Source organism: Macaca thibetana, chromosome 2 (genome assembly GCF_024542745.1).
Source record: "Macaca thibetana thibetana isolate TM-01 chromosome 2, ASM2454274v1, whole genome shotgun sequence".
Lineage (NCBI taxonomy): Eukaryota > Metazoa > Chordata > Mammalia > Primates > Cercopithecidae > Macaca > Macaca thibetana.
Window position 1 is genome coordinate 19844347 of NC_065579.1, and position 144179 is coordinate 19988525.

At 36.5% G+C, this 144179-nt stretch overlaps 2 protein-coding genes and 1 long non-coding RNA gene across 9 annotated transcripts; 1 reads left to right on the forward strand and 2 right to left on the reverse strand.

The window, feature by feature from the left end:
- The first annotated feature begins 4673 nt into the window (after positions 1-4673).
- Positions 4674-28080, forward strand: AZI2 (5-azacytidine induced 2). 2 transcript variants are annotated; one of them, XM_050779500.1, is made up of 9 exons: positions 4685-4772; positions 9112-9196; positions 10058-10278; positions 12016-12138; positions 12601-12700; positions 13756-13904; positions 18231-18289; positions 23716-23834; positions 25956-28080. In XM_050779500.1, exons 3-9 carry the CDS (start codon positions 10063-10065, stop codon positions 26372-26374), a joined length of 1185 nt encoding a protein of 394 aa, XP_050635457.1. In that variant the 5' UTR covers positions 4685-4772; positions 9112-9196; positions 10058-10062; the 3' UTR covers positions 26375-28080. The 2 variants fall into 2 exon arrangements, with proteins under 2 accessions (XP_050635456.1, XP_050635457.1); XM_050779499.1 differs by lacking the exon at positions 9112-9196 and having other exon boundaries at positions 4674-4772.
- A 2555-nt stretch (positions 28081-30635) lies between these two features.
- CMC1 (C-X9-C motif containing 1) lies at positions 30636-117605 on the reverse strand. Of its 6 annotated transcripts, none has more exons than XM_050779526.1 (5): positions 117481-117605; positions 97055-97089; positions 88110-88199; positions 33911-34001; positions 30636-30893 (listed from the first exon to the last, which is right to left on the reverse strand). In XM_050779526.1, the coding sequence occupies exons 1-5, from the start codon at positions 117504-117506 to the stop codon at positions 30773-30775; spliced, it is 363 nt and encodes a 120-aa protein (XP_050635483.1). In that variant the 5' UTR covers positions 117507-117605; the 3' UTR covers positions 30636-30772. The 6 variants fall into 6 exon arrangements, with proteins under 6 accessions (XP_050635483.1, XP_050635485.1, XP_050635487.1 ...); XM_050779528.1 differs by lacking the exon at positions 117481-117605 and adding an exon at positions 109029-109248; XM_050779530.1 differs by lacking the exon at positions 117481-117605 and adding an exon at positions 109137-109243.
- LOC126948109 (uncharacterized) lies at positions 48129-62943 on the reverse strand. Its single transcript, XR_007723340.1, has 6 exons — positions 58869-62943; positions 58036-58099; positions 56294-56405; positions 53635-53683; positions 52501-52632; positions 48129-48683 (listed from the first exon to the last, which is right to left on the reverse strand). It is a non-coding gene; the product is annotated as an uncharacterized LOC126948109 (long non-coding RNA).
- Positions 117606-144179: the final 26574 nt, after the last annotated feature.

Consider the following 144179-nt stretch of genomic DNA (forward strand, 5'->3'; position numbering starts at 1 on the left):
GTATTTTAGTAGAAACAGAGTTTCGCCATGTTGGCCAGGCTGGTCTTGAACTCCTGACCTTAGGTGATTGGCCCATCTCAGTCTCCCAAAGTGCTGGGATTACAGGCATGAGCCACTGTGCCTGGCCAATAAAATATAAAAAGCTTTTATTGGAAATGCATGTCATAAAAAAAATGGACAGGACCTTCTGCCCCCTCCCTCATGAGGCCATGTACCCAAAAATAAATATTACTTATTGCTAGAAAGAAACGGAATTCAGGTTAATTCTATTTTTATATGTTGTATTCTTCCATTCCAAACATTTGGGAGTGTAACGATTTCTGGCTATAGCAATAATCATTTGTGTGAACTCCTAAGTTATAGACCAAAAATCACATAGGGGTATGCTTCAAAAATTATTTTTAATGATCAGCTGATAACTCAATTTGGTCCTTCTGTAATTATCTTTTAAAGCAACTGAAACTCACCAATTTTGCAAGAGAGTTAACTACTCAGTCATTAGAGTCATTCACTTTTTAAACACCACTATCAAGATTTAGGTCAGATAAGGTATGCCCATATTTGTCAGAGAGAGGGACAACTGCTAAAGAGGAAAGCAGAAAGATATCTAGTTCAGCACACTCTGAGGAAGATCAATTTTAGGAATGAAACATGCAAGTTGACAACCTGAGAATTAACACTCTTAAAACTATCCTTAACTATATAACCCCCGGAAAGCCTTTATGTACCTCTCAAGGTTAAGGGTAAAGGATATATGTTGCTCAGTTCAGAGACTGCCAGTTTAAGATGCACACAGGTTGGCATACACGCAGTTTAAGAAAAGTCATAGGCCGGGCGCGGTGGCTCAAGCCTGTAATCCCAGCACTTTGGGAGGCCGAGACGGGCGGATCACGAGGTCAGGAGTTCGAGACCATCCTGGCTAACACGGTGAAACCCCGTCTCTACTAAAAAATACAAAAAACTAGCCGGGCGAGGTGGTGGGCGCCTGTAGTCCCGGCTACTCGGGAGGCTGAGGCAGGAGAATGGCGTAAAAACCCGGGAGGCGGAGCTTGCAGTGAGCTGAGATCCGGCCACTGCACTCCACCCTGGGCGACATAGCGAGACTCCGTCTCAAAAAAAAAAAAAAAAAAAAAAGAAAAGAAAAGTCATGAAGAAAAGGCATTCATAATTCATTCTCTCTCTCTCTCTGTGTGTGTGTGTGTGTGTGTGTGTGTGTGCATACATCTGAGAGACAGGGAAACGAGGGGTAAGGAGACAAAGGAGAGGGGAGAGGGAGAAAGTACGGGGAAAACAGGGAAGACAACTGTGTATGCCCAAATACCAGCTTTTATTTTTGGTAGTATTCTTGAAATCGCTTTTATCCTTGCCATTAAACTATTCTCATACCCTAAAGATACAACCTGGACATGTGATATGTAAGGAAAAGAGAGGAAGAAGTTTCTGAAACAACACTGATGAAATGACACTGAAGCTGATATGAATATGAAAAGACAGACACTGCCATTTCAATTTAGTGGTATTGACATATTAAGTTTTCTTCCTCTGACAATGAAGAGCCACATCTATCCAGGGTGTACCAAAGCAGTCCTCAGAATACACAACAAAGAAACAGAAAACATGACCCCTGAGGTAGTATGACATTAATCAAATTAAATACACAATTTAAATCACTAATCAGAAATTCACTTAAAAATTTTTCTTAAATATTGCACTTACTGTTTCTTTTTACTGTATTCTTCACAGCTCAGATACAGACACAGTCTTCATTTAAGAAAAAAAAAAGTTTTTTCCTTATTTTTACATGTTGCCTAAGATTTGAAGCTCTAAAAATGCACCTTATTACCTAAAAATAAGAAAAAAGGCTAAGCCACAGTCAGAAGTTGTGCTAGCACCCATATTATTTATTAAGATATTGCTTTGAAATCCAATCTAATCCAGTGAAAAAGGGAACCCAGTGTCAGCCAGTATCATGTGCTTCAGGAGCCCTGTCCCTGATGGAGAACATCTGGATCTTGGAGTTGGTGGGGGGGGTGGAAAAAAGTGGAGAAGGAGCTTATCCTTCTTTCTTTTTTTTTTTTTTTTTTAATGAGCGACAACATGTAGACAGGACAATTTTTAAAGTGCCTGGTGTCAAGAGTGTTCAGTCCAAAACAGCCATTCTGAAAAAAATACATATCTTTTTAAAGCAGTGACTTGTTTTGAAATATTCAGATTTGAGTTTGTATCTACAAAAAAATGTAATGGTTTAAAAGAAAAGAAACTGTCCCAAACTTGGCCTTGGAGACAGCTGTTTAGATGATGTAATTCACAACTCCCTCTTGGGAAAATAGGAAAATTTCTGAAAAAAATCCCTAACCAAAGTTCCAATACATTTCAATGGAATCAAGATGCTCTGAAAACCAACCACTCACTGAACTAGTTGGCTATCAGTCAAGATTATCATTTAGGACCCTTAAATTCTTTTCTTTCTTGGAGCTTAACAATTATCTAACCATTCTCTTTTCCTATAAAATGTCCTTATCAAGACTGTATCTTTTAATTATTAGAGGCCTTTCCCTGATAATAAACCTTTAATACACGATTATATCTGAACTGTGTAACAAGTTTTCTCTAATAATTTATTTTATTTGTTAAAGTTAATTGGAGCAGATACAGGGTAGAAAGTGACCATTTGCAGCTAAATCCAATGACTATATGGATTATATTTGGTCATAATCTAGCACGGGTTCCACAACCCAAAAAGAAAAATCAAGATGTTTTGATTTTTGACTGAAATAATAAAGTTTATATATCCTGGTTAAGCAAATACATTTGTTAACAAACCCATTATATGTTTGTTAATAAACCCACTGTGTAGTGTGCACTAGGAAACAAAAATTGACTCCCTCAACAGATAAACCTCAAAATACGGATTTATGACAACATTTTCTCTTTACTTACCCAGAAAGAAAAGATAAAAATGATTTCCCCTGCCTTTTCAACAATTCTTAAATTATCTTATATTGTGAACGAAGATTCAAAAATATTTCTACACCTTCAAATTAAAAACCAGATTACCACTATACGTCTGATGACTTGTGATGCCTCAACCAATTTTGCTAGCATTCTTCAAAACTCTACCTGTAAAAACACACCACCTAATTGTTGTTTTAAATTGAAAATTCTCAAAATGCATCACGGAAGTAATCAAAAAAAATTAAGGACTGATACTTGCTCAAAATATTAAAAACACTGCTCTCTTCCATTCTCCAGCCCAGTAAATTGAAGCAAATCGTTTCCTTTCTCAACGATAACATTAATACACATTTCTAAGTATTTTTGAAAATATCATAAAACTTCAACTTGTGGTCTTTGTTCCTAACAACTATAAATTTTCACTTAAATCTAAACCAAAAAAGAGAGGCTCAACAACAATTTAAAAAAAAACGAATTTTCATGTAAACCCTTGACTGAAATCCATCCTATTGGGCTGACAGTTGGGCTGATAGTTAAGCCGGCAGATGACAAAATATTACTTTAAGGGGGTGGTGAGGAATGTCCGTATTGCTAATTGGCGGTTAGTGAAGTTAAATTTCCTATAATTATTGGTCTTTGTTTATTTGTTTATTTAACCAATAATACCTTAGAGCGACAGGGGTTCCATCTGGCTGCGACCTTCCATGATTGTAATTAATTCAACTACTCGTGATTCCACAGCTAGGGACTGTCTACCATCTAGAAATAAGCAAGGTGGTGGCAACTCCAGGGAAGCCGGGCACAACTCCAATACTTTGGCATCTTCTCCCTCTCATTTCATAAACTGAGCAATGTGCTGGAAGCCGCGGTGTCGTTTGTGAATAACTACAGACCCCTACGCAATTCGTCGAGTTTGTGCCTCAAGTGATCGCCTGAGGGCTTGCAACGAGCTTAGAAAACAGAGGCTACAGAGGGGTAAACTGCTTCTAACAGACTACCCAGTTTCCAGCCACGTCAGCTCCTAAACCTGTAAGGGCGCTACTCAGCCGAGCCAGCACGCACCACACGGCCCGGGGACCCCCAAAAGGCCGCTGTGTGAAAAAGACGCACTAGAGGGCACCCCTGAAAGGGGCCCCTGGCCCAACTGGTAAGGCGGCTGCTAACGCTCTTACCTAACTCCACTCGGCCTCCAACGCTCTTACCTAACTCCACTCCGCCTCCGCCTCCGCCTCCGCCTCCTGGCGTCGCGCGGCCACGCCCCGTTCCGCTGCGGAGGCTCACGGGACATGTAGTACACTGCGCGCCACTCCTGCACTTCCCCACCCCCCCACGACCGAACCTGGCTTCCCTACGCCCTCCCAGCTCTCTCGGGCCTGACTTCCGGTTTCCTCGCGCGGCCCTGGCGCCGAGCCCGTGGACGGCGGCGGCCCCTTTTCCGGCTGAGAGCTGAGCCACACTTCGAGTCCTTTCCCGCAGTGCTTCCTCTCCCACCGGCCCGTGCTGGTCCCGACGGCGGGCCTGGGTCTCGCGCGCGTATTGCTGGGTAACGGGCCTTCTCCGCGTCGGCCCAGCCCCTCCAGCCTCGGCTTGTCCCTCCTTCCAGAACATCCAGGGCTCCTGCCGAGTCAGAAGAAATGGGACTCCCTCCGCGGCGCACCCGGTGCAACTCCCTTCGCTGTGGAAGCGGCGGTGTCTTCGAAGAAACCGGAAGCCCGTGGTGACCCCTGGCGACCCGGTTTGTTTTCGGTCCGTTTCCAAACACTAAGGAATCGAAACTCGGCGGCCTTGGGGGCGGCCCTACGTAGCCTGGCTTCTGGGTGAGTGACTCGCCAGGGCCGGGTGGAGGTTAGGGATGCGGGCAATGCTGCGGCCAACCTCCGTTGCTGTTGCTGGTCCGAAGAGACACGTCATTTTTCTCTTACTCCCTCCCGCGCCCCCTCCTTTGACTAGGGAGCGGCCCACTCCTGGGCATCCCTTTCCCCAGTCACCCCCACACCCAGCTGTCCACACCCCTTCCCCTGTCACCCTCACCCCCAGCTGTCCAGGCCCTTCTTGGTCATTCACTTCTCTAATTCCTCCTTTTCTTACTGGGGCGCCTTGAGGGTTTTTTTCATTCGTTGGGACTGCCAAATGCTGCTTTCCGATACAAATCATCGGAAAGAAAAGGGGGACGTTGGCTAGGACGGCACTCCCTGGGGCATCTGAGTAGTGAATATCGACGTCCTGCACTTGATCGAGGGCTAACAGGTATTCGTCGTTTCTCCAATGTCTAACCTGTGTACGGTATTCATTCCAGCCTTCGGCTGTTTGTTGAGTAATTACTACTACGTGCGAGGTAAGCTAACACCCTCTACACACAAGAAACCCCAATACTCGAAAGCGAGATAAAATCCCCAGGGGAACTCTTAATACCAATCAAACCTCAGTTGCTCCAAGACGTAATGGAAATTTGCTAAGGTAATCAAAGACAAACGTACCAGGATTGAAATTAACCCTTGCTCCTTAAGTATAGAAGGCATTTTGGTTTTTAGATTGGAATTTCAAATTGGATTGAGCAAGATCTCAAGGCACAATTTCATTTCTCTAAAAACGCCATATCTAATTGCCCAATCTTGTGATCATTCCATCATCTGTAAATAGAGAACAGTGCATCATTTACAGGATATTTACAAAATTTTAATGTGATACTGTTTGTAAGCGAGACGTCTTACGCAAATAGAAGGTTTTAATATTAAAGAGACAGCATAACACAATGGGAAATGACACTGGATTAGGTCAGACCACCAGTATCTGAATGCTGATTTTTCCACTTACTTGACAATGGGGAAAGGCTAAACTTCCTCATTTTCCTTATCTCTGAAATAGGGGTAATACATACTCTAAGTCACCAAAGCATAGTTTCTAAGAGTTATGGTGGCTCTGGAGTCAGCTGCCTGATTTTCATTTCTGGCTCCTCTACTTTCTAATGTTTTCATGTTTCAATTTCTCCACCTGTAATCTGAGGAGATTATTTACAACCTCGGAGGTATTACATAGATTTACTGAATGCTTATGAAGAACAAATGAGATAGTTTCTCCAGAAGATGAAGCATACTGCTTGGTGTACCATAAACACTTGGCTACTGTTAATTACCAATGCAGAACCCTGTCATGTTTATTAAGTAAAATGATGAAGTTTTTTATAATCCGTGAAGTAACAGGACCAATCTAACTTTTTTCTTTTTTATGGCACTTATATTCAGAGTGCAAGTATAGTTGTCCTGTACTGTTAGAAAATAATTATCAGTAACACCAGTAACATTGAATTGCATTAGAGGTATTACTGTATGAAAGGAATGAAAAGAAGTAGACTGCTCTTCATACCTATGCTAACTGTGGAAGAGTCTTATGATTCAGTGCAATACAAACTGATTTCTGGACTAACACGGTTTGTTGGATAACTCAGTCATAAAAATGGAACTGAAGTTTTTCTTCATGTTGTATATAATGCTGAGTACATTTTTGGACATTTATTGAATTACAGGTCATTTTATTGCGAATGTACGCACATAAGAGATGATGTCTTGAAAAGAGGTACTCGGTGACCCGTCTTCATAAACTAGTTAGGCTATTTCCGCCCCTATTTCATTACAAATAGAGGAAGGGGAATAAGCATTGGTCTGTTCGTCTTCATAAGACTTAATCCTTGCTCCATAGTATTTTGACTGATTGTACAAAATGGGTTCGGGAATATCCTAGCTTTTCAGAGGTAGAAAGGTGATGAAAATTCTAAATATGATTTACTTCAGGAGGCAATATTGAATAAAGAGCCTACCATATAGGCCTCGATTCAAGCTTCAGTTTTGTCACATACTGCTGGTGTGAATATAGGCAATTTATCTCACCTCTTTGAGCCTCAGTTTCCTCATTTATCATGGTGCTAATACCTTCCTTGCCAAGTTTGGTGTGGACTTGAGATAATGTGTGTACCATACGTTTTATGCAGCTCCTGGCATAAATGTGAATTCCCTTCTCTCTGTTTAGGTTGCCATTCTGTATTTGTATTAAACTTTTGCCTTCACAGTTTAGTAAGGTGGCATCTTAGTGATGTAGTCTAACCCTATCATTCTAGATAGGTGGGAAAATTTCGATCTAGAGAGGTAAAGCGAACTAAACTATAATCAGGGTGGCAAATCCTAGACTAGAGTCTGTGTTTCTGAATCCTGGGCAAGTGTTCTTTATGACATAGTTATGCCTTGTCCATATTCTTCTTAGGATAAGCAGAATCCCTTTTGTATTGCCTCTCCAAATGTTGTATTAAGACCATAGACTTAGAAGACAGCTTATTTGGGTTCACGTCTCACCGTAGTCACTGATTAGCTGTGTAGCTATAGGTAAGGTATTTAACTTTTCTAAGACTTTGTTCATAACAGTACTTAGCTAAGTGGTAGAAAAATGCATGTGACTGGAAGTTAGCAAGCTGTGAAGGTGTAAGTACAGTAAGTACAGTACAATGAAAATAACCATTTTCTTCACGTAAGAATACAGTCTTAAGAGACATTTGCTCTTTTGTGGCATCTTCTTTGAAAACCACTTTTTCTCCCCGTTCCCTCAGACCCCCATAGCGTTCTGTTGTTTCAAATTTATTACCTACCTTTATGGTATAATAATTATTTTTCTGCACAACTCTGCCTCTCACTCTGGGTTTTCCTTGCTGTGTAAATGATTGTTTCATGATAAAAATGAACAAGTAAATCACAGCTGAGCTAGTTAGAACTTTCTGTAAAACAGAGGTGCATGAGCCCTAATCTTTAAAATACACAAACTGCAGGATATCTGTTTTTGACTTTGTAGAGCAGTTTATGTTATTTCTTGTTTTCAGCTGTCTTTAGAAAAAATCCACATCGAATAAATTCTGCCCATTGGGTTGAGTATTAAATTATTTAAGTCAAACATCTATGGACACAATTTTACCTCTCCTTAAACCAAACTGCATTCTACCACTTACCTAGCCATCTAATGCTTATTTAACTTGCTCTCCTTTTAAGGGGAGAGTGTGTGTGTGTGTAAGAGTCTTTCTTATATGAAGATATATATGCATACTTTCAGTTTGCAATATGAGAAAAACCTGTACTTTTCTTTTGAAAGGAAATAACGGGAGTTTCAGCTAGCAAGAGCATGACAGGAATATGTTTTCTCTTATTTTGGAATATCATTAAATCTGGAGACTGAAAAGTAAACTCCTTTAGAGGAAGAAAGCTTAAACTTTTCATCATTGGGAGCAAATACAGCTTGCATCAGAAGCAGCATGAGTTAATTATGGTTCTGAGAATCTGCCACTTTTTTGGTATACTGTAGGTAGCATAGTATATTCTTGTTCTTGGACTTTATTGAAAAACTGGGAAAGATTGTACCTTAAGAGTGGGAATTGTCCTGTGTGGTTAGAAAATGTTAAATTGATGTTAGTGAAGATTGACTAGATGGCAGGTTTTACCTACTCAAGACTTGTAGCGTACACATTGATTTTAACCTGCCTTGCTTTTTCCTAGATGCAAATTGCTTAGGTGCTCCCAACTGTTGCTTTAGTTGACAATTGGAAGTTTTTAGTTGTACAATTAGAAAAGCAAAAATACAATGATATAAGACCAGACCCAGAAAAACACAAAACCTTTTGTTGGTATTCATGGGGTCTGAAATAAGGCAAAAGAAATGTTATAGGCATTAGTTGATACGAGAAGGGAGATTAGACATTTTGGAAGAAAGCAGGCGTAGTGAAACGGGTTGGAAACAAGGCTGTAGTTAAATTGTCTATGTTTACATCTCAACTCTCCACTTACTATGTTACTTTGGAAAAAATACTTAAATTCCTCCTACCTCAGTTTCTTCATCTATAATGTTCTTGAACAGTGACTGATGTTAGTAAGTAACCAAGTTTTATTTCAAACAAGGGATAGTTAAAAACTCACTTTCTAGTAATAATTACTGACCTAAGATACATGAAATTCAATTGATAATCTTTCTTTAGAATGTTATATTTAGTTTTTTATTTTAAACTAAAAAATATTTAAAAGGACTTTTTGGGTTCTTTTGCATGATCTAAAGTGCCTCTTATTCTGTTTTTCCCAGGAGGTCTTAAAAGGTTTTAGCCACAATTTCTCCTTCCATCATGTTTTTCAGGAACATAACTCTCAGAGAAGTAATGCTGAACCTAACAGCAAACGTAGATGTTCAGAGCAAGTCAGTTTTTCGTTAAACAATGAAGGTAACTAGCCTCGTAGGTTTTGAAGTCAGAGTTTGATTTGAATCCTACTGTACCCACTCTTCATTCAGTAATCAGTATTTATTGAGCAATTTTTACACAGTGATGAGATGGGGACACAATGATGGGCAAAACAGACATAGCCTCTCCCCTCACAGAGCTTAACATTCTTCTAGATTTAACGGGGCTAATCCAACTTTCTAAAACCTACCTATAAAATATAGATGATACCTATTTCATAGAATTGTTCAGATAATTGAAAGAGATAAAATAATGTAGTATATGATAGTGGGACATATTGGACACTCAAGTGTTGATTAATTTGTCTTCTAAATATACAACAAACATAACCAATTACTGGTATGGAAAGATAGAGTATGCTTTAAGACTTCTATAATATTAATATGTTGTAATGAATTATACTCAGAATTTTTGAGAAGTTATAAATTGAGAAGCTATAAAACTTGCTACTAATAGATCTAAGTGGAAATGTTAGGAGAAGGAATATTTGGGGATGAAGTATTTTAAGAAATTTTGATTGTTTTAATGAAGCTGATATTTCAGATTTTTATAGAACATATTAACAATTATAGTTTTAAGTGGTTTATAGATATCATTTAATATTCTTAAGATTCTATGGGGTATTTGCTATTATTCCTTGTACTTTATAAATAAGGAAACTGAAGCATAGAGGTTAAGCAACTTGCCCAAAGTCAGACACTAAATGGTAGAGTTTAGAATATAACCCAGGCAGTCTGGTTTTTAAACATTGTCCTAGTATTTACATTATTCTAACTATAACTTTTTTTCCTTTTCACTTATTTGTGAGACATTTGTCATTCATATTTTTTTTCTTTTAAACAGCTGTCATGGATGCACTGGTAGAAGATGATATCTGTATTCTGAATCATGAAAAAGCCCATAAGAGAGATACAGTGACTCCAGTTTCAATATATTCAGGAGATGAATCTGTTGCTTCCCATTTTGCTCTTGTCACTGCATATGAAGACATCAAAAAACGACTTAAGGATTCAGAGAAAGAGAACTCTTTGTTAAAGAAGAGAATAAGATTTTTGGAAGAAAAGGTAATCTTTTACCTTCATTGTGTTTGTGACATAAGGAATAATTCAAAATATTTGAAATTTTGAATACTTTTTGTGCTGTCTTCCATGATTGTACTAAATTTCCAAGAATAACTCACTGCTAATCTGAAAACTCTGGGCATTATACTTATCCTGTATTTCACGTACCTTGTACTTGTACCTGTATCTGTAGGAGAGGATTTAATAACTTGGAATTATATTCCAAATATTTTTATTTCATTTTCAGGTTTTCTTACCTTCATAGCTGTATGTATTTTATTCAGAATTTTCAAATCTGGGCAAAAAAAAAAAAAAAAAAAGATACACTGACAAAAGATGTTAAGTATCAAAGGAGGAAGCTTCTCTAACATTGTCCAATAGGTTTAATAATGTATTTACCAGGGCTGAAATATTCACTTCAACATTCTTTCTCTTGTTTAACACATGTAATAGGAATAATGCTTTTAACTGATAAACTGATGTTTTCTGTTTACCTTTCCATGTACAATTGTGACACACCTGTTATAGAATATATAAGTAAGGTAGCTGATTCAACATAAAGCACCAATCTACTTGGCTTTATATAAAGTTTTAACTTAGCTTAGTTTATATTTTTTCAGCTCAGGTCAGAGCATTTTTATCCTACAAAGAGCAGCTACCACAAAGGGTAAAGAATGCATTGTCCTGTATAATGGAAATTAATTATCCAAGGAAATGAATTATCCTATATAAAAAAAACTTGAAGATGGAGCTTGGTAGAGTTTGATTCATTTTTGGTAGGAAGTAAGAGGAAAGGAGTCGGTTGTAAAATAATTATAATTTCTTTGTATTGATATGAATTATGTTTAATGTTGATTATGTAAATTTGTAACATACTGGGATACAGTGAGAGAAGGTAACATTTTGGATCATGTAGCTTTATTTTAAAGTTTAGTAGAAAAATGAGATTTTATGTATAGTTAACATTGGAAATATTTCTGTACTTCATGACCAACAATCCTATTAATTCCTGTTCTATAATATGAAGGATTTAATGAATTAACACGCACATCTATTTCTTAAAAAGTCAAGTATGCCTTGGCTGGGCACGGTGGCTCACAACTGTAATTCCAGCACTTTGGGAGGCCAAGGCAGGTGTATTGCCTAAGGTCAGGAGTCCGAGACCAGACTGGCCAACATGGTGAAACCCCATCTCTACTAAAAATACAAAAATTAGCAGGGCGTGGTGGTGCGCCTATAATCCCAGCTCGTCAGAAGCTGAGGCAGGACAATCACTTGAACCTGGGAGGCAGAGGTTGCAGTGAGCTGAGATCGCCCCATTGTACTCCAGCCTGGGCAACAAGAGTGAAACTCAGTCTCGGAAAAAAAAAAAAAGTCAAGTATGCCCTAAGGTGCTGCTTTTTCTCCTGAAAATTAGATACTTTTAATTTGAAAAACATCTAAGCACTGTGCATCACATCTATACTCTGTTGTAGTTATGATTTAATGTGATAAAACAGATACCATGAATTATAAAATACTGATTAGGTAAAAGCATAGAAAACTTCAAAAAATATTCTGCACATTTTTGCTTTCTTTGTAAAGATTAATTGTGTGGAAATGAAATACTCACCTAATGAATCCAGGCTTTATCCCCTTATTACAACAATTCAAGTAAGATATGGAGCCATCAGAACACTGACTTATTTTTTATCTGTAGAATACTCTCTTAAGCTTTCTCTTTTAATTTCATACCATTAGCTAATAGCTCGATTTGATGAAGAAACAAGTTCCGTGGGACGAGAACAAGTAAATAAGGCCTATCATGCATATCGAGAGGTTTGCATTGATAGAGATAATTTGAAGAGCAAACTGGACAAAATGGTAAGTTGGTTTGAAAAGAATGACATCTGTATTTTGGAAATGAATTTTCTCCTTCAAGAGGTTTAAAATTAGAAGTAAGTTAAATATTCACATTTAGTAATTAAAATTTTGTATATATGCTCAAGGCAAAATGGAAATTTTAGTAATATTTTAACTTATTTTTATGTAAAATATTTAGTATGTAATGATGTTTAGGACTTAAATATGTCTAACACCACTGACTTACTTTGAAAAATTATGATGTGGTAGATTTAGTCTTTTTTTTTTTTTTTTAAGCCAGTGAATAATGATGTCCTAAATTAGAAAAAGAAAAAAAGAGATTTCTGAGAAACTGAGTTCATTTTCTCACCTTGCTTTTAAAGACAAGAATGTGTTTTTTTCAATATCTACCTGAAAATTGCAATATAATACCATCGTGTAGATTTTATTGAATGTAATTTGGCATTTTCCCTACTTAACTAGAATAAAGACAACTCTGAATCTTTGAAAGTATTGAATGAGCAGCTACAATCTAAAGAAGTAGAACTCCTCCAGCTGAGGACAGAGGTGGAAACTCAGCAGGGTATGCCAGTTACTTGTTTTAAGTATTCCAACAGAATTAGCATATTTTTCCATTTATTTGTAATATCAACAGTTTTCTGTATCCATATGCTAAGACCTTATTTTTTACCTTTTAGGTTTATGTTAATTTCTCTGTTCTACCTTCACATAATATCAACTTCCTTTAACTTTTCCTTAGCTATATATTGCACTTTTCCTAGAGAAAGTGTGATGGTTTTTATTCAGGTCTAGGTTGTGATGAAGCAGAAGAGGAAGAGAGTAGAAGCGCAGGAGCAAGCAGCAGAAGTGAAATCACCTAGCCCGTTGGTTGTCCCGGCTTCTCTTTCTTACTGAGCATCTTGCCCACAGTTAAACACGCTGCTGTGGAGTTGTTAGAATTTCTTTTTCTTTCCGAAGCTTGTTAAAAGGTGCAGATGAAATGTTGGGGTGGAAAGTTGGATCTGGGGCATATGGATGAATATAGCCTGTTCCCGTGAATATTCGTTCTGATGAGACAAGCTAAGAGTGGGCCTCTGAGAGACCTTTTGATAGGAGATTGAGATGCAGTCTCTTAGCATAACTAGTTGGGGCTTTTTGTAGCTAGAGAGACTGAGTTACTAATTAAAGAATAAAGCAGTATCCAGTTGTATTGAGTTTCTGCAGTGGAATGTTTAAGGATAAATTGTTTTGACATCATACTCTGAGCTTGTTGGTCAAACTTCGTATTCTCTGAGAGGACTAGATGGAATGATTAGCTGAGCCTCAGTTTATTCAGTTTATTATTTTTGTCACTGTTTTAACCTTATGTAGAATATTGATCTGTCTGCAATTTTAGCACATGCTTGATTTTAATGTAGTTGTCTTTAGAAATTCTAAAACAAGATTGCTAGATTTCTTACTCTCCTTAGCATAGATACTTGAAAGTATTAATAATTACTGTTTTTAAAAAACTATTGATCATATATGTTTTATGATAGTTTTTCTGTTATCTACATTTTACCAGAGTAACCTATTTTTAAGAATTGCAATCAATGTGGAAGGAAAAGATAACAATTCCATTGTCCATCCTTTTTGTAGTGATGAGGAATTTAAATACACCTTCATCAAACTGGGAGGTGGAAAAGTTGAGCTGTGACCTGAAGATCCATGGCTTGGAACAAGAGCTGGAACTAATGAGAAAAGAATGTAGCGATCTCAAAATAGAACTACAGAAAGCCAAACAGACGGTATTACAGAATTACTAAATCGAGAAATTCAGTGTTCTTTGTACATCATATGTAGGATTTATAAGTATGTATTAAACCATAGCGTTAAAATAAATTGTAATTACTTAGAGAATAAAAAAATTCTTGTTTATCTACCTCTTTAAGCATTTCTGCTAAAATTTGACATGCCATATACTTTTAGTCTGTCACAAAATTAAACAATTTTGTTGTTTAAAAGGTTGATTTTTAGTAAGCTTATTAGTTTATTATAACTGTTCTTTCAGACTCTTTCCTTCAATTTCCTTAAGTTATTTTTTTCTCTGTAAAGTTTAAAGAGTACTCAGGTTTTAAGTCCTATATTATTTTACTTAATAGTTTCATTAATTTATATATCATAAGGGACAACTCAAGTTTTAGAATTAAACAAAACAACATGACCAACAAAGAAAACATGACAGAGCTTACTTATTTTCAAAAGACTAATACTTTGGGGCATCTTTAACTACCAGCAAATAGCTGAGAATTTAAGAATTGGAAACAATAACAAAAACCCGCCAAGTTGCTGAAGTGTGTTTCGCCTGAAGTCAACCACTAAAACAAGCTGCCTCTTAGGTGCTTACCAAGAGTCTATTTGCCCAATATTTTACACGAGGTTCTAACAAGCTTGGATCTATGTTTTCAGACGTCATGACAGTGTTGAGATTAAAAGAAGAAATGATAAAGTAGCAAAGTAGTGTGACAGCAGTGCACCAAATGCAGATTTTAAATAATTATTACAAGACATTGAAAAGCTTAGTAGTCTGGAGCAAATAGCCATTTTATGCATTCATGTGTCTCAAACTAAGGTATAACCAGTTACATAATTGTTTCTGCACTCAATCATTTTGCCTACCAAAGCATTCTAACACTATCGAGGAATTGTGTTTCTTATTTCTTGTTCCTCTGGGATACTGCCACCTGAAAGGGGAACTCCATCCCATACTTCCTGACTGCTTTCCAGATTCTGCCCTGAATCTCAAGTGTTCTTAGATGGAGCTGATACTTCTTTCTTCTGTAATGTAGTTTTTATGAGAGGTGACCACTCGATAAGAATGAGCCAGACATTGAGAATAATATAGCACTCTGCCTAGTCCTTGGCCAAATGAATTCCTCTGAAATGGGCAATGAGAACTCACTTTGGCACCCCCATCCCTGATAAAAGGGAAACACTACAAAAATTATTGTCATCTCCCGCTAGAGCCAAAGTGGTTTTTTTTCCTACTTGACATATAAAGTTGATTGTTCCCAGCTTTGAGCTTGTGGCCACACACCACAATTCCTTCAAAGACTCAGCATCCTTGTTCCACAGATCAGTTACTGTCACCACTGAGAAGCCTCTTTTCAAAAGATGGGTCTACAAGAAAGGATATGCACCTTGAAGTTCTGAATTATAATTGTCAGTATTTATATTCTGTTTGAAAGGAAATAATTTGATAGCCTTTATACGTGATGGATATTTTGTTGTAGTGTAGGAAGCAGTACCATGGAATCGGAAACTTAGCTCTGAATTTTGGTGTTGCTTATTAACTGTAACATTAGGAACACCATTTTACTTTTTGGAAGTTGTTTTCTGTAAAGTAGACATTAAATACCTTTTTTCATGAAGGTTAAATTAAGTGTATGTAAAGCAGTTATTAGGGCCTTTAGACGTCTTCTAAACCAACTTTATTTACTGATCTAGTATCTCTTTTACTTCTTTGGCCCTAGAGTCTGTACTTCTCACAGGATCAACTGTTTCTGAATATAAATGGCTAGAATATTAGGGGACACAGTTTTATTCTCCTGATCAAACATGACTGTCATGCTCACAGGACTTAGTATATTAATCACAGCTAGTTAGCATAGTGGCCATTATATAGTATGTTCAGTAGATAAATGCTTTTTTAAAAAATTTGATTAGAGTAATCCAGAAGGTCAGTATTTTTAGGTATTTATATGTATTGAAATTTCTATTCTTAGCATTTTAGTTATTATTTTCCACTAGATGGTGCTAGGGAATAAATTTGCTTTTAGTTTAAATTCATCTGTCATAAGTAACCAAATCACAGAAACAGCCTTCTAGAGGTAGAAGAAATCACTTTCTTTAAATGATGACTAAATTATGTCTGAGAGACAAGAAACTTTTAATAGTTAAGATGAGCTAAGAGAGGAATATTGAAAAGGCAATATTTATAAGATGGCCCCCACCTTCACAGGCATTTATTAGGGGTAGGGTGAGGCTGTGAAGTTAAAAAGGGCTTACTCAAACTAAAATAAATGAACAAAGAAGAGGAAGAGTGGAAATAACAGTTTATCAAGGGTTCCGAGTTGAAATCTTGATGCATACTTGCAAATCTTCTTTCAATGATGTTGCTGGCCAGAGTCCTCTTGGATACACGAATCTGAGAGGAAGCCAAGGAGAGAAATTTATGTTCACAATACTCTAGCCATATTACTCTAGCTCACATTACTCTAGCCATATTAACAAATTTTGTTTTTTTTAAGATGACACTTTCAGTGAAGCATTTTATAAAACCTTCTGAAGTATGTAATAGCATCCTACATGGATATAGTAGTGTTTTTTTTTGTTTGGGGTTTTTTTTTTTTTTTAAGTGTTTAGTGAGGGAATTCAGTTCATTAGTATGTCATGTTAGTGAGGTTACAGGGGCAGTTCCACTATGGGCTTTTTAGACTTTCTGTGTCCCCTAATATTCCAGCCATTTATATTCAGAACAGTTGATCCTGTGAGAAATACAGACTCTAGGGCCAAAGAAGTAAAAGAGATACTGGATCAGTAAAATCAAGTTGGTTTAGAAGACGTCTGAAATCCCTAATAGCAGTAGCCCAGTTAGAGATTCACAGTGTGCTGTCGTATGTTAAAGGTTCTGCTGTAGTATAGAAACCTATATAACTTGAACATTGTTTCCCAAGATTTCGTAGCCATGGGCTTCACCTTATATGAAACTCCCACATCATATGGCACTAGTTGGGGAACAGATGCATTATCACCTTTAGGACATAGGCAGTCTATTATTAGCAACAAAAGCGTCTGAATACTAGATACAGTCCCTATGAGCTTACTGCTGATGTACATTAGAGTTTCTGAATTGTTAGATAGTAGTTGGAAAAACATTTTCCCACTCAAACTGTCAAATTTTTTATATTGTTGGCTTTAAAAATGAAGATTTTCAATGAACATGTATGCGTAAGTAAATACTAATTTTTTAAAAAGATTTTAATTGATGATATGAAGATACTATAAGTGATCTGATCAGATTCCATTATTTCCTGCAAGGAACAGGAAAAACAAGGTCCAAGGATATATGTCTTGTTAATGGTCAGACCTCCCGGACCTATGGGCCAGGTCTGGGCAAGTTCTGTTTCCCCTCTCCATGGGCTCCCTAAGATTTAATTTAACTGTTAGAGTATTAAAATCAGAGATCCAGAAATGTTTTAACTCCTGTAAGATTAGGTATTTTTCACATTTTACTCTCAAGTTCAGAGTACTTGCGAAGTCCTTGTGTTGCTTTTTAATGTTTCACTGCAAATTATATAATTTAGATTGTATTAGTAAGAAATAATAAAATTAAAATTGGTATTCTGAGCTTATACTGGCCACATCTGCCAGTAGAATTAATACCTGTGGTAATCATTATTTGTTACAGATCGTTAAATGAGAATGCATTGCAAACAAGTGTGTTAGAGTTGTCTCAAACATACTAAGTCCATTTAAAAATATCTTCTGAAGGTTCTTTCTGTCACATCTGCAAACTAAATAAACTAAATTTAAAAGCATATAGGGACTTTATGATGTCCTCGCCAGGTCATTTTTAATCCATGTGGAAGGAGGAAATGTATGCTGACATTTTAAAACAGTAACCTGTTAAAATTCTGGTGTGTTTTTGGTAGTACTACAAAAAGTAAAATACCAAAAAACTTCCATTTTCCCATAGAATTCATTCACCTGTACCATAAGTAAACAGAAATGTGATAAATGTGTAATACTTTTTTGAATATAGACTTCAGATTGGTGTCTTCAGAAATATATTTTGTAAGATTACAAGGTCTTTTACAAAATGAGAGCAATTTTATTCTTTTAAAGAAAATTAAAGTATTAGCATACTTTAAATTATTGGAAGTGATTTAGAGATATTTGTTACAGATTGGAGGTGTTTCATTAAAATTGAGTTTAAAATCCAATTTTATTCTTTGCACTTACAGATATATTCTGTAAAACCTGAAACATGTCTCTGGTAATGTAAGAGCTGAGACTAAATAAAATGTAAAAATTACAACTTTTAAACTTCCTTTTTTTTAAACAATTGACAGGATCCATATCAGGAAGACAATCTAAAGAGCAGAGATCTCCAAAAACTAAGCATTTCAAGGTATGACCATTCTTCAGCATTAAAATAATACATCGTCCTCTTCCATAAGTCACTTTGTGTAGGTCCTTAGATTTCTTTTATGACTTAACCCTAAAAACAAAAAATGGATGTTGTTTGGATACTGAATGTAACCTCTGATCACAATATATTTATAAAATAAAATTTAATTGTTAATAACAGCTTTGAATTTAAGTAGCAGAAAAATGGGATGCCTTAAACTTTCTGAACATTTAGTAATATTTTAGGTATGATTTTAGGGAACTAGCTTTGTGGAAGTATTCTGTAATACTGAATTTGTACATGAAGAATTATTCATTATCTATATACAATAACATTCCTTTGTCTTAAGAGCTTACTTGGCCGTTGTTAGTCTTTGGGATAGCATGAAATTTATTTTGTTTGTTGTTTGTTTTTTGAGACAGAGTCTCTGTAGCGCCGCCTGGAGTGCAGTGGCGCAATCATGGGATAGCATGAATTTTGAGGACTGTTCCCTCTTCCCATAAGAATAGAAGTAGCCATCAGAGTCCATATACTTTTTCAACCCTTTTTCCTCAAATACGTATCATTTTTACTTAAGTAACTTCAGTTCTGTGGTTTAAACTATCTAATAATTGTTGTTTCTACTATGTTAAGATAGCCTCTCTACATTGTTACCCTCCATCCAATAAAAAATAGTGATCTGACTTCATTGTTTTGTCATTTGGTTTCCAAAGTTTACTGACCTAAGTAAATAATGTGAATTGTGTCAGGCCAATTTCTATCAAAAACCTGCTTGAGAGAAATGATCAATTAGGAAAAACAATCTGAGGAAATGACATACAGCCATTCTTCTAGATCAGGGGTTGGCAGACTTTTTCTATAAAGTGCCGGCAGTAACTGTTTTATTCGGCTTGTGAGCTGGCAGTACAGTCTCTGTTGAAGTTATTTAACTCTGCCATTTGAACAGTACTTCAATTATGCCTTCGAATTTTATCTAAGTTTACTGCAAGGAAACTTTTTCTTTTTTTTGAAAAATGTGTCTAGTATAGTGTCCATGTAAACTATTTCTGAAAATTATCTTGTCAGTTATCTTCTTTTCTCCTGTCAGCCTAGGGTTCCCCTTATTTTTCTGTATTGTCCTTTTTGTAAGCCACTTCTAATCAGCTTAGAAAGGAGTAAAGAATGAATAAATATCAGCAAGAGAGATCAAATACAGGGGCTATATAAATAGTACATTCGAAATATGTGATATAGAATGGAATTTCTGCTTCCATTCATGGGAGATTACATAATTTGGATCATATCCACTAAGAATTTCTTGAAAACCTGACTCCCCCAAAAAATACCTGTTTGAAGGCATCAGATAACTAACAGATATTAAAATCTCTCTGTGCCAGGATTTGGGGAAAGCTGTAGTCCCAAGGAGACGATTCCGTTTTCAAGGCTGCAGAGCTGTAATTGTGGCTCCAGAGTGTAATCTCGCAGTTCTTTAAAGCTCAGTATCAATTCAGAGGAGTTTTTAGAAAGAATTGCCTTAAATTCAGTTTAAAAGTTACTTTGTGTTAAATCCGTGTCAACAGATGTATGGAAAGAATTGTGTAATTACAGCGTGTCCCAGTGGCTCTCTCAGTGCTCATATACACTTGTGTGTTTTTGCAAATTGGTTTGCATTTGTATCAGGTAGACAATGTGAACTGCAAAACCAATTAGGTTTCTCTCTTCTGGTTATATATTAGAAAACTTAGAACCAGATTTGTGGCCTACTGTTGGTAAACTTTTATCATGCATTTTTATGTTAGCCTCATTCTCCACTGCATTTTGTTTTGTATTTTTCGCCTCATCATTTCCGCCTGTTTCCAGTTTATGTTCTTGTGTTTTGTTAATCTTTGTAAGTTACTTCATCCACTTTTAAGAGGAACAATTTAGATGACAGATTGGTTTACTATATTGGAGAAAGTACATAGGGATATTTCCATTAAACCATTAACTAAAGGTTTAGATATTTTTAAGGAATAATTTTCAGTTATTTGGATAGCTTGCTTTTTGGGAACTCTCCTTTTTTGTATTTCTTCCATCATATTGCCAGGCAAATGAGGTAGTATACTGATTTGTAAGACAGAGTGAACCTTTTAATTACTGGAGGCCTTTTGTATGATACTCCTTGTATAAAACATCGTTTAACAATAATAACCCTATCAGAAATTTAACCAGTGTCTTGCCAGTTCCTGTTTTGATTTTGGCTTTAGGTTGATTGCTTTAGTTTTTAAACCAGATCTAGATATGGAGTCACTGTACTTCTTTTATTCATCATCTGTAAACTTATATTGTGGAACTGTGTTACAGATGACTTCCTAAAATGTAAATTCCAGGTTTAGAAAAAAAAAAAAGATAAGTGTTTTTCAAGCTCTTCTGTGTTTCCTTAGTGCTATGAAATTTTATTAGCTATAATAAGCATTGTAAAAATACGGAATAAGAAAGAACATACCAATAGCAGAGTGCATTACACACAATAAGGGTAAGTATGGTTTCTTAGAACTTTGGGTTGCAGTGTGAAATGATTCTTGCTGTGCCTTGCAATAAAAAATGAAAGCCACTTGTTTGGGGGGAACCACAGTTCTCAAAATACACACTTTTAAGTCTATAACTCTTGGCTAAGAATATCCCATAGTTTAATTCTACTGTGGTGATGGAGGATGTAATAGTTCAGTAAATTTTCAAATGCTAAAGAAAAATATGTATGGCTGAAGCAGAAACTCAAGTAAGTGGATTTCTCTTATACAAGGAATAGTTATTTCTGTATTAAAGAGTTCCAGATATAGTGTCAATTAAGAAAATGGCTTTTAGATGTTACACTTTGTAAGCAGGACATGTACTCCCTCCTTCAGTTGTGGACAAGCAGGTTTCATTTAAAAGTCAGAGATGTGAAGTTTTATACTGAGAAGTATAAAACTTATACTGAGAAGATTGTGTTGGCAATCAGCATATTGTAGGTGTGTGATAATTGATGATGATATGAAAAATGTTACTCTAAAAGGGCAGTGATCAGTCATCAGACCTGGTAAGTGAAAAAAAGCTTTAAACAGCAACATGGCAGACTGCAGTAGACTTCTCAACCCATTTCGTCGTGTGTAAAATGAGGTTACCCACTTTACCAAGTTGGTGTGACAATGTGGTGAAGTGCCTAATATTAGTGCTCAGCCATTGTTATTTGTGCTTCATCTGTTTTTAGAGTTCTCATTTGAGAAGCTTCAGTGTTACATTTCAATATTTTAAGTAGTTGTATAAGTTCTTTATAGACAACAGTATACATTAATAGCATTTTGCTTGTGGTGGCATTTAAAGCAAAACTTTAAAGTTTATACTCCCAATTGAGGAACTGTGGTGAGGATAGGAGGGTCACAATCTATATATTGTCTTTGAAATACCTAGATAAGAGGTTTAATTGGAAGCCTGCTAAAAATTAGGGATGACGACTTGCCTTTTCTAGTATCATTTAAATGATGGTTTAAACATTTTATTCAAGTAGATAGAATTTAAAATAATTTTTTACACACTTTGAAGATTATAGCACTTTAATATTAACTGTAAACTGGGAAACACTAACTGCAGTTACTTTGTTATCCACAAGAGGGTGAGCTATACTTAGTAATAATTTTAGATTTGCCTATCTGTAGTTTTAAATTCAGGTTACATTAAGAGCAAAAAACAAGAAGACTACATGTGTATTAAACTCAGTGACCTAGTTTTTAACTAAACCTAAGTTTTAAGCAGTCTTCACTAAATTGAACTGAAAAGTTTGTATTAGGCACTGTAAACACCATTATTAGAATTGTTTCTCTTCTTTTCTGTGCCTAGCTGTGTATTTTAGCTCTCAGACTGTCTTCAGTATTTGCTGTTTTCTCTAAAACGGGCTCTGATTTACTGTCTCACGCCAATAATAAACTATTTTTAAGCTGTATTATTCATACCATGACTGAATGAATTAGCACATGTACAATGTTTACACTTACTGCTATATAATGTGAATGACTCTTCGGAAAGCGTACAGAATGCCCAGAATTGTACCAAGAAACCAACAACTCTCTTCACACTTAAGACAGGTTCCTGTGTGAAACATTCATTGTAGCAAACATCTCAGATGTTTTTTGGTGAAGTAGACATGGTTAATTTTGTGAACTAATTATTTGACCCCTATTCAAAACTTGCAAAAAGCCCTGTGATTTCTAATACACTACAACTTAACAAATGATGTTTACAAGAAACTAAAGCACATTTTTCTTAAAAGCAGTGTAAAGTTTATTGACAAAAAGGTATTTCACCTTACATAATTCAAAATAATTATATTTTATAGATTATATATTAAATATAAACTATATTACTTCTGTAATTTGAGATATTAGATTTCAAAAATGTTGTCCTTTTGAAGTTTAAGTGTTTATGGTAACACAAAAATTGAAGCATAAGGTGACATGTTTGTCTAGTTTGATTTCTGTACTACTAAAATTACACTAATATCTCTTAGGGGTAATAATTATTTTTTAATGCTATAAGATTATTTAGTCTTATACTTAATACTTTGTGATATTCCTGTACAACAAAATGAGAATATATGCTGAAGATTTTAATTTCATTTAGTTGGTAATTAAGCAGCAAAAAAATAATAATGAATATCCAAATATGAATGTTTAATGGAAAACAGAATCTATAAAAATTAGGTTTAAAATCACTAATTATAATTTCTTAGATAATTGAGGTAAAATACTTTTAATTATAAAAATAGGAGAGGCATTTTTGAAGTTTCCATTTCTGTTTCATATAATCCTCCCTCTCTAGCTTCTTTTTCCTTACCAGGAAATCATCTGGCTCTTCATGTCTTGTGCTGTCATGTCACATTGGTTTAGAACCAACATTATGAGACAGCCCAGTCAGACATAAAGAATGTAATACATGAAACCTAAATTTTATTTTAATGTGGACTTGGATATATATTCAGCAGTTGATATATCATTTCAATTCAGTGCCAAAACAATCAAAGGATAAATACAAATTGATCCATATTTGAATGAGTGTAACTTTACTGTTAATCAGATTTGCAAATAAAGAACATATTTCTTACTACTTACTAATTAATAGCTGCACATTATAGCCTAAAATAAAATCTCAGTTCTGAGACTCTGCAAGAAGCTCTCATCTGTTATATTTATTTTTATTATACCCTGTTTAATATCATACAGTTAATTGCTACATATCAGATGGACAGTATTATTCTTTCAAGATCTTTTCACTTATTAATGCCCTAGTTAAATATCTTTCAATTGTTTATTCAATTTACATCATCTCAAAACTAATTGGAGCAGAAATTTGATCTGCATATTTCTAAAGTTATTCCCTTTTGTCTATAAAAAAGAATGATGAGTATTAACTTTTTGTAAAAACATTTATTTCAGTGATAATATGCAGCATGCATACTGGGAACTGAAGAGAGAAATGTCTAATTTACATCTGGTGACTCAAGTACAAGCTGAACTACTAAGAAAACTGAAAACCTCAACTGCAATCAAGAAAGGCAAGTCACTGTTTACCGGAAACCACTGATTCCAGCCAAACTGCCTGAAGAGCAACTAGCTGTCGTATCTTATCAAAATCTCATCAAATGAGAGATTGATAAGCCAAAGTATATATAGTATGTTCGCAGCCTACCCATTCTCTGCTTTGGCTTCAGTCTCATACTGGTCAACTTCACACATAAAGGTGTTGCTGATGTGTTTTTTCTTCAGTACTGTATTCTTTTCCCCTTGTGGCTTTTCTCAGCCAAGTGTTGCTTATGTGTATAAGACTGAGGTGTTAAGTTTGCTCTAGTTGACCTTTTACCACAGCTACTTCATATATTTAAAAAAAAAAAAAAAAGACACCAAAAGCAAATTTTCATTCCAGTGCTACAGAATACACTGGAGACCTAGCTTTTTAGGTTGTTTTGAAAAAAAAAAAAACAAACTTTGATTCATTATTTGGGTTTTTGCATTTCTTATAAGCTTTTCTTTCCACAAAGGATATAGCTGATTACAACGAAGACTAGGTGTTCTCCCCTTATGCCCTTCAAGCAAACAATTTTCATTGCTTTGCCTTTCATATTTAACTGCTTGACTGATTGAACTTTTTGAGTTTTGTGTTAACTAGTAGTAGCTACTTTCGCCAAAGCTATTTTTATACCTTAGAGAAAAATCAGTACATTTGTACCTAGTATTACATAACAGGTATATTTCTGAAAAGTTGTGTGATACAAATTTGAATGCCCTAAAATTTACTTTTTAGAAATGAGGTAGGACTTTTTATAAAAAATAATCACCGTCTAGTTTAAAATTACTTACTTATATTTCACATTGTCTTAAGAGGACACAAGGGGATTGTGTCATAAATACTTGTCCTCAGGAGTGTTTATTAGTGAGGAAAAATGTTAAACTTTGGAAAGGAAAATTGAATTTAGAACTCCTTTTCATTTTTAGAGAGTTGGTTACATATAAATCAGGGAAAATAATATGGTGTTTTAGCAAGTCTAGCTTAATTTTTGGTTCACTTTGTCCTTGAGTTTTCCAGTGGCCAGAGTTATATCTGAGACCAAAGGTTGATGGTACAAATAAGATCTCTCTTTAAAGGGACTCACAAAGTAATTCTGCATTGGATTTTCATTGTAGCTTTGTTTACATGATAAATAGAACTACCAAAGAATAGTAAAGGAGCAATGCTCTTTTCATACTTGGACATGGCTTATCCTTGTGTTCCTTCCTAGCTGATTAATAAGGTATTTTTCAGTGCTTTGGAACGTAAGTTTTTTAGCACATTTCCTATGACAGTGGCAGGCTCAAGGTCGCCACTCCTTATACAGAACTCATTGCTTTGAGGAGTACAGAGATGAGACTAGAACAACCTTTCTCCTGACCTTTGTATCACCTTTTTTCCAAAGCCAAACACTTCACTTCCAGTTCTCCTCCATCCTTATCCACCCTCCCAGGAAAAACAACGAGCTTATTTTATAATGTCGTTCAATCTGTTTATTCTAAAATTGCATGAAGTCAAGCCTTTGTTACTCTTGGCCATCCTTCTTGAGCTAAGGATAAACTTACCTTTCCACACTGGTAGGTGGAGCTGGAGGGAGAGTAGAAACCTGTATTACCAACATGCTGGCTGTGGTGAAATAATAGCTTTTAAGCAGTCTTTTTCTAGGCCATTGCATTTGTACAAAACTTTTTTTTTTGGCTAATTGAACTATCTCAGTCCCCACTGACATGTGAACAGTCTGCAACCCTTCTCCAGCTACAGTAAGAGCCAAGAACAGGATCTTTATATGTATTTTAACTGTATTAGTTTCCAACTTTAAAAAATACGTAGTTCTTCCTCTTTTAAAAGCTCTGTGACATAGTTGGGACAGGAATTCTATATCCATCCTGCAGACAAGGAAAGAGACCTCAGGAGCAGCTAAGAGAGAAATATCTAAAGTCACAGGAAATTGCTGATCCAGGATTAAAACTCAGATCATCTGTCATCTCCTAGTCACAGTGCCTCAATGATCACACTAACTTGGAAATGTTAATTTCATCACCAGTTCTAGAATTCAGTCAAATTAGTGAAGTGTTACCGAATTTTATGATCACAAATGTCATCTGACATTTAGTCTGTGTTTTCTTTTTAGCCTGTGCCCCTGTAGGATGCAGTGAAGACCTCGGAAGAGACAGCACAAAACTGCACTTGATGAATTTTACTGCAACATACACAAGACATCCTCCTCTCTCACCAAATGGCAAAGCTCTTTGTCATGCCGCATCTTCCCCCTTACCAGGAGATACAAAGGTTTTATCAGAGAAAGCAGTCCTCCAGTCATGGACAGACAATGAGAGATCCATTCCTAATGATGGTACATGCTTTCAGGAACACAGTTCTTATGGCAGAAATTCTCTTTCTCTGGAAGACAATTCCTGGGTATTTCCAAGTCCTCCTAAATCAAGTGAGACGGCATTTGGGGAAACTAAAAGTAAAACTTTACCTTTACCCAACCTTCCACCACTGCATTACTTGGATCAGCATAATCAGAACTGCCTTTATAAGAATTAATTTGGAAGAGATTCACGATTTGACCATGAGGACACTACCTCTTTCAGTGGTCCTCCCAAGAAATTATTTAACAAACTGAAAGGGGATTTCGATTAAAATTTTGCAGAGTTCTTCAGTAACTATATTTGAACATACTGTACAATATTTACAAAAACCAACATAGTTGGTTTTCTAGTATGAAAGAGCACCCTCTAGCTCCATATTCTAAGAATCCGAAATACACTACTCTACTAATTAATAAGTAAACTTAAGGTGTTCTAAAAAGAGAACTCTGCCTTCGATAATTGTAAAATTTTGCCTCTCAGAAGAATGGAATTGGAGATTGTAGACGTGGTTTTACAAAGTGTGAAATGTCTAAATATCTGTTCATGAAAATAAAAGGAAACCATGTATGTTGCTTCAGATTGCATAATGGAAAAAATGGCAATGTGAACAGGTTACATTTCTGTTGGTGCAATGCATAAAGATATTGAAAATATAATGAAATAAAAGCATCTTAGGTTATACCATCTTTATATGCTATTGTGTTTCAATATTTAAGATTTAAAGTGATTTTTTTAGTCACCGTGTTTTGTTGATAAAATTTTAGAATGGAAGTTTGAATTCTAAGACTTGAAACAACCTGATCATTGAAGCCAACTTTGTCCCAGTACATTCCTTAAGTCCTAATTGGGGGAAAAAAAAAAAAAAAAGGTGAAATAGTTAAAAACCTCTGTTAGGTGTAAACAAATGATTGTTAACCCTGCACACCATTCAATTAGTAGTATAAAGAGCATCACACAGATTTCAGTCTAATCTGCCCCTTCAGTGGGCCATAATATAAACATTATGTGTGTAATGATAAAAAGTAATTTTCTTCAAAGGGACTACAACTGCTCGTGTAGAGCAGCTTCTAAATTGTTAGACTTTGTGTTGAAATGTAATATATTTATTGAGAAAGTAATTTTAAATTAGAATTTTTAATCATAGAAATCAGAGTTTGGGCTGTATTGATACTGTCAATCATGAAATGTCCACACACGCTTATTCTAAGTGGCCAATTACTTGTAAATAAAGAAGGAAATAACAAAGATGGCTTCACATGGAAATTTATCTAAATTCTTTCAGGGTGGAGATTTACTTGGTTCATACACCTTTTGCCTGAGTTAAAGTATTTCATGTAGGAGGACTTTATCCTTTTTGATAGACAGTTTCATATATCTTGAACTCAAAAGAGTATCTCAGATCTCTTCTACTATATTACTGAATAGCATACATACATAGACAGTGTTCACCATTCATCAGATATTTTTTCTTTCTATTATCTTACACTTATTCAAGCTTGTCTGTGATTAATGGAATTGGTGTCAGATGCTGGAATTTATTCTGACCAATGAACATACTGACTCAGGGGAGTACAATCTCCTGCCAAGTAATAGACCCAAACCCAATATGCATAAAACAAATACAATACTCCAGGCTTTAGCTGAAGGAAGCAACTACCTGTGTAATAACAAAGCAGCAAAAACTATTTCTCATGTGGCTGCATAGGCTGTATATTGTATCTGATCTCTAATGTAGCTTACTGGTTTACCTTTTTTAAAACCAAAATTGGAAATTTTCCTTTGTAAAGAAAAAAAGTCTTATGAAATAATTGCTTGATTAATGTTTTGAAAAATACCAAGAAATTGTTTAATTAAAATAAATTATTTTTGTTTGAAATTGAAGTGGATGTGAAATACTGTCCTTGCCTATATATCTCAAAGTCTGGTACTAATTGTTAGTTGTTAATATGATTCATATAATAGACATTTGTTAAACCAGCTTTTGAGTGGAGAAAATTATTTTCCATTTAAACAGTACAGTGATGATAGCTATCAAACAGGTGTACTAAAGTCAGTGACTGTGACAGTTTAAAGTGCTAGACATATGATGTATAAGGTTCTTTAGTAAGGAAAGATTAACCAAATTTTCTTTACCCAGCTACAAGTTTTTAAATGTACACTTGATCATCTCTGCTCTAGGTAAAATTCAAACAAAAAAAACAGTGGCCCATCTGTAGCTTATAAATCTATTTAAAATTGAATATGTTGACTTAAACTAGCTGAAACTTGCTCTCAAGAGCTTCCTTTGAATCTTTATATTTCTTTTTATAAGGTTCAATTCAGTACATCCATAAATCGACAGAATGAAGAGAACATAAATAACAAAAAGCCACCTACTCCTTCCTCTTGCTCCCTTATTAGCTAAAGTAAAATTTACATCTGTAAGACTTATCGAGTTGCTGCCAAAATGGAACTGAATTCTTAAAAGCAGGAACGTGCCTATGTGAAACATTAGAAAACCAAAATAAATGGGAAAATTCAGACTTGAAGAACTGAATCATGTGACAACAAAGTACTGATCTTAATTCAGAAAGGCTACTTGGAGAAGGTGTATGTTAAGGGGTAAAAAGCCTGTGGGTTATCACATATTAACAGAATAATATCAACAGGCACCCATAAGCAAGCAAGACACAACTGAGGCAGATGTACCAGGTGAAAAAAATCTTCAGTATGGATACGCATGGGTATTCTGAAGCCTACAATGAATGGTTTTAGTCTTTGACATGAGGATGAACATATTATTTATATTATATAATCTAATTGGGCTTCTATGGGGAAAGCAACATATACATAAGTGAATTTTCTACATGAGGTGGGCTACTTCTGATTTTAAAGCTGTAAAATAGTCACAGATTGTGTATTTCACTAGCTTCTTAAAGTAACCTTTCCATTATCTCTAAAAACAGGTAACTTCCTGTGCTCTAGGAAATGCACCAATACCAAAGGTCAATGTGGAAATATGGGCAGGTTTGCCCCTATGCTGTGTGGTCTCTAGATTTCTGTATTTGCTTTGCTTTTGTCCGCTCTAGTAATCTTCTTCCTTTTGATCTGTGGCCTGGGAAAATGTGGTTTCTTTGTATTACAAATAAGAGTAAAATAGTTTTTTGAGTGGTTCACTCAAGAGTAAAGTATGGAACTTGAACATTTATTGATTCTTCAGTGTCCTATTTAAGTTCTTTCTTAAAAAAAAAAAAATCTCTCAGATCTATTTCATGGGATTAGGGAAAGTTAAACCTTGTCTTAGTGGGTAGTAATTTCTATTTGTGCTTTTAATGAGGATTGTGTGAAAATATACATAAAATTTACTTATCTTGAAACTAGTTACAATGGCTGTGGAAGAGTTAACAGCTCATGGGGAAAAATAACTTTTAATATAAAAGTTCAAATTATTAAATTGGGACACAAATTTTTTATACTACTTCCTGAGTCCGTTACTATGTTACAGGATGGTAATTCACTTAGAAAGGTAACTTTTCAAAATGAAAGATTAAAGGACTCAGTAGCCAAGTTATCAGGTTAAGAACGTATGTTTTAGAAAATTCTACATCAAAGATGTAAGTAAAATTAATTCATGTAAGTATCTCCTTATCTATGGTTCTGCTATGGTTTGAGTGTGTCCCCCAAAAGTTCATGTGTTGGAAACTTAATTGCTAATTTAACAGTACTAAGAGACCGAGCCTTTAAGAGGTAATAGGGTGATGAGGGTGGAGCCCTCATGAATGGATTTATGCCGTTATTGCAGGTATAAATTCTCAAGAGAGCGAGTTGTTACAAAAGCTTGCCCACACTTGTTCGTCCTTCTGTTTTTTCACCCTGTTATGTTTTGATGCAGTATGAAAACCCTTGCCAGAAGCTGCTGGCAAATAAACTCCAGAACTGTAAGCCAAACAAATTTTTCTTATAAATTACCTGGTCTTGGGTATTCTCCCAATGGACTAAGATAGTTTCCAAATGAGCCTGTACTACTACTAACAGTAACTACCAATATAAGAGCATCCACCAGGTCTGAAGCACTGTCTTATACGCTGTACGTGTAGCTGCTATATGCAATACTCAGTACATCCTCAACAAACTGTATTAGATTTACTTCCACAGTTGTATAGCTAATAAGTGGTAGAATCAGGAAGGATTCTGGTTCATAGCCATCCTGCTATACTGCCCAGTTATTATTAACACCTTTGAAGGTTATCCATTACTGCTTAAGTTTTGGCTCCCATGATTAGCCATTAACCTATACATTGGAAGAAAAGTAATATAAGGACCATATTAGACTGTAAAAAGTCAGTGTCACTGTTATAGAACTACAGTTGTGGAAAAACTTTCAAAAGGTCCAGAATGACCAGGAAAACCATATCCCACTTCAGTAACTACTACCTTCCCATTTAAGAAACCAGAACTTTGAAATAAAATATTTATTTCAGTATTTCCATAATTAAAGCAAACATACATGCTTGAGTTCATTATTTAAGGTGATTTATATTATAAAATGACTTCCATGAATATTAGAGTTCCTGAATGTCATTTGAGTATCTGCCTACATGCTTGTTGGAACCTTCTGTAGCCTTTTCTTTGCAGGAATTCCAGTTTTTCTGAATTCTTCCCTTTCCTTCAGGTATTCCATTTTGCATTCTTCATGAAAGGCTGGATCATTATAGCTATGAGAAGGAAATGAAAATATTTTAAAGTAATCTTGCATGTGTTAAATGTAAGCTTACTTTAATTACTAATATTCAGACATCTGGTTCATCAGGCTCAATCTTTAGAAGCACACTTTTAGTAATGGTTACAAATTCACTGTTAACTTTATGCTACCAAACTGAAGACCAAATCATTCATTTTTATATAGTACTGTCACAGGATACAGCAGTGAGAAGCACAGCTCCTGTCCTGGGAACCCACGGTGTAAAGGACAAGTAAAGACCGGATTAAGTGTACAAAATACTGTGACAGAGGTATGCCCCAGTGCACCATGGAAACAAGGAAGAAATGGGGAAGGCAGAGATATCAAGGGGAAATGCTTGAGTCGTATTTTGAAAGACCAACAGAAATCCATATAGAAGGCAAGTGTGGGAAGGCACGTGGATGAGGAAAAACTAATGCATGAAAAACTGCAAGTAGATAGGTACCACTATAGCAGATTATGCACATAGGAGAAAAGGCCTGAAATGAAGATGGAATGGGCAAAAGTCAAATCATGATGTGCCCTTTATGCTATACGAAGAAAATCTATCCTGAAGAAAATGGAGCACAATTAATAGAGCACCTCACCTGTAAGATCAGTTTTGTGTCTTGGATGAATCTGACAAAATGTGGCAGATAGGGCAAAAGTGGGCAAGCAATGTTAGAGCCAAGATAGCCAATAAACGGTTAAAATAATCCAGGCAAAAAATGATGAAGGCACAGGCCAAAAGAAGAGCTGAAGGAATGAAAAGGAAGAGATAATGTGCGGGAAATTTCAGTAATCAACAGGAAATAACCAGTTAGAGTTAGGAGATAAGACTGTAGATACTAGACAACTGTATAATTCACAAAGACACGTAGGATGAGCAAAATGAGCCAAATTCATTTTTGGACTTGAATAAAGAAACAAATGTTACTTTCTATAGTAAGTAACTGAATTCATGGGTGCAAACTAAACTTCCTCAGCTTTCAGAATGAGAAGAGAACTTGGGGAATCACCAACTTTAAGGAGTAGATTAAAAACGTTGAGAAGTACAGAGAGGTGTTGGGAAAATGGGAAAAAATATTATCAGGGAAGACAGAGGAGACTTTTAAGAAGGGATTGCCAGAGAGAGGTCAAATAAAAAAGAACAATTTGTTGGATTTGTCTACCATCAGCCCATTAGAGCCTTTAAAAAGAGCAGGTTCAGTGATGTAAGGACAGAAATCAGATTATAAATGAAGGTAAGAGGTAAGCAAAAACAATGTTTCAAAATGAGAGAGGATAAGCAGTTACATTCATTTCATGGAAATGTCAATAGTAATTAACAAAGAAGAACACCCTCTTATTTAAAGATGAACAAATACTATTTCTTAGTGTATCTGGGGACTCAAAGTCAAGTAAAATTTTCCCTAATAATTTTCCATTTACTTTCAGTTAATGTTACATCCACTGCTTATCTCTTCTAAGCAAGCAGAAACAGCCATCCTTCCTAGCCCTCTCCTCCCCTCAGATGGACTAGAATCTTTTATTTTCTTCTCGTATATCTAGGGGGTGAGAGAGAGAAGGATATTCAAATGATTAATATTCAGATAAATAGTAACAAATACTAATCAAAAAACAGCTAATATTGACTGAATACCTATCATGGTAAATGTGTTTACATACAGTACCTCACAATCACTCCATAAGGTATAATTATTCATTCTTACAATGAAGAGCCTGCCTAAGGTCCCACGGCTAGCTAAGCTCTCACTGATGCAGAAGCTGAACCCAGGTTGCCCTCTGCAGTCTAGACTCCCGTCTACTCTGCTCTAGAGCTGCCCCGACTGGAGTGAAGGATAATATGTCAAACTAGCAATAACAATTATGATGACTGAATCTGAGATATAAAAATTATTTAATCAATATATAAGACAGAATTTAACAATTCAGTCATACAAAAGTTTAAGGGATTCGTTTACTCAGTAAACATTTCTTGGAAGCACTCGGGAATAGAACTGAGTCACAGAATGAAGTTTCACTCCTCTATGGTAAAGCACTGAGTACAATACCTAGACCATAAATAAGGGCTGCTGTTGATATTAACTTAAGAAAAAAAATCAACACTGATTATGTTTCATCATCTACAAATATAGCAAATGTAGAGATGAGTTTACATTATCTCTAAAGTCTTTTCCAACTCCACCATTCTAAAAAAAGGTCTATAAGTTTATGTGTATGTATTTTATTTTTTTTTAAATGTAGGGTTCAGGTGTTCATTACTATTTTATTTAATCCCCTAAGACATGTATCATACTGACATACACACTGCACAGGCTAGAGAAATTAAAGGAAATAAAGGCTTACGAAAACTAAGATCTCTCAACATTCAATTAACAATACTTGCTAAAGTATTCTACAATATTATCTGTCAATAATGTGGGCGATAGAACTTGGGTGAATAAATCAGCATGTGAATTCAAAGAACTTCACACATTTTTACTTAGATTTAAGGAACTACAACAAAACATTAGTGCACATGATATTATAAAATTATTTTAAAAGTTAATTTGGTTAACTTCAAAAATCTAAATTTACCTTTATATCATCCATATGATTTATCTCAGCTTTCTAGGAGTTAAATTATATTAATCCAACAAATCACAAGGCTGGAGAAGGTCTCAGAGATATTTTAATTCAGTTATCTTCACAATAGAATAAACAAATATCAGTCTGTACTATATTTTACAGATCAGACTGTTCATGAAAAAAGATTTGTTAAATAGTGAAAAATCATATATTTTTGTCTGCTGACTTCATCTTTTTAATTAGATACAATGCTGACAAAATTTGAAAAGACTCATAAATATGTTGCATTTTTAAGACTATACTGGAACTTTAGACTCAGCCAACAATATGATAAATTTGGTATGGAGAGGTACAGAATATATTACATGTACTGAGTTAAGTAATATACTCTTATCTACTACAAATACACACAGAAGCACAAACATCGAGATAACTACTTACTAAGCAGTCAGACATTCTTTCATTGCAGAGTTTTCTTTCCGGCATTTTACTACCATAAGAACTCCAGAGTTCTTGCAACATTTGGTAAAATCTGAAATACATTTGGAAGGAAAAAATTACTTGTAATTACATCTGTATAAACACACACACACACACACACACACACACACACACACACACACACAATTATTTTTCTTTTTAGAAGAAAGCCTGTCGCCCAGGCTGGAGTGCAGTGGCATGATGATAGCTCACTGCAGCCTTGAACATCTATTACGTAGATTGGGCTTGGCACATGGTATCAAGCTCAACAAAAGACATGTACACCAGTAAAAGGCAGAATAAGATGAGTGATATTTACTTTGTAGAAATAAATGTGATTTGAGAGGAGGGAGAGAGGACTTCTGAGATGAAGGGCAAGGAGACTTCAAAGAGACAGGATGTGGAGATAGGATTTCTAGTAGAGAAACAGTACAATCATGGGCTGCTTAACAATGAGGGTATGTTCTGAGAAATGCATCATTTGACAATTTCATCGTGGTCCAAAGATCAGAGTGTACTTACACAAACCTAGATGGTACAGCTGAGTAGACATCTAGGCTATTTGCTATAGCCGAGGCCACAAACCTGTACCATATGTTACTGTACTGAATACTGCAGGCAATTATAACAGAAAGGTAAGTACCTGTGTATCTACACATTTCTAAACATAGAAAAGGTACAGTAAAAATACAGCATTATCATCTTATGGAACCACCATCATATATGTAGTCTATCGTTGATCTAAACATCGTCATGCAGTGCATGACTGTATATTCCAGGAGAAATACCAAGAGCTGCCTCCTCCTTTGAAGGGGAATTGTTTGCAGACATTGGTATCTGTTGTCTAGTCTCTGCATGTCTTCTTAGTACCTGGCAACAAAAGCCGGTGGATTCCCACCTGATGGCATCAAGGCATCCCTTTGCTTTTACACAACCCTGCCATGGTTTCTTAACTTCTAATAACAGGACTCCCATTTCATTCCCAAGGAAGTTCTAGGTGCCCTAGATATTTCAAATGGCTTTCTGTCAAATTTCCACTCTGCTAATTTGCCCTTTAAATTGTATTGGCACCTTGAGTATTCTGCCTTTTCAGGACCACAAATCCAGAAAAGCCTGGTACCTATGCTACCCACAGCTGGGCCACTTACTACTCTGTCTTGTGTTTGCTTTGGGTCAGACTCAGTCCTGTCTTATCCCTTACACAGGACATATGCTTTGCTCCTCATCTCTTGAAGCTACTCTCGTGAACTACTCTGGTCCCTCCTTCTGACCACTGGCTGCTCTAGTTCCAGACTCTGCCACCCCTAATCTACTGTAAGTAAGCAACTATTTCCAAGTGAGATCTTAAACATCGTCCTTACAAAGAAGCTGTAGGCAAAAAAATAAAATAAAAATAAAAATAAATTCTGGATTGTGTTTTCTCAATATGTTTTGTAACTTTTAAAATACAAAATAATCAAGATTCCTCTCTTAAGCTATGTGTTATCCTTCCAGGTACTTGGAATTATACATTATTTATAATTGTCTTAAACAGATAATTTTAGGAATGTCCATGAAAATACATACTTATGTAACAAAAATATTTTTAAACCACAAGCAACCAAAAATGAGATTAAATGCATAAAAAATTCATTATGGGCCGGGCACAGTGGCTCAAGCCTGTAATCCCAGCACTTTGGGAGGCCGAGGCGGGCAGATCACCTGAGGTCAGGAGTTCGAGATCAGCCTGGCCAACATGGTGAAACCTGTCTCTACTAAAAATACACAAATTAGCCGGGTGTGGTGGCAGGTGCCTGTAATCCCAGCTACTCAGGAGGCTAAGGTAGGAAAATCGCTTAAACCTAGGAGGCGGAGGTTGCGGTGAGCCAAGATCGTGCCATTGCACTTCAGCCTGGGAGACCAGAGTGAGACTCTGTCTCAAAAAAAAAAAAAAAAATTCATTATGGGGGCTTTGCTGGGACAAGAGTCCTACAGCATAGATACCTGTATCCACTCACAACATCATAGTGATACTTCCAAGAAAATTGGTGGAATAGGAAGAAGGAACAAGGGATGCTAGAAATGACTTTAATTCAAATAGCGTGCGTGATCACACGAAATGAGTTCATACATAGTATTCCCCTTCAAGGACACACAGGATTAGTTCCCTTTGGCTTCTGCTTCACTAGTCTCAGCAGTCCCAACATTTGCTCTCTCATTCCCAACCCAGCCTGTTAGACTCTACATGTAATCAAGTATCTTCTTTATTCCAACTACAAATGTTCTTGTTCCTCTTGATGCAGAGGAGCTGGGCACACAGGTCAAATCAAACCAAAGGAAATTCCTTTGTGCCCTTTGACTAAGGACTCCCTAATACTCAAAAGGCAAAGCGGACTTACAGCCAGCTCTCCAGTGCAGATGCTGAAGGGTAGCCACATGGCTATCTAAAAGTCAATTATCTTTCACTCTGGAATGCCTATCTATTCTTACATGTTAATTTTTCTATTTACAACGTGATGTTAAGATCCACCTTTATATAAGCAAAGACTACGATCCCCAAATAAAAAGACATGGGCAATCCTCAAACAAAATGTATATAAAGTTAATCCAGAATTAGCTAAATCTAGCTAAAGGCTTCTTTAAGAGAACTGCCATGCTCAATAGTGGTAATGAACCATTGGCTGGATTCCCCTGCACCACCTTACCTTTACTGTCACCTTACTATACCTATACCAGACCAGTTCACCCAAATAATGTCTGGAAGAAAGGTAATTAGATAATGAATTTTGCCTCATGAAAACACACTAGTTGACCAAACTTCAGTCCTTTTCTGGAAAACACAGACACAATGGATGTTAGCAAATGTTTACTTTCTGAATTTAACAAACCCAATATTTTACCTTACTTGAGAATAGGATGCTTAGGCATTGCATTAAGATTTGTTTTGTTTACTATTAATAAAAATGTCCTTGGTAGGGAACTGGTACAAAATAGCATTTATGTGTTCTGATCACAATAAAGGCATAGTCTATACACTTTCACACTTGTCCATATCTCTTCAGGAGTAAATGTGACTGACCTGAAGCCTAAAGCTGTCTGTAAGGTTTCTGTCACTTGTTTAGCAACAAGATTTTAATGAGGACCTTTCTTTCATTCTACATTAGCATATATTCATATAATAGTGATGCTGCTAATACTGCCAACTGATTTCTAAAATGGAATTCTAAAACAAATCCAATTTAAATCACTTCCATCTTTCAATTTATGTTAAATGTTAAAGAGCTTGTATACCTGATTCTATCAATAATTTAATTACCATTAAAAACTACAAAAATCAAATTTCATTCAATTCAGTCTATCTTAAGATAATACAAAAGAATATCAATAAACAGTAGGAATGTGGAGAGATTGTTAAAAGTTATTCAAAGGTTTAAAGTAATGAGCACTCAATATATTTTTTCTTTAAGATATCAAGAACATAAAATTCTGTGTCTTTCTTTTGGAAACTCTTCATTTATCTCAAGGAAACCATGTAATATCATATACTATTGGTAAAAATATTCTCTGAAGCCAGGCACGGTGGCTCACGCCTGTAATCCCAGCACTTTGGGGGCTAAGGTGGGTGGATCCCTTGATGCCAGGAGCTTGAGTCCAGACTGGCCAGCATGGTGAAACCCCATCTCTACTAAAAGTATAACAATCAGCTGGGCATGGTGGCAGCACCTGTAATCCCAGCTACTTGAGAGGCCAAGGCAGGAGAATCACTTGAACCCAGGAACAGAAGGCTGCAGTGAGCTGAGATCACACCACTGCACTCCAGTCTGGGCAATAAAGTGAGACTCTGCCTCAAAAAAATAATTAAAAAAAAAAATTCTTTGGATATAATTAAATTTGGCTCAAGATTATCTAGGAAAAAAACACAAAAAGATAAAGTCTTCTCCTAACTTTAACATAATGGACAAAATAATTATTCACATTGTAATTAAGTACCAGTAGCCTATATAATTTCCAGTTTAACTATGATATGAAAAAAACTTGGGAGCTTCCATATAAAACAGTAACAGAAGTAATTTATTTTTTAACTCATTTAATTTATGAAACTTCCAGATATACGTCAATATTTAAATAATTCCCAATAATATGGTTCCTTAATCGAGCAAAGGATAAATATGGCAACTGTGCATTGAACTAGATATAGCAGATAGTTCATCTTTTACACTTTCTCTGCACATAGTTTCAAGCAACATCATTACTTTGCAAATGCAGTTATCCAATTAGAACTAAAGCATTCACTGAGATGACAATTTTAAAACACATCAAATTAAAAGAAATAATCCCTATTATTTCATTTCTCTGATTAGAACGACTCTGTTCGTATCTCCATTAATTTGATTTTAAAATGAATTTTTTCACAACTATCTTTAGACACAGCACTTATTCCTAACTTTTCAGTACTTTAATTTCCTTAGCCAGTCAAGTCTTCAAAAAAATGCCTATTTTCTCCCAGCATTACAAAAAGCAAAGGCATATTTGGATACCAATATAATTTAGAATTTTAACATATAAGCTATAGGCAATATTTCCATAACTGCACCATCATCTTAATAGGTGGAAAAAAATTAGGACATCCTGTTTATTAAAGAACATAGTAGGGCAGACTTAAAAATCCTCCTAAATTCATAATACATCATATCAACTCTATAAATAGGAGTCTGAATCACAAAACATTCCTTACATAAAACTAGGTAAGAATAAAAGCAGAGAGGTACTTTAAACTTAATGTAGGAAAGATCTTTTGAACAGTTAGTGAATTATAAGAAGTTTTAAAAACATAGGACTAAAAATGATAAAATTTGAAAGAGGGTCTAAGTGCTGACTTTTAGTAAGATTTCCCTTCAGACAAAGGTATCTGCAGTTTTAAATCTGTGATGTAAATTAAAATCTACAACAAATTTTCTCAAGAAAAGCTATCTTTTATGTGAATACTTCTGCAGTGAACAGTCTAATGTCAGGTCCCTCTAGACGATGCCTAAGAGCTGCGCCACTCTCAGTAATCATCATCCCTTCTGGAAGCTGTGAAGTAAAAAGTGCCTGAAGACAACAGGAGGTCACCCTCAGTTTTCAATGCAGTGATGAAGGTCTGAACCAAAGCAGAGACAATGAAGACAGTATTTTTGTCCTCTTCTTTCTCATGACTGCTCAGCTGAAGGAAATCAAGGCCAGAGGGACACACAGCACATTATTCTGTATAACCAACAGCACGAACAGTATTTCATGAGCTTCTGACTTCATATACATTAGTCTATAAAATTTAGTAACACAATTGTAGGTCTCCCTGTGACTTCTGCATCAATGATCTAAGTACTTCGACTTTTGGAAAGAATCGAATCCAACCCACAGACAAAGCCAAATATAAATTACTTCCAGACTGGATGAGAAGTAAATTAGGATAAATTCAAATAAGCTGAAAAAAGTGCACAAACCTTTTCCAGCAAACATTCTAGCCACCCATCCCTACAAAAAAAAAAAAAAAAAAAAAGAGTACCACAATTTTCTAAAGATCCATAAAACTATCAGTTCACATGGAAAAATATAATGTCCAGAAATGATAAACACCTTTTATAACAGGGGTCCCCCAAATTCCGCACTGCAGACTGGTACCAGGCCATGGCCTGTTAGGAACTGGGCAGGACAGCAGAAGGTGAGCGTCTGGCCAGCGAGCATTACTGCCTGAGCTCCACCTCCTGTCAGATCAGCAGCAGCATCAGATTCTCACAAGAGCACACACCCTCCTGTGAAGAACTGTGCACGCAAGGGGTCTAGGCTGCACGTTCCTTACGAGACTCTTAACTAATGGCTGATGATCTGAGGTGGAATCGTTTCATCCCGAAACCAACGCAAAAGTGTCTTCCACAAAACTGGTCCCTGGTGCCAAAAAGGTTGGGAATTGCTATTTCACAAGACATATATTGAAACAGTGGCTTCTTCACTGCACTACATCTTTAAAAACATTTCCATTTTCAAAGGCAAATCTAGACACTGCAGATGGGAAATCACCAAATCATTACCTTAATTTTTAAGAAAAGATTCATTTGTAAATACTGAGTTTGTTTTTCTTTAATTACCAAAGTAGAATGAAAAAGAAAAAATTACCTACATTCCTATCTTCATGATAGCAACAATAACAGCTAATATTTATTGTGTTTATAATAGGCACTGTCCAATGAGTTAATTAATGATTCACATGTATTAGCTGATTCAATAAATTACAATATTTAAGTATTTTCTCATTTATCCAGGGGCTCATAAAATATCATTCATTCATTCAACAAACATTTTCAAAGTACCTACTGTGCATATAAACACTGTGCTAGCTTCTGGGGTTACCACGTAGAGTAAGAAAGAGAGGGTTCCTACTCTGTGGGAGCTAACAACAGTTCCTGAAGAAGAGACAAGTAATCTTCAAATGCTAACAGTTGAGTTGATACCTGCTCTGGGCAGGGAGGGTGCTATGGAAGCACAGAATGGGAACCTCAAACATATTCAGGAGGGAATTCCAATATGAAGTACTCTTAAGCTATGATGTACACCGTGCTGTGTTAGCAAAGGAAGAGAGGGAACAGTATTCTGGACCAAGGTAAGGGCACAGAAGATCTGGAGGTGAACAGGCAGGACATATTACAGAGAATAATTCAGAATGGTTGGTACATTTGCTATTAGCTTGTGAGTGTGTGTGTGTGTGTGTGTGTGTGTGTGTGTGTGGTGGATGCCAGATGGAGGAGAAAAGGCATGTACCAAGTATGACCAGTTGGCAATGTTCAAATGTTTAGGCTGTGTTCTAAGGATTATCGAAATCCTCAAAAGAGTTTATGCAGTGGAATGACAAGATCATGTTTTCTTCTGCACAGAACTTTAGAGTAGGCAGGGAAAACAGAACTGGAAATAACAAAACTGGATAGAAAGTTAGTACAACAGTCCAAGGGGCTAAAAACATTTAAACCTGTGGCAGACAAAGTAGGAAAGGACAGAAGTGAGTGAATAAAAATGAAACCAGAGAGAACTAACAGGACTTGGAATATAGTTATTTATGAGTGTAATAGAAGGAGGAGTCAAGGATAACCCCTAATTTTCTTGCTGGGTGCATGATGGCCCAGGTGGATGACTTAAAAAACACCAGAAAAACAAACAAAAGCACTGTTGTACATAACACACACTCACCAAAAAGGAATAGCATATGAATTTGTTCTGTTTTGGTGGAGGAAGATGGAATAAAGATGACAATGAATTTAGGACATGTTCAGTTAAGGAGCCTGTGAATCATCCAAGTAGAAGGCAGTTAGCTATGATTCTGAAGCAAGTTCTGAAGACACTGTTTTGATAGCAGTAACTTAACAAAAATAATGAAAAGAGGCCCTGGACAACCACTGAGGAATCCTAACACTTCACGCTAGGAGAAAAAGAAGAAACTGGAAAAATACAGAGGACTATGTGGCATCAGAGAAAGCAAGGAAACCAAGCATTTGACTCTCAGTATAAAATCAGGATCCACTAGACCCAATTTTAGTTTTGCAGATTTCTTTTTTTTTTTTTTTTTTTTTTTTTGAGACGGAGTCTCGCTCTGTCATTAGGCTGGAGTGCAGTGGCATGATCTCGGCTCACTGCAACCTCTGTCTCCCAGGTTCAAGCGATTCTCCTGCCTCAGTCTCCCGAGTAGCTGGGACTACAGGCATGTGCCACCACACCTGGCTAATTTTTTGTATTTCAGTAGAGATGGGGTTTCACCATGCTGGCCAGGATGCTCTCGATCTCCTGACCTCATGATCCACCCACCTCAGCCTCCCAAAGTGCTGGGATTACAGGCATGAGCCACCACTCCAGGTTTCTTTTATAACTATTTCAAGGATATTTTATGACTTTATTCTTTCTTAGAGTCCTCCAAAAATCTAAAGAAAATTGACATATTTTTAATACAATAAAATTCATTTTAGCAAATAGGATCATTTGATCTTGGTGTAAAGCTAAGATTCAATATATAATTTATTGATCTTATTTTTCCTGTATCTTCAAACATTTAATTTCATCATAGTAGAAATTATTGCATCATGGCCTGTCAGTTATTTCGAACTATGCTAAAAATAACTACGATAAGAAAAGAAAATGATGAAATCCCCTAGAAGGATGCAATAGTGAAATAAAGCCTTTCATTATTCCATCATATTTACTATATTGCTCAATGTATTGTATTACTGTTTATGAAGATATAAAAGTAGCTTTTTCTTTTCTTTTTTCTTAAAGCTTTCACTGAATACAGTTAAGATTTGAATTTTTTTTTCATTTTCTCCCTATGTTAGGTAGCGTAATAGTCCCCAAAGATGTCCCAGTCATAATCCCGGAAACCCATGAATATGTTAAGATACATAGGAAATGGGAATTAAGGATGCAGACAGAATTAAGTTTGCTAATCAGTTGAAAATAGGAAGGTTATCTCGGAAGGCCCAAAATAATCACAAGGGTCTTTAAAAGTGAAAGACAGATGCAGAAGAGGACAGGAGAAAAGAGATGAGATGATGGAAGCAGAGTCAGAGAGATTCTATCTTGCTGGCTTTAAAGATGGAAAAAAGAGAATACCTTCACCTTTGCTGAAAAAGGCAAGGAAACAGACTTTCCCCTAGAGCCTCCAGAAACAAACACAGCTCTGCTAACACCTTGATTTTAGCCCAGTGAGACCTGTCACACTTCAGAACTATGGAACTATAATATAATGAATTTGTATTGTCTTAATAAAGCTACTAAGTTTGTATAATTTGTCACAATAGCAATAGAAAACTAACATGCTACCACAGTACGGGGAAAAACTGGCCAAAAGATGTTTTGCAATTATTTGATGAATTAGAAGAATGCAAAGAAACCAACAGCAGCACTCTACAATTTAACGAAGATGATGAAATTGATGATATAAGCACATAATCATATCGACTATAAGTCTTCAGATGATAGCATCCCAGATGAATTTTCTCAAAATCAGGAACTGAGGAGTGAATAATACTTTTTTTCTTGTCACCCAGGCTGGGCACTGGTAAGATCATAGCTCTCTGTAGCCTTGAACTCTGGACTCAAGTAATCCTCCCACCTCAGCCTCCCACGTAGCTAGGACTACAGGTGTGTGGCACCACGTCTAGCTAATTTTTTTATTTTTACTTTCATAGAGACAAGGTCTCACTATATTGCACAGGCTGGTCTTGAACTCCTAGCCTCAAGCAATTCTCTTGACTTGACCTGAATAATACATTTTAAGGACAAAAAGGAAATATAGTATTCTCATCCTATTAGACACTTAACAGGAGTGATTTTTCATGAAGTATAAAGTAACAACTTGTAACCCATTGTGCTAAAAACAGGGCAATGCACTATTCTTCCATCTTTCATGGTATCTGTGTGTTGAAATGTACTTGATCCAAATGTTGAAGACAGATGTATTTAAAAGGTGATTAAAAGGAAATAGTATTTGTAAATCTAAAAGTAAAAATGTTTTAAAATTATGGAGCCAAAAAGACGGCATCTTCACTTCAACAAAATTATGAGTCATTAAGTGTTTTAAAAAATATTTTATTTTGGCTGGGCACAGTGGCTCACACCTATAATCCCAGCACTTTGGGAGGCCAAGGTGGGCAAATCATCTGAGGTCAGGATTTAGAGACCAGCCTGGCCAACATGGCGAAACCCTGTCTCTACTAAAAGCACAAAAATTAGCCGGGTATGGTGGCGGGCACCTGTAATCCCAGCTACTCAGGAGGCTGAGGCAGGAGAATTGCTTGAACCCAGGAGGCAGAGGTTGCAGGGAGCCGAGATGGTGCCACTGCACTCCAGCCTGGGCAACAAGAGCAAGACTCTGTCTCCAAAAAAAAAAATTATTCATTTTAAAGATGTAAGTAGTTTACCAACAATTATTATATATGTAGAAAATGCTAAAGATTCCTCTAAAAGACCACTGATCTGATAAATGGCATCAGTAAAGTTTCAGGATACAAAATCAACATGCAAAAAATAACTCAATCCCATTTACAATAGCCACACACACACACACACACAAATACATCTGGCCAAGGAGGTGAAAGAGCTCTAGAAGAACTACAAAACACCGCTGAAAGAAATCACAGATGAAACAAATGAAAAAACAACCCATGCTCATGGATTGGAAGCGTCAAGTCATTAAAATGCCCATAATGCACAAAGCAATCTACAGATTCAATGCTATTCCTATCAAATTACTAATGTCTTTTTTCACAGAATAGGAAAAAACCATCCTAAAATTTATATGCAACCAAAAAAGAGCCCAAATAGCAAAGTATTCCTAAACAAAAAGAACGAAGCTGGAAGCTTCACATTACCCAACTTTAAAATATACTACAAGGCTATCGAACCAAAATAGCATGGGACTGGTACAAAAACAGACACACAGAACAATGGAACAGAATAGAGAACCTGGAAATAAAGCCGCACACCTACAACCTACTGATCTTCAACAAAGTAAACAAAAATAAACACTGGGGAAAGGATACTTTATTCAATAAATGATGCTGGGAAAACTGGCTAGCCATATGCAAAAGAATGAAACTCAATCTCTACCTCTCACCATATACAAAAATTAACTCAAGATGGATGAAAGACTTAAACGTAAGACCTCAAACTACAAAACAAAACAAAACAAAACAAAAAATTCCTAGAAGAAAACCTATGAAAAACTCTTCTGGACATTGGCCTAGGCAAAAAATTTATGACTAAGACCTCAAAAGTAAATGAAACAAAAAGAAGAATTGACAATTGGGACCTAATTAAACTAAAGAGCTTCTGCCCTGCAAAAGAAACCATCAACAGGGCAAACAGACAACCTAGAGAAAAGGAGAAAATACTTGCAAACTATGCATCCAACAAAGGACTAAGAGATGTTGTTGAGGATGCAGAGAAAGGGAATGCTTATAAACAGAATATAAATTAGTTCAATCCCTGTGGAAAGCAGTTTGGAGAAGAACTAAAAGTAGAACTGGATAATCCCACTACTGCGTAGCTACCCAAAGGAAATCATTCTACCGAAAAGACACTTGCCCTTGTATGTTTACTGTGGCATTATTTACAACAGCAAAGTCATGGAATCAACCTAGCTGTCCATCAATGGTGGAAGGGAGAAAGAAAATGAGGTACATATAGACCATGGAATACTACACAGCCATAAAAATGAAAACATGTCCTTTGTAGCAACATAGATTTAGCTGGTGGCCATTATCCTAAGTGAATTAAAAGAGAAATAGACAAATACTGCATGTTGTCACTTATAAATAGGAGCTAAACAATGGGTATGCAGGGACATAAAGATATAAACTATAGCTACTGGGGAGTCCAAAATGGGAGGGAAGGAGGAAGCACAAGGGCTGAAAACCTACCTATTGTTTACTATAATCACTGTTTGGGTGATGGTTCAATAGATGCTCAAACCACTGCATTATACAATATATTCATGTAACAAACCTCCACATGTACTCCTCAAATCTAAAGCAAAAAAAAAAAAAAAAATTTAAAGATTAATGGTAAACTAGAACCTATTAGAGCTATACGGGGTCAGAATCTTTAAAATAGATTATGTTCTAGGTTCATGATGAGCAGTTAGTGGCAATCAAAGGACATAAACCATTCCAAGTTATAGAACTTTCAGAACAAGTAAAATAGGAAATAAAAATTGGGGCTTGCTATATTTAAATTCTTATTATACTTTCTAAAGTCACTGTCTTCATTCTTCTATAAATTATTTGAATATAACGTTAAAATATAAAAACTAACAAATTGTATCCATCAGATGACTGTATTTTCTGGGAAAGTTTAGGTCAAGGAAGAAATAATCATTATTGTCAAATGCTGTTGAGACATCTACTAAGATGAGTGAAGATCACCCAACAGTTTTTATGTTACAATTTTAACCATACTGTCCTTAGATTCACATAACTCCAGTGAGGGGATTAGAACAGATAAAAATCCTGACTTCGTATGTTTGATGCATTAAACATAGCTTTTATTTTCAGTTCTCTAGGACAGTTATTCCTTATATCCATATTCACAGATTTCAGGGATTATGACTGGGACATCTTTGGGGACTATTATTCTACCTAACATAGGCAGAAAATGAAAAAAAAAATCCAGTGACAAAAGGAATATAAAATATCTCATTAAAAATTTTTAGGCCGGGCGCGGTGGCTCAAGCCTGTAATCCCAGCACTTTGGGAGGCCGAGACGGGCGGATCATGAGCTCAGGAGATCGAGACCATCCTGGCTAACATGGTGAAACCCCGTCTCTACTTAAAAAATACAAAAAACTAGCCGGGCGCGGTGGCGGGCGCCTGCAGTCCCAGCTACTCGGGAGGCTGAGCCAGGAGAATGGTGTGAACCCGGGAGGTGGAGCTTGCAGTGAGCTGAAATCCGGCCACTGCACTCCAGCCTGGGCGACAGAGCGAGACTCTGTCTCAAAAAAAAAAAAAAAAAAAAAATTTATATTGGCTGCATGTTAAAAAGATATTATTTTGGATATATTAGGTTAAATAAGATATATATTTTTTTAAAAAGACAGGGTCTCACAATGTTGCCCAAGCTGAATGTGGCTAATGTGGCTGCATAACTAAATTTTTTATTTTAATTAAAATAGCCATGTATGTCTAATGGTGACCACGTTGGACAACATAGCTAAAGACATTTTTAGTTCCCTATACTTCAGGTGAGATGCAAACAGGTGGCTGATGATGATTTGGCTACTGTTTTATGATTTATAACTTATGATCATTCTAGGCTTAGTTATCTTCCATATCTTTCCTTAAAACATATTTTCTTATCCACTGATCCTTTTAAGCCTATTAAAATACCTAATCAAAATAAAATATTTAAGAAAATAAAGACTAAGGTAAAAAATAATCACTCAGCAAAGCTTACTTGCTTAGCTTATATTTATTCAACAAACAAATATTTGTGCATTTATTTGTATACAAATGAATATCTGTAAATATTCACATATATTTATCTAACAAATAGCTGAATAAATAAGTGAATTAATTGAAGGAATGTTAATAATTCTCATTTTCTATGAGGTTTTAGTTGATTTAACTCACTCTAATTTTTTAAAATATGTTGCTAAACCATCTCTGCCCTTACTGTTATCTAATTTCTTTGACAAAGATCAAAATTTCCAACATTGTACTTTATCATGACTATCTCTTCAGTTTAGTAAAGGCTGTGTTCAGAATTTATCCATAAACAAAATTAAAAAAAACAGTAACAAAACTTTGGGGTTTCATAGGAAAATTAAAAAGTTTTAGGAGGATACTGAGATTCATTATCTCAGTTGATCAGAATATAAATTTCGGATTAAAATGTGATTCTTACAAGAAGCAGTTAAAACACTAGGAACATAGATAATGGAAAACCAAAAGTCAAGAATACATTAATAATGTTGAATAGAAACTGTCTTATTTCGGGTGGTCTTTTTCTTCTTTTTCCATTTTCCCATGACAACTTCCTAATCATTTTTTGCAAGGTAGTTAATAATGTTAGTAATAATAGCAATAAAAACATGAAAATGGCAACTAAGATAAACTGTTTACTTTGTACCAGGCACTACTATACTAGATACTTTATGTATGTTAGCTCACTTGAATTGTACAAAAACACTATCAAGTAAGCACTATTTTTATCTTCATTTGTCAGATGAATAAACTGAACTTTAAATAGGCTACATCATATTCCAAGGTTAAATAGTGTGGCATACATAGACTGGTTTAGAACCAGGTCTTTTCACTTCAGAAAAACATCTGTAATTACTATTGGATTTCACTTATTCCTTTCCAAAACACAGGAAAAACTCCTATGCTTGGTAGAAATTTCCATGCCCATGCAATAGAGACTTAACCTAGGCCAAGTATCTCACATGAGGTCACAAATGAGACCTGGGAAGCAAGTGGCAATGGTTCATCACATTGTATCACTACCATAGGAAAGATTAAAGTAGACACTGCTGCTGATTTTTTGCTACATGACCACTTAGCAACCATATAAAATCAAATAGCATCAGATACCTCAACTCTCTGATTCCATAGTGTTTTCTAGTATTCCTATAAAATATATTTAAATATTTAAAATAAAGATTTTACACATTAGAAAGGGGCTTTTTCAAACAAAATATAATGAAGTGCTAAATTTCATGTTTCAGATATTAAGTGCTACCAGAATTTGAAAGGGACACATTTGCACAGTCTGGTGTGGAAAATGAAAGCACCGAATCCCCCTATCTTTTTTAAGAGATCACATGGAAAAGATTCCCTAAGTCTCCCCAAATACATTTTTCTTACATATCCCAACTCTTTGCTGCCCCACATAGTCTTCAATGTTAAAAGACCAATTCATTAACAGATATTGATAAAAGCAACTCACACACACACACACACACACACACACACACACAAACTGGCAAACTTCTGAACATGGAGCCTTCTAGGATTTCTTGCCTCTAGCAGATGCTTTGCGTTCTCTCATCACCTACACAATGGAGAAACAAAAGTGGGATCCATGTTTTAGTAATGCAAGTAATAAACTAACCTGCTGGACTTTTTCATACTTGCAAGTGGTCTACAGACCATTCTGGCAATGAGTATGAGTCAACAGTGACCATTAAACACTACTTCTCAAGGGCCCTGGACAGGACCAGCTGTCTTGTTCCAGACTTCTGGAATCAAAAAGGTAAGAGTGTGAAGGCCTTTAGAGGTCACTTAATCTATTTCAGAAAGTGTTTCCCACTCCGTCTTACTGTTTAAACATTTGTAGTGATAGAAAACTCCTTAACTCACAAGGCAGCCAGTTCCATCGTGTGTATGTGTTGATGGGGGATGGGAGTAGTACAGGCTGAAAAAAGCTAGTCTAATGCTGCCGCTTCATCATACACTATAGGAAATAACATTCATATTTTTTTCTCTTCTCCTGGCTCAGCACCAGTTCAAACTTTGCTGCCTCCTCAAGGTATGTGATTTCCAGACTATTAACAGATCCTTGTCACCCACTTTATAATATGTTCACTCGTCAAATTTATTTATTTAACTGGCTTAAAAAACATTAGCATCTTCTATTAAAAAAAAAAATACAGCATCCATAAAGTAAATTCTCCAAATTCGACCACAGTCGAATTTTTCATTCAATGCAGATATTGACTATGTATATGTCTTTCTTAACAAAAATAAATCAGTAAGCCGAGTGCAGTGGCTCACACCTGTAATCCCAACACTTTGGGAGGCTAAGGCAGGAGGATCACTTGAATCCAGGAGTTCAAGACCAGCCTCAGGAACACAGTGAGACCCCGCCTCCATAAATAATTTTAAAAATTAGCTGGGTATGGTGGCACACACATGTAGTCCTATTTACTTGGGAGGCTGAGGTGGGAGGATCGCTTGAGCCCAGGAGGTCAAGGCTGTAGTGAGCTGTGATCATGCCACTGCACTCCAGCTTAGGTGACAAAGCATGGCCTTGTCTCCAAAATAGTAGTAAATAGGTTCCCATCTGTGAGGAATCATTAAAATAATGACATATTATTAGCCATTTCTCATCTTGTCTTCTCTCACCCGAAGCAAAAAGTATTTTTATAGAAATGTGGTTTTTGGTGATGTCATCAAATCTATCACAGTAACACCAACTGTTTAAGTATTAATACTGTATCACAAAATACTATGTAGCCATTAAAAAAACAATAGCACATTGATAGGGAATGATCTCTAAGACATAAAAGTGAAAACAGCAAGGTACAGAAGAGTATTATAGAACATTATCATTTCTGTGTTTCAGGGGTGTGTGTGTGTGTATGTGTGGGGGGTATGTCTGCAAGCACATAATGGCTATGAAAGAATATGTAAGAAAACTGATAACCATGGTTATTTCACAGGAGGGAAACTGGCAGGGACAAGAATTGAAGAAACACATTTGTATTGTGGTTTGGTACTCTCTACACCTTACAGAATACTATGGAAAAAAAAAAAGGAAAGGAAAGGAAGGGAAGGGAGAGGATGAGAGGAGGGAGGGGAGGAGGGGAGGGAGGGAGGGGAGGGGAGGAGGGAGGGGAGGGGGGAGGGGAAGGGGAAGGGGGGAGGGAGGGGGAGAGGGAAGGAGAAGGGGGAGGTGGAGAGGGAGGGGGACGGGTGAAAGGAAGGAAGGAGGGGAGGAGGGGAGGAAGGAAAGAAGGAAGGGAAGGAGGAAGGGAGGGAGGGAGGGAGGGAGAGAGGGAGGGAAGAAGGAAGGAGAGAGAGAGAGAGAGAGAGAGAGATGGAAATCATTTTGGGTGCTGGAGAGGGGACAGTGGAGTCTATGTAAGAGGAGCCTCGGCTTCCAAGAGCTGAGTGAAAAAGCCAGCTCCCTCTCTCTCATTGTTTCCTAAGCAGGCCTTTCTGCCCTAAATTGCTGTTTAGTAACAACTAGGTGGGGAACCCACTGTATCTCATGAGAACATCGCACTCTAGGAATGTCTCTGCAATTATGGCTTAATTTTATTAAATCCTAATTGCTCTCGAATATAAATTTGGATATTCCTTTTCACAAAATATACAGCTACATAGATCCTACTATTCCCATTATAGCAATATCAAGCAAAAAACACTATTCCAGTGTAAAATGACACTATCAAAAGTCACACTATTGGCTTTCTTTTAACACTGCACACCAACTGCCAAAATCGAAGAAATCTGACAATGAAAATACGTGCTACTTTGCTAATAAATAAGTCAAAAGTTTCAGTTTTAAGGGAAAAAAAGGAGGAAATAAAGACATGTAATACTAAATTTAATTAGACATTTAATAAGTATAGTATCCGTAGTTAACAAGGCAAAACGATCCTTTCAGTTCTAGCTGCAGTTTATTTAAAGACTACAATTTTACTACTTAAGAGCAAGTCCTATGGAGGTGTTATCTCACCATTTATATTTTCACAACACTTATGATATTGCTATCACACTCTTAAAATAAATGAAAGCCCATGTCACATTTCAGACCAACATAATGTTACAGACTCTATTTTTATTTCTGAAGATAAACATTAAAATACTTCTGAATTGCTCACTTTCTTCTTGCAATGTTGAACATAAAAAAAAGTAAAAGACTAAGAGTTTTCTTAAAAGTCCCAGGTATACTTGAAAAGCAGAGGTTTAATCACTTGGTTTTAAAACTAGTAACTAGAAAACATAGCATTATAAAATTGTGACAACAACAGCATCTTATGACAAAATTATTATGCTTTTAATTTTCTATTAAATTGTGATGTATTAGCTTGCTACTTTAAAGATTAGTCTGTGTATAGAATGAATTTAGTGGTGCATTTAATGAGACAAGAAGGTAGAAGGCTGAACATGAAAAGATTATTTTACATTGTAGTGCATGAGTTATTTGATAATTCTAACACAGTACAAAAGCAAGCTTCTCTCTAGATGGATCATGGTTCAGTTAACATCACTGAATATCTAATACCTCCAACTCAATTAATTCTCACCTGATTAAGATCAGGCTGATATTCAAACTAAATCATCTCTCCAGTCAAGTAGAAATCAATATTTCTGATTTTACTTTTAAATTACAATAGAAAATAAAATGCATGCATCTTCAATATGCCACGAGTAGATTTTCTATTCTAGTCTACCATAGCATGGATAACACAGTTGATTAAAGAATTATTCTAATTTGAGCACCAATATGTAGCAGAATCTGATTAATTTGAACACAGAGATGGAGTAAAGTAATTAAATATATCTTACACAGGGCAAATAGAAAATTGACATAAAATAAACTTGACTTGTTTAAAACAAACCTCACTGTTTATCAGCTCAAGTAGTTAGGAATACAGTTTTATTAAAGACTGATTATGCTCAGAGAAGAGGCTTGTTTCAGGCACAGATATTTGTAAGGTAGGTAAAGAAACAGCTCTTTTTGCATCATACTCTTTCCACCACCACTGCCTCCAAAATCATGCATGTGCTTAAAAACAACCAAATTATTTCTATAGACTTTCCCAGAAAAAAAACAGAATATACTGACCCATCTTTGTTGAGCAGGGAAATTAGTGAATCCAAGAATAAAATACTTACATATTTGCAACTGTTACTACTAAACAGAACATGAAATAGATGTTCCTCCTCTTTTATTTCTTAATTATCTTCAAATTTAAGATAGAGAAGAAGAGTAAATTATTTGTTGGATTAATTGAATAGCAATGATTTTTGGCTTGTTAGCAAACTCAAAAATTCAGATGAAAACGTTCAAATTTTAAAAAATATATTTAAGAGAGCAGAACCACAGATAAATGTACCCTTTATTAGAGTTAAAAATAATTTAGAGAATACTTAGTATGTACTAACATTGCATACTATACATCTTTATTATATATGTAATATGTATACTTTATATATAAAAATATATTTTATATAGAATATTACGTATAAAATATAATTTACTATTTCTAAACCTCACAAACTAGGTTATTAACCATGTACTAAATATTCATGGGTGTTACTTACCTCAGATGTGCTTTTCCTAGTGTCTTAGATATATATCCCTTCACAGAAAAAGTATGAGGAGCCAAGAATTAAGCAAAGTAATCTGGAAGCATAGATTTCCAAAATTCATATCCAATGAGTCATACAAGTTACCTATAGATTATAATTAAGGACATAAAAATCAAAACCTGACAGATCGGATACTCTCCAAGACTGTAGACTCAGGCTGGGCTACCTATGCAACTTGGAAGTTGACCCATTTGCATGTTAAACACAAAAGAATATTCTTTACCTTCACAAAAGGCTCCATCCTGTTTTTCTTGAACCAGAACAACAGCTCAGTTTGGTTTTCTTACTTATGACTGAAGCACAATTTCAGAGAAATATGTTTTTGTACATAAACATATCTATCTGTATATATATTATGTATATATAAATACATAATGTGTGTGTGTGTATAAATACATGAACAGTGCAAGCACAAAAACTGTAATGAACCACTACAACACATGTCCATGTTTAAAGGTACAGCTGTTACTTTATTTGAGATCATTGTTTGTCTTGTAGGACTGGAAATACAGAATCATCAGATCTGAGGATTTACCTTTTTTCTAAGCTGGAATTTTTGTTTTATGTAAAATCTCACAATTTTAAATAGCTAACTTTGTTTTCTAAAATACTGCAGAGGAAAAACATGTCTGCGTAATGGCTCCCAGCTGAAGGCTGATGGTCTGTGTCATTGCTGGAAAAGCTTCCTTGAACATTTCAGCTCTAAAATAATTAAACACTTGTGGTTATTCCCACAAAAACTGCTATCACCCACACAACAACTATTAAAGCAGAGGTCTCCATAATTATATTCTAAATAGCATTGTAGAACCTAGGACAGAGGAATTAAATGGAGACTTTTCCCATCTCTAATTCCACAGGCCTCATTCTCTTCCATGGTCCTATGAGGCTGCCACAGTAATGGTGGCTGTAGTACATTTCAACAGGGATTCAGATGGGCCCTTAGCTAAAAGTTTACATTTTCTTTAAGCCCACACTGATTGTCTTATGAATCAGTTACTAAACTTCTCTAAATGTATGCTCCAAGAAGCACTTTAGGTAAGAATGTTTCATTTGAATGGATGCTACTTTAAAACGCTAACTTACCAAATATGTATTCAGCTATCAAATAGTTTGTCTGTTGCCCTCAAGAAGTCTCCAATGGAGCAGCAAGGCAGTGACATATTTAAAATTAAACAAATAAACAAATAAATAAATAAAACAGCAATTCTGGAAAGATGGCAAGAAACATCACACAGCAGTAAAGACTGATAGCCCAAGGAGGCCACATAAGTAACTAATAAGAGTTGGAAGGTGGAAGGACTCACCACAGGCTACTAGAAGGGCAGCACAAAATTCAAGGAGGTATTCCCACATTTGCAAAAACAGATGGAAGAGTGCCAAGAAATGTAAAACAACAAACATTACTTGTTTCCCTATTACTCTATTAAATAATCGGAGAATACAAACAATGAAATAATTATTTAAAACATTTCTAACAAGTTCACATTGTTAGAATTCAAGATAATACATGTTAAATAAGTCAAAGTCATAGCAGTTGGTCTTAGAAGCTACTTAGAAGACATTTTTAAATAAGAATTTACTTGTGCTCTACATTTTATTAGTAACTTTTATTAAAATAATAAAAATAAACAATAAGACACAACTCATCTCAGGATCTGGAAATCCTGTTACGAAAACAAAAGGAAGTAAAGAAAGTGGCTGTCACAGTTTTATTTGTAAAATTCCACAAAGAATACTTTTAATTTTAAAACAGAATGTCAACAGGGTTGATTGAAATAAAGAGAAAGAAATTAATGCTAAATAATTACTAAGGAAGTTTTATTTATGGAAATGAATAATTCAGTGTTTTACAAAGTAAATTCAAGCAGCAGCTGCTTTGCTGACATTTAAGCTTAAAAGAGCTTCCTCAAAAATGTACAAACTTTAAAACTAAAGAATCATATTTTTTTAATGTCAAACAGGAAGTTATTTCCTAAGTCATCTGGTTTTAGTATAAAATATTACATGGTTACAATGGTGATCAACCAACCATTTAAGGAGTCTCAGCATTACATTTTTCATAGGAAGTATCTGTCACATTCTAGTTTACTGAATATATGCATAATTCCTGGCCTGTTTAGTCTTACAACAGCTGGGGGCAGAGAGTAATTCAGATTTCTAACAATCTGTTCATATGTATGTGTACTCAGGGTTGTATTTTAAACTGTATTTCTTACTATGTTCCAGGTGAAAAGAAATGGAAAGTAACTGGTTTAGGGCATGAAAATTCTTATTCTATACAATAGGAGAAAAAGATCTCAAATAATACAGTTGACCCTTGAACAACACGGGTTTGAGTTGCACAGGTCCACTTATACGTGGGTTTTTTTTTCCCTCCAATAAATATCATTCCTTATCTGGGGGTTCCATATCCACAGTCAAACACAGACCAAAAATACAGTATTAATGGGATTTAGGTTTTGGTTTCCTGGGGAGGGACGGGCATCCTGTAACTAAACCCCTGTGGATAATGAGGGACAACTGTATATTCTTAATCCATTCTTTTGTTAAATATTTACTGAACATGTCTATGTACCAAGCCTGTTTTAGGTTCTAGGGACACAAGAGTAAAACAAACCAGGATCCCTTATTCTAAAAGGAGTATTGTGCAGTATGTTACAATGTGGTAAGAGTTACAGAAAAAGAGAGAGAAGTTAAGGGGTGTGGGAGGTTATAGGAGGAAGGACCTAGTAGGTTACATTTTCAGTAGGGTCAGCCAGGTAGGCCCCTCTAAGGAGATTTTTGGGGGAAAACTTAAAGGAAGTAAATAAATCAGTAACATAATTTTTATAGCCAGTGATGTGATACAGATACTGAAGTTTCTAATTCTATACAAGACATATTTTTTAAACATTTTCAAGGAAAATGGGCATGAAGAAAAAAATAACTGTGGATAAGAACAAATTTTCATATGAATTCCTAAACACAATATGGATAAGGTAGCCTAGTCTAAAGAGAAGGCATAGCTACTAATGCCAATGTAGAAGTACCTAAGTTACTCTTGTGGGAATCAGATAGGGCTTAATTTCACAATGTCACTAAAATGAAAGTAAAGGCTAAGGAGACAAAAGACATACATTAAAAAATGGCTTAAACACTTAAGAGTAAAAATGAGCTCACGTTAAAATGAATCTGTTAGAAAAACATTATTCACTAAGGGTATTTCTGGGGTAGCACAGGGTGAACACCACATTCTTTGCTCCTTCAAGTCTACAGATTGTTTTGTTTTGTTTTCATAAAGTAATAATAATAATAATCAGCACCGTAAACTAAGCATCTACGTAACTTCTCCATGGGTAACAAAGAAAGAAGGGTTCAGTTACTACCCAAAGCCTGAGTTCTAATATAACCAGCTCTCTGAGTAATAGGCAACACGAATCCTGTCTGATGTTTTGGACAAATCTAGAAGTAACCACATTAGCATGCACTAAGAACCTAAGTCCTCTATTTTACCTAACTCAACGAACACAAACAGATTTCCTAAACTGAAAATGGGAAAAATAATTAAAGAACCACAAGTTAAAAAGATTTTTTTAATTCATAAAAATGACTGAAATACAACAAATTTAGGATTTCTGGTATTATTACTTTATGTTGACTTTAACTTCCCTATATCAGTTTCCATTAGCTTTTTAACTCACAACTAAAGCATTTTATTTTTATTTATGTAATACAAACAGATTAATAAACTTCTGGTACTCACTACTGTTTATGTAGCTATATAAGTTCCTCCTCTTACTTAGTTTGTGAAATCCTATGGAAAATTCTCCCAAATCCATCTAACATCTGCAATGTTTCACAAAAATTTATTTGTCCTGTATTGTAAAAGACAAATATTTATTTCACATGACAAAAAGGAAATACTACCCCCAAATTTTGCTACTTAACAATTACACAATGTGCAACTTTAGAAGCCAATTCTGTAAGAAAATAAAGCAATTATAAAAATTTTTTCCACATTAAGGGGGGTAAATTTTGTATACATAACCACTGAATAAAGTTCTCCTGACTGCAATTCATTTATATAACTTTTTTGACAGAGCTCACTCACATAACTGCTCCACAGTTATGTACCATTAATAGGCATACTGAAGTTATGGTAGAGCAGATGATCCTGTTACAGCACTTTCTATATAACCAGACATTAATATTTTAAAGGCCATTTTACAAAAATCACTGCCTAATATTTATTCTAACCAATTAAAATGAGTTCTTCAAAAACAGCAATTATTCTCTTCTTTTATTTGAAATCCATTTAGTTCAAATTTAATCTTACATGTAAAATATAAAAGGTCTTAGGAAGAAAATTAACAAAGATTTTACAGAACTAAAAAGGTTTTCAAGTTAAAAAAAGGAATACTTGTAGCCAGGCACAGTAGCTCACACATTTAATCCCAGCATTTTGGGAGGCTGAGGCAGTTGGATCGCTTGAGCTCAGGAGTTTGAGACCAGCCTGGCCAACATGGTGAAACTCGGTCTCTACTAAAAATACAAAAATGAGCCAGGCATGGTGGTGGGTATCTGTAATCCTAGCTACTTAGAGGCTGAGGCAGAAGAATCACTTGAACCCAGGAGGCAGAGGCTGCAGTGAGCTGAGACCACACCACTGTACTCCAGGATGGGTGACAGAGAGAGATTCCATCTCAAAAAAAGAAAGACTACTTTTAAAAGATGTCTGTTTTGTTTTAAAATCTAGAACCTAAGCCTCAAAAGCAAATTTTCGTTAAAGATGAATATCTTCTTGATATCTTACAATCATCTACCTCAAACTTAATGTGTCCAGGTTCACTGTTTCTTATAAATCATTTGAAATCAAACTCCTGGCATCATCATGTTTCTCTTCAGTGGTCTTCTCTTCAGTTACCAAGTTCTGCCAAAGCTCCCTTTGATGCTTCCCGTTCTCACTGTCACCTCCCCGGTCACCCGAAAAAAAAAAATTGTCCCTCTATTTGTAGGTTAATCAAATGGAAAGCATCCCTTTTTTCTAATATCAACTCCTCCATCCAGCTTGAGCCCATATACAGAACCACCACGGTTTTTTATCTCTCATGTCACCCAGGCAGACCCGGGGAAGAAAACAGAACTATATGAAATTAAAAGGATGCAAAGTAATAGAACTACTGCACTTACCTACCCACAAAATTATTATTTAGAGATGTGTAGGAAATCACTAAAGGCATGATTAGCATATATAGATATAAGAGAGAACTAATTGGAGATTCAAAATACTCTCAATAGTATGGCCAACCAGGGCAAAAAGTGTTTAAAGGTAAAATTTACTTGGATACATGCGAATTCCTACATTTAGGTTAAAAATACTTCCAAGTTTTAGAATAGAATGACATTTTATAAATTCAATGTGAATCAACAACTTGATGAAGTACGACAGAACAACTAAACCAATCTTAATTATCAGTGCTGCAATCACAACTGCACAGTACTCACAGCACATCTATGTTCATTTCTGCAGACCATATTTTTAGATAAATCTTGATAAATAAGTACGTTCCTATGGAAAGGCAATAAAGAGATTAAGAAGTCTTTTTAAAAACCATAATGTTCACAAACACCATATTATATACTAACCACATCTTAGAAATCTACCTAGGGCATCTACGGGAAAACAGAAAATATTTAAATTTAGCCAGAAAAGAAAACTCAAGAAAGGGAATGAGACTGTTATCACTAAAGTAAGCTGAAGTAAAAATCTAGGTGACCTTAAATATAAGAGCTTAGGCTTGATCCTATAAGCAGTGGGGAATGACATAAACTAAACTGATCAGTTCAAAAAGCTTTACCTAGCAACAACATTTAGGATAAGGGTAAAATCAGGGAAGAAGGAGAAAAAGAAATTTTCTAGATAGAAAAAAACTAGTCTTCATGCTAATAAAACAACTGAAAAGATATTGAAGGCAGTTTTGGGTAAAACTGCAAGATATTGTAAGCTCTTAAACTCTTCCTCAATATTCTATAAGATAAACAAGAGTTTTAAAAAGACAAAAATTGGCTAGCTGCCACTATGCCATAAAAGGGGGATAGTATCATACTACAAATTTCGAAACGTAGGAAAAAAGGAAAGTTTTTGGCAAGGCTCAGCATGCCATGGATCCTAGCCCCTAGAATGCACTGGGGAAAGAAAATGAGTTCAAATATCTTGCAAATTTCCACTAAAATACACTCCTCGTTTTTGAGAGAAGTAGACTAAGGGCATAAATAGCCCAGAGAAAAATAAAACAAAACAAAAGAAAAACATTTAGTATAAAAAAACCTCTACCCACCTTCAAAGGATTTCAGCAGGGGCTAGAAAAACCACCAGGGTATGCCATTTTTCAGGGATCCACACTTAATAGAGAAGATAACCCAAAGGTAACCCCACAGAAAAGAGGAAACATTCCTGAAGGCTACCTAACAAAAACAGTGCATTGGCCATGTGCTCCCTCTCCCCCTCCCTCAGGCTTCAGGAAAGTACATAAAAGAACACCCCAGCCTTCACAATATAGCCCACAGGAGAAAACAAACATCAGAAAAAGGTGGCAGAAGTGTTAAAGAGCATTCACCCACAATTTTTCAGAGAAACAGCAAGGCAACTCTGCAAACATGCCTAAGGAAAAGAAGATTCATCTCAAATGTCACACTCTATTAGAACTTAATAAAAACATAAATTCAAGAAAACTAGACTTCAAGGAATAGTTGATAAAACAGAGTGAGATGACAGAAGAGATAAACTGAAGACCAAAACAAATCCATAACAGTGCTAATAAATATATCAGAAACATAAAACGAATAGCATAGACACAGCTAAAATTCAAATGAAAAATTCTATTTAAATTACTCAAGATAATCACAGTAAGTATCACGGGGGAAAAAAGGTTAATACAAACACAGAGAAAACCAAGGCATGGTAGGCAACTATTGTGGAAGACGGCTTCCAAGATGGCCTCCAATGATCCCAGCTTCCTATTGTTAATGTCCTTCATGTCCATGTCACCCCTCCTATTAAGTAGGCTAAACCTAGTGATCTGCTTCTAACCAAGAATATGGTAATGCAGATAGGATGTCACTCCCTATGACTGAGTTACAAAAGGCTGTGGCATGTCTTACCAGATGTTCTCTCTCGTCTTCTTGGCTTGCATGTTTTGATGAAGTAAACTGCCATGTGGAAAGGGCTCATGTGGGAAGGAAGCGAGGCTATCAACCCAACATTCTACAGGAGACTGAATGCTGCCAACCATGAGTAAGCTTCAAAGCAGATCCTTCCCCAGTCAAGGTTTCGGATGAGACCACAGACCCTCCTTAGCCAACACATTAATTGCAGCCTTGTGAGAAACTGAAGCAGAGGACCCAGTTGTCATACCTAGATACATGCCTCGCAGAAACTATCAGATTAATAAATATGTGCTCTTTTAAGCCACTACATTTTGGAATAATTAGTTATGCAGTAAATAACATCAAATGTTAATTTTTGTTTTAAAGTTCCAAGGATGATTGGTTATCTCTGAGGAAAAAAATTCCACCCAAAAAAGGAAACAAAAAACATTTTAAATTACAATTTAGGAAAAGTTTTCTGATGGAAAAAAAAAAAAAAAGTACAAACCAAAAGGGCACAGTATGTTCCAGAAAGAACTGATACAAGATATATCCCAGTTAAGCTTTCAAACTCAAGGATACAGAAAGAATTCTTCTAGGATCCAACCAGAAAAATCACATCATCTATGGTAGGGTGATTGCAAGGTGGGGTGGGGATGAAAATCAGGCTGCTCTCAGACTTCCCAGCGCAACATTTAATGTCATAAAATACTGATGTAATGTGTATCTACAAAGTCCTGAGGTACAGAAAATATGACCTGACAATATTATATCCACTCTACATGTCACAAATGTGTAAGGCAACAAGCAGTCATTCCCAACCATGAACGATATCAAGGATTCTAGAACCCAAAGACTCTTCTTAAATTAACTATTGGCAATAAAATCAAGCAACGGATCAAAAAAAAATTTTAAAGACAAAATGTGATGAGCACTGGATTTATAGTTACAGAAAAGAATATAAGTATTATAAGTTATGACAATGTAAAATTACAACTTACGGAAACTGGGACCTGAAAGAGAAAAGCTGGGGGAAGTATAATTGTACTTTCACACACAGGAATCACTCAATACTGTTCAAAATTAGAATACAGAGTTAAAACATAATTACTGAACCTTGTCAGTGGGTTTCATAATATGTTTTCTTATGATGGAGGCAAGTAACCTTTTATCAAGAAACATTTACATAAACTTTAGCAAACCTTTTGTTTTCTAAATTCCACTAAAAAAATAGTGTATATAATATAATCCCTTTGTATTATCCTTTTGTTCCCAGAGAGATGTCTGTATTTGTGAATGGTAGAATTTAGAGTAATTTTTGGAAGGCATTTCATATTTTCTGTATTACTTATATGAATTGAATAAAAGCATGATGTTATTTTCCCCCACAACAATAAAATGCAGGAAGGAAGGAAATACTGAATGCCTGAACTAGAGTAGATGTATTGAAAATGAAGTCTCACATATTGTTAGAAAGATTCCTGCATTGGTAGTAGTTAACCTCACAGGCCTCATCTAACGTTTCTGAGATCACAGACCTTCTCCCTAAATAAAGATCTTTGCAGCATAAAAATCCCTGTTTTCTATTATATGAATTCTAAAATTCTTTGCCTGGCTTTCAAGGAGCACCAAAATATGACCCTAAACAGCAACTAAATTGTTTTATATAATTAAACTAATCTTCTCATTGTCCCACAAATATCTCATGTTATACTTGGCTTTTATATCTTACTACCTACTTGGAATATCTTCTAAATAAATAATTAAGGTGTTTCCATTTCACAGACTATTCCTTCCCCAATACTTAGTAAGATAAACAAAATGAATTTTAAAAAGAAACTATCTAAATGTTGTCTAACTAAAGTTTATTTTCTACACAAAATTCTTCCTTAAGTCTTAAAATTTAACTAAAATATTCTTTCAGAATTTTTAGAGTACTCAGAGACTTTTCTATATTGAAACATAACTCTAAATTAATACTGCTTTGCGACTGTATTAGTCTTAATTCAAAAACTTTAAAAAAACTCAAAGATATAAAAATTTTAACAATATATTAAGAAATTCATCAAAAAATTAAAAAGAAAATAAAAGAATGATACAAATAGACCTGACTGGAAATATGTTCTTAAACCTCTGAGATGGTCTTCCCAACTAAATATTTCATATTATATATTTTTAAAAGATAAGATTATGTATTTGTATAAAATGCTACAGTTTACAAAGTGTTTTAATAATCACTTTTTCATTTACTTCCAAAAACAATCTTACAATCATAATTATCCACAAAGGGACTGTGAGTATACTTAAAAACAAGAAACTATAAAAATAAAAATTATAAAAAATATTAGTCAGTATGAAACAATTTATCAAACTTTATAAATTTATCACATAAATATATTCATCATAATCCTCTTTAACAACACAAAGCTACATTTGCAGGTAAGCAGCTAAAGCTTTCTTTTTTGTTTTTCCTCTCAACCACGATTTAAATGTTTGTATTCCTTATTTTAATATTCCAACACACAGTCAAAATGTGGCAGTTGCAGTTGTACATTTACCTTCAATAGTAACTACAAAACCTAAAATCATTTTTAACTGGGTCCTTCAGTAAGAGCCAAAATTTCCTAAAGAAACATTTAACACTTAATGTTACATTTATGGAAATGAGAAAGAGCAAGGTTAAGTCAATGTAAAAATGAATAAGCTTTAATGATATTCTTAACAGGATCTCCAGATACTTCTACCACAAGATGGAGATAAAGTAGATGTATTTACATATGTCAAAAATATATAATTTTATTAAATTATTTGATATCACTTGGCTCACAATCAGAAATATATGCTAACTTTATGATAAAGGTAAACTCACTTCACATGTAGTCACTTTTAAATATTTCCAAAATGTTCTTTTAATAAAATATAGACATATAACATTTTCATGTTTTATTTTACACAGGAAACTGCCAGCATTAAGGTATTTTTAAAAACACATTTAAGAAGATTCATATATCAATACCAGACCTGTTCAATAAATTTTTTTGTAATGATGGAAATGACCGATGTCTGCGTTGTCGAATGTGGTATCCACAAGCCACATGCAGCTACTGAGCATTTGAAATGTGGCTAGTACCTTATGAGACTCAAATTTAAATTTTATATTTTAATTAATTTAAAATTAAATAGCCAATGTGACTACTGGCTAATATACTGGACAGCACAGAGCTATATTATAGCCAATTTAATATTTTAATATATATCAAAATCTAATCATGGTTTTAGAGTGTAAAATAACACATAAAAACTGACCTTTAAAAATAAAATTACTATAAATCAATGATAAAAATGAAAGATTCTGACCATTAATAATGGAGATTTTTCCAAAATCATCAGGAAAAAAAATAGAAAAGCTCAATATAACTATAACGGTAAAAATAAAAACCAATATATATTAAAAAGAGTAAAGTTTACAGCATCCTTCAAAGGGAATAAAAGAGCATATATTAAAACACACAAATCTTTTTAAAGTATACCAATAACCACGTAAATTTCCAAATTTAGTATAGAAATGGATTTAAATATTTAAAATATGTAAATATCTGCAATTACAATAAACCTATTTACTGTTTACACAAGTCAAAGTTAACATTTTCAATAACAGGAAAAAAAATTTGCTCCCCCTTACCAAAACAGTAGGAGTCTAACTCTGCAATTACAAAGTAGAGCACTTTGCACCAGAGAAATATTCCAACATAAATTATGTGGACCTCAATCAATGCAAAGTTGGGCATCAATTAAACTAGACAGCCAGTAGCCATTCTGTTTCAAACTGAGAAAAATAGTCTTACTAATCCAGACAAAGATGCCAATCAAAGGTGCTGAAACCAAAAGGAAAAGTTTCATGATGATCACATCTCATAAAACGTAAGAGGATTCATGAAGAAGCTACTTCACTGGAGTCTGTTCTTGGATTTGGGCAGAATAAGGGAGGAAGCTGATTTAAAAGTGCTATAGAGGTGACACTGAGAAGACAAAAGAGTGTTAGAAAGAATCTGAGAATTGGTCACCAAATAATACCTAAAAATGTGTTGATGGTTGGATTATTCCAGCACAAAAGCCCTGACTTTAAAATTATGCAAACAAAAAGGATATTTCATTAAACTGTATATTACAAAAATGGGATCTATTCTTCTCTTTTGCAATAAATAATCAAAACCAGCTTTTTAATGACCAGTCAGGTTCTAACAGAAAAAGAAAAATAGGCTCCCACATTCAGCAGATCTACCCTTCCCCCAAGATCTCAGTAAATTATTTCTACATGTGCTGTGTTAAAACTGAACCCCTAGAGGGCAACTGAGCTTCAATCTTTACTTCATAATACATACTTCAGTTCCTCAGCAGTTTATAGATACCATGACCTACTTCCTTGTATCTTGGAATTTTTCCTTTAATACAAAAAGGAAATGGAAAGAAAAAAATTGATATATTCCATTCACTAATGCAAAATATCATTATGTAATACATTCTTTAACAGCAATCATTCAATGATGAAGACTATGGTACAAATAGGTATATTCCTGAATAACAGACATCATAAATGAATATCTGAATATTAACACTCTCAGTAGGAATCATGTAGCAGATAGGAAAGACATACTTAACAAGTCTATTTAATATAAACGTTTTGCATAACTTTACTTTCACTAAATGACATGTTAAAATGTATAGGGAAAAAAGTGAAGAATCCAATTTCTATAACAATTACCCCATATAAACTACCCAGTATAAAACACTACAGGAAAAGCAATGTTTCTTCAAAGTCAAAATGTCAAGAGGTTCCTTACTGCCCAAATAAGTTAACTGTATTTCATGAGGAGGAAGTATCGATATTCAAACAGGCCCACATAAAATACTGACATAGCAAAAAAAGTTATTCTATCGATATAAAAATGTACTAGCTAGCAAGGCCAACAATGATATCTTAGATTCAGCCTTTTCTAATGAAGCTCAAAAATTAGACATATACAAGTTAAAATGTATATGCCAAAAAAGGTGGCATAAAAGAAAATGCTGCCGGGCGCGGTGGCTCACGTCTGTAATCCCAGCACTTTGGGAGGCCAAGGTGGGCGGATCACGAGGTCAGGAGATCAACACCATCCTGGCTAACACGTTGAAACTCCGTCTCTACTAAAAATACAAAAAATTAGCCGGGCATGGTGGCAGGCGCCTGTAGTCCCAGCTACTCGGGAGGCTGAGGCAGGAGAATGGCGGGAACCTGCGAGGCAGAGCTTGCAGTGAGCGGAGATTGCACTAAGGCACTCCAGTCTGGATGACAGAGCGAGACTCTGTCTCAAAAAAAAAAAAAGAAAATGCTAAGAATTTACCTGGACAATAAACAGAATAATAATTACTAATTGATAACTTGGTCCAAAAGTCATGTGTTTTTGGTTTTTTCTTTTTCACTTTTTATTTGTATAGATGTAGGGGGTACAAGTGCAGCTTTGTTAAATGGATATATTGTGTAGGGGGGAAGTCTGGGCTTTCAGTGTAACCATCATCTGAATACAGTACCCTGTACCCAATAGATAATTTCTCATCCCTTACCCACTTCCTACCCTCCCATCTTTCCTGGTCTTCAATGTCTATTATTCCACTCTCTGTACCCTTATGTATACATTACTTAGCTTCCACTTATAAGTGAGAACATGTGATATTTGACAGAAAGTCGTGTTTTTTTTTTAAACCCAGTAAGACTTTTACATAATCAACTCTCTTTATCTGTATATATTTTCTACAATACGTATTCGCTAACTGGAACAAAATTATAATTCCATCCATAAACAGCTTTTGAAGCTAAGTATGTATTGTGTGTCACCACACAAGTCCTTCTTCCCCAGCAGAGCAGGTCACCAGTACCTCCTTAGCTACTGTGCTCAGTGACAGAACCATCATCTTGGTGAGGACAGAGAATACACGCACATGCTGGTTAAAGACTCTTTCTCCATGTCACAATCATTTTCTTCACTAAATTCATCAATCAATTATTAGCATGACATCCTAAGTATGTAGAAATCTCAATGATCACAAAGCAATCTCTGCTCATTTGGATTAGAATCCATATATGAAAGCTGAAACATCAAAGAACGCACTGATGGAACACACAGTAGGAAGAAGCTGCTAAAGAAGGTGAAGTTTGTGTGCAACAGGGTTAGTAAAGGAAGCAGCCATATAATTGGTAGGATACAAAAGAGGTCAAGGTTTAAGGCTGCCAGAGCATACTTTCTTATTTCATAAGAGTTTGCTAAGAATCCTTGGCCTACTGGAAAAGAACCTGAAACCTGACCTAGATAATTTGGCGTTTAACCGCCAAGATGGAAGTAAGGGAAGTAAAGGTAAAGAAATAGCAAACACACATACACACACAAATCTAACAACAAAAACAGCCAAAAACTTATGGCTTATATAGAAGAGTGCTTTAGATAATAAATTATGTAACTTTAAGATATACAAATGAGCAAAATCTACATGGGTTGTTGCTACGGGCTGCTTTAAGGAGAAATCCTGTTCCTTTGGCTAATCCATTATTTCTCAACTTTGGATGCACATTCAAATCACCTTGAAAGTTTTGGAAAAAAATACAATTATCTCTCTTTGTGGAGGCAAACGTGCACTATTATTTTGTTTTGTTTTAATTCCTAGATAATTTTCAAGTACAATGAAGGTTTGAGGACCACTGATTTAGCCTATGTGTGAGAGATGAAGATCCAATACACTTCAATTATACAGGCAAAGTAAAGGTTCTACTCTAAGAATATGACAATTTGAATCTCATCATCTAAACAGACTTCACCAGGGAAGATATGAAATAAAAAGATAACACAAAAGAAGTTGCATGAAGCCTTAACCACTGAGGCAGAAGTAAATAGTAGATCTATTTAGGTCTACTCTGAAAATCACCGGGTACTAATGAAATGAAAGAGTTCCTCAATGAGCTCAACGATAAATAAGTTAACCACAGATGATCTTCTGAAGCCAGAATCAAAGTAAGAGGGAAAGGAACAATTAAGATTTTTCACACTAATGCATCACAAAGTACACTTAGTCAAATCTTCAATAAGATCAGATATTCTAATTTCCAAAAGTTCAAATTTTGCAGTCTAGGCATAAAATATATCTATGGGAGATATACCAGGAAAAAAATAAAATGCAACATATCCTAAATTTAAATTTGTACACTGTATTGACACAATCTAGGATTCAATGAACATCTAGCTACTTTTAAAGAGGGTTTCAAATTTCCAAATATAGCTTTGACTTTTCTCTTAGGATGGTCTGGTTTAGTCTGTGTAGGTGAGTGACAAGAAATAAGCAGACAATGTAATTGCAGTAATCTGTATTGAGATGGAATACAACTGTTCCTACTGAGTCAATAAAGCCAGGGTATTCCCTGCCTAGAAAAGTCAGTCAGAATTGAAATGGAATCACCACATAAAATGCTCAAGGACCCAATAGGCTTAAAAAGACAACTATAAAAGCTAGACAATATACTACTGCAGAGAATTGGTTTCTTTCTTTTTGTTTTTTGTTTTTTTTTTTTTGGTTGTGTTGTTGAGATGGAGTCTCACTCTGTTGCCCAGGCTGGAATGCAATGGCATGATCTCGGCTCACCACAACCTCTGCTTCCTGCATTCAAGCGATTCTCCTGCCTCAGCCTCCTGAGTAGCTGGGATTACAGGCATGGGCCACGACACCTGGCTTTTTTTTTTTTTTTTTTTTTTAGTAGAGATGGGATTTCACCATGTTGGCCAGGCTGGTCTCGAACTCCTGATCTCAAGTGATCTGCCTACCCCGGCCTCCCAAAGTGCTGGGATTACAGGCGTAAGCCACCATGCCTGGCCAAGAACTGGTTTCTAATCATGTGCTTGATATTTACCCATGGTTTGACCTAAAGCTAGTCAATTACCCAATATTTTACATAAAGCACTTTGAAAAATATCATAAAGATTCTGCCCATCACTTTAATTCTATGCATGACTTGGTTCTCTGGCAATGTCACTGACTAGGAAGGTACGAGTACAGGGTTGAACTATAGGAATACTTTGCAAAAAATACATGGCAAAGTTCAGAAAGTCAAAAAGAAGCTGAGCTGTGTGTGATGACCTGGAAATCTTACAGAAAGATATGACCTAGTAAGTCTAGTCAAGTCAAATCGGATTTTCTTAAGCTCTGCTGGTAGATATAGCTGAAATAAGGCAAGATATCTAATAATATGAACTTAAAGTTAAATTTGTTCTGGTTTGAATTTGGTTGTCATTAAAACCAAAGTTTTAAGGTTATGATGAAGAATCAAAGGGATGAAAAAGTTAAGTGTAAACAGATCATTCATGCATGCATTTTAAAGGTAATGACACAGGTAATATATCAGAATACAGAGTAAAATTACTGGTGTTGATTAGAGGGAAAAAAGCAGCCTGACAATGTGAACTTTCAGATTATGTAAGCACAAGTCAGCGGCCATTAAATTAAAAGATTAAACTGTGTTTAGCTATTTAGCCATTCTCAGAGCAAAGAATATATTTCTTTAGCTTTGAGGACTTCAAATAAAAAAAATGTTACATTTAAAAATCTGACAAATCTGGTGAATCAATTTCTCCAGAGAAGGTAAGGACTAATGCCTTAGGACACCTGTAAGAACAACAATAAAAAAAGACTGTTCAGTTATCTCTATAGTACTACATTGCAGTTAATGCTCATTCTCTTACAACAGCCTCGCTCTTTAAATAAATGCCAGAGGTTATGCTACAGCGATCTGAGACAGGGACGTTTTTTAGTTCCAGCAAACACACATGGTTACACTGTTGTCTGTCACTGTTAATGAAAACCAGCTTCTGGTTTTAAAAGAATGCAGAAAGCCAAAATTTAGAAAGTAAACTTGTAATTTGTCTTGTATTTGGTGGCAAAATTAATCTTTCAATTTTATTTGTACCAAGTCTTTTCCTGGGAAGGGAAATAGAAAGACAGAAAAGAAAGAGGAAAAAAAGGAATAAAGGTAGGTAGAATGAACAGATTTCAAATTCTTCTGATTTTCTTTTTAACCAGAAATCAAATCTAAACTTCTGTTTCAGACTTTTAAGACACTCCAAAATCAGCCTTGACTCTCAGTCTTTATCTACATCACTAATCCCCTAATGCACCACTGGTCTCCTAAGGTCAATCTCTTTGCTACTGTATCAACAAACATGCCCATTCTCACCTCTGTGCCTTAAATCCTGGGTCTCTGGTCTGAAATGTTTTTCCAGTTTCCCTATACTTAGACAAATAATTAGCTGTACTTCAAGGTCCAGTTGATAACCCACATACTTCATTAAGTCTCACCTGCCTAAATCAGAATTCACTGGCTTATTTTTTTCTAAAGTAACATACAAGTATTTTATTATAAACTATTTTATATAATGTAATTCTATTTTCTGTGCCTAGTTTGTCTCTTATCAACCACACAATAAGGTACTTAAAAGCAAGTCTCAGGCTTCGACTCCATCTCCACAGCACTTCTCACAATACTGAACATGTGATAGGCATCCAATAATATTTAAGCAGACATGCTATTAAACTTAATTCTGTAAATTAAACTTAATTCTATGTATTCAGAGCGATATCAGAAAGTTTTAAAAATTACTGAAGCAGTGTCTAGTTATCTACTCAATCTTCATTACCTTTTTCCAATGAAATATATTTAAATCCTAGAAAAAACTTAGAAAAGGAATCAAGTTTTAAAATTGCCAATATTACCAACACTTAGAAATAATACCTGCTAACATCTCCTCACTGCACTCTTCCTTTATAGAATTAATTTTAATTTGAATATTTATTTGATAACTATCTCCACTACCATACTTAAAAAGAATGCAGACTGAATCTATTTCAGTCACATTTATGTAGACAGCTTATGTGCAGGGCTGGATACGTGGTAAGTATTCATAAATTTATGGAATTAGTTAATTTAGGCAAGCCCTTCCTGTGTTTCTAGAATTTAATTTGATTAAACCAGGAGTCAGGAAATGTTTTCAGTAAAGAGCCAAAGAGTAAACATTTTAGGCTTTGTAGGCCATATGGTCTCTGTTGCAACTACCCAACTCTACTGCGGTAGTGTGAAAGCAGCTATAGGCAATACATAAGTAAATGAGCATGGCTGTGTTCCAATACAACTTCGTTTACAGAGATAGGTGGTGGACCAAATTTGGACATCAGGCTGCAGTTTGCCAACTGTTGAATAAAAACAATATATTGTAACTAGTTTCTCATATTGATCAACACACTTACTGTGACTACAAATGTACGTGTCCTATATCCTATGGCTACACCATAATTAATATAAGCAATCAGACTCTGCTGACCACTACATTTTTGGCAATATGCCATATTATATATGATGCTATGTTGAACATCCTTATGCATATTTTATTGTACATCTCTGACCATTTCCTTAACATAAAATCCCAATGGTAGAATTGCTAAGAGAGTAGCCACATTTATGAATTTTTGTGAATTTTTAAAAATACGAGCTCCTTTCATGCTGTTATTCCTGGCCAGCAGTGTAAATATCTGCTTTTCCAAAATCTTGTCAACACTATACATTACATATGTTTTCTTACCCACAAATACTTCATCATGTATGTAGTAAGAGTTCAGTATTTGTCTACATTTTTCTAATTAGGTAACGTTGATCTAAAATGAAATAAACGAGCATTAATATATACCATTCAATGAAACAAAAGTATGCCTTTGTGCAATACAAACTACTGAAAACTACAGAATATTAAAATTGCTCCAGAAAGTTCCTTTAATATCCTTTTTCAATCAATACTTGTCCTACTCCCGGGTAGTGCAACTGTTGTTCACATTAGTTTTGTCTATTCTGAAACACTATATAAATGTTGCCTGTTCTAGAACATAATATTAAAGGAGTATACACTTTTTTCTCTTATATTTCACTAAGCATAATAGTTCTGAAATTCATCTCCACTTTTGTACAGAACAGTAGTTTGTTCCATTTTATTGCCCATTGTACAAGTACACCACACTAAGTCTTATCCTGTCTTTTTTTGAGAGGAATCTGGGCTATTTTCAATTTTTGGCTACTGATAGATACACTACTCTTAAGTATTAGTATACAGGCCTTTTTTGTGTACATAAGTTTCATGTCTCCTGGAAAGAGTTGCTAGGTCACTGGGCAGACATGTGTTTTGTGAATGTTGTTAGTGCTCTTAATTGTAGCCATTCTGGCAAGTATGCCATTCCAATTACATGAAGGTTGTCCTTATGTTAGTGTCCTACCAGTCTGTAAGGTTTTGCTCATTTTTCAAATCTTGTTTTTTTCCCCCTCTCTGTTTAGGTGTTTCCTTGATCTATCTTTAGGTTATGATTCCTATTCATTTCCATTCTAAAAGTTTTATGTCAGATTTTTTTTTTTTTCAGTTTTAGAAATTTCCATTTGGGTCTTTTTTACTGCTTCAAATTCTCTGTTAAGATTTCCTATATTTATTCATTGCAAACATGTTTTCCCTTATGTTCTTAAGCAATTACGACAGCTGCTTTAAGATTCTCATCTGCTAATAACAACATATGAGTTATCTTCAAGTTAGCCCATTGATTTCTTTTCGGAATGGTTCATGTCTTCTTGTTTCTGTGTACACTGAATACTTTTGCATTCTACTGCAAACGTTGTGAGTAATATGAGTAAAAAGTTTGGGTTCTGTTTTTTCTGAATAATTTTTTTCTTTTTCATTTAAGCAGGCAATTTAATTTACTTTGAGTATGCATGCACACATACTTTCCAAGGCCTGCAGCTACACCAAACCCTGTCCTTGGTTCTTCAAACCAACAAGACCGAGGGGTTTTGTTTGTAAGAGTTTTAGCCACCCTACCTGGCAGAGACTCACGCAGTGCTATTTCCTTACTTCAATGTTTGACTTCCCTCTATTTTCTGTCTGCTTTTGTTTACTCTCCAGTGCTTTTGGGTATTTATTTTTCCTATTTTGTTCATAAGTTATAGTAGTTTTCTGCAGAAGGAATTGTGCAATGGAGCTATCAGGCCATGCCAGAAACAGAACTCTTTATAAACTTAATAAACTCATTATAAAATTGTAAATCATACTAAATTTAGGTAATATAAAGTAATAGCTAATTGATCTAATGACATTCTTTCTGATTGACCCCATTCACAATGTGCTAGTCAGCCACTATCAACTGATTAAAGTTGACACAGATGAACTGTATTTGCTATCTTTTACATAGTTAAAAGGTACATTATTAAGGAAACACACTAGGCTGGGAATAAAGATAGCTGAATTCTAATAATGGTCCTGCTATATTGACAAGTCAGATGATACCGAATAGATAATTTACTCTTATGACACCATGTCTTTCTATTCCCCACTGTACCTAACACCATGTATTGCACATAGTAGTACTGAAGGAGAGTTTGTTGAATTAACAAATCAGTGTAGTTACGGTTTTTTTCTGGAGGGGAAGTTGTCTATGTGAAATCTTAAGGGAAGGCAAAGGAATACAAATGTCAGTTTTTAATCTATCACTATCCAAGTTGAACATGTTTACTGATAGTACACTAACAGAAAAGAGAACCTGCATAATGTGCACAAAAACATTAGAGCCACCACAATTGTACAAACATTCTACTCCCTTGTTTCCCTTTAAAAGAGAGATTTTTACTAATGTCTGATAAAATGGTTTCAAAATGAAATAATAAGACACTTCAAAGCAAACATATCCAAAATTAAATTCTGAGTCCATCTACCACCAATAATAAAATAAAACAATAAAATTTCTCCACACACAGTCTTCCTCATCTCTGCTAACTATAACTCCTCCTTTTTTACATGTTCAGGACAAATAAGGAGTCATCGCTTTCTCTGTTGCCTCTACTTTCAAAATATATCCCAAATGTGCTCATTCTCACTACTTCCATTTTTACCAACCTTCCAGTCCACCATCATCTGTCAGCTGGAGTATCTCAATCACATCAATCACACAATTATTGGTGTCTCTAATTCTCCCCTTGTCCCTAATCCACCTATTATTAACATAGCAGTGAGAACTGATTATAAATCTCTTTTCTTTGAGATGTCTCTTTTCAATGTCAAAGCAATCTTCATCTTTCCATTTTTCTCCTTACTAGCTACAAGTCCTCAGTACCTAGAAGACCCTGAAGGATTCTGCCTCCAAATCATTTTGCTGAACTCCTCCGTATTCACTCTACCCCTCATTCATTCCAACTTAACCACAGTGACCTTTTTGGTGTCCCTTAGTCATGCCAGCTTCACTTACACCTCAGGGTCTTTGCACATGATATTCCTTCTGCCAAGATCATTCTTCTCAGAGATATCTGCATTATCTCACTCCTTCACCTCCTTCAAGAATTTGGTCCACATGTCACTTTCTCATTAAGACCTATATTGATCACCTATTAAAAACTGTAGTCTCATTTTCAACACCAGCACTCCCCACTGACCTTATCGAAATTTATTGCTCTCCAAGGCACTTATATTTACTTATAATGTTTATTATTTATCCTCCCCTATGCCACTAAAGTTTATAATTTTCAAGATTTTTGTCTATTTTATTCACTGTTCATAAAATGCTAAGTGACAGGGAATAATAAATATTTTAAATGACTACATTCCACATAACACGAAGGTTCAAGTGCTCAAAGGAATCAGAAAATTCTTTATTTGCTTTGTAAAGTTATGTTTTTAGTGATGTAATATTTGGGTAACACTAAAATATATGCAAACAGTATTACCAAATGCAAATACAATGGAGACAACCAGTGTATTAAAACGTGACACCAGATAAACTTGTTTGTGGGCCTCAGAATAAAATCTCTATCATATTTATTTAATTAATATTCTGAAAATTTGAATAAATCATAAGAAACCATTATGCTTTAAAACTGTTGACTTATATGACTTAGAATTTATTCTATACTTTCTATCTCCCAAAAGAGAAAACCACAAAAAGAAAATGGAAGGAGATACATACTAGGCTGCAACTGTCACCTATAACTTCTGATTTAAAATCTGCTTCATCAAAATCACACATTGTTGTCATGTGCTGGCTCTGTAAATGCAACAAAATGAAGCCCAATACAATAAAACTGCATTTATCTCTTTTGTACATTACTCTTCAAAGCAAATTCTGTCCCCAGCCCCTCAAAAAATGGCTGATTATTATTAACTGGTTTTAAATCTGAAAGTCTAATACATTCCAGAGTTTTGTACAAACAAAATTGCCTCCTTTGTTATTTTTCCAACAGATATACAAGATTCCTATAAAAACGTCTATTTCAGTAAAATGTAATTATCTGTGGGTATTTGCAAAATGTTTACCAGCGTCAGGCTCTGATTACCATTGTCAATTGCAACTGCAGGATCATCAGGTAACTTAAGTGAAGTGTGATCTTCTACTCAGATTGTATATATAAGCACATCTGCTTGAAGGCCATATTTAATTTTAGATTAATTTCTCATAAAAGGATTTAAGTCTACTATAGCAAAACAATTCAAAGTTAATGTCTAGGAAGATTAGAACACTAAAATATTGTTAATGAAGTATTGGTTAAAAAGCTATGACTTTTATAATAACATATTCATTTTAACAATATTTTAAAATTTCAAGACACGTAATTCTTTGCATTTGTGTTCAAATGTAGATTTTACACAATTATACCTTCAAAGATGAGTTACATAAACTGGTTGTTTAACAAACTATATTCACCCATCCTGACAAAATTCTCACTAATTTTGTCATTTAAATTTTTAGCATTTAAATATTTCATAGGGGCCAAAACGGCTGACTGGAAACATCTGCGACAGCTGCGGTCGAAGGCTCCCACCAAGAACGGAAAGGGCGAGTGAATCCTGTACCGGCAATTGAGGTATCTAGGTTTTCTTACTGGGACTGGCTAAGTGGTTGGCACAACCCACAAAGAACAAGGAGAGCAGAGTGAAACAACGGGCCACCCAGGAGCCGCAAAGTGCAAGGGGAGCTCCCATCCCCGGCCAAGGGAGATGGTGAGTGATTATGCTATCCTGCCTGGAAAACTACACTTTTTCCATGGATGTCTGCAACCCGTGAATCAGGAGATCCCCTCGTGAGCCCACACTACCAAGGCCTTGGGTCCTAAGCGCAGAGCTGTGCAGATTCTCCGGGGCCGCTCGGTTGGAGACTGCCTAAGACTACTGAGTTCCCGGGGAGAGGGGTGGCTGCCATTACTGCAGATGATGGCTGCTGCCTGAGACTACCGAGCTCCCAGAAGGAGGGGCGACAGCCATCACTGCAGCTCCGGTCTGCCATTTTCCCCTGCCGGTGCCAGGGAGACTGCGTGGTTTGGACCCAGGAGGAATCTCCCACAGCAGAGCACAGTGGCTGTGGCAGACAGCGTCCAGACTGCCTCTTCAGTTCAAACCCGGATGCATCTCTCCTCACTGGGCAGGGTCTCCCAGGGGGAATTTCAGCAGGTCCAGTCAGGGGTTTATGGACAGACCTCTGATCTCCCTGGGATGGAGACCCTGGGGACAGAGGTGGCTACGATCTCCTCAGATCAGCAGACTTAGTCTTTCCCCTGCTGGCTCTGAGAAATTGAGGCAGTCCAGACAAGTAGGATTCCCCCTAGAGCAGCACACGCCCTGAGCCAAGGGGCAGCCAGAGTGCTTTGTTAAATGGGTCCCTGACTCTGTGTGTCCTGACTGGGTGGGACCCGAATAGGGGGTTGCCAGACACCTTATACAGAAGCGTTCCCACTGGCATCAGGTCAGTGCCCCTCTGAGACCAAGATCCCAGAGGAAGAAGCAGGCAGCCATCTTTGCTGTTGTGCAACCTCCACTGGTGACACCTTCAGATGCATGAGGGAACCAGGTAACTAGGGTCTGAAGCAGACTCCCAGCAAACCACAACAGCCCTACAGAAGAGGGCTGTAAAAAAAAAAAAAAAAAAAAAAAAAAAAAAAACTAGCAGTAACAATGATGACAGCATAAACAAACAAAAAAGTCCTCACAAAAACCCCATCCAAAGGACATCAAAGACTGAAGCTAGATAAACTCATGAAAATGAGAAAGAATCAACTAAAAAACACTGAAAACTCAAAAACCCAGAGCGCCTCTTCTCCTCCAAATGATCACAACACCTCTCCAGCAAGGGCACAGAACTGGGCTGAGGCTGAGATGGATGAACTGACAGAAGTAGGCTTCAGAAGATGGGCAATAACAAACTTCACTGGGCTAAAGGAGCATGTTCTAACTCAATGCAAAGAAGCTAAGGACCATGATAAAACATTGCAGGACCTGTTAACCAGAATAACCAGTTTAGAAAGGAACATAAATGACCTGATGGAAAACCACAACCAGAGAATTTGCAATAAGTATAAATAGCTGAAAGAAAGAATTTCAGAGCTTGAAGACTATCTTTCTGAAGTAAGACAGGCAGACAAGATCAGAGAAAACAGAATGAAAAGGAACAAACAAAACCTCCAAGAACTATGGGATTATGTAAAAAGACCGAACCTACGACTGACTGAGGTACCTCAAAGAGACAGGGAGTATGGAAACAAGCTGGAGAACACACTTCAGGATATCATCCAGGAGAACTTCCCCAACTGAGCAAGACAGACCAACATTCAAATTAGGGAAATTCTGAAAACCACAGTAAGGTACTCCACACGAAGATCAACCCCAAGATGCATAATCATCAGATTCTCCAAGGTTGAAATGGAGGAAAAATACTATGAGCAGCCAGAGAGAAAGGCCAGATCACCTAAAAAAGGGAAGCCCATCAGACTAACAGTGGACCTCTCAGCAAAAACCTTACAAACCAGAAGAGACTGGGGGCTAATATTCGATATTCTTAAAGAAAATAATTTCCAACACAGAATTTCATAACTGGCCAAACTAAGCTTCCTAGGCAAATGAGAAACAAGATTCTTTTCAGACAAGCAAACGCTGGGGGAGTTCTTCACCACCAGACCTGCCTTGCAAGATCTCCTGAAGGAAACAGTAAATATGGAAAGGAAAAACTGTTACTAGCCACTACCAAAAAAAAAAAAAAAAAAAAAAAAAAAACACTTTAGTACAAAACCCAATGACACTATGAAGCAACCACATCAACAAGTCAGCAAAATAACCAGCTAGCATCATGATGGCAGGACCAAATTCACATATAAAAATATTAACCTTAAATGCAAATGTGCTAAATGCCCCCAATTAAAAGACACAGAATGGCAAGCTGGATAGAGTCAAGACCCATTAGTGTGCTGTATTCAAGAGACCCACTTCATATGCCAAGGCACAGATAGGCTCAAAATAAAGGAATGGAGGATAACTTACCAAACAAATGGAAAGCAGAAAAATGCAGGAGTTGCAATTCTACTTTCTGTCAAAAGACTTTAAACCAAAAAGATCAAAGAAGACAAAGAAGGGCATTACATAATGGTACAGGGATCCATTCAACAAGAAGAGCTAATTGTCCTAAATATATATACACCCAAAATAGGAGGACCCAGATTCATAAAGCAAGTTCTTAGAAACCCACAAAGAGAGTTAGACTCCCACACAATAATAGTGAGAGACTTTAACACCCCACTCTGAATATTAGACAGATCATCAAGACAGAAAATTAACAAAGATATTCAGGACTTTAACCCAGCTCTGGATCAAGTGAACCTGACAGTGATCTACAGACTCTCCACCCCAAATCAACAGAATATACATTCTTCTCATCACCAAATGCACTTACTCTAAAATCTGTCACATAATTGGGAAGTAAAACACTCCTCAGCAAACGGAAAATAACTGAAATCGTAACAAATAGTCTCTTGGACCAAATTAGAACTCAAGATTAAGAATTCACTAAAAGCCACACAACTAAATGGAAATTGAACAACTTGTTCCTGAATGACTCCTGGGTAAACCATGAAATCAAAGCAGAAATAAATAAGTTCTTTGAAATCAATGAGAAGAAAAAGACCACATACCAGAATCTCTGGGATGCAGCTAAAAGCAGTGTTCAGAGGGAAATTGATAGCACTAAATGCTCACAACAAAAAACAATAACAAGTTCTGAAATTGAAGCAGTGGTAAATAGCATACCAACCAAAAAAAGCCCAGGATCAGGCGGTTTTACAGTTGAATTCTACCAGAGGTACAAAGAGGAGCTGGTACCATTTCTTCTGAAACTATTCCAAACAACTGAAGAGGTGGGACTCCTCTCTAACTCATTTTATGAGGCCAGCATCATCCTGATACCAAAATCTGTCAGAGATACAACAAAAAAAAGAAGGCTGGACGTGGTGGCTCACACCTGTAATCCCAGCACTTTGGGAGGCCAAGGTGGGCGGCTCACGAGCTCAGGAGTTTGAGACCAGCCTGGCTAACATAGTGAAACCCCATCTCTACTAAAAACACAAAAAAATTAGCCAGGAGTGGTGGTGGGCACCTGTAATCCCAGCTACTTGGGAGGCTGAGGCAAGGATAATCGATTGAATCTGGGAGATGGAGTTTGCAGCGAGATGAGATCATGCCACTGCACTCCAACCTGGGTGACATTGCAAGACTCCATTTCAAAAAAAAAAAAAGAAGGAAAACTTCAAAAACTTCAGGACAATATACCTGATGAAGATCAATGTGAAAATCCTCACTAAAATACTGGCAAACCAAATCCAGCAGCACATCAAGATGCTTATCCACCATGATGAAGTCACCTTCAGCTCCGGGATGCAAGGCTGGTTCAACACACATAAATCAATAAACCAATTCTTTACATAAAAAGAACTAAAGACCAAAACTACATGATTAGCTCAATAGATGCAAAAAAAGACCTTCAATAAAATTCAACATTCCTTCATGTTAAAAACTGTCAATAAACTAGGTATTGATGGAACATACCTCAAAGTAATAAAAGTCATTCATGACAAACCCACAGCCAATATCATACTGAATAAGCAAAAGCTGAAAGCATTCCCCTTGAAAACAAACACAAGACAAAGATGCCCTCTCTCACCACTTCTTTTCAACACAGTATTGGAAGTTGTGGCCAGGGCAATCAGGCAAGAAAAAGAAATAAAGGTTATTCAAATAGGAAGACAGGAAGTCAAACTGTCTCTGTTTACAGATGACATGATCCTATATCTAGAAAACCCCACTGTCTCAGCCCAAAGGCTCCTTAAGCTGATAAGCAATTTCAGCAAAGTCTCAGGATACAAAAATCAATATGCAAAAATCACAAGCATTCCTATACACCAACAATAGACAAGCAGAGAGCCAAATCATGAATGAACTCCCATTCACAATTGCTACAAAAAGAATAAAATACCTAGGAATACAGCTTACAAGGAAAGTGAAGGACCTTTTCAAGGAGAACTACAAGCCACTGCTCAAGGAAATCAGAGAGGACACAAATGGAAAAACATTCCATCTCATGGATAGGAAGAATCAATATCGTGAAAATGGCCATACTGCCCAAAGTAATTTATACATTCAATGCTATTCCTATTAAACTACCATTGTCAAGCATCCACTAGAATTCAGAATTAGAAAAACTTCACAGAATTAGAACAAACTATTTTAACATTCATGTGGAACCAAAAAAGAGCCCATATAGCCAAGACAATCCTAAGCAAAAAGAACAAAGGTGGAGGCATCATGCTACCTGACTTCAAACTATACTACAAGGTTACAGTAACCAAAACAACATGGTTCTGGTACAAAAACAGACACATAGACCAATGAAACATAATAGAGAACTCAGAAATAAGACTGCACATCTACAACTATCTGATCTTCGACAAACCTGACAAAAACAAGCAATGGGGAAAGGATTCCCTATTTAATAAATGGTGCTGGGAGAACTGGCTAGCCATATGCAGAAAACTGAAACTGGACCCCTTCCTTATACCTTATACAAAAATTAACTGGGAGGCTGAGGCGGGTGGATCACTTCAGGTCAGAAGTTCTAGACCAGCCTGGTCAATATGGTGAAACACCGTCCCTACTAAAATATAAAAATTAGCTGGGTGTGGTGGCGCATGCCTGTAGTCCCAGTTACTTAGGAGGCTGAGGCTGGAGAATCACTGGAACCCAGGAGGCAGAGGCTGCAGTGAGCCGAGATCATGCCACTGCACTACAGCCTAAGCAACAGAGTGAGACTCCATCTCAAAAAAAAAAAAAAAAAAAAAAAGAAAAAAACAATTTACTCGGCTGGGCGTGGTGGCTCACACCTGTAATCCCAGCACTTTGGGAGGCCGAGGTGGGCGAATCACAAGGCCATGAGTTCAAGACCAGCCTCCCAACATGGTGAAACCCCATCTCTACTAAAAATACAAAAAAATTAGCCGGGTATAGTGGCACATGCCTGTAATCCCAGCTACTCGGGAGGCTGAGGCAGGAGAATCGCTTGAACCTGGGAGGCAGAGGTTGCAGTGAGCCGAGATCATGCCTTTGCACTCCAGCTTGGGCAACAAGAGTGAAATTCCGTCTCAAAGAAATGAACTCAAGATGGATTAAAGACGTAAATGTAAAACCCAAAACTATACTAGAAGAAAATCTAGGCCAGGCGCGGTGGCTCACATATAATTAGACCTGTAATCCCAACACCTTGGGAAGCCGAGGCAGGAGGATCACAAGGTCAGGAGATCGAGACCATCCTGGCTAACATGGTGAAACCCTGTTTCTACTAAAAATACAAAAAATTGGCCGGGCGTGGTGGTGGGCGCCTGTAGTCCCAGCTACTCAGGAGGCTGAGGCAGGAGAATGGCGTGACCCAGGAGGCAGAGGTTGCAGTGAGCTGAGATCACACCACTGCACTCCTGCCTGGGTGAAAGAACAAGACTCCGTCACAAAAAAAAAGAAAAAAAAGAAAATCTAGGCAATACCATTCAGGACATAGGCACGGGCAAAGATTTCATGACAAAAATGCTAAAACCAATTGCAACAAAAGCAAAAATTGACAAATGGGATCTTGTTAAACTAAAGAGTTTCTACATAGCAAAAGAAACTATCATCAGCGTGAACAGACAACCTAAAGAATGGGAGAAAATTTTGGCAATCTATCCATCTAACAAAGGTCTAATATCCAGAAGCTACAAGGAACTTAAACAAATTTACAAGAAAAAAACAAACAACTCAATTAAAAAGTGGGCAAAGGGCATGAACAGATACTTTTCAAGATATTTATGCTGCCAATGAACATGAAAAAAAGCTCAACGTCACTGGTCATTGAAGAAATGCAAATCAAAATCGCAATGAGATACCATCTCTTGCCAGTCAAAATGGCAATTATTAAAAAGTTAAGAAACAACAGATGCGGTGAGGCTGTGGAGAAATAGAAACACTTTTACACTGTTGGTGGGAATGTAAATTAGTTCAACCACTGTGGAAGACAGTGTGGTGATTCCTCAAAGACCTAAAACCAGAAACACCATCTGACCCAGCAATTCCATTACTGGGTATATACCTAAAGGAATATAAATCATTCTATTATAAAGATATATGCACACGTATGTTCATTGCAGCACTATTCACAATAGCAAAGACGGATTCAGCCCAAATGCCCATCCGTGATAGATCAGATAAAGAAAATGTGGCACGTATACACTATGGAATACTATGCAGCCATAAAAAGGAACGAGGGACATGGATGCAGGGACATGGATGAAGTTGGAAGCCATTATCCTCAGCAAACTAACGCAGGAACAGAAAACCAATCACCACATGATCTCACTTACAAGTGGGAGATGAACAATGAGAACACATGGACACAGGGAGGGAAACAACACTCACCGGGGTCTGCTGGGGGCAGGGAGGGAGGGAAAGCATCAGGAATACTTAGGTGATGGATTGGCCAGGTGCGGTGGCTCACACCTGCAGTCGCAGGACTTGGGAGGCCAAAGCGGGCAGATCGCCTGAGGTCAGGAGTTTGAGACTAGAGTGGCCAACATGGCGAAACCCCATCTCTACTAAGATACAAAAATTAGCCAGCGTCATGGTGTGCTCCTGTAGTCCTAGTTACTTGGGAGGCTGAGGCAGGGGAATCACTTGAACCCAGGAGGCAGTGGTTGCAGTGAGCTGAGATTGCGCCACTGCCCTCCAGCTTGGGCAACAGAGAGAGACTCGGTTTCAAAGGAAAAAAAAAAAAAGAAACCTAGGTGATGGGTTGATAGGTGCAGCAAACCACCATGGCACAAGTTTACCTACGTAACAAACCTGTACATCTTGCACATGTATCCCAGAACTTAGAAGTAAAATTTCATTTACTTCTAAAACCAAATATACTGCATCTTCCTCTGTGAGAAGAAAATTAGCCATTTTATTCAAGGTTATTTATATCCAACTACATACAGTTTTATTGCAAAACTGTCCTGTTTTCAGAAACAAGATAATCATAATAAGCTATTGAGTCTGATAATGAGCATATGAGCTAACACATACAACTGAAAACCACTGGATCAATAAGTAATAACCATTATACAGCAGTCCCCTGTTATGCATGGGGGATACGTTCCAAGCCCCCTAGTGGATGCCTGACACTGCAGATGCTACCAAATCCTACATGTACTATGTTTATTTCCTCTACATACATACCCCTGATAAAATCTGATTTATAAGTTAGGCACAGTAAGAGATTAGCAACAACTAATAAAATAGAATGTTTATAACAATAAAAGTTAAGTGAATGTGGTCTCTCTCAAAATATCTTATTGTACTATAAATATCCTATTACACTAACCCTTCTTCTGATGATGATATGAAATGATAAAATTAGAACCTCAGTTGAGCACAGGTAATTGAAACCACGGAAAGTGAAACCACAGATAAGAAGGGCTGCTATATACTTTGTTCAGTTATTTTTAAAATAATTCAGCTGTATTTACGATTGATATAAGCCTATTACTCATGATTCCATTGGCATAACATCAGGCGTGATAGGCATACATAAATAGTTACTGCTAAGTAACTTTCATTATGTCCATGTGCAGAAAAGAGTTAACATGGCAGGCATGACACTGCCATCCTTAAAAAGCTTGCTCGCAAGATTGGCCCTTAGGTGGCATCGGAGAACTCGGATCTCGGGAGTGTCCCCACCATTTCCTAATTAATAAGAGTGGCTCACTGTGCCCAAACTGTTTGTGCAAACAATATGGTTTATGCTGAACACCTGCTTTCCTTCTGGGAATCTGAAATTTTGGTACATGTTAGGCAGAGGGTTCCCAAATGACCAACTCTCAATAAAAATTCTGGGGACTGAGTCTCTAATGAGCCTCCCTGGTAGACAACATTTCACATGTGTTGTCACAATCCAATGCTGGAGAAATTACACACACCCTGAGTGACTCTACCAGGAGAAGACTCATGGAGCTTGTGCCATGGTTTCTTCTGAACTTTCCCATATGCCTTTTCCCTTTATTGATTTTGCTTTGTATCTTTTTGCTGTAATAAATTTTAGCTATGAATAGGATTATATGCTGAGTCCTGTCAGTCTTCCCAGTGAATCAACCAATCCAGTGGTGGTCTTGGGAACCCATAACATAGTCCAGTATAAGTCCAAAGTGCAGAAACTGTGCCTTATATCTACTTGTATTTCTTAGACTGTATAATATACTCATATATAACAGCAGTTCATCATATGCAGTGATTATTTTCCTTTTAATATATCCAAACTAGTCTCAAGATGTGTTGCATATCCACTTCAGCATTAGTTAATACCGGTGAACTGGTTAACAATAAAAATACATGTAATAAGAGTGGTACACCTCAAACAACAAATAAAAAGGCAGGTTTTTGGCAGCTTGAAGTAACACAGTTGGACAAAAGATTGATTACTTTGACCATGTATATAGTCTGCAGCTCTGCAACCTATTTCAATGCTGTTTTGATAATTATCTGCCTGTAAACTTCCTAAAGAACATTCTAAGCATGCTTAACTTGATTCTTTTTTGTTTATTCACTTATCTTTGGAATTTCACAAAATAGAACATACTTCAGTTCTGTGTGATTGACAGAACAGGGTATTTTATCAAGCTTCTTTGTTATTTACCAACAGCTCTGTGATGTTTCAAACAAACAAATAACCCATGCTTCCTTGTACTTTATATAATTCTTTCAGAGCTGTATCTCACTTATTGGACAACAGATCATAAAGACTGCAACATAAGTACAAAACGAACATTAAAATAAGGGAAAAGAAGGCCCAAGGGATGAAAGGAGTCAGTAAAAGAATACAGCTAGGTTAAAGAAAGTTCCAACCCATCCCTGATGACGAAATACTTTTTTGTCTTTACCTGTGACAGCAAAAGGAAAAAAGAGAAAAGGCTCTTATTACTTCTAAGGCAAACGTCATTATCCAATATAGAGACTTTATAGCAAATGTCGATTACGCACTTCAAAAAAGCAAAGAAATATAATGAGGAATTTTTATAAAACACTATATAATTCAGTGACTCTTCCTCTTACAGAGAAAAATGTATAATACTAGTATGCATACTTTACCTATATACGGCAAACAATATTTTTTAAACATTACTAACATAGAAAACATAAATCATTAAATTAGTGAAGTCAAACAGCTAGAAAAGGACACAAAGTTGAAATCCAGAGTTTGTCAAACCATCTCCCTAAGACACAAGGTGCTAACTCCTAGATCCAAGAAAAAGTAATGATTTCATCATTGCAGTTGGTGGGATATTACTGTTTTGGCTTTTGGAAGGTGAGGAAAGTGGGAGGAAGTAAGAAAGCGATTTGGCCATTCTAGAGTTTTCCTTCACTTCCATTCCCAATGTACTCAGTGTTCACTGTGTTAATGTCTACCAGTATAGTTCAGTCATTTATTTTAGCAGCTTTATTCACTGCCAGTAATATCACTAGCAAGGAAAGAATACTATAAAATTAAATTTTATATTTAAATCAATAACTTTTCTTTTGATACCAACAGAGTTTATAATCTTGTCAAAGTTTCCCCAATAGCAAGATCAGGATTCTCCTTTCTAATCTCTAAGTCAAGCCACCTTTTCAAATCAAATCAAAGTTCAAAAAGGAAAGGTGCTAAGCACTATTCTTCTCTTCAAAAAGAAACATAGGCCGGGCACAGTAGTCCATGCCTGCAATCCCAGCACTTTGGGAGGCCAAGGAGGGAGACTTGTTTGAGCCCAGGATTGGAGACCAGCCTGTACAACATAGTGCGACTCCATTTCAAAGAAAAAGGGGGAAAAAAAGAAACCATATATTTTCGTGTTTCTTACTTTACATTATTAAAAATATATTTTATAAAGACCAAGATTCAAGAGTCGACACCATTTGAATAATATGAAAACTAATTGTCACCCAAAAGCTAAAATTTTTTTGTATTACATTATAGTTTTCATTATATTGAAACGGCATATTACTGGAACTTACACAAATTCATTGTAGAATTAGAATCATGTAATTCCAGATTAAAATTAAATTTTAGAATTACAAGGGTATATAATGATGAAACATTCTAAATGTTATCTACTGCTTGACAAATTTTAACTGTATTTAAACATTAGGTGAAATATGCAACTCAGACTAACTCAGTGTACAGTAAGTAAAAACCAATGGTGTATAGATAAAGAGAGTATAATGTAAGCTGGTTAAAAAATTATAATGAAGAGACAACTAGTAAGAATATAGCAACCTGGCTGAAATTGATATTCATTAGGGTACTCCTCACATCAATAGGTAACATTTGGACTCTGTGGTCTTTATCAGTGTCCCAGCTGGTAATGGTTGAAAGTTAATGCCTTACCCAATTCTGTTCAATTTTCTATCCTAATTAGCCCTCCAGATCTATAGCTGTGAGCACCAAGTGTCTGTGCTCAAAAGAAACTAATTAATGCTAGCAAATTAGATCAAGTCCAAAGATCCAACAGCCAAACTCTTAGTTAAATGCTCCTTGTTAATAGGAAGTGTAGCTGTCAATAACTGCTGTTGGTGACTATAATGAGGCATCTTTCTTTCATTGAAAGTGATTTCATTTCTCTTTGTCCATGGAAAAGCTGTTCCATTCCCTTCACAAACCTAAGTTGCTGACAGTCTGACCCAATTCTTATGATCAGCTGGGTTGAAATGACGTTTTAAAAAAAAATCTAACGGAAAAGCTTTCCTACATAGTCATGTTTTAGGCATTTAGCAGAAAGTCAGACCACTTATTAAAATTCCTGTATCTTTTATCTAAGAACCATACAATTGGCATACATAATGCTTTTATACAAAATCCTATAATTATTTAATAAAGCAAAAGCTATAAACAGTAAATAAACTACAATGGAAATGTCCCGATTCTAAATTATGTCTTACTGTTCAGTTTAAATGAAGTTTTCTTTTGATGCTTGAATAATTCTAATGTATATCATTTCCTAATTTATATGGTTAGAAAATAGACTTCTTATTCTCTTATCAATTTTAGATTCTAAAACATTGTTTTGAATCACATGGCCTAAAAAATCAATATATAATTATAAGAAATTCAAATTATGTTATTACATTCTAATATAGATGAATACATTTAAATAATCCAAATGAATCACAGATTTTAAGATGCTTTCAGTCTTCAGAAAACTCAAGTATGTTGAAAAAGCAAAAACTTAACTACATCAACATCCTAAACAACTTCTGATGAAGTGAAAATTAAACACTTATTTTCTGTACCATTATAAAACACTAGTTTTGTAACACAAATAAATATTTTAAAGTTATACTCTATTCTTTCATTTCAAAAACTAAAAACAAAGTTTCATTGTCTAAGAGAAAATGAAAGACAGTTCTGAAACCCAAAGTCATACAATCATTCTGCATTTTCCTTGGAATTATGTCAGTAAAATTTAAATCTGTAATTGAGTTAGCTCGCTTTCTTTCATTCCAGGTATAAAGATAATATGCTACAAGACAGCATAAATACAACTTACATGTATAACTTCAGACTGATATATCAGTAATAAGTAAATTTCCCTAGCAATAAAAAGCCCTACAACTTTAGTATAGAGTTTTTAAGTTTTATCTCCCCTCACCTGAATCAGGATATACATTTTTTAAGTTCTATGAGGAATGTGCACATTGTACCTCTTGTGACCATAAACATGACACCTGCCAATGCCATACATGCACTACTTGCAGGTGTCACTAGGTTGACTTCTCAAGACACCTGGGGGTAGGTGTTAAAGAAAGGTACTCTGATTAAACTATTAAACTAATACAGGAAAGCAAGAGTAAAACCACAGGATGGTTATTTATATGAGTTTTAAAATGGATAGGTCATAATAAGTTACTGAAGAAACAAAAATGACCATCACACATTGTTGAGTCCAAAGAACTACTCTTATTTTATTACCTCCGTTCATCAATTGCAAAGGTCCTCTCTAAGGGCAGAGGACAGAGAAGGGAACAAAAGCATTCCTAGTCTCCAAATGTTATTGACCCAGTCCTGAAATTAGAGTTGACACAGCCCTGCTCCCCTGTAGAGAAGCTTGCAGTGGAAGTGCAGCCCATCATCCTCGCTAAAAATTGTGTTCCCTCAACAAAGATGACCACACGGAAACTGAAGAAGTAAAGCCAGGAAAATAGCCTATGTCCATAAAATTTTGTTACTTCTTTTTGATGGCCCTTCCAAGAGGTAGAATTTTTTTAAAGCTATTTCTACAGTAATATTGCCATGTGCTTTTCTAATAACTCATCATTTACAAATGTATTATGGCCTCACTTTTCACCTTTCACTGCTTTGTTTACATGTTTCACTAGAATATTGCACATCAATCATTGATGTCTCTAGATCTACAGGAGTATTTCATGTTAAAACATTTTCCAAAGAAAACATACATGTGTAGCTGTCTAGTGTATGTATTTACATAAATATCCTCCACTTAGAAACGTAAAACAAAACAAAAACCCCAGACTTACTGTAAGTGCTATCAGGATTCTATTAACAATTCAGTAATAGACAATGACACCAAAGAAAATCACCTTAGAATATATACATATAATATATATATACATGTGAATATGGTGACAGATGGAAAACAGGTATAGGCTAGATCTGATGTTTCTTCCTCCTCTATAAAATCATCAGAATAACTTGTTTGTCCAAATTACTCATACCAAGTTTTTCTATGGATATAACTGTACCTCTGAGGGTAAAAAAAAGATGTTTTTTACTAGTAATTTAGGGAAATATTTTTAAACTGTAAATGAATTGAACATCACTGGAAGTTCTGAAAGCTGAAATACTGGTATTTCAGCAAAAGGGTGAGAAGCAATTCATACATATTAATTCACTGACTACTTGATTCTGGGGCTAAGGATTAAATTCAGATCATATTATTAAAAATAAATTTGATCTTTACATGAATATTTGAATCTTACCTTGAACTTGTTCAGAACACCTCTCTTTGGCCTTTTCTCTCATTATTTTAGGGATCAAAATATCTTTTTCGACATGTCTGAGATGCTGGTCTGAAAAAAAAAAAGATCTTTCTTTAATAAAGTCTCAAGCAAATCACCAGATTAAAGGAAAAATAAGACTCTGGTTTACTTAAAAGCCTATGCAAATATACTCAAAACTTACAACCTTATGAAATTGTGATTATTTTAATCATTGAAATTCATCATATTTGCAATGATTTTTTTATATACAACAACAAAAATGTGAGGAATACAAGCAACATGTTTCTTAAAATTTCTGCAAACTATACTATGACACTTTTACTTTATAACATATTCCATGCAGTCTTGTCAAAGTTGGCATCTAAATCATCACTCCCTTATTAATATAATCCACAAAAGAGAATTTTCACTGATACTGAGATCCAAGAATAGATGAAGAGATACAAGATTAAGAGACACACAAGTAGTTTTTTCTACCTAGCAGTAAGAGTAGCCTAAAAAAGAACTAGCAGAAGAAAAGGTGGAACTGCAAGTCCATATGAAAACAAAGCGTATGTGATTTCTGTGCATTTTAAACACAACTTCTACAATTGAACTAAAATGGCAAATTGAACACCTGCTCTAGAGTCCCACCTGCTCCTTAAATGCTAAGAGAGTCCTGAAAAATAAACAAGGGATAAGTGTCTTCAGTGAACCAAAAACGATGAGGAATCTCTGAAAGATAAAAAGGCAGATTCGATCAGATTAAATGAGGTGATCATATTGCTATAGAGTGTCCAGGAAAAAAACGCATGCCAAAAGTGGGTGCTGCTCCATGCTCTGAAGCAGCAAATATGAAAAGCAAGAAAACTTCCCTGGGGTAAACTAAACAGTTATTAATTAAAGTGACTCAATAGGAGCCAAATGGTCACCTCCTCTGCTGCCTTCAGGTCATGGGTGAAAAAGGTATATATAGCTATTTATACCCAAAAGACCAGACAGTTTCCCATTAAAAGAATACAGGAAAGAAGATTTTAGATTATTGTGAAGTATAATAAATATACTGAGGCAAATACAAAGACCTGAGTCCTCAGACAGCAATGGACCATGTCTGAAACCCCAGAATCCTAAAAGCTTCAAAAGGGAATAAACACTGCCTACATAAAAGAAAGAGATTCAGATTTACGTCATGGCTCACTAGCAAGACATGATGCAACAAGACAATGGAGAAATAACTTCCAAGTTCTGAGAGAGAATTATGAAGAATTCTAGAGTCTTTAAACAACCAATTATAAGTGAGGTTAAGAACATTCAGATATATAGGAACTAAAATGCTTACCACCTTCAAACCCTAGAGAAAAAGAAGTAATCTCCTTGTTACAGTTGATCCTTGAGCAACATGGGTTTGAACTGTGGGGGTCCACTTAACACTCAGATACTGTCCAATCAAATGCAGACTGAAAATACAATATTTTGGAGATGCAAACCTATATGGTATACCAACTTCTCAGGCCGACTTTTCATACACATGGGTTCTGAGGGGCCCATGGTAGGACTTGAGAATGCACAGGTTTTGGTAAATACGGGGCTCCTGAAACCAATCCCCTACGTATACTGGGGAATGACTACTATGTGCAACAACCACCACTAATCAAATTTAGTGATGTGGAACAATAAACAATAAACTATTGGTCAGAGGGCCTGATCTGGGAAGACTCAAAGTTCTGGTGGTTCTGGTGTTGGTTTCAACAGCTACAAAAGCTGGGGCTGGAGGATTTACTTCCAAAATTACTTCTTTTTTCATATATGTATCTGACACCTGGCCTGGAATGGCCAAAAGAAGTGCTCAGTTAGGACTGTAAACCAGAACATCTACCAATGGCCTCTCTACCTGGAGCCATGCTACAGCATTCGTTCATGCTGCACTATACTGATTCCAAGTCATTAAGGATAGCCCACACTCAAGTGGAAGGAAATCAGATTCCATTCTTGGTAACAAAACCACATTACAGAAAAGCATGAACGATGGGAGATAATTTTGTAACCTTCTTTGTAAAATAAAATATCTCACAAGATGTAACAGAGAATATGCTCTGACAGAAAAAAAACTGAACACATGATATACAAATGTAAAATATATAAATCATATTACAAAAACATATATTTAAATGTTAAAACTGTGAAGTACTTGAACAACATGATCGACTAACTTGACCTAACTAACATTTATAGAATACCTAATAACAGCAGAACATCTACTAAAATAAACCATACTGTGGCTAGAAAACAAACCTCAATAAATCTGAAAGAATTCAAGCACTACAAATTATGTTCCCTGACACCAATGTAATTAAATTAGCAACCAATAACAGATCTCTTGATAATCTTCAAATATTTGTAAGCTAAATAACACACTTTTAAATAACCCATGGATCTAAGAAAATGTCAAAAAGGAAATAAGACAGTATTTTCGTATGAATAAAATAAAAACAATGTATCAAAATTTATGTGATCCAGCTAAAACTGTACTTGGCAGGAAATTTGTAGCACTAAAAACCTATCTAGTAAATGAAAAAAGGTCTTATATCAACTTAAGTTTCTACGTTGAGAAACCAGCAAAAGGGTAAAATAAACACAAAGCAAGCAAAAGAGGAAATGATAAATATCAAACTATAAATCAATGAAATAAAGAATACCAAAAAATAAAAGAAAAAAAAATGAAATTAAAGCTGGTTCTTTGAGAGGATCAGATTAACAAAATTTATAAACCACTAGCCAGAGTAAGGTTACAAATTTCAAACATCAGAAATGATAAATATTTTTAAATAATAAGGGAATATTATGAACAAATTTAGGCCAATGAACCTGACAACTAGAATGAAATGAACACATTCCTTTAAAAAAACCACAAAACAACCAAAACTCACTCAAGAAGGCACAGATACCTTGATACCAAAAGCAAGAACGGTATTTACAAAACACATACACATACCCACAAAATCCACAGACCACTATGCCTCATGAACACAGATGCAAAAATCCTCAACAAAATATTAACAAATCAAACCCAGCAATACATAAAAAGAAAGATACATAACAACAAAGTTGGATTTATTCCAGGGAGACAAGGGTGGTTCACCGTTAGAAATTCAATCCATGTAATCCATCAGATATATTAACAGACTAAAAAAGGAAAACCATATAATCATATCGATTGATGCCAAAAAATTGGACAAAATTCTACACGCATTCATAAAAAACAAAATCAGTATACTTGGAACAGAAGGGAACTTCTTTAATGAAGGACATCTACAAAAAATCCTCTAGCTTACATCATACTTAATAGTAAAACTCTGAACGCTTTCCCTATAAAAAAAGAGACATGGTATAAAATTACACAGAATTATATATGCACACATGAGTACATGTAAAAACTGGTGAAAACTGAAATGGTCTATAATCTAGTTAACAGTACTGTATCAACTTCAGTTTCCTGGTTTTGATATTATACTACAGATATATAAGTGTCACCACTGGGGAACGCTATGAGATGGACACTTAGTCTATATAGCATTTTTCACACTTTTATGTGAGTCTATAATTATTTCAAAATAAAAAGTTAAAGAAAAAAAGTCTACAAACAATCACAGGAGAAAATCCTCATGATCTAGATGTCATATAACTCTAGAACAACAAAAAAAGTGCATGTAAAAAACTGGTGAAATTTGACTAAGATTAGTACCTGAAGCAACGATATTATACCATTGCCAATTCCCAGTTTCCGTGTTCACATTTCATTATAGGAGCCTGTCCCAACCTTTTCTCATTTTTGCCCTAAAAGGAGCCTTTTTTGACACTTTTTTCCTAATGTACCCCTATGAAATGTTAATATCGCAGATAAAGCATATATGTTTACGTACTGCAGGTGTAACAGTGCTTTATATGTTGAGAGTATTTTTGTCTCCACCAATGTCAATTGTTATCCTTTGAAGGCAGTATCACACCCACTGAGAATATACATACCATGGTTATGTAAGATAGCATCATTAGGGAAAGGGAAGAAGGTAGATACATGGAAACCGCATGATTTTGCAGTTTCCTATTATTATTATATTATTACAAAATAAAGTTATAATAAAAAAGTGAAAAAATGTATAAGGAAGCACAAAGGACACAGAATAGCCAAAACAACACTAAAACAGAAGAACAAATTTAGATGCTATGGAGCAACTACCTGATTACAAGTCATACTACAAAGCCACAGAAGTCAAGACAATGTAGTGATGGCATAATTCGGGTAACCAAAAAGAGCAATGTAACAAAAGAGAACAAAAGAATCCAGAAATACTTCCATGTATAAACAACAAAGTTATTGACAAATGAACCAAGGCTAGTTTATGAAGAAATAAAAGTATTTTCGACAAATGGTGGCAGAACCATATTAACATGGGAAAAAAAAAAAAAGTTAAACCCTTTGACCACCTACTTCACAGTAACCACAAAAATTAATTGGCCATGGATCATAAGTCTAATGTAAAAACTAAAACTATTAAACAAAAAAGACCCTTCAATTCCTTGCAGTAGACAGTTTCTTAAAAGGGCATAAGGCAGTAAAAATAAAGTATACAAATTATCAATTTGACTTCACTAATATGAAATTATTTGTTTATCAAAAGACACAATTAAGAAAATTTTGAAAAGGCATGCTACAGACCAGGAGGAAAAACTTACTTCATATATATATATTTTTTTATATAAAAATAAATAAAACAAAGGACTTGAGTCCAGAATATATCAAGAACCCCTACCTATCAATAATAAAAACTCAATAAAAGATGGGCAAAAGGCTTGAACTGACACATCACAAAAGATGATATGCAAATTGTAAATATATATATATAAAGGTGCTCAAAATCATTAATTATTAAGAGACTGCAAATGAAACCCCTTGTATCATTTTGAATGCAAGAGAATGACTAAAACTAAAAACAATGACAACATGAACATTGGAGAGAATGTGGAGCATCTGTAACTTTCATATCTTGCTGGTGGGACGATGCAATGATACATTTCTCTGGAAAACTGCTGAGTTATAAAGTTAAATATGTTCCACTATTAGGTATTCACTTATGCAAGATAAATGAAAATGTAAGTCCTGGTTCACACCTGCAATCCCAACACTTTGGGAGGCCAAGGCGGGCGGATCACAAGGTCAAGAGATAGAGACCATCCTGGCCAACATGGTGAAACCCCATCCCTACTAAAAATACAAAAATTAGCTGGGTGTGGTGGCGTGCGCCTGAAGTCCCAGCCATTTGGGAGGTTGAGGCAGGAAAATCACTTGAACCCAGGAGGCGGAGGTTGCAGCAAGCCGAGGTCGCATCACTGCACTCCAGCCTGGCAACAGAGCGAGACTCAGTCTCCAAAAAAAAAAAGAAAATATAAGTCTAGAAAACAACTTGTACAAGTCTATTTATGGAAGCATTATTCAGAATAGCCAAAAATTACTTAGCAATAAAAAACAATGATACTATTGGTATACCATTACTATCAGTAGGGTAGGTGATCTATCCTAGGTGAATCTTAAAAACATCTGAGCAAAAGAAAGCAGACACAGGAGTACATACTGCCATGATTCAAGAACATGCAAAGTTAATCTATGGTGATAAAAATTACAACAGTGCTTATTTATGGGAGCTGAAAAGGTACTCTCTGAAAAATGTCTTCACTAGGGTATATACATTTATGAAAACTCATTTAAGATCTGTAAATTTCACTGTATATTTTACCTCAATTTAAAATAGATTAGCTTAAAAAATTATAGAAATCTGCACTCACAGTGGAAGATTTCAACCCATAACTATTAGAAATTAGGTTACTAAGTAGACAAAAAGATTCATAATTTTCTCTTTAAAGTTATTGTTCATCTTTCATTAGATTTCTATTGGTAAATGTATCTTTCCATAAATAACCTGTTGTAATTATTTACTGCTGGTGTTTAGGTTCAACTGATTTTTTATGTTGTCCTTATAATCAATACAACCTCTCTCAATTGTAATAATTTGACAACAGATTCTTTTCCAATTTCTATGTAGACAATCACAGAAACACTTTTGCATCCTCTTTCTTAATTCTTGCTGGCTACATCATTTAGAAAAGTGGTTAAGTAGTAACTAGCAAGACCTCTGTCTCGGATGCTCAAATTGTGTTTAAAATCTTTTCAGTTGTCACCATGCCGGTGTTTGCTTATGACTTGCCTCTCTTATGTTTGCATTGTTTTGGTGTTAAAGTTGTATTATTTAAACAATAAATTAGGGACCTTCCTCTCCCTTTATATTATCTAGAACATTGTGTATAAAACAAAGATTATTCTCAGTTCCTTGAAAGTTTGTTAAAAACCATCTGTGATGGTCAGTTTTATGGGGTCAGTTTGGCTGGGTTATAGTCCCCAGTTATTCATGCAAACATTAATTCAGGTGATGTTGTGAAGGTATTTTGCACATATATGCATATATATGTGTGTGTGTATATATATACATGTTAAGATATATATGTTTTTTCCTCCTACTGATTATTTCCATGGTGGAATCCTAACCGATACACAACCTATCAGGGCCTGCGTTTGGGGGTATGTATGTGTGTATGTGTAAGACACACAGGCACAAAGATAATTTTAACTTTTGTTTCAATTTTGTAAGGGCTTTTTACTTACTCTAGAGTCAGCTGAAGTTTTAGCAAGATTATATTTCTCAATGACACTATCTCACTTAAATTTTCAAACAAAAAAATGATATGAAGGGGTTCACATAATTTTTTTTCTCTTTATGACACCTGTGGTTGTATTCTAATTTTCATTGCCTATGTAAAGGTAGACAAACTATTTCTGTTAAGAACCAGAGTATAAATATTTTAAGCTTTGCAGGCTACATATAATCTCTGTCATGTATGTGTGTATATATGTATTATATATATATGTGTGTGGATGTGTGTGTGTGTGTGTGTGTGTGTATATATATATATATTTTTTTTTTTTAAACAACCCTTCAAAAATGTTACTAACCGTTCCTAGCTTATAAGCCTTTCCAGATTTGGCCCATAGGCCTGAACTCTTCGCTATATCATTTATTTACACATTCTCTTTTTCCTTGGCTTTGCCAGAAGCCACTGGAAACAGGCCGGGCACAGTGGCTCACGCCTGTAATCCCAGCACTTTGGGAGGTTGAGGCAGGCGGATCACTTGAGGCCAGGAGTTCCAGACCAGCCTGGCCAATATGATGAACCCCTGTCTCTAGTGAAAAAAAACTACAAAAATCACCCGGGCGCGGTGGCACGCGTCTGCAGTCCCAGCTTCTCAGGAGGCTGAAGCAGGAGAATTGCTTGAACCCAGGAGGCGGAGGTTGCAGTGAGCCGAGATCATGCCACTGTGCTCCAGCCTAGGAGACAGAGTGAGACTCTGTCTCAAAAAAAAGAGGAAACAAAACAAAGCACTGAGAAGGAACTGGAAGCATGGATGGAGAGAAAAGGACAAATTCAGAGGGAGTTCCTACAAGCCTGATGGTGCCTAAAGGGGCTGAGGGAACAGGATGATTCAAGAAGGACTCCTAGTTTTCTGGCTTCAAGTAAAAGGATATGACCATTTATTGAGCTAAGGAATACAAAAGGAGGATCAGGTAAGACAGACATTCAGTTGTGTACATGTTGAATTTGAAGGGACTGTGACACATCTTATAGAGTGGAAAGCTGATGCTTACTTACAGAGAAAAGAATAAAACTGAGACTATCCCTACAAATTCCTTTTTGCCTTGCCTACAGAATAAATCATAACTAGGCATCAATAACTATTCAGTGTAATTACTAAACAGATTAGAAGATACTGGATTATACTGATCAATTTATAAAATCAATTTCAAACTGTTACTTTTTTTCACATATATAATTTTCATGTACACAACTTAGTCATAATGCATCCTGATGAATCTTCTCTTTGCTCTATAAATCTTCCAACTAGGTCTTAAATGACTAAGGCAATATTACTTTAAATCAATTCCTCGAATACAGACATAGATTTGTAATATCAAACCATTTTTCCAAAAATAAATTATAATAAAAATGTACCTACATTATGAATTCTAAGATATAATATTCTATCAAACACATTTTTAAAACGTGTCAAATTTTAAAACTTGATGGTTTGTCAAGACATCTGATTATTCTTCTAAAACTTCCTAGGGCAAATAAATAATTCCAGAATTGTATTAATATTGATTTCAAATTTTCCAAATTCTTGGTATTAAATCAGAAATGACAGTATTAAAAATATGAAAATTCTACTAAAGATTTTCCTACTTGATAGCATACCAGCCACTAAATATCAATGATTTATTAATTATAATTTTTGAAAAAGCTATCTTCAACATTACAAATATTATAGATATGGCAATTTTTATTCACAATATTACAAAGTGATTCTCTTAATCTCAATCTGGTGTATATATGTTATACATTTGTACAGAGGTTGAAAAACTAAAAATTAAATTTTGAAAGTTTGCTACTGTATAGTCACATAAATTTATACTGAATTAATGAATCAGGATAACACCACCAGGGAAAATTTCCAAAGCTCTAAGTTCTCAACATTCTATCATCACCTGGAAGTCAATTTTCACCTTTTTCACTGGCTGAATTTGTTAGCTCATATTTTGCTTTGGGGCTCATGTGTTCTTGCAATATGGCAGTACTAGATTATAAGGCTACTGACAACAGCACTTGCTATGAATCCACAAAGACAACAGTGAAGCAAATCAGAATATTACAGAGTCTTTAATAGGAAAGAATGTGATATATGAAGGGCAAGCTATGCCCTTTCAATAATGAAAACATTCTAATTTAACTAATTTGATACTTAGGTAATGCCACTTTTTAAAAAATTTACTAGTTACACTTACTTCTTCTTGAAGACAGTTTGGTGCTACTGTTTACTCTGTAGGAAAAACATGAAAAATGCTTGTAATAAACTTGCAACAATGTTCTCATTAGCAGTAGTTTCTATATTTGGGTCCCTCTTGTTTGTTTAGCTTTTTGGGGGAAGTATTTTTGGGGTTTTTTGGGGTTTTGTTTTTGTTTTTTGAGACACAGTACTACTCTGCCACCCAGGACAGGGCGCAATGGCGTGATCACAGCTCACTGCGGCTTCTGCCTCCCAGGTTTAAGTGATCCTCCTATCTCAGCCTCCCAAGTAGTTGGAAACACAGGCACACATCAATACATCAAGCTAATTTTTTTCTGTGTATTTTATAGAGATGGGATCTCACTATGTTTCCCAGGCTGGTCTCAAACTCCTGGACTCAAGTGATCCACCCACTTCAGCCTCCCAAATGCTGGGATTACAGGAGTGAGCTACCACCTCCTACTGGCCCCTCTTCTTTACTAGCTATGAAGAGCTTCAAAAGGCAGAGCCCCAGGAAGAAGGCATGATGTACAATATAATGAGACCAGAGTTCTCAATTGTTAGTTCTCACTAAGTGCTTCACACCAGGAATCTAGGCAGACACCAGTTTGCCTCAACAGCACAAAGATATGTATGCTCATGACCAGATATTCCTCTTGCCAGTCTGTTCATACCTTCTTGCTATAATGACAGAGTAAAATGAGGAAGGGTAAAGGAAGTGACATCTTAGAATAGGAAAATTCACCTTCTTCCCTTCAAGCCATACTTGAACTGACAAAACAAAAACAAAAAGGGAAATCAAGACTAGGAGAGATGTTTTTTCCCCCACAATGCTCCAGCCTGTCTATGTCTGTGAAACCTGGAGATGAGGGCAATGAATATAAACAGTCTTCATAACAGTTCTCGCAGGTATTTTGATTTCATTTTGCAGATAAAGAAGTAGAGGCTCACAGAGGTGAAATGAACCAAGCCTCTAATAAAGTGCCAATGCCAAGATCATGTAACCTAGGTTCTAAACCTTCAATGACACCACCATGCACATCGAGTGGTGGCCTTAGGACACTTAAGCAAACAAGGCTAAGTGAGCTTCCACCGTTATGCTGAAGCAGGGAAACAACCCTTAGACAGTAAGTTTGTGATTCAGAAGCACCACTTGAATAAGCAATATTCAAAAATTCATAGTTCTCAATTTTTTATCAGAAAGTAAAATCAAAGGGAATTCTGATTCTGCTTCCTACCATGGGGAAAAAAAAATGTTTTAAAGCAAGAGGAGCAATTTGTCAGTTGGTTGAAAAACACATTTAAAGGGAATAAACATCAAATATTAGGTCAGCCACTAACAATCTAATTTTGTATAAACTCAAACGCTTACAAAATACGGAAAGTACATCAGTGAGGTAGATGTGCCTATTTCTGCTTAGCTTCTGGGTCAAGTACCACCCATATCCCACAATAGTATGCTTCATCTGAGCTTCTCTGTCCTATCAGCTTTCACTGTTAATTAACCACCTTGTTCACACTAGATGTGCCCATTTCCCAATAGCACCTATTTCTTGGACCTCAGATTCTGCAGATTGCTAGGTGTGAAAACTTCCTCTTCCACCCACACTGCTTTAACCAAGAAGAGGCCAGAAAGGGACAACATATTTAAAAGTATACCAAAGCAGGAAATTAACTTATGCAATAAGACATGCCAATTTTAGAACTGTGTTACAACCGCCATTGTGGCCATACTTTCTTAAATGAACAAGTTTCACATTTACTTTATTTGGTAAAACTTCAAGACTGTCTTTGCCCCTACAAGCACAATTTCCCACTGATACCCGGTAGAAAATCAGCAGTGTTATGGGACAGGAGCAGACATTTGACAAAGTAATAAATGACAGCATACCTGTGGCCTTCTTAGCAATACATTGCCTGATTTACTTGTTTTTCTCATACGAATCTAGAAGACTGTGTAATATTCTCAACACTATGAATGTTCCTCAAGCCTCTGTCCACCCTGTTACTACTGGTTCTTTTATCTTACAATATTTCATAGAATTCCTATAAAGAAAATATAATACTTTGATAATGGGATAGGAGAATTATTTTTATATTATATTTTTATATTGAATTATTTTATTTTTCACTTCTTTCAAAGACTCAGCCTTTGCTCAAATCACATCATCTTTCTTGGTATGGCTTCAGAGCTAATCTGAAGTAAACATGAAAACCAGTTCCATAATATAACTGTTTTGGGGTGGGAGCAATATGGTTTGCCCCCACCAAATCTCATGTTGAAATTTGATCTCCAGTGTGACAGTGTAAGGAGGTGGCGCCCAGTGGGATGTGTTTGGGTCATGAGGGCAGACATCTCATGAATGACTTTGTGTCCTTCTAGCAGTAATGAATTCCTGCTCTTGCTAGAGTGGACTAGTTCTTCAGAGTGGGCTGGTTCTCAGAGAAATTGACTAGTTCTCAAGAGACTGGGTTGTTGTAAAAGTCAGTATGCCTCTCACGTTTGGTCCCTCTTCACACATGCTCGCTTCGTCTTTGGTCTTCTCTGCCATGTTCTGACACAGCATAAATGCTCTCATCAGAAGCCAAGCAGATGCCATGCTTCCTGTACAGCTTGCAGAACTGTGAGCTAAATACACCCCTTTCTTTACAAATTACTCATCCTAAGGTATTCCTTTATAGCAACACAAAACAAACCAAGACAAGGGAAGAGGCAGCATTTCCCAGGATGATCATCTATCACCTTCACCAGACTGTCTCTGGTTAAACTTTGGCTTAAATTCAAATTAACTTTCAGAACAAAGATTTGCCAAAATGAGGATATTAAGATGAGTGTACTGAAGAATCTGGAAGGAAATCTTAAAGGGGTTTCAAAAATATCCTGAACAATGGTAACAATATTAGAAGTATACACACTTTCAAGGTAATATCTGCACTTAATCCTCCTGGGGCAATCCCACAAGGTTCCACCTTTAAAGATGGTGTTTATGATACTGAGTTCTCAGTGCTCCTCTCTATCTCCAACTCTCCACATTTTCAACTATCTACTGGTGGTTTCTAAGTCCCACCAGCATCTCAATTCCAACTTAAATTTTCTACAATGTAAACTCTCATTTTGCCAACCTAGTGGTTATTTTACCCTTCTTACCTGAAAAATCAGCTTACAGCTATATAGTACACAGAAGCAACACGATAGTATTTACAGAAAGAAGAAAAGGGTGGTGGATGGAACTGGTTTACAAACATCATCTCATTTAGAAGCAGGTATAAAGAAACTAAGACTCAGAAAGCTCAAAGCAATCGTGCATTACCCAGCAAGTAACAGGTAAAGCCAAACTCTAGTTCAATCTCCGTCTTTGTTTTCCATCTTCTACCTCTTATTTTTTGTTATCAAAGTTTACTTATTTAAAACTCAATTCAACATTTCTCCATCCCAAAGTTCTTCCTGACCTCAGCACTAAAATGTGATTTCTCCTTTCTCTAACCCCAAGATTTTGCCTGCACTCGTTCTGTTGCTATAACCACACCAGGACTTAAACACATCATATCACACTATATATGCAATCTTCTCCTGCTAGATCACTGGTTGGCATGAATTGAATTGTGTTTACCATTCTCCAAATTCATATGTTGAATCCCTAACCCCCAATGTGACTGTATCTGGAGATAGTGCTTCTGAGAGGTAATTAAGGTCAAATGAGGTCATAAAGGTGAGGCCTTAATTCGATAGGATTAGTGGCCTCATAAGAGGCAGAGGGCTCTCTCTTCTTCTCCCTCTCTCCTCCTCCTCCTCCTCCAACCTCCTCTTCCCCCATCCCTCCCCGCTCACCACCATGTAAACACACAGGGAGAAGGCTGCCATCTGCAAGTCAGGAAAAGAGTCCTTGCCAGCAACCAAATCTGCCTGCCCCTTGGTCTTGAATTTCCTAGACTCTAGAATAGTAAAAAAATTAATGTACGTTTTTTAAGCCACCCAGTCTATGTTGTGTGGGTCATTCAGTCAGTCTACGAGATTTTATTATGGCAGCCTGAGTAGACTAAGAAAGATTTCGGTACCAGAAGCTCTCAACCTTGGCTGTACCAAAGAACCACCTGAGAGGACTGTACAAAATTCTTAACGCTTGGGCTGCACCCCAGACCAGTTAAATCAGAAATGCTGGGGTAAAAGCCAGGCATTGATATTTTTTAAGGCTCCCCAAATAATTATAATATGCAGCCAGACTGAGAACTACTGCGAGTAACAGTTAAGTTTAATGAGGTCAGAGACCACGTCTAACTCATCTTTGTAATTCCCTCTAACTCCTAGCATATGGTAAATATGCAATAAAATTGTTGTAATGCTTAACAAATGACACATATATTTAAAAGACTTTTAGTGTTTGATAGTTACGGATATACTGTAAACAAATACATATGTACCTATTATGTACCAATCACCACACCAGGAATTGTGTATACAATAACGAATCAGTCAAGCAAGGTTCCTTATTCTGCAGCATAAACATGTGACACTCTACATTCCAATTAGTCATGTTTAGGTAATTAACGTATCTTTTGATCTGTAAGAATCTCTCTGTAACAGTTCTTTAGCAGAACACAATGCAGGATGGTAAACACCACATTTTTAACAATTTTTTCCTTCAATCTTCTTACTTAAAAATGCAAAAATAGGCTGGGCGCAGTGGCTCACACCTGTAATCCCAGCACTTTGGGAGGCCAAGGCGGGTGGATCATGAGAGGAGATCAAGACCATCCTGGTTAACACAGTGAAACCCTGTCTCTACTAAAAATACAAAAAAAAAAATTAGCCAGGCATGGTGGCGGACACCTGTAGTCCCAGCTACTTGGGAGGCTGAGGCAGGAGAATGACGTGAACCCAAGAGGCGGAGCTTGCAGTGAGCCGAGATCTAGCCACAGCACTCCAGCCTGGGCGACAGAGTAAGACTCTGTCTCAAAAAAAAGAAAAAATGCAAAAAATAGAATAGGGGATTGTGGGGGAGAATGTTAACTTGGGTATCAATAGTTTTATTTGAGTACAATTTTGTTTGGTCTACTTATATCAAGTACAAGGTAATACTTCTCATATTTTTGACATCTACAGATATCAAAAACACAGAATTTTACACATATGATTTTAACACCCCAAACAAAAAATTAAAAAAGGTACTAATCCAGGCAACAATACATAATCTTGAATTTATTTCTGTGTGGCGTCAAGAACCCCTTGAGACCTAGGACAAGTATTAATATTTAGAATCATAGAAGTTTAAGGTTTGAAACAACCTTAGCGATTACCGGATATCTCTTTCCCTACTTCTCATCCTCAAATCTCATATTATGTCATTAAGGACAGGTTAATGACAAAGTCTGAAACAATAAGTCAGGCTTACTAACTCCCAAATTCGGTGTTGATTCCACAACAGTACACTGCCTCCCTGGGAGTAGGTGGCCAACCCTCTATAATCTAGGTGAAATTAACTGACCTATCCTTTTACCTAGTCTCTAACGAATTTAAAGAGGTGGATTTGTATGAAAAATATTACACAGGTAGAATATTCCTATTCTTCAAGTCATGTTTTTCTTTATTTCTCCAATTATTTGTTACATATAGGCACATCATATCTGTAGGTTTCCTTTTATTCATCAAAGAAAAGGACTTTATATCTAAAACACGATATTTTGGTGGCGTTTTTAATCCTAAACCTTAACAAAAAATTTTTAACTGGAGGTGGTAGCAATCAGGAAAAGCCCCCTAAGAAACTGATTTTAAATTGAGTTGTGGAAACGAACAAGAATTCGGTAGACTTGGGGGTAGGGAAGACGGGGGAAATTCTAGAGAGAACAGTACATACGATGGCCTAGAAAACAACAAAAAAAGTACAGCTTAGCCTACCTTAGGTATATCTTAAGCCAGTGTTATTCAAACTTGTTAACCACAACCTGTGACACTTTACTGGATGCAGTACACACACCTGTGTGTATGTACACATGTGTGCAAATACCCATTCCTACCTGACCTGTCACAATCTGAAATCTCACTGTCCTAAGATTCCTAATAGATTCAGATAAATTATTTTTAGGACAGAGCTGGTATCCCTCCTGCAGCAGAGAATGTTGGAGCATTCATACCTGCAACCTTATTAGGACTGCCCCTGGCCATGGTAGCCCTTTGCTGTTTTCCTTGCTGCTGTCCCTCTCCCAACTCCTGCAGTTACCAATGACTGAAAAGTGGCATGAAAGCCCAGCTCCCTTGCCTCCAAGGCACAATAAACTGTATGTACCATGTGGTACATCAGAGCTGATTAGGCTAAGACCTGAAACCACACCCTTGCTCAGATTTTTCCCCTTCCCTCTCCTATTTTCCTTACTCTGTTACAGGGTTCGTTTTTTTTTTTTTTTTTTTCCTAAAGGCAATCCATTAATAAATCACCCAAATTATATTCTGTTCTAGTGACCAGCTCTTACTCTCTAATACTGTGCCCATCTAAAAGGAACCAGGGCTTCTCAGAGAAATAAGTAATTCTACGGATTGGCCAGGGTAGGTACAAGATGAAGCAGTGATATCTTGTATGAGGGAATAAAAAGAAAATGCTCAAAAAAATGGTGACAGCACATGACAAACATCCAGAAGCTAGTTTGAAGGGAACTCTGGCCAAATCTGGGGAAACTCGAGCACAAAAAATAATTATGTACATTAAAAGAGTATAAACCATTGAAAATACAGGAATTCATGAGTCCTTACCAAAAATACCAATAATAAATTCACAAATAAATGAAAATGAAACAAAGCAATCTCTTGCTTACAGTAAAATGTCAACAACCATCTAGTAAATGTGAAGGGAGTGTGCTGGAGGTAGAAAATCATTATTTTGCAACCATTATGGGAAAGACTGAATCAGGTTAAAAAAAAAAAAAAGAACCCTAAATCAAAGGGAAATATTTGCTGAGAAGCAAATATTTACAAGGTCTTAACCTTCCCACAGATTAGTTATTAACTGCAAAACAGAGAAAATACACAACAAAACAGGGCAAAACCTTCAGTGGGCAATCAAAATTAACATCACCTATGAGAAACAGATACCATGTGCCTCCAGATGGGATACTCTGGAAAGACACATCACGTATGCCATATGTAGCTGAGATCAAGGTTATTCTTGATCTAAAGAAAAGTCAGATCAACACAAAGTGAAGAGAGTTCTGTTTGTCACTGCCTTACCTAAAAGCTTACAGTGTCTTCCCATTGTTCTTAGTATAAAATTCAAAATCCTTGAAATGGTTTACAGGTCACTTCATGCTTCAGAACTGAAATCCCAACCCCCACCCCACTGCCATGGCACACACTCCTCTTTGATCTCAATTTTTCTTTCTTATGGTCTTTGCTTAAGGCTGTGTTTTTCAAATTTCACAGAGCAACCATCAGAGAGTTGTTAATCTAATGAGACAAAAATAATGTATTTTCTATGGCAAATACACTTTTAATTTATAAATATACAAAATGTAGATGTTAAACAAGTCTTTTTTCTTTTGTTCTGAGCCACCAATGTAATTTATGTCTAAGAAGATACTCTAGAGATATAGAGGCAATAATAAAATCAAAATTTTTCTTATAGGCCAGGCAAAGTGGCTTATGCCTATAATCTCAGCACTTTGGGAGGCCAAGGCAGGCAGAGCACTTGAGCCCAGGAGTTCAAGACCAGCCTGAGCAACACGGCAAAACCCCATCAAAACAAAAATAAAAAACAAAATATTTTTCTAATCAACTCCACAACCTTTTACATATTAAACACACAATTCTCAAAAAAGATTCTTCAAGTTTGTTTAGATGTCTAACTTAAAAAGTAAAATTTTCTAGTAAATGTAAGTGCTAGTACTGTGCCTGTACCCCTAAAGCTAATTTACCTACATTCCCACAGGAACCACTAAAAGAACCCCCACTTGGAGTACTGAAACCCAAATGCTCCAAGAATATCCATAATGAAATCCTCCCAAGACACATATACCTTAAAGACCTTCTCATAGAATGTCATGAAATCCGTGACCCCACTTTCCACCCCCTAAACCCTATCTCTGTCCCATTTCCTCCTTTTATTAGGTCCCCGGAAGAAAACAGCAATAGAAGGACACAGGGACACACACACACCTGATTAAGGAAACTTCCCTTAGGCTGCCATGCCCCATCCTGCATAAGTAGAGAAGGAATCCATGTTGACACAGGGAAGAGAACCTAACTAAAATGGGGAAAGGTCAAAGAAGGGAGAAAGGAATTACTTCTAGTTGATAGAGAAAGTGAAAAATCAGATTTATCAGGTGCAGGTTTCTATGGACCATCATCTGAGAATAAAATCATGTCTGAAAATTTGTCCAGAACGTGGCAATAAGCAAAGAGTGTTATTACTGCTACATTAACAAAAAGGAAAACAGTGTAACTAAAACTACCTGTAAGCCTGTAACCTGCATTTCATCGTTGGGTTCACAGTTTCTTGAGGAAAACAGAGACCCTACAAAGTTAATTAAAAGTTCCTGCCAAATGAAAATCAAGCTTCTATAAAGATCACAGAAAATACAAAATACACCAATAGGAAAACAGATTTTGCTAAACAAACCTCATTTGGTGTATCTATTAGTCATTTACTCAATATGGGCAAATACCATCGTGGGCTGTACAAAGCAGTAAAACATCAAAATGTGAAACTAAGCTTCAACGTACGAACCAAATAAACACGAAATTTAAAAACAAAACAAAAAACAAAACAAACAAACAAAAAAACTGGCTTCCATACACTTTATTCTGGAATTTAGACAGACAAAACAATTTAGGGGGAAAAAAGAATCTTCCTACTTGCTGACTCCACTTTTTTACTTTCCATGGCTTCCATTCCTTCCTTTGATGAAGTTTCCAATAATCACATTGTTAGATTCGACCATGACCTTCCACCCAGCTGCTGACGTAAAAAAAACTGGAATTATCCCTATTTCCCCCCTTTCTTGTTTTTGTTTGTTTGTTTGTTTGGAGATGAATTATCCCTATTTCCTTTTTTTTTTTTTTTTTTTTTTTTTTGAGACAAAGTCTCACTCTGTGGCCCAAGCTGGAGCGCAGTGGCGCAATCTCGGCTCACTGCAACCGCTGCCTTCCAGGCTCAAATTCTCATGCCTCAGCCTCCCGAGTAGCTGGGACTATAGGTGTGCACCACCACGCCTGGCTAATTTTTTTGTATTTTAGTAGAGACGATTTTTCAACATGTTGCCCAGGTGGTCTCGAACTCCTGAGCTCATGCAATCCGCCTGCCTCGGCCTCCCAAAGCGTTGGGATTATGGGCATGAGCCACGGTGCCCAGATGCTATTTCCTCCCTTTCTCTCACCATCCTTATTCAATGCAACAGCAGGTCCTGTCAATTTCTCCTCATGATGCTGTATATTTCTGTCCATCTTTCTATTACCATCTTTGGCTAAGATACAAACATATTTGGCCTGGACTACTGCTCCCATCTCTTAACCTGTCTCCCTTCTGCCACTTATTACCTGACCCCTCTACAATGCATGCTACCACTGTAGTCAGGGTAATAAACACACAAATTATGTTACTGCCCTCTTTAAAAGATTCTAAAGGCGTTTGATGACATTAGAAATAATCCAAATGTTTTATTATCACAGCCAGCCTTTGAGGCCTTGCAGCCTCTGCAATATCTAGGCATTTAGCTACCACCCACTTTCCTAGTATATTTCCTTATGGATCCCCTCCACACTCTGACCCACATTCAAGTTAAATATTTGCTACTTGATGGCCTAGCACACTTTGCCTAGCTTCCTCTCATCCCTCAGATTCCAATTCAAATGACACTTCTTCATAAAGCTCTTCACTGACTAATCTCTTCACCATCTACCACATGACGTTATTTTCTTCATGTTTATCACAATCTGTAAAAATGTGTGTGTGTGTGTGTGCCCACGCACGTGTCTGTGTAGAAGGAGAAGGGGGTGTTAATTGTCTTTTTCTACCACTAGATAAGCTTTATTGAAGCAGGGATTTTGTTTGTCCTATATACTACTGTTCCCTAGGGCCCAGAACAATACGGGCCATATACCAGACACTCAACAAGTCTTTGTTTAATCAATACTCAAAAGGTGGCATGGTCTACAGCGCTGGACTGGAAATGAAATTACCTAGGTTCTAACCAGACTTGATTCAACCAGCAACTAGTTGTGCAGCCTTGGGTACAACACAAGATTGGAGTGGCTTACGAGTAACTGGAAGGTAAGCAAGTGAAGACAGCAAGTATGAAGATTTTTCTCCCAAATTTCCTTGTCTAAATTCAAAAATTATAGATACATGGAAATCTTTAACCTCTCTCAGTCTCAATCTCCTCATCTATATGAGATGACTTTATATGTCACTTCAAGTTCAGAAATACCATAATTAGGCTGGGTGTGGTGGCTCATACCTATAATCCCAGCACTTTGGGAGGCCGAGGCAGGCGGATCACTTGAGGTCAGGAGTTCCAGGCCAGCCTGGCCATCATGGCAAAACCCCATCTCTACTAAAAATACAAAAATTAGCCGGGCGTGGTGGCGGGTGCCTGTAATCCCAGCTACTCAGGAGGCTGTGGTGGGAGAATTACTTGAACCCAGCAGGCGGAGGTTGCAGTGAGACGAGATCGCGCCACTGCACTCCAGCCTGGGCTACAGAGTGAGACTCCGTCCCACTAAAATAAAAAAAATTAAAAAAGAAAAAAAGAAATACCATAAATTATATGGGACTAAACCTGAACCTTCCTTACTCACCCCTCACTTACACCCTACCCCTTCTACCTTCAAGAACGAAATCATAGTAGTCATCCTGAAACCAAGCATCGCACAGTGCACTTTATTATCTAAACCTTTGCTCATGGAGCTGCTCTTCTCCAGTTCCAAACACTGGAAATTCCATCCCTCAAAGCCCAGATCAACTGCTGTTTCATAACCACCTAGTCCAAAATGAACATGATCATTGTGTTCCAAAACTCCTCTATGCTTCAAATTAGAGTATTCCCTGATCTACCACTACCTGCTGGACTAGTCACTTAACTGCTCTTCGCCTCGGTTTCCTAATCTGTAAAATGGAGCTAAAGGAACCTACCATATCACATACTGTTGGATAACAGAGAACACTTAGCATGGTAATAACGTGTTCAATTAAAACATTATTTCTGTGCTACATATATTTTTCATGCTCCTTGAAGGCTCCGAAAGAGCATTTCCCATTTCTGAATCTCCCAAGTTTGACGCCATTTCACCTCTCAATGTTTTGACTTTTTGTATCCATAAAATGAAAGAAATGGACTAGACCAAATACCATTCCCTCCAAAACTGTTATCTATTCCCTTGCAAGAATAGCCTAAAGCAAAGATACTGCAGGTCACCTTTCACAAGGACGGGAATTCGAGGGGACGTAAACTATTGCTGCAAACGGAAGTGGTTGGAAGCAAGGAGATTAAAACAACATTCAAGACTTTGAAGATCCTTCCCAAAGAAACTGACTCTTGCCACAGTGATGGATCCTTTGAAATGTGTTTTTAAGTTGGGTTACAAGGATGAACTCGGGGTCCATGAACTCCCAAACAGAAATGTAAAACTGTGCGCCAGAACAAATATAAAAATTTTTCTGGGGCCAGAGTGTCTGCACCATACATTAAATGAGTCTGTGCCCTTAAGGGGCGAAAAGAGGGTGACAATGAAGAGACGAGTCGCGTTAAGTAAGAAACCACAATGCATGAGAGTTTAGACAACAAAAGCAACCTCAGCTAACCATAACCCCCAACAAGTGAGAAGATGACCTAAGACTGGGTGAAGCAGACGCCGAGCGTGAGGAGACGCTGGAGGAAGCAATGCCACCCAAAGCTCTGCACCTTTCCCAGGTCGGTCTCCAGCCCGCACGGCCCGCGGTGTGAGACCCAGGGCAAAGCCCCTCGGCAAACCCCGTTTCCCGCCCCGGTACCTGCGGGGTCGAGCGCCATCTCGGCGGGCCGAGAAGAAGCCGGCCGTTTGGCGGCTCCGGGGCAAGCGGGGAGGGGAGTGAAGGGGAGGGGCTTGGGCTCGGACGCACGTGCGACCTCCTGGAGCTTCCCACAACAGAAACGTGGGCCCTTGGCATAGCACAGCCAGGCCCCGTTCTCTCTTCCTTCCCAGGTTCCTACTTCCGCCGCCCGTTGCGCCTGCGCTCCGCCGGCCCCGCCCCAATCCTGTAACTAGAGTGGAACTGACTTCGCAGAGGGAATGACCAGAGAAGGGGGCGTGGCTGCGCTCCTTCGGGGCGGGACCGTGCAGGACGCGCGCAGCCTCGCTTCGGGAGGCCCTGAGCACCGGTTGTAGACCCGGGTCTGCGGTGACTGGAGCCGACCTGCAGGACTTTGGGACTGCGCCTCACTCGGTAACTGGGTCAAAGTCCGAGCCCCGCCCCTCACACCCGCCTTCGGAGAACCAAATGAATCATCCAGTTCCTTTTCTTTTCTTCGTTAACGTTCATTCATTCATAAATATCTATTTCATGCCTACCAAGTTCCAGCCACGGTTCTGAATACGAGGGGAAAATAACAATAAAAATAACGTCCCTGTTCTCAAGGAGCAGTGTGGCAGAGGAGACAAATAAAAGCCACACGCTGAAAAATGTGATAAACGCCACAGGCACTAGATGTGCACAGCTTGTTCTACCGTAAAGGCGGTATGGTGTGTGCAATATCGTTATTTCTCCTTCCAATTAGGCTGTGGCTCTCCTAGGGGTTAAAATGTGGGCTCTAGAAGTACCTCTATGTTGTGAAGTAATATCCCCAGGGCGTACAGTCTGATTTGGGTGACGTTACAAATCCCGCCTCTATCAGTAAAAGCTGTGTTTTGTGAGAATAAAATGAAGGAAGGTAATAGCCGTCCCGCTGAAGACCCCCTACTAACGTCTTGTCAGTAGAAGAAACTTTCTAGGTGGCACTTAGGTTCATTTCCACTCACAAACCAGCCTTCAGAAGGGCTTTCTTGTCAAATTCACGTTTAACTGGCTCGAGCCACCAAAGGGTGAGGTGTGGCCTGGGACAGATGGGACAGATGTTTAGAAAAACAAGGAGCAGCTGCTTCTTCCCTGCAAGGGATTTAGGGCTTTCAAAATGATCCCCTCCCCACCTACCTGCAGTCCCTCCTCCCCTGCTGCTGCTTCCGCCTGGTCAGTTGGCAGAAAAGCTGAGGCAGTTGAGCGGGGCTGGGAAAGTGGGTCTCTGCTTAGCAGGTCTTCCGTTTAAGGGCCTATTTGGGCATAACGGCCCTTATTACAGCTGTAGGTTGAGGTGCCAAGGTGAAGAATTAACGTTTCACTCACCCAGCCGGGGAATCAGGTCCTTTTCCTTGTATGTTTTGTAAATGTGCTTAGAAATACACCAGAATGACTCTGGTGTGCCTCTTTTATTCTTCTGAAGGTGAAGGATTTGATTTAGAAAGCTAAAGCAAATCTTTTTGAGGAGATGGAGTATTAAAACACGGGTCAGACACCCATATTCAAGTATTAAACTAAATCTTTCTATATGCAAAAGGGTATTATGGTAAAGGGGGAAAGTTTGATCTGTTAGCGACTTGAGTAAGTTCTATCATTTTTCTGGACTTTGGTTTCCAATTTGAAAGACTGTTCTGAGGAATGAATGTGATATCATATAACGCCTTTGAAAGACATTAAAGGACCACTTCTACCATTTTTGCCAGAGCTATCACTGGAAACATTACTATTTAACATTTGTTTTTAAATCAACTCACTTTTTAAAAACAGTTAACTAGGCGCTATTTACTTTAGCCTTATCCTAAGCAACAGTATCTGTAATATCATGGGTTTTGTGTACCCCATAGAGTGAACTGTTAGACGTATCACACCAGGAGAAGCACTAGCAAAAATAGCAGCCCAATGCCTGATACATATAGTATATATCTCTCTATTCCCATGTTAAACTAGATAATTTGGGGGGAAACTGAGTCTTTACAATCTATAACTAGGGAAGATAAGTCATTTTTTTAAGTTAAGCAAATGTAATTGGCAATTAAAAACAGAAGAAATTTCCTGAGGCATTGCATTATTAATAGGCAATTCTTTGGGTCGTAACTGCAATAGGAGCTCAAGGAAAGAAGAGAGGATATCATCCTGGAAATTAGGAACAGTGTCTTACCCAATTGTGATCCCTAGAGCTCAGACAACATCTGGTAACTGGTGACCCCACAAAAGCCTTTCGCAAAGGATTGAATGCCGCAATGGTTAGGAAAGACTTCAAAGGTAAGTTAGAAGTTATGCTTCGCCTTGAAAGATGGGTAGAATGAGTAGACAGAAAAAAGGGCATCTCATGCTGGGAGAAAAATGAGAGCAAAAGCGTCTGGGATTTGAACTGTTCTTGAAGGAGCATGGTGGAGCATGGCAGAGTGCAGGCTAAGGAATGGAACCAAATGAACAAAAGCACAGGGGTGGGAAGCACCCGGCTGTGTGGCAGGAAGCACCGGGCTGTGTGGCAGGCATGTGCTGGGCAATGCTTGAAACTACTTCAATGCATTTGAGGATTTGGGAAGCTAGGGCAGTTATGCATTGGCTAGAAAAGGCCAGATTCCCACAGTCTTAAAGACAGAGGTGTTTGAATGTGTTTGAATAAGCAACCAGAATCTGTTGAAGGTTAATATATAGGAAAAGAGCATTGTGGTCAACATTTTCTAAAGGTGTTTTATAAAAGTTTTGTGCAGGATGAATTTAGGTAGCGAGGAAAGAGCTAAAAGTCAAGCAGAAAAGTAAGGGGACTATTGTACTGGTTTAGGCAAGATCTGAAAAGAGCTGGAACTGGGATATATAAAAATGTAAAAGGATGGATGTGAGAGTAATTGCAAAGGAAGAATCTACCCTTTGAAATTGGATTTAGGAGACTAGGACAAAGAGTCAAGATATCTGGATAATTCCTTTTTTTGGCAAATGTGTACAGACAAATGAGAAAATCATGGCAATGTGCCTATTCATGCCTAAAATGATCTGCCCTTGATCCTCATTATTGGGGGCTAAGAGTGGCGATAATGAAACAGAAAGATCAGTTCAGAGAAATTTGCAGTAATGCAGGGTAATAACAGCAGTTGAACCACAGTGAATTTCTCTTTGCATGTGAAGGCAAAGGAATGTGCAAGTAGAAACAAATATCTTAATTATTTTTGAGTCAATTCCGACTGGATCTAACATTCGTTTATGCTATATGTTGATATGCAGTTAGTTATTTTTTGAAATTGAGATTGTCAGTCAGCACCTGCTTGCTTCTGCCTCTTCTTAGCATCAGAATTAAAGGCTTTTCATCTGTAGCTTGGCTCTGCTACAGATAAGAATCAAACTTGAAGTCAATGAGATTTCAAACTTGAGTCAATAAGAATCAAACTTGAGTCAATAAGAATCAAACTTGAAAGAATATTAGACGCCCCATCTCTACCAGAGGATAGGATTGAGAAGTACTTCTTGGCCAGAAGATCACTAACCAAGGGTCCCTGGTGGCCCTGCCTACTTTCTGAGCTGTATTATTTAGCACCCAGTTCACATGGCTTGTGCCTTCTCTGGTTTAAAAGGACTTAGGTCCATGTTGACATTTGTAGTATTTGCTAGGGTTGTCATAATGAAGTGCCACAGTCTGGGTAGCTTAAACAACAGAAATATTTTCTCACAATTGCAGGCTAGAAGTCTCAGATCAAAAATGTTGGCAGAGTTGCTTCTCCCGAGGCCTCTCTTCTTGATTTGTATATGGCATCTTCTCCTGTGTCTTCACATGGTCTTCCCTCTGTGTAGCTGTGTGTCCTAATGTCTTCTTGTAAGGACACCAGCCATGCTGGATTGGGACCCACTCTAATGAATATCTTAATGGCCTCATTTTGTCTAAACTACCTCTTTTAAAACCCTATCTCCAAATTCAGTCACATTCTGAGGTGCTAGGGGCTAGGACTTCAACACAAGAATTTTGGGAGATACAGTTCAACTGATAAAAGCATTGAGATTTTTTACAAGGACTACAATTATTCCCTGAATCCCAAATCACTTCACTAGAGCCCTGAGAACCTGACTAGTGTTAGCCTCTCACCAGAATAAAATACTTTGTCCCTGTTTTCCTGGCTGTTGAATAGGGCCTGTTTTAATCTGACTCAGTTCACCTATTCACTTCAATCAGCTCCTGACTGTCCCTCATTCTCTACATCTGATTGATCAAAACATCTAGTCAGTTCTCCTTCCTTAATATATCTTTATTTCATCTGCCAATCAGAGTCATAACTCTTAGTCCAAGATCTGCCCATTTTTGCTGATATTATTGTAATAGTTCTGAATTGCCTCTCTGTTCCTAGGCATTTCTTCCTCCCGCTTATTCTCTCTAATCCATTTCACCCACAACAGCAAATATGATTCTAAAATTTCTTATATAAAATTCCCAGTAAGAGACAACCTATAGAATGGGAGAATATATTTGCAAACCATACAAATGATGAGGAGCTGACATCCAAAATATATAAGGAATTCAAACAACTGCATAGCAAGAAAAAAAAAAAAAACAATTTAAAAATGGGCAAAGGACCTTAATAGGCATTTCTCAAAAGGAGACATATAAATGATAAGTATGTGAAAATATGTTCAACATCATTAATCATCGGGGAAATTCAAATTAAAATCACAATGAGGTATCACTTAAGATCTGTTAGAATAGCAGAAATACAGGAAGATAATAAAGCATTAGTGACAATATAGAGAAAAGAGAACACTTAGACACTGCTGATGGAAATGTAAATTAGTACAGCCATTATGGAAAACAGTCTGGAGGCTCCCCAGAAACTTAAGAACAGAACTACCATATGATCCAGCAGTCCCACTACTGGGTATATATTCAAAGGATATGAAATCAACATGCTAAAGAGATATCTGCACTCCCATGTTTTATTGCAGCATAATTCACAATAGCCAAGATATGAAATCAACCTCAGTGTCCATCAATAGACGAATGGATAAAGAAAACATGGTATATATACACACAATGGAATACTGTTCAGCTCTAAAAAGAGAAAATCTGTCATTTGCAACAACATGGATGAATCTGAAGGATATTATGTGTCCTTCAATTTTGAAAGACTCTTCTGTGAAATAAGCCTGGCACAGAAAGAAAAATACCGCATGATCTTATTTACAGGTGCAGTGTGAAAAAGTCAAACTTATAGAAACAGAGAGTAAAATGGCAGTAACCAGAAGATAGGGGTTTGGGGACCTTGGGGAAATGTTAATTAAAAAAAAATAGAAAATTTCAGTTAGACAGGAGGAATAAGTTCAAGAGATCTACTGTACATCATGATCACTTCAGTTAGTAACAATATATTATCTATTTGAAAATTGCCGCTCTCTAATAGATTTTAAGTATTCCCATTACAAAAAAAATGGTAAGTATGTGGAGTAATGCATATGTTAAATAGCTTTATTTTGTCATTCTACAATATGTATTTTAAAACATCATAATGTATACTATAAATATATACTATCTAACTTGCCAGTTGAAACAAATGCATACATATATACATCCTCAGTAGTTCCCTATATAAATAAAATTCAAACCCCTTCTTTTAGCAAGGTTCACAAAACTATAAACTTAGTCCCAGATTACTATATCAACTTTTCATAACCAACCTCCTTGTAATCTGCAATTTCTGCTACATTAACTTACATACAGTTGTTTATTAAATTATCTGTAAAGACTTCTTTCGGCTATCCTGGAAAAATGGGTAAGAGTTTGTAGTTAATATAAAAACTTGAAACTAATTGCAGATAAAGTATCTAGGTATCACTAGGACCACTGGAACTAGACAGAGTGATATAGTTTGGATGTATGTACTCACCCAAATCTCATGCTGAATGTAATCCCTTATATTTGAGGTGGGGCCTGTTGGGAGGTGATTGGATCATGGGAGCAGATTTCTCATGAACGGTTTAGCACCATCCTCTTGGTACTGTCCTTGCGATAGTGAATGAGATCTTGTGAGATCTGTTTAAAAGTGTGTGGCCCCTCCTTTCTCTCCCACTCCTGTTCCAGCCATGTGACATGCCTGCTCCTCCTTCACCTTCCACCATGATTGTAAGTTTCCTGAAGCCTCCCCAGAAGCCAGGCAGATACCAGCGTCATGCTTCCTGTCCAACCTACAGAACTGTGAGCCAATTACACTTCTTTTTGGTATAAATTATCCAGTCTTTGTATTTCTTTAGAGCAATGTGAGAATGGCCCAATACACAGAGCTAAACTCATTTTTCTCCCCTACTTTACTTAACTTTTTAAACTGAGATGTAACTTACATACAGTAAAGACTACAAATCTTTGTGCAGCTAAGTGAGTATTTACATGTTTATACACTTTGAACTACCACCCCAAATAATGTTCTGTCAAAATATAGAACATTTCTAGTCATCCAGAAGGTTCCTTTTTATCTCCTCTTAGTAAAACATCTCTCCACAAAAGTAACTACTCTCATAACTTTTCTGAGCATTGATTAGTTTTGCCTGTTTTTGATCTTTATATAAATGTAACTATACAGTGCATAGTCTTTCCTATCTGACTTTTTTTGCTCAACTTCATGGCTATGAGATTCATTCATGTTGTTGTATATATAGACATAACTGCTCTGCTACTTTTAATGTAACATTTGGGAAATTGTTTATCCTCCTGAGCCTCAATTATTTCATCTGTAAAAATATAACCTACCTCTGCATGATTGATTTGAGCCTTAACAATGCACTATTACAAACACTGACAGTGGTGTCCAGCACACAGTAGGCCATTCCTTTTTTTTTTTTTTTTTTTTTTTGAGACAAAGTCTGGCTCTGTCACCCAGGTTGGAGTGCAGTGGGGGACCTCGGCTCACTGCAACCTCCGCCTCCCGGGTTCATGCCATTCTCCTGCCTTAGCCTCTCGAGTAGTTGGGACTACAGGCACCCACCACCACGCACGGCTAATTTTTTTACATTTTTAGTAGAAATGGGGTTTCACTGTGTTCACCAGGATGGTCTTGATCTCCTGACCTTGTGATCCACCCGCCTCGGCCTCCCAAAGTGCTGGGATTACAGGCGTGAGCCACCGCGCCCGGCTAGTAGGCGATTCTTAAACTGTAGCTATTATTACTATGATGATTATCCTCTCTATTTTCACTTTTGAAAAACTGTTCTTTCAAACTATTATTACGTGATATGTAGTTTTTAAAAATTTTTATTCAGAGCTACTCTGCCTTCAGGACTGAAATCTAGACAACAATGGATTTAAATCAGTATTATGTGAAACAACCTTCAAATGAACAAAGGAGATTTAGCAGTGTGCCCTATCATTTATCAGGTGAGAAAAAAAAAGTGTGAAATATCACCTCTCACCTCTGCAGAAGGCTTTCTATATTTTATGTTTTGTTTTTACTGTGTATGGTTTTCTGCATGGCCTCCTTTGAGACAGACCACAATATTCTCTGGGGTCAGAGGCTCTATTCCTAGAAAAGAAATAATTTTTAAAAGTAATAATAATACTATGATAGGACTTATGTTGGATTTCTCCTATTTTGGCTTTGTGTGGGTGCTATGATTCTCTGTAGAATTTCTCATAGGAACTGATGAACAAAACACGGGACTGCTTTTTGTTGTACACCAAGCCTGAAACATCAGTGGCATACCAGTTAGTGGGTCAACTGCACTGAAAACATGTCAGAGATCTTTTGCTCATTTGGAGGAAACAAAGTTATGAAAACTTAAGTGACTTAACACCAAGTATCTCCACCCTGCTAATCTGAAAAAGGACAAATGTCTTAATTCAGCACCATTCCTCCTTCAGATCAGAGAACTTTCTATATGCCATGCACTGGGATATTTAACCCTGGGAAAATAAAGATCAGTAAGATGAGGTTTCTGCCTTTAAGGAACTCAAAGTCTAGAGGGAGAGAGAAAAACATATGAAAAAATAATTACAATTCAACTGATAGGTGATGATATGGGAGCCCAAAGAATGGAGAAATTAATTTGACTTTCACAAGACTTTATATACATGCTTATGTTTGAAGTAGGTCTTAAAGAATAATTAGATTTTCAACAAGAGAAAGGCAAATGGAGTCCTCATTGGCAAAGCTTTTACCATGTAGAATAGGTGTGGGATTACTGTCATGCCCTGTGAATAGGGTTAAAATAGCTAGATTATTCACTACTATTTGGAGCCAAACGAGATACAAGAAAAAAAATATAATGTTGAGTATTGCTATCAAGTTTCAATGCTTTCTTCCAAGTGCTATGCTCAAACAAAACAATCCCACATCACTGATTCTGGTATCTTTACCAGTTGGACATGGAGCATTAAGTCCAAATGAAAACATCCCAAAGAACTCAGGCCTTGACCTTCAGTAAAGAAGAGTGTTAATGTTACCTTCTATTAATCTGATTCTGTGTCATGGAGCCAGGGATTTCAAGGTGTAGATGAAAGATATCCTATAAAAATAGGGTATTACTGTTTGTTGCTAAGTCACATGACTATCTGCATTTTGAGGAGAAAGATTGTGTCTTATGTGCTATGGTAATCCCCTACATTTCTCACAGGATGTGACATCATAAATGCTTGTTGCACAAATTCCTGTTAATGGAAAATGTAAGGGCACCATGTAAAACTAAAGTGGGTCACATGGCCCATCAATTATTCTTTATTAATACCATTTTTGTTCTTTTCCTTGTCCCTAACTCCTGCCTTAATTCTGACACTATTTTTGTCTTTTCTGGTTATTTGCTGTAGGTACTTTCAGGTTCTATATGCTTTAAGAGATGTTTCCTTAACTCAGGACATGAGATACACATTTCTGGTATTGTCCGGTTGGCATCTTGCTCTTCTGTTCTTCCCCTGCTTTATTATATGGCTTCTACCAGTGTCCTCATGTCCTTACATGCCATCTATCTTTACCCATATTCATGGTCCAAAAATGGATACCTGGTCTATGAAAGGCTGATGAAACTGTGTCCTAGAAATTATAGATGTGAGTCTAAGCATGTCAGTTTGTATTCTGAGTCTGCAATTGTTAAATGCAAAATGTGCAGAAGTCATTAAGAGACTAGTTTTTGCCATGTAGTGAAAGCTACCTATAGGGAGAGAAAAAGGGTGAAGCCCAACCAAAGAGATATAGAGACTCAAGACTGAGAAAGTCCAGAAGAATTTTGTGTTTCCAGTTGCAGTTTCTGTGAGGCTCAGCTCTATATCTGCCTTTCTGTGTCTTTGCTCTTCGTTGAGCCACAACAGACATATATAGGACACCTCTTGTGTACCACTTCAAATACTCTTGGCCCCAACTCTTATAAGTGGGGCAAGTTCTTTTCAAGCTTCCTTCAACCTTCTTCATGTAGGTGCAACTTGATAGCACCTTGCCTCAGCGTTGTACTTCTCACTTGCTTCTCTGACACTACACCATGGATCATGCACAGGGACCCTCTCAGTAGTCGTTCATATACAATCTAGAAGTGCAGGGGAAGTTAATGGCGGCGGGACTACCTTGATTAATAGTGAATGGAATCCAATGGATAAATGTGTTTCATTTTTTAATTCCCTAGGCAGACAGTCTTGAAACACATTTTAAAGATTCCTGCAAAGGTCTCATGGTAAACTGCACCAGTCACCTGTGAAGTAGGAAACTTAATGATACATTCATGTATTGTCTTTCTGTCCTTCCCTCTTTTCCTCTTCCCTCTTCCTCGCTCCTGCTTCCTGGGATTATATTCCAAGACAATCAACCTGCATGCAATCTAGTCTAAAAGAACACTTGCTCGTTGTTTCCCATGTTTTGTTTCAGTTGGTTCCTGCCTCTTGCTACTCAAAAACATTGTCATAATTCATACAAAGACCTGCAATGGTTCTCTCATTGCCCATAGAATAAGATCATACAAGCAACAGAACTGGATGAGAATACATGAAAATCCAAGCACAGGAAGCAGCCTACTACTTTACCAGGATTACCCCATATTACTATTTGCCTATTCTTTGCCTGTTGTAATCTGCTCTTCTTTGCTTTTGCCTTCTCTGGCTGAAAATCCCTTAGTTCTTAATGCTTCAGCTCTCAACACTCATGCCAGGCCTTCTTTCTTTGAAGACCCATGTGTTATGCTACTGCAGGTGTGACAGTGACAATTTCTCTGGATATGGTTCTATATATATAGTTCAGCTCCATATCATATGGTGGCCAGTAAGCTAGAGACCCAAAGACTCACAAATGCCAAAGCCCCCTCACCTAGCATTTCTCCCAGTGCCTAAGACATAAAAGCCACTCACCAAATATCTGCGGGATAAATTTATAAAGGTGTTGATTTCTGGGGACTTAAAAGCAAAGATTAAGGGGAAATAATCATTCATTTGATTATGCTTGAATCATTATCAATCATATAAAACATACACTGAATATATCTATACATACTTCCTTTTATTTGTATTATTAGAAGCTTAGAAAAAATTAAAGTCTTCATCAAAGCTGTATATAGATACCAAAATTTATTTCACTTTTTACTTATTATTGAAGTTTTAGGTTATTTCTAAATTTTCTTTCAAAATTAACACGGAGATAAATATTCTAAAAATAAAGCATTTATCTCTAGCTCTGTTTATTTCTGAAGGATAATTCGTAGGAGTAAAATTATTTTGCTAATTACTATGGATAAATTTTTAGCAATAGGTAATGTTATCCTAAATATTTTTGATTGCTACAAAGAGGCATATTGTTACAACTTTTAACTTTTTATTAGTGCTGATAAACATTTTTGTGTATTTACTAGCCCTTTAATTGGCCTTCTGTGAAACGTCTATATTCTTTCCCATTGTAATTTATACTATTACTATTTTTTTACTGATTTATGTATTGTCTTTCTATGTCAAGGGTATTGTCTTTTTCTATCCTTTTTGTAGCGTTACTTCTTTGTAATTGTTTTTCTTTTACTTATACTAATTTGACAGACTTATAGACATATAGAGTATTTTCCTTTGTTATTTTGATTTGGTTAATTCTTAGAGAGAGATAACCCATCCTGTCCCCAATATTTTCTTGTGTTGTTTTTTTTTTTTTTAATAGATTTCTAGGGTAAGGGGAGGGAGAGCATTAGGACAGATACCTAATGCACGCGGGGCTTAAAACCAAGATGACGGGTTGATAGGTGCAGCACACCACCATGGCACACGTATACCTATGTAACAAAACTGTACTTTCTGTACATATATCCCAGAATTTAAAGCAGCATTTTAAAAAGCCCCACAAATTAAAAAAAGAAATAGATTTCTATTTTACATCTACCTTCTTTTCTTATCTTTATTTCATTTTATTTATGGTGAGAATTGAATATCTACCTTAATTTTTTTTTCCAAATAACTAACCAATTTTTTACACTATTTTCTAGATATATTTACTAGAAAAATATCCACTAGAAAAATAGATACCATTTTCTTTTCAGTTCTTTCTCTCATCTTGGGCCTGTTTCTAGACTATTTATTCTGTCCATCTTCCTGCCTATTTCTGTGAATGTATCCTGGTCTTTTCAACTGACACAAATTCTAAATGGATAAGGTGAGGGTACACATGATATTTTCATCTTTTCCAGATTGAGACTTTGTTTCTGCACATCTGACCACTGGACCAAAGGCTCAAAACAGGATATGTGACCGGTCTGTGTCAGGACAATGAACAGTGTCACCTGCCTGTCTATCCTGGTTCTGTGGCTGCTGGCTTCTGGTTTGTGGGCAATCAGATGAGGAATGGGCTGTGGGAGGGAGCCCATATCCAATACACTCTCAGGTTTAGCTGAAGAATCTTCATTTCCCATTCTTGGTTGCAGATCAGGTTTACATATATTCCATATGAACCTGCTATTCCAGGTCAACCCCTGGGAAGCACACTCTGAGGTGAAGATTAGCACATGGAAATTTGTTAGGGAGCGCTCTACTTTTCGAAAGCTAATACTTACGGAAAAGAAGGGAAAGAAACAGCATTAGGGAGAGGGAGAATTTGAGCTGTGGTACAGTCATAATAAGAACTAAGCCAACTCCACAGAAAGCTTTGAAGCTGGGATGGCCCTTCAGAATTGTCCTGAATTGGAGCCAGGGAGCTGGACTTTGTACTACTGCATTAACCGATCATTGATAGAAGGCTGCCCTAAGAAGGGGGCATGGCCTTGGAGGAGCCATGCTTTTTTATTAGAAACTGTAGCACTGATTATACTTACAAACTAACATAAATTTGTGAGATTCATTCATTGTCATCCGTTTCTTTCTATATCATAAGTTCCAGGAAGGAAAGGATTATTTTTCTTCTTGATTGCCATTGTAGCCTCAAGAGCATAGCAATTATTTGTTGAGTACCTGGTACATAAAAAGCACTCAATAAATACTTGTTGAATAAGTAAATGACCATAGGAGGCAATATTATCCTCATTGTCTATATTAACAATAAGGAAACTGGGACACAAAGATACAACTAATGAATGACAGAGCTAGGATTTAAAGTCACATCTGTTTGGTTCAGAGGCCATGTTCTTTTTACTGTAATAATTAATCAGCTCAGGCTGCCATAGCAAAATACCACAGGCTGGGTGGCTTGAACAACAGACATTTATGTGCTCACATTTCTGGAGACTAGAAGTCCAAGGTCAAGATGTCATCAGGGTTAGTTTCTGGTGAGGCCTCTCTTCCTGGCTTATAGGGTCACCTTCTTACTATCTTCTGAGATGGACTCTTCTCTGTGTGCACACAGGAAAAGAGAGAGGGAGACAGAGAGAGAGAGAGATCTGGTGTCTCTTCCTCTTCTTTTAATGACACCAGTCCTACTGAATTAAAGTCCTGCCCTTACGACATTATCTAACCTTAGTTGCCTTTTTTCAGGCTCTATCTCCAAACACAGTCACACTGAGGGTTATAGTTTCAACATGTGAGCTTTAAGGCAGGGGACATAACTTCATGTGTAACAAATAGATTTCCAGGGCTTATTATAAAGACACAAAGATTTAGGGGAATCTATCCTAGGCAGGACTGCAGAGCTCTCCAGGGCCTCCTGAACTCCTGTTCTTAAACTTAGGCTGCCATTTGTGTCCAATTATGTAAGAAATAGAAAAAGTTGAAATGAAAGATATGAGAAATTTTTTTCAAAATACAAAATAGTGCTTCAACAACTAAAAACATGTTGAGAGAAAACTATTTGGTGCTCTCCTAATTAACAGATTTCAAATCTCTGCCAGACCATAAAGCACCTTCTTAACCACACCACGTCAAATTCTGACTCATATTTTCTCATTTAAGGTATTTGAATTTTACTCTCTCTTTCTTGTATTTTGCAGTTGCCATAGTCTTCAGCCACTCATTTAATCCAGTCTCCATATTTTTGCTAGTTTTCTCCTAAGAAAATAAGACCTTCTCATTGCCTCGCTAAGCTACTTTCTACAGTTTCACTTTTCCCTGCACAGTAGTTTTCAAACTACATTGTACATCAGAATTACCTAGAAGGATCATTAAAACACAGATTGTTGGGCCCCACCTACTTCGCCAGAGTTTGTAATTCACTAGCGCTGGCTTGAGTCCGAGTATTTGCATTTCTAACTGGTTCCCAGGTAATGCTAACGCTGCTGATCCTGGGATCATACTCTGAGAACTGCTGCCTTATGGATAAGACTAATAGCAGCTCTTGCCTCTATCTGGCTCCAGTTTGCTTCTCCCAATTATCAATCTGCACTCCACTCATATCATATGCCTCACACTCCACCCGAGTATTTTCTCCACGCCTGAGCACTGCAGCCACTGATATACTGAATGCCTTCTTACTTGACGAAGTGTCTTTTCTACCCAACTCACATACTCCTCCTCTCTCCAGTTTTCCCTTCCTCTCTTGGGGTAGTCTAATGATAATCCCACACTGTGTTCATATCTATGTTTTATATTAATGCTTTATTTAGATTGTTTTCAAGCCTTTCTCTTTCATTAGACTATGAGGTTTAACAGCAGGAATCATACCTCACTTTTGTATTTCTGATGATTCACATACTGTCTGGCAAGAATAGCTTCTTGGCACATATTGTGTTAGTATTTAATTAAAAGTTAATTTAACTTAATTATGTGTAAAAGGGTTCAGTCATGTATGAGATATATGATCACTCTGACATCTTATAAAGTTGCTTTCACTCTGTTAGAATCTGACCAAAAACTCTACCAAGGAGCATTTCAACTCAGGAACTCTGCAGTCCTGCCTAGGATAGATTCCCCTAAATCTTTGTGTCTACCAAAAACTCTACCAAGGACCAAAAACTCTACCAAGGACCAAAAACTCTACCAAGGAGCATTTCTACTGCATTATTCATCAGCTCTTACATTCAACATGCCTATGCAGCTGACTTCTGTCCCAGGCTTTGCTGATCACTCTTTTGTCTAGCACCGTCCAACCTTTTCTCCGGTTTATACCTTTGCTTCTTGAGATTCAAACTAGGTTCTCTAGCTTTCTGTTCACTTGCCTCTTGGACCTCCACTTCCTACCAAAATAGCACAGCCACTTCGCTTGATCTGATTTGGCTCATTGATTCCTGGATTTTGAAACCGGCTACAACCACTAGATGAATGGCCTCTCCAGCTATATTAGTGTAATCTGGAGGAAAGCCCCTGCCTGAGACGCCCTCCCTTCCCTCCCTTTTTCCTTTTCCCTAGTGCTCTTGGTCAACACATTTTCCTGACCTTGATTTATTATTGAATAACTCTTCAATTCATTCTTTGACTTATGGCTTGCAGGAGACAATGAGTATGGTTTTATATTTCTGGTTTAAGCTATTTATTACTCTGAAATCATAAAAGGGAAAAAAGTCTGGGCATACAAAAATAAAAAAATAAATTTTAATCACAACCCACCTGTGAAATATTGCTAATGACAGCCTCTTCAACTTACCATTAAGAGGGCAGCAGCAGATGAGTTGTCAGAAAAGATGAATGATTCAACTCTTCACTAATGAGAATGAAAGTGTTCCAATTATATAAATTGTTTGCCATGAAGATTGAATACGCTATTTACTTTCAGGGTGAAATATACCTTCTTGAACTAGTAGGTTATTTTAAATTTGTAGGTCAGGTTTAAGTATAAATAATAGTGTATTTCCCCTATAAGCTAAATAACTTAAAAACAACAAAGAAAAACTGTCAACTTCTAGTGAACTAGATGTTGGTGACGACAGCTAAGCCACTACGTCATGTTTCAAACTACAAGTTTTAACTGTACTTGGACCAAATAAATTCACTTAGAAAGTCCTTACTCCCAGGTATTATGGTATTTCTCAGTTATATAGGGAGCTTGATGTTCTTTCTTTCTCCCTCTGTGTTTTTTTTTTTTTTTTTTTTTGTCTTTGTTTTTTTTTTTTTTTTTTTTTGAGAAAGGCTCTCACTCTGTCGCTCAGGCTGGAGGTTAGTGGTATGAACATCACTTACTGCAGCCTTGACCTCCTGGGCACAGGCAATTCTCCAACCTCAGCCTCCTGAGTAACTGGGACTACAGGCATGCACCACCACACCCAGCTATTTTTTTTTTTTTGTAGAGATGGAGTCTTGCCCCGTTGCCCAAGCTGATGTTATTTCTACTAGACAAAAATTCCTCATAATTTGTAATTTCAAATAACTACTGGAAACCAGAAGAATAGGTGATAATATATAGCGTGATGAACATCATTCCTTAGTGCTGAAATTATTTTCTAATTTTGATTCTTTGATCTCTTGGTCCAAGAGTGGGCCATTGTCTCACTATTCAAAGGTATAAAGTTATCTTCTACTACAAGGGAAATAAGACAATTTTGGAATATCACTCGAAAAATGGGAGTAATAATATTCAGTAATATTCAGCTTATAGTACTGTTCTCAATACTGAATAAGAAAATAGTTATGGAATTGCTAGCCAAAGCATGGCACACAATTGGTGGTCAATAGATGTTAGATGTTTTCTAAGGGCACTTTTATGATCTGTGAATCCCAGAAGTACCTTAGGCATCCATGGGCTTACTCTCAGGAAATAGAAATAGTGATAAATGGTCATATCTTCCAAACAAATGAAGTGAATTTCTCCTTGGAGTAGTCCTGAGAAGAATGTGAGAATGTGGTAGATGCTCAGTTCCAAACTATCTGATGTTGGAGAGGAGCTGGAGAAGCTTGGCACCTTGGAGAATGTGCATTTTCCATTATACAAAACAGAATCACATTCACTAGAGGTTTATTGTCAAAAGATAAAATAAGTAGGAAATCACTCAAATTGTTACTTCAGTGAATGTATATGGAAGCTGAGGACCTTTTTCCAAGCCTCATGTTCATCCTCTATGTGTGGCTATGGGATCCAACAATATAGCCTCTCCCCGCCCCCCTTTTTTTTTTTAGACAAAATCTTGCTTTGCTTTGCTTCCAGGCTGGAGTGCAGTAGTGCAATCCTAGCTCATTGTAGCTTCAAACTCTTGGGTTCAAGCAATTTTCCTGCCTCAGCCTCCTAAGTAAGTAGTACTACAGGCATGCACGACCACCAAGCCTGGGCTTTTTGAAAACCCTTTTGTTCCTCTGATCTAGACTCACCTACTTCTACCATGAATTCTGTTTTTGTTTGTTTTTGTGTTTTGTTTTTTGCTCTCTGAGTCGCCCTTTTTCATTGTTAAACATTGACCATTCTACTGTGTTTTATCTTGAGAAATTGGACCTTCTCTGTGGTCTTTCTCTTAGATTGAATCATCTTGGGGACTACAACTGTTGCATTTTATGTGGAGGTTTCCCAAATAATACTAGAGTTTTGATTTCTCTCAATTTTAAGTTTGCATCTATAGCTCTTTACTGAATAATTTAGATGTTGTATTGATACCTCAAATTTAGCACATTGAAATAAGTCTTACTCTCTGTCATTAATATTTCTCTCAATATTTTCAACTCAACTCATATTTTAAACCTCAATTATCTTTGAACCTAAGTTCTGCACTTCACCCCCTAAATCCAAATCATGTTGCATAACCTTCTCCAATACCATATATTTTTCTTTTCTCACAGTCCATATTTTTGTGCAGACCACACCCCTTTCCACTTGGACTATTTTTGTAGCCTCCCAACTATTTCAGACCTTTAGGCTTTCTTTGTCCAATTCCTTCTATGCCCAGCCAGATTAAACCTTTTAAACTCCTTTTTCATCTCATGATGTTACTACTTGCCAAAACCCTTCAATGATTCCACATTTTCCAAACTTACAGGCCCAACAGGCCTATCTGTGGCATAACCTTATTTTATAATCTTATTCCTTCTTACTTATCACTATCCTTCTGGACCCTCAATTCATTGCATTTAAAGAAAGTTTCAGAAAAGCGGTGGTTCTTGAAAGGAAGAATGAAATAGTTCCAAAACATTTTTGAGATACTTTGTTTTCTTCCAGGACACTTCATCGTGATTACATACCCCTTCTTTAAAGACCCGACTATTTCCACAAATACAAATACAAAAAATAGCACCATGTTGCCTACTAAGTCTCTCCATGTACGTGTGAAGCATCTCAGCCTATGTTCATGGCCCATTGGTGAGTTTGGTGACCATATACATTAAAGCAAAACAGTACGAAGAAACTACAGGACTTAAAAGTAGAATGTTAGGCAGATCCTAAGTGCCTTACCCAATGGAAATGTAGTCTGTGACAAAGTCAAGCCTAGAACCCAGAATTCCTAACAGACATTCTTGGGATCACTGTAACTGGTTTGTGTCTGTTTCATGCTAAGGAACTCCCATTTTTAAATAATGGAATAAAACGATAGTTTGAGGTCAGGCACTGTGGCTCATGCCTGTAATCCCAGTACTTTGAGAAGCCAAGGTGGGCAGATCATTTGAAGTCAGGAGTTTCCAACCAGCCTGACCAACATAGTGAAACACTGTCTTTACTAAAAATACAAAAATTAGCTGGGCATGGTGGCACTCACCTGTAATCCCAGCTACTTGGGAGGCTGAGGCTGGAGAATCACTTGAACCAAGGAGGCAGAGGTTGCAGTGAGCTGAAATCATGCCACTGCACTCCAGCCTGGATGATAGAGTGAGACTCCATCTCAAATAAATAAATAAATAAATGAATACAAATAATTTAAAAAGATGATAGAGTTACCACTTTGCTTAAGCTCATTTTTTGTTGATATTAGTAACAACAACAACAAAATAAACAGAAAGAAAAAAAGTAACCACTTTGAAGTCTGGATTTATTTGAATATGTAAATTCTCTATGTCTGTTGAAAAACAATGCTCAATATTGAATATGTCTTATATGCTAGACATTGGCACGGGAGTTGATGATAGAGTGGTGAATAAAACAGTGCTCATGGCCCTAAGATGCTATGTCCACAAGTAAGATTTTAATTATTACAATAAAGTTGGTAAGTGGTTATACTGTTTGGCTGTGCCGCCACCCAAATCTCATCTTGAATTATAACTCCCACAATTCCCACGTGTTGTGGGAGGGACCTGGTGGGAGGTAATTGAATCATTGGGGCAGATCTTTCCCATGCTATTCTTATGATAGTGAATATGTCTCACAAGATCTGATGGTTTTAAAAAGGGGAGATTCCCCACACATCTCTTGTCTGTCACCATGTGAGGTGTGTTTTTCACCTTCCACCATGATTGTGAGGCCTTCCCAGTCATGTGGAACTGTAAGTCCAATAACTGTCTTTCTTTTGTTAATTGCCCAGTCTTGGGTATGTCTTTATTAGCAGCGTGAAAATGGGCTAATATAAGTAGGTAAGGCCTTGTGGGGATAGGAAGCAATAATAGCACTTAGTGCATAGGATAAGTGCCTAATCCAGTTCAGTGATTGGGATGCGGTTAGGGGTGGGCAGTTCAGAAAGGTGTTTAAGAGGAATTAACTTTGAAAATGCGAGAACAGGAGCAAGTCAAACTAAAAAGAACAGAAGAGAAAAATGTTCCAAACTGAGAAAAGCATGCAAAGACTCTGAAGAAAAGAAGTCCTAGTAGGTTTGGAAGTCTGAGGAACTTCAGTCTGGCTGATCAAGTGCAAGGGTAAAAGGTGAGGTTGCAAACACAGGCAGAGGTTAATGTGGACCTCTTTACTTTATAGGCAAAATTAATGGGGTTGGCCTTGATCCTGAGAGCAAAGGAAAGCCACATAAATGTTAAGCAGTGAGATGACATGAAATTATCTTTAGAACAAAAGATTTCCAACTGGGGTAGGCTCATTCACTGGGGTGCAAGGTGTCACAGTCATGAACAGTTTTTTATAGTTAATTTTAAGGTGGTCACCTTCCTTTTGCACTTTTTCTACTAGAGAATGCACACACTTGTGATGAAGGCATCATATGGTTTTCCTTTTCTTCTTGCCCTAGCATAATTATCTTTCTCCCTCTTTTATTTTTATTTATTTATTGCTCTTTTTTTAAGAGGCATATCACTCATTCATTCTGAATCTTGCTTTGGTGAGTTATCCAGGGGCACCAAACAAATGGACAATTCCAAATATTGGTACTGGTGAAGACCCCGCTTGTCAAGACACAATAAACTCACTTGTAAGATTTGAGATTTGTCCTTGTATTAAAAATATTTTTATTAGGGGCAAAATGTGGTATCAGAAATAGGGTATTAGAATGTTTGGGAATTAGATATCTTGCAGAGCAAAGATGCTGGAGTAATGATAATTTTTACCTATTGGTTTTGTCTCTTTCATTCCTGAACTATCATCAAAGAATGCAATGCACCTGAAAAGAAAAAAAAATTGATTAAACACATTGATGAGGGTGGCACCTTACTTCATCCACGAAACAACTCAACTCAAAGATCTCTGCTTTGTCTATTTTAGTATTGGAGCATTCCAAATTGTAAAAAGCATGTTAGGAAGTAAGAATCTGCAACAAAGCGAACCCTCTGGATATTTTCCCCCTCCTGGGTAAGGAGAAAGAGCTTCTCCAATACCAATGAGAGAACTCCCCTTCACCTGTGTTTTCAGCTGTCTAGTTGGCCTGATTTCAAAGAGAAAAGAGTGGAAAATAATTGATTCATTTTCTAAAGATTTTACAGCTCTAGTGAAAGGAACATATAACAAAGGTAAGTTTGTGTTTTACATTTTGATTCAGATCGTGGAGAAACAGTTTCATTACTTTTCCTAAGAAATTACTGAATACTCTAAACACACTAACTTTTTACTTGACCAAGGCTCCTGCTGTCAGTCATCAACATCTTTAGTCATCTATACATTCCTCTAAGTATTTATTATAATAAGAATAACAAAATAAATATGTTGTAGCTTATACTATAAATAATATAATGACCAGTCATCATTAGTACATGGCGATACCTTGTCTTCTGTTTGCGATTAATTTTTGCAAAATACATTTATACAATGTCCTGAACCTAAAATCTGCATCCGTTTATTATGACTAATTCTACTGTCTCAAATGTGCATTTGCTGCTCTAGTTCTGTATTTGTTTTCACCATGGAATGACATTACTGTACTATCTATATATAATAATTCTCAAGAGCCTATCTTCATGTCAACCTGCCATGCTTTTTAAAGCATCATGAAGTGACCATGGTATTTATGGTATCAACGCTTCTCAAAAATTATATGTATAAGGTCAAACATAGGCATAGAATTTATTCTGAATCCTAATTCTAGAAATAAATAATGTTTATCCATAGGCACATAAACTGATTTTAAAAAGACGTTTATCTCACTAAGAGGTGGTTTTTATATAATATTTTACTTATAATTAGTAAGCATTTTTCTAAATACATATTTGTTGTTTTCATTAATTATATTGAATGATATGTATGTATAATAGTAAATCAATCTGTAAGAAATTATTTAATACTTAGAGCCTTATGGATAAAGGAAATGAAAATTTCAGCTTATATATATGCTTTTGCTGCAGTAACAGAATAATCAATAAAAGACTAAAAATTATTCTGTTAAGATGAAATCTGTGGAGGAAGTATAATAGAAATGTAAGTTTGAGAAAAAAACATAAAATCATCAAGTGTTAGAGAAGAACTTGTGAACTTGTTCAGGTATTTTTAAAGAGGCCAATGGCAAGCATTAAATGACTTTTGAGGACACAACTCTGTCCTCTTTTGAATGTATCCAAATAAATGTTCTTTATATTTTCTGTATCACTGTTTACATTGTATCAGATATTCTAGCCTTTGAAATTATTTAAATTTACAGTAAAATAAGTTTTACCTAAACATTACATATAATTTTGAAAATTTCTGTGGGGGGTTTGTAGGCAAAAAAGCTTAAGGACCACCATTTAAAAACTATTTTTGAATACAGTATGAGAATGAACAGAAAGGGGCAAGATGTAAGCAACAAGACATGCTAGTAGGATGTTGTGATATATGAAGCAAGACAGGTATTGCCCAGACTGGGGCAGGCAAGTGAGGATGAATGGAAGGGGACAAATCCAAGAAATGTTTGGGAGGTAGAATGAATAGAACATGGTGAGAGATTAGGTGTGTGGGTGCATGAGTGGGAAGAGTAAAGGGTGACACCCAGGTCTCCACCTAGGTGGCTGAATGAATAGCTCTTCAGTCACCAAGAGTGGAAAGCCTAGTGAAGGAGTAGGCTTGGGGGACAGAGAGTGGTGCCCTAAGTATGTGTGCCTGCATGTGTATATGTGTATGTGATATGGTTTGGATCTGTCCCCACCAAATCTCATGTGGAATTATAATCCCTAATGTTGGAGGTGAGGCCTGGTGGGAGGTGATTGACTCATGGGGGCAGATATCTCAGGAATGGTTTAGCACTATCCCCCTTGGTACTGTCCTGATAATTATGAGTGAGTTCTTCTGAGAGCTGGTTGTATTAAGATGTGTAGGTTTAAAGTTGTGTAGCACCTCCCCCACCATTACTTCTGTTCCCATCACGTGAGACACCTTACTCCTCCTTTGCTTTCTGCCATGATTGGAAGAGTCCTGAGGCCTTCTCAGAAGCAGAAGTCACTATGCTTTTGCTACAGCTTGCAAAACCATGAGCCAATTAAACCTCTTGTCTTTGTAAATTACTGAGTCTCAGGTATTTCATTATAGCAATGTGAGAAGAGATTAATATAGTATGTGAGTGTGCATACATTCATATACATATATGGATGACTGAAGATGAACAGAGATTTGAACTAGAGGTTTAAATATGGCAGACATAAGAATATATGTAGTAATTGAATCCCAGGAGTGAATGAGATCTGTAGAAGATCTCAAATGTAGAGGAAAATCAAAAGCATGTGATGGCATGGAAACCAAGAGAAACTAATGTTTCAAAAAGGAAGGATATTGAGTGGTGTCAAATGTTATTAAGAAGTCAAGGTGAAGAAAAATGGGAAAGATCTGGACCAGGGTGGTTTCAGGAAAGAAAGGGCAACAGAAGTTACTGGGTTGCAGGTGGGAAAATAGGTATGTGTATATACCTACATCCTTACACATATTCAAGGTGGGCAATAGTAACTACAAGGTCAAACAGTTGACAGTATATTCACTTGGTGCTGATAAATGATTGCTAATTAGTATAACTTTTATTTTCTATATAACAAAGAAATGTGTGACTAATTTATAAATTGAAAATCATGCTTTTTCAAGCTTTTCATAACCACGTGTTTTCATAAAAATGCAACTTGATGGCAACTTTTGTCTCATCATTTACTATTAGCATTTATTCAATAGATAAGGATGCTTACTTAGTATAAAACACTACTAATTAGGGGCAGGGTAATAAGTCAGATATGTAGCCAGATTTCAAAGCATTAGAGGGCAGTTAAGATGTCCTTAAAATACTACACTATAAGGCTATACGATATATGTGCCACTAATATACCCTTTGGCTTTAAAATATAAACATGGGTAGATATTTTTATTCTAAAGCCTTTTAATACAATACACATGGAATATTGGTTTTAAACCTTCAATTATTAGATCTGCATTCCTCCAAGAGTGTCACTGCCTTTTTCCAGTATCATTTCTTAAACTTCACACACAGGTAACTTAGAAAATTAGCGAGATAATGAATATAGGGTCCTACCTCCTTATATGGTTTGGCTATGTCTCCACCCAAATCTCATCTTGAATTGTAGTTCTGATAATCCCCACGTGTGGTGGGAGGGACCAGGTAGGAAGTAATTGAATCATGGGGGCAGTTTCCCCCATGCTATTCTCGTGATAGTAAGTTCTCACAAGATCTGATGGTTTTATAGGGGGCTTCCCGCTTTCTGCTTTCTGCTCTCATTCTTCCTTCCCGCTTTCTCATTCTTCCTTCCCGGTTTCCTGCTTTCTGCTCTCATTCTTTCCTTCCTGCCCTTTTGTGAAGAAGGACATGTTTGCTTCCCCTTGTGCCATGACTGTAAGTTTCCTGAGGCCTCCCAAGCCCTGTGGAACTGTGACTCAAACTTTTTTCTTTAAGAGCTACTCATTCTCAAGTATGTCTTTATTAGCAACCTGAAAATGAACTAATACACCTCCTAATTTAGATTTTTATATATCAGACTATCAAAAGAGACTTTGCTGAGATAGATTGGATATTCAATTATGTATTCAGATTATTCTGCATTTTACATGGAAATTACAAAGTCCAGAGGGAAAAATTGACAGTTCACTCAAATGTGATTCTCCCTTCTTGGCTCCCTTTTGCAGGTGGTCTTGAACTGTACATCTCTTTTCCTCTTTAACCTCTTGTATTTAAAACTCCTTAATTAGGGGGAAATCTAAAATTTTCTTCATTCTTTTTTGAAGAGTCCTGTAATTAAAAAGTTGAGAATCTGCCTAGATGTTTGAGGAGCACAGATACACTGAACAATCCATCCTTAATAATTAAGTAGAATGTTATAATCATAAATAGCTCTGCCTTGCAGTCATTTCTGTAATTTTGTCTAACATTCATATTGCCATTTGATTAGTTAATCATCCATTTTCAAAGGTGTGAATGTGTTTTCACACTTCTGCTAAGACAGTGTTAACTATGAAACTATAGATAGCAATAGAGATTAATTATCTATTGCACCAGTTCCCACACCTTGTGCTTACCAGATAGAGGAAAAGAGTGCATGCCTTAACACAGGTGTGATTTAAAAAAATGGGAAAAAAAACTACTTGGTCAAATGAGCTTAAGGAGTACTTTCAATTGATCTTTAAAATGTTAACAGCATTTACACTTTTATTTTCATTTCATAAAACAATTGATCTCTCATGTATAACAAGGCTTCTTTCCTGAGTGAATTGGTGCATATCTTCAGTTACAAATGTGGAGGCATTTTACAAATGAGTCAGTCTTTCATGGAATTAGAAAATGGAACAGAAACTCTTTTTCAGGTTTTAACAATTGCTGTAACTTCAATAGGGCAAAGCCAGAAATTATAGACTTGTCCTCTGATAGGTTAATTATATACAGTGAAACATCTGAGTGGTCAAGTAACTCAAAATAATAGTGAAAATATAATAATAAATGGAGGACTTATTATTATAAGCATAATAATAATAACGAGCTCTCAAACTGACTTTTGATTTGCTGCTGCTCCCTTACCCTAATAATGAAGTCTGTTAATTTAGAATCTGCCTCACCACTTCTTGGAGATCTGATTTTTCTGTTTCAGTGAATTAGCTTTGATGTGAAGGGTATCATGACTGAAATGAGAAACTAAGGGATAGAAGTTGATCTTTAACCACATTCATTTTTGAAGTAAAAATAAGCTCAGATTTTAATCCACCATGAAAGATAACAATTTCTAGATTAGTATTAGTTTTGGTCCTACACTTGATCATTAATATTGTTAGTCTTCTTTGAAACATAAACCAAGCACTGAAAATGAGCTAAAATTTGCTTCTCTCATTCAGAAAAAAATGACTCTTTCGTCTCATATGCTTTCTTGCTTCTTTAGATATGTGGATGCAAACATTGTTCCAGGCATGGCTCTGTATGGACAGACACTCAAGCAAGGTTGTTGCTCAGAGATCTGCAAGCTTGTATCAATGCCTTTCCAGCTGTTTTTTAAGTGCCTCCCATTATAAATCCATAGCCCCAAATTGCTCCTTTCCTCTTAGTTTGGGTATGACATGAGGCAAGCAAATTCAAGCCATTAGGTTTTTGGTAGAAGAAAAACGAGATAAAAATCCAAGTAGCTGGACCGGGAGCATAGCATTCCAACATTTCTAATCAGTCTATTGGTAATGTACTATTTGGCATCATTGCACATGGGCTAGTCAATTCATATTTAGTTACTCTTTCTTAATCTAAATTCTCAACTCCATGCTACTGCACTACCAGTCAATAAATAAGAATGACTACAATTTATCACCATGACCCCACTAACATGTAGGACACTTTAGTTCTCAGGCCTAATCTGACCTTCCTAGAAGGCCTCAATTAGCCACACAGCTCATGAAAATGCTTAGCTCCAGCAGCATCACAGATATGTTTACAACTTTATGACAGCAAACATGTCAGTGTTGGGAGAAAATTGGTTGAAAAGAAGAGAGGGAAATATGACCAAGACCAGAGACTTGTTCCTCTTAAAGAGATTCCAGAAAAGAAACCTTCATCTTCACTGAGCATGTCTCCTGAGGAAGGGGAGTGCCATGCCCTCATGAGCTTATTTCAATCCTACTAATTGCCCATCTGCAGACCTAAGAGAGAGCAAGTGCAAATGGGTTGAGAGAATGGTCTGTGTGGGGTCTGGGAAATGAAGATGTCTTTCTTTGGAGGCAATCTTGAGGATTAAGATTTTGAATGCTGGCTGGGTGTGGTGGCTCATGCCTGTAATCCCAGTACTTTGGGAGGCAGAGGTGGGCAGATCACGAGGTCAAGAGATCAAGACAATCCTCGACAACATGGTGAAACTCCGTCTCTACTAAAAATACAAAAATTAGCTGGGTGTGGTAGCACATGCCTGTAGTCCCAGCTACTCAGAAGGCTGAGGTAGGAGAATCACTTGAACCTGGGAGGCGGAAGTTGCAGTGAGCCGAGATTGCACCACTGCACTGCAGCCTGGTGACAGAAGGAGACTCCATCTAAAAAAAAAAAAAAAAGAAAGAAAGAAAAGAAAAGAAAAGAAAAAGATTTTGAATGCTTTGACCAACTCCAAAAGTAGAGCACACTTTCATGAGAGCATCACATTTAAAACTGTACTCATTAGAGCAAACATTGGCTGGCCTCATTGTCTATAGGCTCTCAAATTTGGGGCAAAAAATTTAGTAACTCTGAAGTTCCTTTTAAATTCACAATTGGTTCTGAAACAGAATGGTTCCCTGGGGGTGTAAAGCAGATGACTTTTCATTCTTAGGAACAGTCTAAACCAGAGAAGACTCTAAGGATGACATGAATCTTCTTTTTACCTCATCTTTGGAACACTCTCCAGAACAATTTTGAGACCTACCAGCATCATTGAGAGATTTAGAAGTATAAATCAGTATTGCCCTAAGGTAAGCTCACCTGTATCAATGCCCTTTCACCTTTCTACTCACTGTTTATAAATACCATTTATAAATATCTGAGATTCAACAATAAAACAAAATCACTTTTGTTAGCTCTCAGTACTTTCTCTGTGTTTTTTTATTTGTTTGTTTATTATGTTACATATAATTCCTTTTTGATAGAATTCCTATAGGAATAATGATGAATAATATTACATGTTTATATTTTATGCCTCACATTTACTCTGTGCTAGACACTCAACTAAACACTTTATAATCTCCCAACAAATTTATGACACAGGTATTATCAACCACATTTAACAAATGACAAAAATGAATTACAGAAAGTTGAAATAATTTACCTATGATTACACAACACAGAGAATGCCCATAATAGCTAAAAGTAGACCATGCTAATTTGTTGGTTGGATAAAGAATGGTGACATCGCAATGCTTCTTATTAGTCTTCAAGTAACATACTAATTTTGTACTGTATATGGTATCAAGTCTCCAAAGATGTCCCCCAATGAACCAAACTTCCTTGTTTCTCCTCATCCCCTCGCCCTTGGCCTTCAGGTCCTGTGACTCACTCACAGCTAGTAGAATGTAGCAGAAAGAATACATTGTAGGTCTTCCAAGCCCAGATCAGAAGACGCTTAGAAGCTTCTGCTTTGGTTCCTTGGCATACACTCCCTGGAAGTCCTAATGTGCTTTGTAAGAATTCCAACTCCCTGAGGTGGTTATGCTGGAGAGGTCACATGTAGGTACTCCAGTTAAGCTCAGACTTCCAGCCATCCCCATCAAAATGCTTCAGACGTATGAAGAAGGTGTCTTGGACCTTCCAAACTAACCCATTTGCCACAACTGAGTACCACTGAGTCACCTCAGTCAATGTAACATGGAACAGAAGAATCACTCTGCTGAGCCCTGCCAAAATTCCTGACCCACAAAAAAATGAGGTATAATTAAATAACTATTGTTCAAAACCATTACATTTTGGTATAATTTATTGTACAGCAACGGTTCTCGGAAAAGGGATGCTTCATAACAAAAACATTAAACATGTGATACTGGCTTTGGAACTGGGCAGTGGGTAGACGTTGAAAGAGCCTCAAGGAGACTGGAAATGAAAGCTCAAAGGGCCTCAAGAGGTCACTGCTGAGGGCTCCTATGATGAGGAGGAAAGTGCTATTTGAGAATGAGGGGAAAAGGATCCTTGTTATGTTGTGTCACATGGTATGTCAACACGGCCGTCTGTGGTAACTGGGAAAATAGAAAGAATAAATACATAAAGCACTCATGGACTTGGCTGTGGATATTTCCAGGCAGAATGTAGAAAGTTCTAACTGGTTGCTTCTACTGATTGTGATAATTTATAAGTTAACTTCTTCACTGCTTGTAAGAAGAGAGAGAGGAAATAAAGAATTAACTGTTAAGTTTTTGAGTCAAATTTAGAGGAAATAGAAAATATTCAGGACTTGCTTGTCTTGAAGATGAAACTGTTTTCCATACCCAGTGTCTTGCAGTGTCTTTCAGAGTAATAAACAGCAAGATCAAATCTAGAGCTATCAACAGAACATGATCTCAGGGTAAATATCTCAAGTATGTAGATGTAAGATTTAAAGACAGCCTTTTATAGACCCTGCAGCTAAAGAATATGGATTTCATAAATCTTAAAGTTGTTGTCCCATAGCAGACTTATACATGGCCCAGATATAGAAGGGCTCATCTCAGAAAAATGTAAGTGTGCCTTTGTTTATTGGAGTTTTTTATACATTGATATAAAACTCTATAAAATTGTTAAAGGAATCAAAGCAACTTGGAATGAGAGATAATATAAAATTAATTTATATTGTTAAGAAGTAGGCTAAGAAAGCTACCTTGCTGCAAACATAGACCTTTTTAAATTGATATGAAATAATAATTCAGAGGGAAGATCCTAGAGCCCAGCAGTCAAAGCTAAGAGCCACAGATAATCACTCACAGCAGAACTAGACCCTTATCAAAGGGATTGGTGCCATGTGCCAGATTGGGCTTCAGAATTGCTATGGATCTGTGACTGCTATGCTTTTGTTCCCTTCCTTTTTGAGTGGGACTGTCTATTATGGGCATCAAATCTCTTTCTCGCTATTATAAGTTGAGAATACTTTTCTCTTTAACTTATAGGTTCTGTGATCAACAGGATCTACACTCAGTGACCTATACTCAAGAAACCTTACCTGAGTATCAGCAGCTAGATGTGTGCTATGAATTGGATTGTGTTACCCAAAACTAGTATGATAAAGCCCTAACCCTCAGTGGGACTATATCTGATGATAGGATCTTAGGAGGTAATCAAAGATAAATGAGGTCATAACGTTGAGGTTCTGATTCAATAGGACTATAACCTTATAAGCAGAGGAAGAGAGTGCTTTCTCTCTCTCTCTCTCTCTCTCTCTCTATCTCTCCCCGTCTCCACCCCCCCTGCCAGCCCCCGCCATGTGATGACATTGAGAGATTGTGACCATCTGAAGTCCAGAAACAGAGTCTCCACCAGAAATGAAACATTGTTGAATCTTGATATTGGACTTTGCAGCTTCCAGAACTGTGAGAAAAAAAAATTTCTATTGTTTAAGGCATCCAGTCCATGGTACTTTTTATGGCAACCTGAGCTAGGTAATACAACTTTATTTAGATGACAATATTTAATACCTTGAGCCTGAGGCTGATGCTGTAATGGGCTAAGACATTCTTGGCAAAGAATGAGTGTATTTTACATGTTGGAGGAATATAAATACTTTTTTTTTTCTTTTTTGCCAAAGAGTATACTGTGTGGATTGAAGTGACTCAAAAAATCTTTGCTATTTCCTCCATTGAGGGGTAGGCATTCATATCCCTTCCCCTTGAATCTGGAAAGGCTCCATGACTATTTTGACAAATAAAATACGGAAGTGACACTTGTCAATTTGGGGCCCAGGCCTTAAGAAATCAGAATTTCCATTTTCTTATTTTCTTGCAAAACACTTATTCTTAGAAACCAGTTGCCATGATGTGAGGAAGCTCAAGCAACCCTATGGAGAAAGGGTTTCCCACAGGGAAAGATATCCAGATCCCTGTCTAACAGCTTCAATCAAGCACCCATCTGAAATAAGCATCAACCTGTCAACCATGTGCATGAGCTGTCTTGGAAGTGGACCCTCCAGCCACAGTTGAGTCATTCAAGCTGATGAATAGAGACAAGCTATTTCCACTAGGCCTTACCAAAATTGCAGATTTGCGAGCAAAACAAATGATTCTTGTTGTTTTAAGCTACTAAATTTTGGAGGAGTTTGTTATACAACAATAGATAACCAGAAAATCATGACATATGAATTAGAAATTTATCACTGAGTTGTTGGTTATCTTTCTACCTCTGAAAATTAAATACCTGGCCAGTCATGATAAAGAGTAAGGTAAAATAAGTATGAAAAATATGAGAAATATATATGAAAAATCAAAGATGAGCAGAAAATAGGATCAGGAACGAGGCTAATATATAATGCATACCACAAATTCCTAAATCTGGAAAACTTCGTCAGTTTCTAATAAAGTTAAGCATACATCCAACCTATGAATCAGCAATTTTACTCTTATGTATATGCTCAAAGAATATCAAGTGAAGACGTATTTCCACCAAAACACTCTTAAAGAATGTTCATAGTAGCTTCATTCATAATGATTCCCAAATGGAAACAATGGATATGTCATTAAACAATGAAGCCAGACACGAGACTACGTATTGTATGATTTCATTGATATTAAGTTCAAAAACATGCAAATTAAACTATGATAATAAAAGTTGTAGTATGGATGGCTACCTTTGGAGGAAAAGGAAATGACCAGGAAGGATCACTTTAAAAAATCTTCTATAGTGATAGGATCTTTTATATATTGACCTGGGTAATAGTTACATGGATGTATACATATGTAAAATTAATTGTGCTATACACTAAAGGTTTGTGCATTTGACTGTGTCAATTATTTCACATTTAAAAATAAATAAACTGGTATTGTACTAGAAGATCCAGATATGGCTATACTCTACTATTTACTGAGGCACACACAGGCTGTATTAGTCCATTTTCATGCTGCTGATAAAGACATATCTGAGACCGGATAATTTATAAAGAAAAAGATATTTAATGGACTCACAGTTCCACATGGCTAGAGAGGCCTCACAATCATGGCAGAAGGCCAAAGGCATGTCTTACATGGCGGCAGGAAAGAAAGAATAAAAACCAAGTGAAAAGGGAAACCCCTTATAAAACCATGTGATCTCGTGAGACTTATTCACTACCATGAGAACAATATGGGGGAACCAACCCTGTGATTCAATTCTCTCTCACCAGGTCCCTCCCACAACATGTGGGAATTATGGGAGCTACAATTCAAGATGAGATTTGATTGGAGACACAGCCAAACCATATCACAGGCCTAGAGAAAATTCTCTTAGTGCTTCATTATTCTTAGGGTCAATCATCAAGAGGATCTAATAGGGCTTTTCCCTCTTCCTTTTCTCTGTGTAATAGCTAAGAGAGAACTACATTTTTGTATATGTGAATCCAATACAAATCATGTGATTTGATCGGTGCTATTGTATTTCTTATTTTCTGTTAGAACACTCTTTCACTGTTTTATTGTTTGTTTGTTTAGAAACAGAGTCTTATCCTGTCACCCAGGCTGGAGTGCAGTGGTGCAATCATAACTTACTTTAACCTCAAACTCCTGGGATCAAGCAATCTTCCGCCTGGCCTGCCTAAAGTGCTGAGATTACAGGTGTGAGTCACTGTGCTTGGCCATCTTTCACTTCTTATCATTTTCTTTGGAGGTTCCTGCCTTATATTTTCTCTTGGCATTTCAACTTTGACTTTTCTCCATTTTGGAATTTATCATTCTTCATTATCACTTTTACTTTATAATAATGCAATGTAAGCATTTCCCAAATCAAGCTTCAAATCACAGTCTCACAATTCACAATTAGAGCCATATTTAATTCTGACAGTCACTGACATTACCTATTTTAACACAATTTATAGCAGATGAGTTACTAAACTGTAAAAAATAACATTGCTTTATGCATTAAATTGTATTTTATTTTCAAATACATAATCTGAGGTGTTGTTTCTTTTTCTTTGCCTTTTTTTGCTTGAGAATAATTCACTGCATACTGCATGTTCCAAATTTAAACCTGACACCTAGATAGAAAACTGACAAACAGGAAATGATTAAAGGAAGAGGCTCTTCCTACCATGTTTGATACCATCAAAACAGACTCGTTCTGTAAAACTCTTTTTCTTTTTTTGAGGGCAAAAAGGGGTGGGGCAGTAACAAGTAACAATGTCAGTTTATACACTTACCCCTTAGTGACTATGTTAATGAAAGTGATTGCACAATTACTACAGTCTCTTCCAGGACTTGCTTTATAATTTGGTCTGTATCAAATTTTTTGATCCAGATTTTGTTCAGATTATTTAGCTCTTACACCCTTTGCCTGAAGATTTACAAAGCAATGATAATAAAAAGTAATGAGTCCCATTTATTTATTTATTTTTTATATTTTGAGATGGAGTCTCACTTTGTTGCCCAGGCTAGAGTGCAGTGGGGCAATCTCAGCTCACTGCAACCTCTGCCTCCCACGTTCAAGCAATTCTCCTGCCTCAGCCTCCAAGTAAATGGGACTACAGGCACGCACCACCATGCCCACCTAATTTTTGTATTCTTTTGGTGGACACGGGGTTTCACCATGTGCCAGGCTGGTCTTGAACTCCTGACCTCAAGGGATCTGCCCACCTCAACCTCCAAAAGTGTTGGGATTATAGGCATGAGCCACCATGCCCAGCCAGGAGTCCCTTTTAGAGCATTTTCCCTAACCCTTAGAAATTAATCATTGCATTTTTCTATTTCCTTCACTCCTAACGAAGGAGGCCGATCAGTGAACACATGAACTGAAAAGGTTGTTATCTGTTGATTTAATGCATAAACTTCAACTCAGTTCCTTACATACAAATGCTTCCATCTTTTAAGCAAAAATGAGACCTAGAAATAGTCCATGGTTTAGATGTGAAATTTAGGATGTTTTATAACTAGCCAAGTAGGCCACACTGAATTAACTTTTTAAATTGGATTTTTTAAAATCATAAGAATAGTACACACTCATAACATTGAAACAGTACAGAAGCGTTAAAAAAAAAAAATCTTCTCCTGTCCTCTCTACCTCTCATCTTAACTCTCTTCCCCTACAAAGTATCCACCATTACCAGTTTGTGGGGATCTTTCCATTTCCATGTATTTCCCACTTAAGTACAACACATGTCAATGTGACAGATTTTCTCTCCCTCTTCAGTCTAGTGGAGTTATATTACACAAATTGCTCTGAAACATCCTTTGTTCACTTAAAAAATAAAACGTGGACATCTCATTTTGCTACTGATATATAGTAACCTACCTCTTCAAACATTCTGAAATAAAAATGTTTGCGATGAATTTTAAAAATTATTTTTACTTTTCACAAATAAATATATTGTCTTAGTAGAAACTGAAATGTGGGGCTAAAGTCCTTTTTTAATCTCTGCTTTGAATTTCAGCCTCTCTGTCTGTCCAGTTCACCACTATTAACAGCTCTCTAAATATTCTTCCAGACCTAATTATTTGCGCTTACATGTCATTATTACAAAATTGTAACAATATAGAGTATTGTGTTGTTTTTATTTAACATAAATATAATTCATATATATATATGAATTATATATATAATGTTTTACCATGTTCTACTTTACTTGGTAACTTGTCCTGGAGACAAGCACATGTTAATATATAAAAATTTACCCCCATTTTAAAAACTGAGATTCATATCTTTTGTTTAGCACTTCCCTTATTGATGATCATTTAGGTTGTTTCTTGTTAGTTTTTTTTTTTTTTTTTTGATGTTTAAAAATAATTCTGTATAACTCTACTAACTTTTACCATAATTATTTACACATAATAATTGTTTGAAAGAGATCAATTATATTAATACACTCAAGATCATACCTGCCTACAAAACTGTGTAGGTTATGGCTAGTACAACAGGCATTTTATTTAACTGCTATCTTAAAATGTGGTAAAATATAATAACTTTGTCAATAATTTTGACAACATAAAAATATTTCCTTTTGCATGGGAACAATGAAAGTTAATGAGAAGTGGAAATGCTGGGTCACAGATGGTGTATATGTATTTTTTTGTTTCAGTAAATACTACTGAATTGGCCTCCAAAATATCTGTACCAATTTCAGTTCTATCAGCAGTTCCCATTTCTTTAGAGTATTGCAAACACTTAATATTGTCAAGTTTTAAAGTATGCAATGCTATTACCGTGATTGTAATTTGCAAGTCCCTGTTTATTAGTGAGGTTTAGCATCTTTTCTTGGTCATTTGTATTTTTACTTCTGTGAATGGCTTATTCACATTGTGAATAATCCTTTTCACATTTTTCTCTTGTGTGATTTATCTTTTTCTATTGTTTCGTAGGTTTTCTTGTAAAATTTGGATACTAATTCATGTTCTAATCATAAACGATACAAATATTTTCTCTAAATCTTTCATTTCTCTTTGAACTTTGTTTATGGTATTTTGTGATACAGATTTATTTAAATTTTCATTTTGTCAAAATTTTTGGCAAGGTCATGGGTGTATTCTATGTTTTCTTTACCAGAAGTTAAATTAAGCACCAGGGTTTCTAGCCATAATATATACAATTTTGTAGGCAAACAATATTTTGTAATGTATTGATACAATTAACGTGTTTTTGTATAATTACTATATACTAATATTGTGGTAAATGCTGCAAAGCTTGTATAGAGGGACAAAGCATAGTGTTAACACCTAAGATAAATGGTGACAATAAGGCAAGAATGCAAAGTAGCTACAATAAAAAAAAAACACAGGCTTTAAAACAGGAATTGTGATGTAGTGGGAGCTTAAGAGAGAGATTTATTTCTCTGCTGTTGGTGGTGGCAGCAGTGGCATATTTGGGAGAAGTCAGGATTGCAGAGGGCCTTCACAAAGGCTTGGTGGTATTTAAGATATGTCTTGATTTTATAGAAGATTGTAAGTGCTCACAAATGACTTGATATCACTCCCACAGACTCTGGGCTGGCTTGTGGCTGCCTCAGTAAAAGTGTATAGGAGAAGTGACATATGTCGATTTCAGACCTGGCCTTTTCAAGGACTGGCATCTTCAGCTTTGGTCTCTGGAAAATTTGAGGTGCCATATAGCAGTCTGACTATCTTGCTGGAGAATGAAAGAGAGGCCAAGGTGAACCCAGCTCTGCGCTGTCCCTGTCAATTTACCAGGCACACCAGTAAAGCTATCTTGGATACTCTAGATCAGCCTAGCTGCCAGCTGAATACCACCTACCAATCCTATTTGATGCCTGAATCCCTGACCCAGAAAATTGTGAACTGTAGTAAACGAGTTTATGTTTTAAGTAATTAAGTCTGGGGATGATATGTATGCAGCAATGTATAATTAAAACAAAAGCCAATGTAAGAACATGACCTGAAAAGAAAAAAGAAATGCTGCTGATGTAGTAGATTAATTCTCAAGAAGACAGAGCTTACAATGTGAATTCCCTGCAATGTTAATCTTTTATTCAATTTGCAATAACACAGCGCCATTATTTCATGTATA

Coding starts and splice junctions, on each gene's coding strand:
- AZI2 (XM_050779499.1), top strand. CDS start 10,063: ATGGATGCACTGGTAGAAGATGATATCTGTATTCTGAATCATGAAAAA. Junction 12,701..13,755: donor AGAGGTGGAAACTCAGCAGG/GTATGCCAGTTA, acceptor TCCTTTTTGTAG/TGATGAGGAATTTAAATACA. Junction 18,290..23,715: donor CAAAAACTAAGCATTTCAAG/GTATGACCATTC, acceptor CATTTATTTCAG/TGATAATATGCAGCATGCAT.
- CMC1 (XM_050779525.1), bottom strand. CDS start 105,234: ATGGGGCATGGCAGCCTAAGGGAAGTTTCCTTAATCAG. Junction 34,002..88,109: donor GTGTTCTGAACAAGTTCAAG/GTAAGATTCAAA, acceptor AATGTATTTCAG/ATTTTACCAAATGTTGCAAG. Junction 30,894..33,910: donor AAAGAATGTCTGACTGCTTA/GTAAGTAGTTAT, acceptor TCCTTCTCATAG/CTATAATGATCCAGCCTTTC.